Source organism: Microcebus murinus, chromosome 16 (genome assembly GCF_040939455.1).
Source record: "Microcebus murinus isolate Inina chromosome 16, M.murinus_Inina_mat1.0, whole genome shotgun sequence".
Lineage (NCBI taxonomy): Eukaryota > Metazoa > Chordata > Mammalia > Primates > Cheirogaleidae > Microcebus > Microcebus murinus.
In genome coordinates this window covers 67,409,162-67,530,535 of record NC_134119.1, presented here as the reverse complement: position 1 = coordinate 67,530,535, position 121,374 = coordinate 67,409,162, and the positions used below count along the sequence as shown (strand labels likewise).

At 51.9% G+C, this 121,374-nt stretch overlaps 6 protein-coding genes and 1 long non-coding RNA gene across 16 annotated transcripts; 4 read left to right on the top strand and 3 right to left on the bottom strand.

The window, feature by feature from the left end:
* Nucleotides 1-11,431: 11,431 nt before the first annotated feature.
* Nucleotides 11,432-37,341, bottom strand: NUCB1 (nucleobindin 1). Its single transcript, XM_012754263.3, has 13 exons — nucleotides 37,224-37,341; nucleotides 36,679-36,833; nucleotides 32,793-32,900; nucleotides 31,494-31,626; nucleotides 25,711-25,814; nucleotides 20,132-20,317; nucleotides 19,762-19,852; nucleotides 15,636-15,694; nucleotides 15,389-15,481; nucleotides 15,228-15,320; nucleotides 14,777-14,947; nucleotides 14,203-14,299; nucleotides 11,432-12,333 (listed from the first exon to the last, which is right to left on the bottom strand). Exons 2-13 carry the CDS (start codon nucleotides 36,820-36,822, stop codon nucleotides 12,218-12,220), a joined length of 1,395 nt encoding a protein of 464 aa, XP_012609717.2. The 5' UTR covers nucleotides 36,823-36,833; nucleotides 37,224-37,341; the 3' UTR covers nucleotides 11,432-12,217.
* Nucleotides 37,342-37,723: 382 nt separating this feature from the next.
* TULP2 (TUB like protein 2) lies at nucleotides 37,724-49,188 on the top strand. Of its 5 annotated transcripts, none has more exons than XM_012754257.3 (13): nucleotides 37,725-38,069; nucleotides 38,438-38,470; nucleotides 38,929-38,980; nucleotides 39,380-39,506; nucleotides 40,740-40,877; nucleotides 41,083-41,247; nucleotides 44,332-44,690; nucleotides 45,334-45,645; nucleotides 46,467-46,579; nucleotides 48,105-48,219; nucleotides 48,296-48,394; nucleotides 48,585-48,756; nucleotides 49,027-49,188. In XM_012754257.3, exons 2-13 carry the CDS (start codon nucleotides 38,439-38,441, stop codon nucleotides 49,158-49,160), a joined length of 1,818 nt encoding a protein of 605 aa, XP_012609711.2. In that variant the 5' UTR covers nucleotides 37,725-38,069; nucleotide 38,438; the 3' UTR covers nucleotides 49,161-49,188. The 5 variants fall into 5 exon arrangements, with proteins under 5 accessions (XP_012609714.2, XP_012609713.2, XP_012609711.2 ...); XM_012754256.3 differs by having other exon boundaries at nucleotides 37,725-38,073; XM_012754260.3 differs by lacking the exon at nucleotides 39,380-39,506 and having other exon boundaries at nucleotides 37,724-38,069.
* A 1,658-nt stretch (nucleotides 49,189-50,846) lies between these two features.
* Nucleotides 50,847-54,283, bottom strand: PPP1R15A (protein phosphatase 1 regulatory subunit 15A). The gene is made up of 3 exons (XM_012754248.3): nucleotides 54,036-54,283; nucleotides 51,667-53,298; nucleotides 50,847-51,308 (listed from the first exon to the last, which is right to left on the bottom strand). Exons 2-3 carry the CDS (start codon nucleotides 53,287-53,289, stop codon nucleotides 51,072-51,074), a joined length of 1,860 nt encoding a protein of 619 aa, XP_012609702.2. The 5' UTR covers nucleotides 53,290-53,298; nucleotides 54,036-54,283; the 3' UTR covers nucleotides 50,847-51,071.
* Nucleotides 54,284-56,251: 1,968 nt separating this feature from the next.
* On the top strand, nucleotides 56,252-79,441 carry PLEKHA4 (pleckstrin homology domain containing A4). 2 transcript variants are annotated; one of them, XM_012754244.3, is made up of 20 exons: nucleotides 56,252-56,577; nucleotides 57,024-57,113; nucleotides 58,689-58,796; nucleotides 61,600-61,672; nucleotides 61,778-61,878; nucleotides 62,010-62,119; nucleotides 62,800-63,015; nucleotides 63,313-63,592; nucleotides 64,158-64,232; nucleotides 66,193-66,240; nucleotides 66,369-66,449; nucleotides 66,595-66,744; nucleotides 68,336-68,434; nucleotides 69,915-70,055; nucleotides 71,346-71,445; nucleotides 71,522-71,598; nucleotides 77,326-77,487; nucleotides 78,090-78,148; nucleotides 78,563-78,675; nucleotides 79,006-79,441. In XM_012754244.3, the coding sequence occupies exons 2-20, from the start codon at nucleotides 57,030-57,032 to the stop codon at nucleotides 79,260-79,262; spliced, it is 2,334 nt and encodes a 777-aa protein (XP_012609698.2). In that variant the 5' UTR covers nucleotides 56,252-56,577; nucleotides 57,024-57,029; the 3' UTR covers nucleotides 79,263-79,441. The 2 variants fall into 2 exon arrangements, with proteins under 2 accessions (XP_012609698.2, XP_012609700.2); XM_012754246.3 differs by lacking the exon at nucleotides 62,800-63,015 and having other exon boundaries at nucleotides 56,253-56,577.
* A 219-nt stretch (nucleotides 79,442-79,660) lies between these two features.
* HSD17B14 (hydroxysteroid 17-beta dehydrogenase 14) lies at nucleotides 79,661-98,686 on the top strand. Its single transcript, XM_012754255.3, has 9 exons — nucleotides 79,661-79,859; nucleotides 82,047-82,085; nucleotides 83,124-83,206; nucleotides 83,881-83,947; nucleotides 89,645-89,736; nucleotides 97,576-97,680; nucleotides 97,984-98,051; nucleotides 98,163-98,259; nucleotides 98,356-98,686. Exons 1-9 carry the CDS (start codon nucleotides 79,772-79,774, stop codon nucleotides 98,527-98,529), a joined length of 813 nt encoding a protein of 270 aa, XP_012609709.2. The 5' UTR covers nucleotides 79,661-79,771; the 3' UTR covers nucleotides 98,530-98,686.
* Nucleotides 98,687-99,137: 451 nt separating this feature from the next.
* BCAT2 (branched chain amino acid transaminase 2) lies at nucleotides 99,138-112,716 on the top strand. Of its 4 annotated transcripts, none has more exons than XM_075993211.1 (11): nucleotides 99,138-99,158; nucleotides 104,531-104,605; nucleotides 104,891-105,094; nucleotides 108,871-108,981; nucleotides 109,071-109,190; nucleotides 109,300-109,463; nucleotides 110,578-110,720; nucleotides 110,874-110,959; nucleotides 111,150-111,290; nucleotides 111,382-111,456; nucleotides 112,293-112,716. In XM_075993211.1, exons 3-11 carry the CDS (start codon nucleotides 104,912-104,914, stop codon nucleotides 112,329-112,331), a joined length of 1,062 nt encoding a protein of 353 aa, XP_075849326.1. In that variant the 5' UTR covers nucleotides 99,138-99,158; nucleotides 104,531-104,605; nucleotides 104,891-104,911; the 3' UTR covers nucleotides 112,332-112,716. The 4 variants fall into 4 exon arrangements, with proteins under 4 accessions (XP_075849326.1, XP_012609706.2, XP_075849325.1 ...); XM_012754252.3 differs by lacking the exon at nucleotides 99,138-99,158 and adding an exon at nucleotides 100,037-100,352; XM_075993210.1 differs by lacking the exons at nucleotides 99,138-99,158; nucleotides 104,531-104,605 and adding an exon at nucleotides 100,037-100,352.
* Nucleotides 99,932-104,256, bottom strand: LOC105865593 (uncharacterized). Of its 2 annotated transcripts, none has more exons than XR_001151553.2 (4): nucleotides 104,176-104,252; nucleotides 103,633-103,854; nucleotides 100,869-100,979; nucleotides 99,932-100,044 (listed from the first exon to the last, which is right to left on the bottom strand). It is a non-coding gene; the product is annotated as an uncharacterized LOC105865593 (long non-coding RNA). The 2 variants fall into 2 exon arrangements; XR_001151555.2 differs by lacking the exon at nucleotides 99,932-100,044 and adding an exon at nucleotides 100,347-100,603 and having other exon boundaries at nucleotides 104,176-104,256.
* Nucleotides 112,717-121,374: the final 8,658 nt, after the last annotated feature.

Genomic DNA, 121,374 nt, shown 5'->3' with positions numbered 1-121,374 from the left:
GCTGGATCAAATGGTAGATCTACTTGTATCGCTTTGAGGTATCTCCATATTGCTTTCCACAGAGGTTGAACTAGTTTGAAGTCCCAACAGCAGCGTAGGAGTGTTCCTCTCTCTCTGCATCCACGCCAGCATTTATTGTTTGGGGTCTTTTTGATAAAGGCCATTCTCACTGGAGCTAAGTGATATTTCATTGTGGTTTTGATTTGCATTTCCCTGATGATTAGAGATGTTGAACATTTTTTCATATGTTTGTTGGCCATTATTCTGTCTTCTTTTGAGAAGTTTCTGTTCATGTCCTTTGCCCATTTTTTTGATAGGGTTGTTTGATTTTTTTCTTGCTGATTTTCCTCAGTTCTAAATAGATTCTAGTTATCAGCCCTTTATCAGATGTGTAGCTTGCGAAAATTTTCTGCCATTCTATAGGTTGTCTGTTCTCTTGACAGTTTCTTTGGCTGTGTAAAAGCTTTTTAATTTGATCAGGTCCTGTTTGTTTATTTTGCTGTTGTGATTGCCTTTGGGGTCTTCTTCATAAATTCTTTGCATAGGCCAATGTCTAGAAGAGTATTTCCAACATTTTCCTCTAGAATTCTAATAGTTTCACACCGAAGGTTCAAGTCTGTTACCCAGCATGAGATGATTTTTATGAAAGGTGAAAAGTGTGGGTCTTGTTTCAGTCTTCTACATGTGGCTATCCAGTTTTCCCAGCACCATTTATTGAATAAGGATTCTTTTCCCCAGTGTATGTTTTTGTCTGCTTTGTCGAAGATTAGTTGGCTATATGAGGATGGATTTATATCTGGGTTCTCTGTTCTGTTCCACTGGGCAATGTCCCTATTGTTGTGCCCATACCAAACTGTTTTAATGACTATAGCCTTGTAGTATAGTTTGAAGTCTGGTAAATTGATACCTCCTATTTTGTTTTTATTGCCTAGGATTGATTTTGCTATACAGGGTCTTCTTTGGTTCCATACGAAGCGTAAAATTATTTTTTCTATATTTGTGAAAAATGATGGTGGTATTTTGATAGGGCATAAATCTTGTCTTTAGGCAAATTGTTGCTTTTCCCTGAGGGATCTACTTCAACTGTCCTACACATTCCTTCCCTAGGGTGTATAAGCCCTGGGTCTGTAGGGTAGTAATGTGGGGATCTGCCATCTTGTCTTGGGGCCACCTGAGACATCTCTTGAAACATGGCTTCTGCTCATAAATCCTTCTTAAATGTTTCTTTCTGGCTGGGTTCCTGCCTGTAATCCCAGCACTTTAGGAGGCTAAGGCAGGAGGATCGTTTGAGGCCAGAGTTCAAAAGCAGCCTGGTCAACATAGTGAGACCCTTTCTCTGCAAAATATATTAATAAAAATAATTAGCAGGACATGGTAGAGCACACCTGTAGTCCCAGCTACTCGGGAGCCTGAGGCAGGAGGATCACTTGAGCTTAGGAGTTTGAGGTTGCTGTGAGCAATGATGGTGTCACTTCACTCCAGCCTAGGTGACAGAGTGAGACCTTGTCTCAAAAAAAAAAAAGTTCCTTTCTGAGAAACTGGATTTGTTAGCCCCTTTCGAACACTCACTCAAGGCTGCACGCCCAGGGAAGTTTGGTAGGGGCTTTCTCAATAAAGTCCCTCAAGTCCCCAAGATCCATGGGATTTCCTTTTTTTTTTTTTTTGAGACAGAGTCTCGCTTTGTTGCCCAGGCTAGACTGAGTGCTGTGGCATCAGCTTAGCTCACAGCAACCTCAGACTCCTGGGCTCAAGCGATCCTCCTGCCTCAGCCTCCCGAGTAGCTGGGACTACAGCCATGCGCCACCATGCCCAGCTAATTTTTTCTATATATATTAGTTGGCCAATTAATTTCTTTCTATTTATAGTAGAGACAGGGCGTCGCTCTTGCTCAGGCTGGTTTTGAACTCCTGACCTCGAGCAATCCGCCCGCCTCGGCCTCCCAGAGTGCTAGGATTACAGGCATGAGCCACCACGCCCGGCTGGGATTTCCTAACCTGGGGTGGCAGAAGGGATCGTGGCCAATGTGCTCTAGGTCTAAAAACTTTTATCTTCCAGAAACACGTATTCTCACATTTCATGGGCCATAGCAAGACAACATGATGAAGTCCAAGTTCAAGGGGTTGGGAAGGTATCACCTCCCTGCAAGGAGAGAGAGTGGGAATGTTTGCAATTACCAAACACATTGTGATGGTGGCTTTGAAGGTGAGCTAGGGAGTTTTGATCTCCCAAAATAGGGGCCTTGGCTTGACCTAGGAGAGATCAGGAAGGCTTCACTGAGGAATGAAGTCTGGCTTGAGGCTTGGAGACGAGCAGCTGTTAACCAGGCCAGGAGTGCAGGGAACAGTGGCAGAGGGAACAGCAGAAGGCTGTGAGGTGAGAAAGAGTTAAGTATGTTTCTAAGAATTGACAAAAGGCCAGTGTGGTTGTAAGGGAGAAATTTTCCACTCCCTTCCTAATAGTAGCATAACTGCAAACTAGCATGACAAAGCAACTAGAGGAGTGACCTTTCACTAGATTTCAATCTTGTGCAAAATACCATGACTGAGCAACTATAGAGTGACAAGTGACTAGACCTCGGTCTTGTGCAGACTTTGTAACCATTTGCTTCTGTAACATATAAAAGCCACCATGCTTAGACCTCAGTTTGCTCAGAATTTGGAGACAAGACCCCTCTGAGCCTGCCCACGTAGTAAAAGCCTGTTTTGCAGTACTCTCGTGTGGCTCTTGGTTTGGTTCCTGGTCCGATTTGCTGTAACATGGTGAAGAAAAAAGATGGTGGATGGGCATGAGGGAAGCTGGGGGCTAGGAGAGGAGACAGGTGAGATCTCATGCAGGGCTTGGAGGGGACATGCTATGGGTCTGAATGTTTTCGTCCCCCTGCTATGGTTTGGATGTGGTTTGTCCCCACCAAAACTCATGTGAAATTAATTAATTCCCAGTGTGGCAACATTTGGAGGTTGAACTTTAACACCAATGGGAGGTGTTTGGTTCATGGGGGGGGATCTCTTATGACTAGATAATACCGCTACAGTAGTGAGCGAGTTCTCCATCTTGCAAGACTGGATTAGTTGTCGTTGGAATGGATTATTTCCTGCAAGAGTGCATTGTCATAAAGCAAGCACACCTCTCATGTTTTGCCCTATTTTGCACACACGCATTCCCCTTTTGACCTTTGCCATTTTATGACACAGCACGAAAGCCCCCCCCCCCCCAGAAGCCAGTGCCCTGCCCTTGAACTTCCCAGCCTCCCGAACTGTGAGTTAAGGAAGCCCCTTTCCTTTATAAATTACCCAGCCTCAAGTATTCATTCTGTCATAGCAACGCTGAATGGGCTACGATATGCCCCAGAGGTTGTATGTTGAAAGCTAATCTCCGAAGCAATGCTGCTGGGGGCGGGGGGACATTTGGGAAGCAGTTAGGTCACCAGGGCTCTGCCTTCATGAACAGGATTGGTGCCCTTGAAAAACAGGAGTCTGTTGCCCCTTCTGCCACTTGAGGACACATAGAAGGCACCATCTATAAGGTGGCTTCACCAGACACCCTCTCTGCTGGCACCTTGATTTCGGGCTTCCCAGCTCCCAGAACTTTGAGCAATAAACTCCTATTGTTTATGAATTTCCCAGTCTAAGGTATTTTGTTATAGCAGCAGGAACAGACGACGACAGGCCAGGAGAGGGTTTGCAGTGCAGAGTGGTGGGGACGTTATCTCATTTGGACGGCTCCCTGTTTCAGAGCCCACTGTCACTGTGATTCACATGCATTCAGCAAACATTCTTCCTCTGGGCTTGGCCATGTGCTGGGCAATGCTGGGGACCGGCAGGTGAGCCGAGGCAGACCCTGCCCACACAGAGCCCGTAATCTGGAGACAAGCAGATACAGTCACTCGCAGGGGCCCACCCAGGGCTGACGGTTGTCATAATGAAGGTAACCCAGGCATCATGGGAGCCACCTAAGCCAGCCAGAGGGGCTAGTGAGGGCCTCTGTTCTGTTCACTGCTGTATCTTGGCATGTCACAGGTGCCAGCGAGTGAATGAATGAATGGATACACGGATGGATAAATGGGTAGGTGGGCAAGGTGACGCCCAGAGAGTACCCTGTAGAAAGTGCTGATGATTCTCATGCAGAAAACTGCGACAGGCTAGGCAGGGAGAGGTGAGCACGAGCCATACGTCCTGCCTTCCTCCCTGTCCCCCTCTCCCCTGAGTATCCTGGACTATCTGGCTGCTCGATGTCATCCCAAGAGTCCTTATGAGGAGACAGGAGGGCAGAACCAGACGAGGAGATGTGACCACAGAAGAGAGTGAGAGAGATTTGACGATGTCACATTGCTAGCTTTGAAGATAAAGGAAGGGGCCTTGAGCCAAGGAATGCAGCTCCTCTAGGAGCTGCAAAAGGCCAGGAAAGGAATGCTCCCCCACAGCTTCCAGAAGGAACCAGTCTGGCTGACATAATGATTTTCTTTTTTTCTTTTTTTTTGAGACAGAGTCTCACTGTGTTGCCCGGCCTGACGTGAGTGCCGTGGCTTTAGCGTAGTTCACAGCAACCTCAGACTCCTGGACTCAAGCAATCCTCCTGTCTCAGCCTCCCGAGTAGCTGGGACTACAGGCATGCGCCACCATGTCCCGCTGATTTTTTCTATATCTGTTAGTTGGCCAATTAATTTCTTTCTATTTATAGTAGAGACAGGTCTTGCTCTTGGTCAGGCTGGTTTTGAACTCCTGACCTTGAGCAATCCGCCACCTCGGCCTCCCTGAGTGCTAGGATCACAGGCGGGAGCCACTGCGCCCTGGCCTCTCAGAAGGTTTTTGTTTTGTTTTTTTCTTTTTTTGAGACAGAGTCTCGCTTTGTTGCCCAGGCTAGAGTGAGTGCCGTGGCATCAGCCTAGCTCACAGCAACCTCAATCACCTGGGCTCAAGCGATCCTCCTGCCTCAGCCTCCCGAGTAGCTGCGACTACAGGCATGTGCCACCATGCCTGGCTAATTTTTTCTATATATATTAGTTGGCCAATTAATTTCTTTGTATTTATAGTAGAGACAGGGTCTCGCTCTTGCTCAGGCTGGTTTCGAACTCCTGACCTCGAGCAATCCGCCCGCCTCGGCCTCCCAGAGAGCTAGGATTACAGGCGTGAGCCACCGCGCCCGGCTCTCAGAAGGTTTTGATGGAGGATTTTCAGGCACAGAAGGAGAGATGGCCCTCCAGGTGGTGGAAACCTTCCACGCCGTACAAAGCAGGATAAATCTAGAAGAGGCTGGAGCCCAGGGTGGGAGGGGGACACCTGGGAGGTAAACAGAGAGAGGTCAACTGGGCCAAGTGTGAAGGGCCAACAAGTTGACCCCACGGGCAATGTGGCATGGGGGAGGTGAGGGCAGGGTCATTTCCACGTTTTAGAAAAACGCCTGTGAAATTAAAGGTCACCCAGAAACTTGCCATCATGGAAGGGCTGGGTGGACAGGGTATCAGGAAGAGGGCAGAGCATTTATTCATGAACTCATTCATTCACCAGAAATTTTTGCCTGTAAATTCAGAGCCAAAAAGAACATTGGGGGATGGTTAAGAGAGAAAAAAAAAAAAAAGTTTTGGATCAGTTTGCCTGGGTTCAAATACCAACTCTGCCAGTGAGTAGCTGCAGGGCAGGAGCCACAGCGTCCCTTGTTTGCCTCATTGCACAATGGTGGCGATGACAGCGATGACCTCTTGGGGTTGCTGTAAGGATGCAATGAATTGTTATCCATATCGGGTCAAGTGCTCGGGATGGCGCCTGCCTCATACCAAGCACCATAGAAGCGTTGGCTTCTGTGAATTAGTGTCAGTTTCCTGTCGCTGCTGTGACAAATGCCCGCCATCGGTCGTAAGTAGGGGTGGTCAGTGGTTGTGATATTGGGGGAATTCTGATCGCTGCATCTCACGGAGGGAGGAGGAGACACACTGAGAAGATAGTGGTCTTTAGGGATGACCCTTATAATGGGGACAGACAGTGAGAGCCAGGAGGCTGGGGTGAGGCGGGGATAGGAGAGGACAGAGGATGAGGGGTGAGCTGAGACCAGGGCTGGGGCCTTAGGGATGGGCAGAGAGAGTCAGGGAGGAGGAGGGAGGCGACAGGGCCTAGGGTCTTGCTCGGTCGTAGGTGGCTCATAGGTGGCTCACAGGCTCTTCTGACAGTGGATGGGGGACAGTGACAACCCAGTTTGGAACCCAATAAAGCAGGGGTCCTCAAACTACGGCCCGTGGGCCACATGCGGCCCACTGAGAACACTTATCCGGCCCACCAGGTGTTTTTGCCACCGCTGCCTGTCCTGCTTAGCAGCCGACTTGTCCGGGGCCGCAGTGGGCATGTGCGGAATGTGCGCCGCACTCTCCAAAGGTCTGAGGGACAGTGAACTGGCCCCCTGTTTAAAAACTTTGAGGACTCCTGCAATAAAAGCTTGGGACTGAATGCCAGGAGAGCAAATGTTCGTTGGAAGCCCAGAGAAAAGAAAGTTCGAGAGGGAGGAGCGGAGAGGCCCCTAGCGCCTAAGGTCCCGCCAGAGCTGAACACAGGCAGTGGCTTTGGCTAAGGAGGAGGGTACTGGGCCCCAGGAGGGGAGGGAGCTGGAGGGGGATGGGGCGGGACCCCTTGGTGAGAAGGGGCTCAGCCGGGGCTCTGACCATGAGGGAGCCTCTGGCTGCTGTGACAAATGACCACAGACCTAGTGGCGTAAAACAACACACCTGACTTCTCTTCCAGTGCTGGAGGTCAGAAGCCCAAAATGGGTGTCACAGGGCTAAAATCAACAAGTCAGCAGGTCTGTGTCCCCCCGCAGGCGCCAAAGCGGAAATCTATGTCCCCATGGGCTCTGGCTTGGGAGGGCACCGCTTTCCCTGGCTCTTGGCCGCCCCGCTCGACCTTCTGTTGTCACCTCCCTCTATTGGACAGCCTTGAGATTATATTGGTCACCCCTGGATAAGCAGGATCCTGTCAAGATCCTTAACTCAATCACAGCTGCCAAGTCCCCTTGGCCGGAGTCACACACCCACAGGATCTGCGGACTAGCGTGTGAAACCTTGGGAAGCCACTTTTCCGCCACCCGCAGGGTGTCTTTAAAATGTTGTTAGGTTTTAGTATTAGTTGGTGAGGCTGACAGATCAGGAGACAATTGCCATTAAAAGATAGTTTGCTGCTCACCCCCAAGGTCAGGAGTGGGGACCAGAGTGGGGAGAGCGTGAGCAGGAGCCTTGCTGTTTTGGGGGGGGTGAGCTGGGAGCAGGGCCAGCAGGGTGGGGATTAGCTGGCTTGGGTCATTTCAGCAGGCCCTGGGGGTGCAGGCTGTCCTGAGCTGCCGGTTACCTGGCCTCGGGGTGATTAGGGCAGGAACGTTGCTGGACTGGAAGTGCCACTGATGAAAGAGGTGGCTGGGGTGTGGGGGAGGGGTCTGGTGTGTGGGGGTGGGGGTTGGGGTGTGGGGTAGCGGTCTGGGGTGTGGGGTAGGGGCTGGGGTGTGGGGGAGGGGTCTGGGGCGTGGGGGAGGGGTCTGGATATGGGGGTTGGGTGGGGGAGGGGTCTGAGGTGTGGGGGTTGGGGTGTGGGGGAGGAGGTGGGACATGGAGGAGGGGGCTGGGAAGGGGGAGGTGCTTGGCGGCGGGAGGGGGCTGGGGGTATGAGTATTGATTGATTTACATGTGAAAGGACAGTCGTTTACTGTCCCCAGCAAGTGGCTAGCACTAGGAGGGGGCAGTTACTCCAGTGTCATCAAAGCCCCAAATGTCAAAACGTCAGAAGGCTCAGTTACTGCAGAGGGAGACAAAGACCCAGAGTAGGCGCGAAGGCAGAGTTTGAATCCCATGAGGCCCCAGCTCCCCCATTCTCCGTTTCTGTCTCTTCCCTGAGACCCTCAAATCCTGTGTCAGTGCCCTCGAGCCCTGTGTACCTCAGCAGCTTTCTCCCCCATGGGACAGGACATTTGAGGAGAGGATGCATTTAAAACCTGTGCACAGGCCGGGCGCTGTGGCTCACGCCTGTAATCCTAGCTCTTGGGAGGCCGAGGCGGGCGGATTGCTCGAGGTCAGGAGTTCAAAACCAGCCTGAGCGAGACCCCGTCTCTACTATAAATAGAAAGAAATTAATTGGCCAACTGATATATATATATAAAAAAATTAGCCGGGCATGGTGGCGCATGCCTGTAGTCCCAGCTACCCGGGAGGCTGAGGCAGAAGGATCACTCGAGCCCAGGAGTTTGAGGTTGCTGTGAGCTAGGCTGACGCCACGGCACTCACTCTAGCCTGGGCAACAAAGTGAGACTCTGTCTCAAAAAAAAAAAAAAAAAAAAAAAAAAAAAATAAAACCTGTGCACACTGGCCAGGGGCACGGTGGCTCACACCTGTAATCCTAGCACTCTGGGAGGCCGGGAGGATTGCTCGAGGTCAGGAGTTCGAAAACAGCCTGAGCAAGAGCGAGACCCCGTCTCTACTATAAATAGAAAGATTAATTGGCCAACTAATATATATAGAAAAAATAAGCCGGGCATGGTGGCGCATGCCTGTAGTCCCAGCTACTCGGGAGGCTGAGGCAGGAGGATCGTCTGAGCCCAGGAGTTTGAGGTTGCTGTGAGCTAGGCTGACCCCACCACGGCATTCACTCTAGCCTGGGCAACAAAGCGAGACTCTGTCTCAAAAAAATAAATAAATAAAATAAAACCTGTTGACAGCAAGCACGGGAGTGCAGATCAAAAACCAGATCATTTTCAGATTAAATATAAAGGATTAAAACAATTCTGTTGATTTAAAAGGAGAAGACTTAAAGGTCAGGTGGGGTGCGGTACGGTTTGCTCAGGCCATGAACTTGACAGACACGCCACCCCCCCATCCCTGCTCCTTTGGGAACGTGGAGTCTGCTAGGGGAAACAGTAACTGAGTGAACACACAAATGCAGAATTGCAGGTTGTAAAAAGCATCCTGGGGCTGGAACGGTGCCCTCAGATAAGGGGATCAAGGACAGGTTCCCAGAGACGCTGGGTATATAAACATACATGTGCAAATAATAACAGTAGCGGCAGCCACTGCTTGCTGGTTTCCAGTTGCAGGACAGGAGCCGTGCTGTTCCTGAATTACTATTATCGAATTCTTCAGAGAACCCTGTGAGCTTGGTACCACCATTTTATGCCCATTTTCCAGATTGGGCCACTGAGGCTCCCACCGTTTTCCCAGAAAGCAGCAGAGACAGGCTGTGTTGTCAAGGTTCAGCTGGGGGACATGGCATACATAACAGCTTTCCAGGATCCTGCCAGGGGGTCCCAGGGGCCCGGAATATGTATTGTTAATGAGTCTCCCAGAGAGTTGTGCTTTTTTTTTTTAATTTTGAGACAGAGTCTCACTCTCTTGCCCAGGTTAGAGTGCCGTGGCGTCAGCCTAGCTCACAGCAACCTCCAACTCCTGGGCTCAAGTGATCCTCCTGCCTCAGCCTCCCGAGTAGCTGGGACTACAGGCATGTGCCACCATGCCTGGCTAATTTTTTCTATCTTTTTTTAAACTTTTTAAAAATTTTTTTATTTCGGCATATTATGGGGGGTTAAACATTTTTTTGAAAAAAAATATAATTCTTAATTTCTTTATTTTTTATCACACAAAATGTCAGGTTTAGCAATAAGTTTTTCTATTTTTAATAGAGACAGGGTCTCGCTCTTGCTCAGGCTGGTCTCGAACTCCTGAGCTCAAACGATCCGCCTGCCTCTGCCTCCATGAGTGCTAGGAGTACAGGCGTGAGCCACCGCGTGGGCCCAGGGAGTTTTTATTAAGGCTTCTTTTATGCTTCTTCCTCCCTGGAGCTGCCAAGCTAGCCCTGCCCCATGGCCAGTGGTGCAAGGGTCGCCCGGCTGTCTGTGGGGAAGGGGCAGAGAAAGGCTCTGATTTGCAGCTTTGCCAAGATCCATGGTGTAAATTCTCCCACCATGGCTGTTTCCAGCCACCAGTGATTTAACACCTTGTAAAATTCCTGCAGATTTATTAATAACAGTTGGTTGACTCTCGAAAACTGGTATGAGCAGGTTCCAGCAAACCATGGTAGCCATACCACTTTTTTTTTTTTTTTTTAATCCTTCTGTTCTGCCCTTTTCTGGTTCATAATGAATGTTCTGGGCTCCCCAAGCATGATTTACTTCTGTTTTATTTGTATTAATAATCCCAGCTTTTGGCATCAAATCTGTAGCCCCTTCTTACTGTCCTTCAAAGATGTCTCAGCCAGATAAGGGGGAGAAAATGTTCCCTCTTCCCCACGAAGGTGCCGAGAAAAGCAGAGAATACCAGTCCCAAACCTGTCCCTGAACTAAAAAATCTCAGGAAGCCTGTAAATACAATAGCTGTGTGACCTCAGCCAAGTTACTTAACTATGCTGTGCCTCAGTTTTCTTGTCTTTAAAATGGGGATAATATAGCTTTTAGTAACAAGAAGAAAAAAAAGGAAACCGAAATAATAAATAAATAAATAAATAAATAAGATGGGGATAATAGTACTACTTACTAGGGATGTTTGTGAATAAATGAATTAGTATTTATCTTGGTTGTGGTGGTGGTTTGTCAAAACTCAAATCTTCCCCTCAAAAAGGCAAACTTTGCTGTGTATAAATTATAAAAAAAATTAAAAAATAAATAAGCATGAAAAAATTTAAATGCTGCCTGAACCACAGGGAGTGCTAAAATAGTTTATTATTATTTGTATTAGTTAAAAAAGTATTGCTCTGGCAAGCATATTTAAATTGGCATCCTTGTTTCATGAGAGCTAGTGTAATTATCTATTTTCTTTAAACCAAAATATGTTCCTTGCTTCTTCCCCCACATGATGAAGCTAAAATAAAATCTGGAGTTTCTGCTGGACTTCTTACAGAAAAAATTTTCATTTAAACAAATTCCTGCCTCTGCCTTTTTGCCAACCTCCATATGGTCCAAGGCGAGTGTCCTCGTCCCAGGTGAGGATGAATCACTACTGACAGCTGCCACCTTGGAGGACCCACACCCATCACCTGTATCTTATGGCCAACTGGATGTCAGGGGACATAAGGGAAAGAGCTGCAGAGGGAGGAGGCTTTGGGGACAGACTTTCTCCCACTTACGATGCTCAGGACAGGATGTGGTCTCTTTGCTAGCTGCTGCTGCAGACATGTGTGACATCTGCGGCCATCTGTTTATGGCCACCTTGCCTACCATGGCACAGCTGGGAGATGGGAGCGCCAGGTTCTCTGACAGCCCTGAAGCCATCCTGCCTTGGAGCTTCCTGTTTGGGTTTTCTGTCCTTGGCGTCCCGAGGGAAGGCAGCGCACCAGTCGGGAGCAGACCCAAGTACACCGGGACGGGGCCCCTCGGAAGTGATGCTCGAACTCCATCGTCACAGGTGAGCACTGTGGCAGGTGACGCGGAGACAGGGTTCCAGGGGAAACAGTGCAGACAGCAGACATGGAGGCGTGTATTTCTTCCAGAGAGTGTATTCAGAGATGGAACCAGAGCACAGAGCAGGGCGCAGAGCAGCGTGAGATGGGGCCAGAAAGGTGGCGGGGCCACCCTTCAGGGCCTCCCACACGAGGTTGAGGGTCAACCGGGACTTAGTCCTGGGGGTGGTGGGGTCGGCTCTGGGACCCTTCTGCAAGGGTAGGGCCTGGAGGCCAAGAGGTCAGGGAGGAGCTGGTGACAAGGTGCTGGGAAGCCAGGGGCTCCTGGTGTGAGAGGTGACAGCCACACGGACAATGCCTTGGCCCCAGCACCAGCTGTGCGGAAGACACTGTCTCTGAGGCATCGCTGGTCTGGCAAAAGGTAGCAGAAGGTCTCAAAGGACCCTCCCAAATCCCATAAATCCACAGAAGCGGGGCCCAGAGCAGCAGGCAGGGCTCCAGCCACTGTGACGATGCAGACAGCTGGAGCGGCTGAGACCTGGGCCGCTGAGGCCCAGAGGGATGGGAAGGCAGGATCCCCTTGGGAGGGAGGGAGGGAACTTCCCTAAATTAAGGTGATCCCGGTGCGAGAGAGGGCAGGCCCCTGGGAGGGGCACAGAAGGAACTGACCATAGACTTGGAGACTTTGAAAGATGCGACAGGCAGATTCGGGGCCTGGCAGCAATATGTCAAATGCCACCCTGTCACCCTGCCCACAGGAGGCCACAAATGTTGTTGGCCCCAGGAAAGGCTGATAGTGTGACACTTCATTCGGCTCCCATCAGCTACCTGGGTTGGAACCCGAAGGGCTGGGGGTCCCTGAAGGATCACAGCTGCTGGGAATCCAGCTGTGCCACAGCAGGGGGCTGCTGTTCAGGAACCTTCTTTTCTGAAGCATCAACATCCTTCTGGTCACCGGCTGGAGCTGGGACAGGCGAATCGTCTGGAAATGGGGGCAGGGAATGGTGGCACTAGACACCCCAGCCCCTCTTCCCTCAGACTCGGGGGTCCAGGCCCAGCCCCTCCTCCCTCAGACCCAGGGGTCCATGTCCCCAGCCCCTCCTCCCTCAGACCCAGGGTCCAGCCCCAGCCCCTCCTCCCTCAGACCCAGGGGTCCATGTCCCCAGCCCTCCTCCCTCAGACCCTGGGGTCCATGTCCCCAGCCCCTCCTCCCTCAGACCCAGGGGTCCAGGCCCAGCCCCTCCTCCCTCAGACCCAGGGGTCCATGTCCCCAGCCCCCCCTCCCTCAGACGCAGGGGTCCAGGCCCCCAGCCCCTCCTCCCTCAGACCCAGGGGTCCATGTCCCCAGCCCTTCCTCCCTCAGACCCAGGGGTCCAGCCCCAGCTGCTCCGCCCTCAGACCCAGGGGTCCAGCCCCAGCCCCTCGGCCCTCATACCCAGGGGTCCATATCCCCAGCCCCCCCTCCCTCAGATGCAGGGGTCCATGTCCCCAGCCCCTCCTCCCTCAGACCCAGGGGTCCATGTCCCCAGCCCTTCCTCCCTCAGACCCAGGGGTCCAGCCCCAGCCCCTCGGCCCTCATACCCAGGGGTCCATATCCCCAGCCCCCCCTCCCTCAGATGCAGGGGTCCATGTCCCCAGCCCCTCCTCCCTCAGACCCAGGGGTCCATGTCCCCAGCCCCTCCTCACTCAGACCCAGGGATCCAGCCTCAGCCCCTCCTCCCTCAGACCCTGGGGTCCATGTCCCCAGCCCTCCTCCCTCAGACCCAGAGGTCCAGCCCCAGCCCCTCCTCCCTCAGACCCAGGGGTCCATGTTCCCAGCCCTCCTCCCTCAGACCCAGGGGTCCAGCCCCAGCCCCTCCTTCCTCAGACCCAGGGGTCCATGTCCCCAGCCCTCCTCCCTCAGACCCAGAGGTCCAGCCCCAGCCCCCCCTCCCTCAGACCCAGGGGTCCATGTCCCCAGCCCTCCTCCCTGACCCTGGGGTCCATGTCCCCAGCCCCTCCTCCCTCAGACCCAGGGGTCCAGCCCCAGCCCCTCCTCCCTCAGACCCAGGGGTCCAGACCCAGCCCCTCCTCCCTCAGACCCAGGGGTCCACCCCAGCCCCTCCTCCCTCAGACCCAGGGGTCCATGTCCCCAGCCCCTCCTCCCTCAGACCCAGGGGTCCAGCCCCAGCCCCTCCTCCCTCAGACCCAGGGGTCCATGTCCCCAGCCCCTCCTCCCTCAGACCCAGGGGTCCACCCCAGCCCCTCCTCCCTCAGACCCAGGGGTCCATGTCCCCAGCCCCTCCTCCCTCAGACCCAGGGGTCCATGTCCCCAGCCCCTCCTCCCTCAGACCCAGGGGTCCATGTCCCCAGCCCTTCCTCCCTCAGACCCTGGGGTCCATGTCCCCAGCGCTCCTCCCTCAGACGCTGGGGTCCATGTCCCCAGCCCCTCCTCCCTCAGACGCTGGGGTCCATGTCCCCAGCCCTCCTCCCTCAGACCCAGGAGTCCATGTCCCCAGCCCTCCTCCCTCAGACCCTGGGGTCCATGTCCCCAGCCCCTCCTCCCTCAGACCCAGGGGTCCAGCCTCAGCCCCTCCTCCCTCAGACCCAGGGGTCCATGTCCCCAGCCCCTCCTCCCTCAGACCCAGGAGTCCAGACCCCCAGCCCCTCCTCCCTCAGACCCAGGAGTGCAGCCCCAGCCCCTCCTCCCTCAGACCCAGGGGTCCATGTCCCCAGCCCCTCCTCCCTCAGACCCAGGGTCCAGCCCCAGCCCCTCCTCCCTCAGACCCAGGAGTGCAGCCCCAGCCCCTCCTCCCTAAGACCTGGGGATCCAGGCCCTCAGCCCCTCCTTCCTGGGCCCAGGAGCCAGCACCTGTGTCTGGGTGGAACTTGAGCTGCCCTTCAGGGTTGGAAGCGGGGGCGTTGGGGCCCTGCTGCTGCTGTTTCCTCTGCTCCATGTGCAAAACAGCCTGCAGGAGGTGTGGATGACACAGACAGGAGGGTATGACACTGGTGTTCCAAGATGCTCAGGTCTCAGCCCCCAAACTGAGACTCCACAGCAACCTGCTAAGTGGTCATAGGCCAATTCCTTCTTTACAGGCCTCAGTTTTTCTCTCGTTGAGAGCTGGGCTTAATAATAGTTGAGGATCTACTTCTCCCCCCAATCATGGCTTGCGTCCTGCCCTGGGACAGGGAAGCCCTCACTGGACCCTAGATGAGTCTACCCTTGACCCTGCTCCCACTTACAACCCCACTGCCCTTACCCAACATGGCAGCCGCAGAGCTGCCAGGGATGGGAAAACGTCTGCCCTTACTCAAGATGGCGGCAGCCACCTGAGGGTCTACCAGTGATTAACAGGCAGCCACAGCCCTCCCAGCCCCTGGACACTCATATGGACGAGGACAAGGGCCACCAGAGACTTAGAGGATGGAACCAGCTGCCCCACCTGCTGCAGCTCTCTCTTCTGGGCCTCCAGGCGGCCCTGGGACCGCCCTAGAGCCTCTGTCTCCTGGCTGAGGCGCCGGGCCTTGGCGTTCAGCTCGGCCTCCCGGGCAGCCAGCTCCTCCTCGAAACGCCGCAGCTCTTCCTCGGTGTAGGCGGGGTGCATCTCCACCGTCTGCAGGGACAGGGACAGGGGCAGGGGTCATCAGCAGGGGTCACTCAGTGTGGCCCCCTGACACTGGAGAGGGCTCTGCCCGGAGGTTTACAGGAGGCTGGGGCCTCGTGTGTGGGCGGAAGAGGGGGACAAAGACCTAGAGACAGGGGAGGACAGAGACCCAGAGAGACGGGGACAGAGACCTAGGGAGGTAGCCAGAGACCCAGACAGAGAAGCGGCCAGAGACTTCGAAAGCAAGGTCAGGGCTGGGAGAGATGCCCGCAGGGCCCTGTGACCTCACCTCCCAGCCCTCGCCAGCGTCCCCAAACTCCTTCCTCTGAGTGGATGCGAGGAATTCCTCCAGGGTCACGAGGCGGTCCTGGTTGGTGTCCACCTGGGGGGCCAGACGAGGGTAAGTGGCAGAGCCGGGCCCCTCCCCCGCCCACCTGGGCTCCCCCTCACATTCTTCATCACGTGCTCCCGCATGCGCAGCCGCTCCTCCTCCATCTCCCGCATGTCGTCCTCCTCATTCTTGGGGTCATACACCTTCTCCAGCTGCAGGGCGAGCAGAGCTGTGGGCACTGACAGGTCCAGGGCGACCAACTCCCACTCCCATCCAGGGGGACTTCAGGGGGCTGCTAGGGTCCCTGAGGGGACGTGTGGCTGCCCCGGGGGTCCCCCCTGCACTCGAGGCTCCTGAGATGCTCACCTCCTTGGTGAAGAGGGCCTCTAGCTCCTGCTCGTCCAGGACGCCGTCGCTGTTGATATCTGAGGGGAAGGAGACAACAGGGTATCTCGAGGGACTGCGGACAGGGTGGTGACATCCCTGGTGGAGGATCTGGGGCTGATGTGGGGTCTACTAGGGGACAGGTAACTATGGGTACTCAGGGTCCCAAGAAAGGAATAGAGGAAGGTCAGGCTTCACTAGGACATGCTTGGATCCCCTGTCACGAAGGACAATTCTCTGTCCCTCAGGGCCAGGGTGTCAGGGACCTCTGCCTCCCTGAGACCAGGCCAGCTGCCAGGGGGGCCTCTCCTGCCTGTCCAGCTCTCCCAGCTGCGGGGCCCCGAGCCCCAAGGGCCATACTCACTGTCCCCACCTCCACCTCCTCTGCTCGCTCAGATCACCACCAGCCTTGCTCCTGCCAAGGTGGCCAGGAACCCTCCTCTTACAAACCCACTGGTTAATTTTCAGCCTGCATCTTACTTGACTTTCCCACCCTGGGCTTCCAGAACATCACTCTGTATGTCTGTCCTCTCTGGCTGCCCCACAGTCTCCTCTGCCAGCTCTGTCCTCTTCCTGACCTCTCCATGCTGCATGCTGGCACGCCCCAGGGCTGAGGCCTGGGGGCTCCCCTATCTAACACTTCAGATCTGCATTGTCCAGTATGGTAGCCACTAGCCACGTGGGCTGTATACATTTAAGTTAAGAGTAAATAAGATTTAGGCTGGGCGTGGTGGCTCACACCTGTAATCCTAGCACTCTGGGAGGCAGAGGCGGGAGGATTGCTCAAGGTCAGGAGTTCGAAACCAGCCTGAGCAAGAGTGAGACCCTGTCTCTACTATAAATAGAAAGAAATTAATTGGCCAACTAAAAATATATATAGAAAAAATTAGCCGGGCATGGTGGCGCATGCCTGTAGTCCCAGCTACTCGGGAGGCTGAGGCAGGATTGCTTGAGCCCAGGAGTTGGAGGTTGCTGTGAGCTAGGCTGATGCCACGGCACTCACTCTAGCCTGGGCAACAAAGTGAGACTCTGTCTCAAAAAAAAAAAAAAAGAGTAAATAAGATTTAAATTTCAGTTTATCAGTCCCACTTGATACATGGCAATATACTCGACAGCCATATGTGGCTGGTGGTGACCATACTGTCGGTGCAGGCATGCAACATTTTTCATCGTCACAGAGAGTTCTCTTGGCCAGCACCTCCCCAGCTCCTCCGGTTCCCCAGCCTCCATATCTGAATATCCAACTGTCTGCTCTCCATCTCCTCACGGTGCCCGACAGACATCTCTAACTTAACACGACCAGGCCCAGCTCCCCACCTTCCCTGCCAAACCTGATCCTCCCGTCTTAGCGGAAGGCAACTCCGTCCTTCCAGTTGCTTGGGCCAACAAATGCCTTGTAGTGACACGTGACCTTCTCCTTCCCTTATAACCCTTGTCCAGTCCACCTGCAAGTCCTACCAGCCTGACCTTCAAGATGATTCCAGAATCCAGCCACTTCTCCCTATGTCCCGTGGTCGAGCCGCCAACATCTTGTCACTTTCTCTTTGGCCCTTGCCCCTACAGTCTGCCTGGAACACAGCACCCAGGTGGATTCTGCCAACCCTTAAGGCAGGTGGTGTCAGTCCTCTGCTCAAAACCCTTTTGTGGGGTTCCATCACAGACAGAATAAAGTCCACACCCCTTCCACTAGCTACAAGGCCCCTGAGTGGCTGCTGCTACCTCTCCAGCCATCTCTGCTGTCACTCTTTTCCTCGTGCATTCTGTTCTAGCAACCCTGGAAACCCACCAAGTTCACTCTTCCCTACGTGTGCTGGTCGTTGCCTGCATCTAGAACGTTACTGTCTCAAATATCTGCAGGGCTCAGCCCCTCACCTCACTGAGGTCTCTCTTCAAACACCCTTTCTCTAAAGCTCTGCTGTCCAGTGCAGCAGCCACCAGCCACATAGGGCGACAGAAGTCACAATTAGATCAAGTGTAATGAAAAATTCAGTTCCTCAACATTATGCTAAGTGAAACAAGCCAGTCACAAGAAAGACAGATACTGTATGATTCCACTCATATGAGGTACCTAGAATAGTCAGAATCATAGAGATAGAAAATAGAACAGTGGCTTCCAAAGGCTGGGGGAGGGGCAGATGGGGATTGTTTAATGGATACAGAGTTTCAGTTGTGCAAGATAAGAAGTATTTGGGGGCTGGGCGCGGTGGCTCACGCCTGTAATCCTAGCACTCTGGGAGGCCGAGGCTGGCGGATTGCTCAAGGTCAGGAGTTCGAAACCAGCCTGAGCAAGAGCGAGACCCCGTCTCTACTATAAATAGAAAGAAATTAATTGGCCAACTAATATATATAGAAAAACTTATCCGGGCATGGTGGCGCATGACTGTAGTCCCAGCTACTTGGGAGGCTGAGGCAGGAGGATTGCTTGAGCCCAGGAGTTTGAGGTTGCTGTGAGCTAGGCTGAAGCCAGGGCACTCACTCTAGCCTGGGCAACAAAGCGACACTCTGTCTCAAAAAAAAAAAAAAAAAAAAGAAGTATTTGGGGACAGGTTGTACAACAATGTAAATATACTTAACACTATGGAACTGATAAAAATGATTAAAGCTGGACTTGGAGGCACGCACCTATAACCCCAGCTATGTAGAAGGCTGAGGCAAGAGGATCACTGGAGCCCAGGAGTTCAAGACCAGCCTGGGCAACAGAACAAGACCCTGTCACACATGTGCACAAGCACATAAAAGCTTAAGACGGTAAATTTTATGTTGTGTGTATTTTAGCATAAATAAAAACCGCTTAAAATAAAAAATTTGATTCATCCAAACTAAAAATTTTTTAAAACTTCCATTCATTCCTCAGTCATAGGAACCACATTTCATGTGCTCCATAGCTGCTGGGGCTGGTGGCTGCTGGACAGCATGACACGGACGCAGAATGTTCCTGTCACTGCACAATGCTCTATTTGAACAGCAAAACCTTTCCTGAACGTGCTACCTGAAACTGCTTCTCTAGCCCCTTAAATCTGCTGTCTTCTTTTCCACGGTATATATCACTACCCGAGATCACACAGAACCTTCTTCATTGATTCTAAGATGTACTTTCCTTCTCCTCTATATTTTATCATCCCTGAAATTGAGATGCATCTTATCATCGATGGTGTGTCACATTTATCAGTAATAGCGGCTTACGTAAAATACTACTATGTCTCACGCACGATGGTCTCCTAGAGTCACTAAAACATAGTAGGGTCTGTTTGCTTCATCACCAGCTCTGAGGGGAGGAACTTTGTTTTGTTCACTGTTGTATCCACAGGGTCTTGACGAAGCTTGGTCCTCAGAGGGAGCTTAGTAAACACTTGCGGAATGAATGAATCAGGGCTTGCTAAGCTCTGCTGATAGGCTGGCTGCAGCTTCTGGGTCAGGGTCCCGGGAATATCCGAGGGGGCCCGGCAACCCCAGATCACACTCCCAGACGAGAAGGGATTGACTGAAGGGGGATGTGTCTCCTGGTCCACCACAGAGAAGGGGCTTTCTGGGCCTCTGGATCAGGGGTCTTCAAACTTTTTAAACAAGGGGCCAGTTCATTGTCCCTCAGACAGTTGGAGGGCCATTGGAAAGCGCGGCACACATTCCACACATGCGCACTGTGGGCCCGAGATGAGTCGGCTGCTAAGCAGGACAGGCAGTGGTGGCAAAAATACCAGCGGGCAGGATAAATGTCCCTGGTGGGCCACATGTGGCCCGAGGGCCGTAGTTTGAGGACCCCTGCTCTGGAGGCCTGGTTACTAAGGGGCAACCCACCCTTAGCGACAGGGCTCCCAGAGGAGACTGGCACTTCTGGGCTGCTTGGGAGGGGAGCCCAGGCCTAGCCACGCCTGGTTAGCTTGGTTAGTGGACACCGGCTGGTCCATAGAATCCAGAGGTGGTGTATATTCTAAAAAGAGGCCCAGACCTTCCATGGAAGATCCCAGCTCTAGCAGCAGGGAGGGGCAGGGCCTCCTGGTCAGCCAGGGGAGATGGGCTCAGCCACACTGCGGTGGGGAGATCCTTGCTTAGCATTCAGCCCCCTAGAAAGATCAGAGCCTCAGGAGCTGGGACTCACTCCCCACCTTACCATGCAGTATGAAGAAGGTCTTGGGGTTAAACCTGTTGGGGTCCAATCCATCTAGCTCCTCCCATACCTCCTTCAACTGGGCTTGACTGCCCTGTGGAAAGGAAAGTCAGAAGCTCATGAGCAAGAAGTCTGCATGCCATGGGATCTAAAGCCAGAGAACCCTTTACCCACATCCAACATATACCACGCCCCCAAAGAAAGAAAACTACAACTCCCAGCAGCCCCTGGGGCAGCTCAGTACAATAACAGGGACTTTTTGCCTCAGATGCTCCTGGGAGTTGAAGTTCTTCAATCGCTTTCTAGTCTTGTGTTGCTTAGAAAGCTAGACATGCATGGCAGGGAGTGGGTGGGCACAAATGGGGGTCCTTACAGGCACGTTGACTTTGGGGTGCTCTCGGTGCCGGCGCTGTTGCTCTTCCAGCTTCCTTTCTGCCTCCTTTCGCTGCTCTTCTCCCAGTGACTCCAGGTAACGCCGCCTCTCGTGTTCCTTGAGCATCTCGTAGCGTTTGAACTCTTCGTGATGGGCTGCGTCGTACTGGGCGAGGTCCCGGGTGGCCTGGGGAAAGGCAGGTCATTCTCTTCTCGCCCTGATGCCCAGCCCCTAATTCCAATATCCAAATGGTGGGCCCAGGCCAGCTGCAGTGGCTCACGCCTGTAATCCTAGCACTCTGGGAGGCCGAGGCGGGCAGATCACTCAAGGTCAGGAGTTCGAAACCAGCCTGATCAAGAGAGAGAGATCCCGTCTCTACTAAAAATAGAAACAAATTAATTGGCCAACTAAACATATATAGAAAAAAATTAGCCGGGCATGGTGGCGCATGCCTGTAGTCCCAGCTACTCAGGAGGCTGAGGCAGAATAATTGCTTGAGCCCAGGAGATTGAGGTTGCTGTGAGCGAGGCTGACGCCATGGCACTCTAGCCCGGGCAACAGAGTGAAACTCTGTCTCAAAACAAAACAAAACAAAACAAATGGTGGGCCCTTGGTCCTGACTCAGGCCAGGGGAAGAGCCAGCCTCCCCCATCCTAAGTCTCATGTCCTGGTATCACTTTCTTGGTCCCCATGACCACTCCTGCCCGGAACACACCTTCTCCTTGTTCAAAGAGGATTATGACAATTACATACTAGCAACTAGAGCCCACCCCTTTCAAGTCCTCCACAACCTCAAGATTTTGAAGGAATAAGTAAATAAGGGACAACACACATGGTGAACTTAATATGGAAAGCAGTACAGGCAGATGGCCAAGAACAGGTCTCTAATTATTCTACCCAGGGTTCAAATCCAGGCTCTGCCATGTGCTCAAATCTCATTAGCTGTATGATCTTGGCCAAGTCACTCAGCCTCTCTGTGCCTCAGTTTCTGCCTCTATAAAATGGAGATGACAATACCATACTGTAGGCCAGGCACGGTGGCTCACACCTGTAATCCTAGCACTCTTGGAGGCCGAGGTGGGCAGATTGCTCAAGGTCAGGAGTTTGAAACCAGCCTGAGAGAGAGTGAGACTCACATCTCTACTATAAATACAAAGAAATTACTGGCCAACTAATATATATAGAAAAAATTAGCTGTGCATGGTGGCCCATGCCTGTAGTCCCAGCTACTCGAGAGGCTGAGGCAGGAGGATCGCTTGAGCCCAAGAGATTGAGGTTGCTGTGAGCTAGGCTGAAGCCACGGCACTCTAGCCTGGGCAATAAAGCGAGACTTTGTTTCAAAAAAAAAAAAAAAGAAAAAGAAAAAATTAGCTGGGCATGGTGGTGCATGCCTGTAGTCCCAGCTACTTGGGAGGCTGAGGCAGAAAGATTGCTTGAACCTAGCAGTTTGAGGTTGCTGTGAGCTAGGCTGATGCCACGGCACTCTAGCCTGGGCAAGAGAGTGAGACTCTGACTCAAAAAAAACCCAAAAAAACCACAATACCATACTGTATTGAATTGTGTCCCCCCTCAAAATTCCTGTCCACCCAGAATCTCAGAATGTGACCTTATTTGGAAATAGGGTATCTGCAGATGTAATTAGTTAAGATGATGTCCTACTGGATTAGGGTTGGGCCCTAAATCTAGTGATCTCTTTGGGTATCTCTATAAGAGGGCTACAGAGAAGACACAGAGACACATGGGGCAAATGCTATGTGATGACAGAGGTAGGGACTCTGATGACACATCTACAGGCCAAGCTACACCGAGGACTGCTGCCCATCCCCAGTAGCCTGGGGAGAGGCAAGGGGCGGATTCTCCCTCTGAGCTCCCAGAAGGAGCTCACCCAGCCAACACCTTGACATTGAACTTTGGCCTTCAGAACTGTGAGATGATAAATTTTTGTTGTTTTAAGCCACCAAGTGTGTGGTACAGGTTGAATATCCTCAGCCTGAAAACCCAAAATGCTCCAAAATCTAAAACTTTCTGAGCACCAACATGACACTCAAATAAAATGTTCATTGAAGCATTTTGGATTTCAGATTTTTTTTTTTTTTTTTTTTTGAGACAGAGTCTTGCTTTGTTGCCCAGGCTAGAGTGAGTGCCGTGGTGTCAGCCTAGCTCACAGCAACCTCAAACTCCTGGGCTCAAGCAATACTGCTGCCTCAGCCTCCCGAGTAGCTGGGACTACAGGCATGCGCCACCATGCCCGGCTAATTTTTTGTATATATTTTTAGTTGGCCAATTAATTTCTTTCCATTTATAGTAGAGACGGGGTCTCGCTCTTGCTCAGGCTGGTTTCGAACTCCTGAACTCGAGCAATCCGCCCGCCTCGGCCTCCCAGAGAGCTAGGATTACAGGCGTGAGCCACCGTGCCCGGCCGGATTTCAGATTTTTTAACTAAGAATGCTCAACTGGTGTTCTGCAAGTATTCCAAAATCTGAAAAAACCTGAAATCGGGAAAACTTCTGGTCCCAAGCAGATAAGGGACACTCAACCTGTACTTTGTTGCAGCAGCCCTGGGAAACTAATATGCTATTTCGTAGGGTGGTTTTGAGACTCAATGAGATTCATTCATTTACTCATTTAATAAACATTTATTGAGCACCTACTGTGTGCCAGGCCCTGTCCCAGATGCTAGGGACACAACAGAGAACAAAACAGACCACAATCCATGCCCTCATGAAGTAGTGTAGGGAGAGGAGGGAAGAAGAAAGAACTAAAATAAAATAAATTGGCCAGGTGCAGTGGCTCATGTCTGTAATCCTAGCACTTTGGGAGACTGAGATGGGAGAATGGCTTGAGGTCAGGAGTTCAAGACCAGCCTGAGCAAGAGTGAGACCCCATCTCTACAAAAAAGAAAAATTGGCCAGTGCAGGGGCATGTGCCTGTAGTCCCAGCTACTCTAGAGGCTGAGGCAGGAGGATCACTTGAGCCCAGGAGTGTGAGGTTGCGGTGAGCTAGGCTGACACCACTGCATTTTAGGCTGGGCAACAAAGTGAAACCTTATCTCCAACAAAACAAAACATAGAAAATAAATTAGTAAAATATACAGTATGATATATGGTGATAAGCGTAAAGAAGACACAGAAGGAAAGAAGAACTGGGTACGGGGGCTGCCGTGTGGATGAAATTTCCAGAAGGGTGGGCAGGGAAGGCCTCACTGAGAGGAGGATGCTTTGGCAATAACCAAGAAGAGGTGAGGAGGGAGGGAGCTCTATGGGTGTCTTGACTCAAAGTGCGCCAGGCAGGGGGCAGAGCAAGGGCTAAGGCCGGGAGGCGGGCACAGGCCTGGTGTGTGTGTGAGGAACCTCGAGGAGGCTGGTGTGGCTGGAACAGCGCGACTGGAGGGCAGAGGGCAGAGCCAGAAAGGGAAGCAGTGTGTGGCCTGGAGCTCCAGTGGCGCCATCTAGGGAGACAGGAGTGGTGCAGGGCTTGGGAGCAGAGGAGGGATGGGACCTAAGGAGCTCTAACAGGATTCCTCTGCCTGATACCATAGGCAGAGCAACGTCCCCCCAAAGATGTCCACGTCCTAATCCTCGAAACCAGGGGTGTGTGATGGTACACGGCGAAGAGAATTAAAGTGGTAATTAGCTGACCTGAAGGGCGAGCAGCCTGGATCTCCCAGGCGGCCCCTAAAGGCAGAAGAGGGAAGCCGGGGAGGAGAGTCAGAGGGAGGTGTGACTGCAGAACAGCCAGAGAGATGCCGTGGAGCCGCCTCTGAAGACGGAGGAAGAGGCCACCAGCCCAGGGATGCACGCAGCTCCCAGAAGCTGGAAAAGGCAAGGAAATGGACTCCTAGAGGCTCCAGAAAGAAGGCCGCCAGCCCTGTTGACATCCTGATTATAGCCTAGTGTCGTAGGCTGCAAGATGGTCTCCAAAAGAGGTCAACGTCCTAATCCCCAGAACCTGTGACTCTGTTACCTTATATGGGAAAAGGGCATCGCAGGTGTGACTCAGTTCAGAACCCGCGGTGGGCAGATTCTCCTGGATTACCTGTGTTGGCTCTAAATGCCATCACATGCATCCTCGCAAGAGGGGGACAGAGGCAGGTTCAACACTCACAGAGGAGGGGCCAAGTGACAACGGGGCAGACAGCACTGCAAGATACTGGCCTTGAAGACTGGAGTGAAGCGGCCACCAGCCCAGGGATGCTGGCAGCCCTCGGAAGCTGGAAGAGGCAACGAATGGATTTTTCCCTAGAATCTCTGGAGGCAGCAAGGGCTGCCAAAGCCTTGGTCTGGGCCCAGTGAGCCTCATTTTGGACTCCTAGCCTCCAGAACTGTGTGAGAATAAATTCCTGCTGCTTATTTGTTACAGCAGCAATCGGGGAACACACAGTGGAGCAGACCCTCGTCCTGGTGATTGCGTCCCAGGGGACAGTCGTCAATGTCCGGAGACATTTCTGATGGGCACAACTTAGGGAGGTCTGCGGCACCAGTGGGCGGGGGCCAGGGACGAGCTCATCTCTGTACAACGCACAAGGCAGCCCCAGGACGGAGAACCATCCCGCCCAACCAAGTGTCAAGTGCAGAGTTGAGGAACCCTGCCACAGATGGTGGAGAAAGATGCTAGGGTCCCAATGAGGCGGCGCCTATGAGAGAGGATGGGAGCTGGAGAGAAACAGATAGTTTCTGGAATGTTCTAGAAATAAGCTTCAGAAACATTTGTCAGGTACTGAGCACCAGGTTTGTACTCAATGAAACGGTTGTTGCTATTACTGTCATGGCCACTAGATGGAGCACTCCACTAGGTGTAGCCAGAAAAGCGGGGCCAGGCTGGGGCAGGCAGGGCTGTTGGTGGCATCTGCAGGGCCATGGGCAGGGCGTGCCCCATGAGGCGGGGCTCTACTGCCACCGTAACAAACTCCCACAAACTAAAGCCTGAAAGCAACACAAGTTTAGCATCTTAAGGTACAGAGGCCAGACCGAAATTAGTTTCACTGGCTTGAAATCAAGGTGTTGGCAGGAACATGCTCCTTCCCTCCAGAGACGAGGGAAGAATCCCTTTCCTTACCTTCTCCAGCTTCTAGAGCTGAATTTGGTGGCTCGTGGCCCCTTCCCCCACCTTCAGAGCCAGTGTCGTGGCATCTGGCTTCAGCTGTCACACTGCCTCCTGTTTCTGCCATCAAATCTCCCTCTGCGTCCTTGGGGTTCACCCAGGATCGTCTGCCCGGCTCAAGATTCTTGATTTAATCACACTTTGCAAAGTCCCTTTTACCATGTGAGGGAACATATTCACAGGTTCCAGGATAAGGATGTGGACATCTTTGGGAGGCCATTATCTGGCCCGCCAAGAGGATACAGAGGGGACCCCCCCAAACCTACCAAAAAGCCAGGGAGGGACTTGAACTAGGTCTGAGTCGAGCCAAAGCCTGTCCTGCCTACACCTCCTGCTCTCCGTAGGGACTCTGGGGAGGGATGCTAGAACCCTGCCAGCCTCCAAACGAAGAGACCACCACCAGGCAGGGGCGACTTCGTTCCCTTCTCCCCCTCTGCAAAGCCTCCCTCAAGCCTCTGCCTCCGCGCCCCTCCCGTTACCGTCTGGATCAGCAGCTCCAGGTCTCGGGCCTCGAACGTGTGCTGATTCTGAGGGTCCAGGTGTTCAAACTGTTTCAGGAGACTCAGGTGATCCACCTGTACATCTGGAGGAGTGGAAAGAGTCAGACAAAACCACTCATGGAATGTTCTCTCTTTCAAAATCCCCATCTTGTGCCACCTGTGCTCTAACGGAGTCTCAGAGGGCATTGGAGAAGCCCAGAGGACAGTCTGACTGAGCCTGGGGCAATCATGGAGGATTTCCTGGAGGAGGTGATCCCACCACTGAGTCTGATGCTTAAAATTATCGTAATAACCACCATAATAATTAACGTGTGCTGAGCACTTGTTATATGCCAGGCCCTGCTCTAAACACTTTAACAATATTAATTCATTTGCTTTTCACAAAGATCTGACAACATGGATGCTACAATTATCCCCATTTCATGGATGTGAAAACTGAGGCCTGATGAGGGGACATAATCTGTCTCAGTCATCAGTTAGGAAGTAGCAGAGCAAGGATTAGAACCAGCCTTGGACTCTGGAGTACATGACACTCCCCCACTGTTGGGGCTGAACTGTGTGTCCCCAAATTTCTGCTGTTTAAGCCACCCGGCGTGTGGTACTTTGTTATGGAAGCCCTAGCAAACGAAAGTGACCCCCTTGGATGGCAGTTTCCAAGAAATCAGGAAGGGGTGGGTTCTGGGAGGAAAAGGCCGAGGAAGAGTGACTCAGACCTGGGCCACCAGCGGCCCCTGGTCAGGTGAGGAGAAAGACACACACAGGCAGGTGGAGTTCAGGTGACCCACGTGACACTAGAGGCAACTCTGGGCCTGGCTGAGCCCGAGGAGGGCAGGCGCTCAGGGGACAGGCAGATGGAATCTCAAACTCATCATTCTCATGACGGACGTGTGCTGAGCCCTGCTCCAGGCTGGCCCTGTGCCCGGCACCGTGGACGCAGCAGGAACCAGACGGCGAGAGATACTGGCCCCTGGAGCACCCGGTCTAGAGACAGAGAACAGGTGACCCGGGCATGCACACAGGACCACAACGGACACACACAGGCCTCCCGAGGAGGTGACGTCTGAGCTGAGATGGAACCTTGGCCAGCCGTGCAAAGAGAAAGAATGTCACAGGCAGAGGGGAGCGGATGGGCAAGGTCCTGTGGTGAGAGCCACGTAGCGCTCCAGCAATCTCCCAGATGCCGACGCAGAAGGCCGGGCAAGTGGCACATGCGTGGCAAGGGAGGGGTGGGCGGGCGTGTCGGAGGCCAGCCAGGCTGCCGAGCAGCAGTGCAGGTAATGAACTTGTGTCCAGGGGCGCTGGGGGGAGACACAGGCGGGCTCTGAGCAGGGGGAGAGGGCTTAAACTGGTGTTGTGGCGGGCTGAATACCGGTCCCCCAAAAGACACGCATATCCTAATCCCTGCAACCTGTGAATGTGTGACCTTACATGGCAAAAGGTTCTTGGCAGATGTGATCAATTGAAGGATCCTGAAATGGGAGATGATCCTGGATTATGGAGGCGCCCTAAATGTCATCACAAGGGTCCTTATAAAAGGGAGGCAGACAGAGATGTGGCCACAGTAGAAGGTGGCAATGTGATGACTAACAAAAATGCCACGATGCTGGCCTTGAAGATGGAGGAAGGGGCCCTCAAGCCAAGGAACGTGGCCATAGAAGCCAGAGAAGGCGCCGGACAGTTCTCTCCTGAGCCTCCAGTGGGGGTGCAGCCCGGACCACACTTTGACTTTGGCCCAGCGAAACCGATTTTGGACTTCTGACCTCCAGAACTGCAAGACAATAAATGTGTGCTGTTTTAAGTCACCAAGTGCTACGGTCTGCAAGTTGGTGTCCCTCCAAGATTCATATGTTGAAACTTAAGCCCCAGGGTGATGGTATTAGGGTATGGGCCTTCGGGGGCGATCATGTCAGGAGGGTGGCGCTCATGAGGTCATTGTCCTTACACAGGAGGCCCAAGGGAGCTTGTTCACCCCTTCTGCCACATGAGCGCTCACAGAAGGTGCCACCCGTGAGGAATGGGCCCTCACCAGACACCCGGATCTGTTGGTGTCTCGATCTTAGACTTCCCAGCCCCCGGCACGATGAGAAATCGATTTCTGCTGTTTCCAAATTACCCAATCTAAAGGACTGTGTTAGAGCAGCCCGAAGGGACCAAGTCACTATGTTTGTGGCACTTTGTTACAACGGCATAGGAAACTAGTACAGACATCGGCCAGTTCCCACTGGCTGCTGTGTGGGAATTAGATCAAAGGGAGGGAGGTGGAGGCCGGGAGCCCAGGTGGGGACGATGGCACCCGGACCTGGGTGGCAGCAATGGAAGGGAGACATGGTCAGATTCTGGATGCATTTTGAGTTGTTAAGTAGACAAGTGAAGTGCACAGTACAACCACAGTGCCTGGAACAGAACAGCAGCCAATAAACAGGGGAGATTTTTCTTAGTGACAAGAAAACATCTAATGTACCCGAGATAGAAACTGTAATCATGGAAACAGTGTGGCACAGAAGGCACGAACGAATGTGGCAAAAGATCTGAGACCACGCCTATCTGCTCACCTTACAAACCCAGCGCGGTGGCTCACGCCTATAATCCTAGTTAGCACTCTGGGAGGCCGAGGCAGGAGGATCACTTGGGTCCAGGAGTTCAAGACCAGCCTCAGCAAGAGTGAGACCTCAACTCTACTAAAAATGGTAAAAATTAGCCGGGTGTAGTGGCATGTGCCTGTAGTCCCAGCTACTAGGGAGGCTGAGGCAGGAGGATCACTTGAGCCCAGGAGTTTGAGGTTGCTGTGAGCTAGGCTGATGCCACAGCACTCTAGCCCGGGCAACAGAGTGAGACTCTGTCTCAGAAAAGAAAAAAAAGCACCCAGTACCCAGCACATAGTCAGACTTCACAGTGTCTGGACAATGGGCAAATGGAGTCAGACAGACAGAAAACGAAGGCCAGCCCTCCTGTTCCCCCTCTGCTTGGTGCCTTGGTGCTCACGCTCCCCATCTGTAACATGGGAGCCTCAGGAGGTCAAAGGAGAAGCTGTAGTTCGTGAATTTCAAAGAATGGGGCACAATCTTACACTTAGTTCTGGGACGAGACTTGCCCTGGAAGATACTAGAACATAGCACAAAGCTACTACAATACTTAAAATAGCATGGTTCACAGTAGCTAACAGGTGCAAACAACTCAAGTGTCCATCAACTGATGAATGGAAAAACTGCATGGGGCAGAGCCACTCAATGGAGCTTTACTCAGCCATGAAAAGGAATGAGGCCCAGACACGTGCCACAGCACCAAGGGACCGGGAAAGCACGTCGCTAAGGCCACATGTTGCAGGGGTTCATTTATATAAAACACCCAGGACAGGCAAGTCCAGAGACGGGAAGCAGATGAATGGTTGTCAGGGGCTGGGGAGAGGGGGGAGTACAGGGTGGTAGTTAAGGGTGCAGGTTTCTTTTGGGGGTGATCAAATGTTCCAAAATTGACTTTGGTGATGACTGCACACACCTGTGACTATATTAAAAACCACTGAACTGGCTGGGCGCGGTGGCTCACGCCTGTAATCCTAGCACTCTAGGAGGCCGAGGCAGGAGGATAGCTTAAGGTCAGGAGTTCGAAACCAGCCTAAGCAAGAGTGAGACCCTGTCTCTACTAAAAATAGAAAGAAAGTAATTGGGCAACTAAAAATAAAAAAAAAAAAAATAAAAACTACTGAACTGTATACTTCAAATGGAAGAATTGTATGGTAAGCAAATTATATTTCAATAAAGGTATTTAAAAGAAATAGTATGGTCCTAACACACACGTCAACAAACCGTATCTAGAAACAAGATAGAGGCTGGGGAACAGAAATAGGAGGGAATCTTGGAATCGAAGTCTGCCCAAATCTCTCTTTCCAGGCACATTTTCAAAAAAAAAAAACAACAACTTTTTTTTCTTAAGCTTAATCATTAGACTATAAAATAGTCTCAAGGTGGCCAGTTAGCTTGGTTGATTAGAGTGTGGTGCTAATAAAATATAGTCTCAGATATAAATGCTAAGAAATTAGAATCATTCTAACCAGGGGCGGTGGGCAAGAGGAGAGACAAAAATTAGCTATGCAAGGAAAAATACAGTGTAATGTGATAAACTTCCTGATTTCAATGACTGTGCTATGGTTATGCAAGAGTGTGTTGTTGTTCTCCGGAAAATCACACAGGAATATGAGGGGTCAGGGGACGTGGTGTCCACAACGACTTCTCAAATGTGAATGACACAGCAAACAGAGCAATGTTATCAACTGGAGAACCCGGGTAAAGGGTATTTAGAGTGTAAACTGCTCTCACCACTTTTCCATAAGTTTAAAGCTCTATCAAAATTTTAACCACTTTGGTACGAGCGTCGACTACAGTCGATAGCCACAGATGAACGTGCATAGCGACTTTAGCCGACAGCTGTGATATGACTTTTCTAATTTTTCATTTATCAAAATAAAATTGTGAGTTTTGGGCTGGGCGCAGTGGCTCACGCCTGTAATCCTAGCACTCTGGGAGGCCGAGGCTGGCAGATTGCTCAGGGTCAGGAGTTCAAAACCAGCCTGAGCAAGAGCGAGACTCTGTCTCTACTATAAATAGAAAGAAATTAATTGGCCAACTAATATATATAGAACAAATTAGCCGGGCATGGTGGCGCATGCCTGTAGTCCCAGCTACTTGGGAGGCTGAGGCAGCAGGATGGCTTGAGCCCAGGAGTTTGAGATTACTGTCAGCTAGGCTGACGCCACGGCACTCACTCTAACCTGGGCAACAAAGCAAGATGCTGACTCAAAAAAAAAAAAGAAAGAAAAGAAAAGAAAATTGTGAACATTTAAAAATAACGTGGCCAGGCGCAGTGGCTCACGCCTGTAATCCTAGCACTCTGGGAGGCCGAGGCGGGAGGATTGCTCCAGGACAGGAGTTTGCAACAAGCCTGAGCAAGAGCGAGACCCCGTCTCTACTAGAAATAGAAAGAAATTAATTGGCCAACTAATATATATAGAAAAATTAGTCAGGCATGGTGGCACATGCCTGTAGTCCCAGCTACTCAGGAGGCTGAGGCAGGAGGATCGCTTGAGCCTAGGAATTTGAGGTTGTTGTGAGCTAGGCTGATGCCACGGCACTCACTCTAGCCTGGGCAACAAAGCGACACTCTGTCTCAAAAAAAAAAAAAAAAAAAAATGAAAATGAAAAAATAAATAAAAATAATGTAATGAAAACATATATGTATATGTCACCTATTCTGATTTACAAGTAAAGCTGCCTGTAAAGTAAAACAACCTTTCAGTGCTTTAAAGTTTTCCTCATGGCCTGACACGGAGGCTCACACCTGTAATCCTAGCAGCACTCTGGGAGGCCGAGGCGGGCGGATTCCTCAAGGTCAGGAGTTCGAAACCAGCCTGAACAAGAGCGAGACCCCATCTCTACTACAAATAGAAAGAAATTAATTGGCCAACTAATATATATAGAAAAAATTAGCCGGGCATGGTGGCGCATGCCTGTAGTCCCAGGTACTCGGGAGGCTGAGGCAGGAGGAGTTTGAGGTTGCTGTGAGCCAGGCTGACGCCACAGCACTCACTCTAGCCTGGGCAACAAAGCGAGACTCTGTCTCAAAAAAAAAAAGAAAAAGAAAAAATTGTGCTAGGAAGAAAACACCATGCGTGTCGCCCAGTGGGGAGAGTGAGGCCCAGCACAAAACCACACTGGAGGCCAGGAGTGAGGCCACCCCACCCCGTCCTGCCCCGTCCCACCCCTGCTCACTGGGCTCCTGCTCGGCGTCCATCTTGGCCTTGAGCAACATCCGCAGCCTCGACACCTCCTGTCGCTTGAGCTCGTCCAGCTTGGTGCGGACATGGTGGCTGACGAAGTCCAGCTCTCGGCTCAACTTCCCGCTCTTCGGAGAGAGAGGAGACACTGGTCAGGCTAGGCGGTAGGCAGGGGCATGCTAGGCGGCCTCAACTTGTGCTGTCTTCTCTAGCACCTTCTACATGTTTTCTGATGCCCCCCAGTCGTACACTGCTTCTTCCCTGCTTACGTCCCCAGGGGCTCCCCAGAGCCCCCAGGAAGGACACGGTCTCAGACCCTTAGCCTGGCCTCTGAGGCCCTGCCCGCCTCGGCAGCCCTACCTTCCATCACTCATCAAATCACTCGTTTGGTTCCAGCAATGCTAACTGGGTGTGAGCTCCTGTTTTCTACCTCAGGGCCTTTGCACATGCTATTCCCCCTGCCCGGGATGCTCTCCAGCTACCTCTTTCAAGCCTAACCAGAAGCTCACTGCCCTTCAGAACTCAAAGCAGGTGGCAGCTCCCTTGGAAAGAATCCCAACACCCTGCTCACAACTCTCACACATGCACATGACATGGTACTGAGTATTCTGCCTGCTCTGAGCTACTCTCTATTATTCCCTTGGATTATGGCTGTTCCCCATCAGAGACCTGGGCTACGGGAAGGGTACACACAGGGAGGACATGGGGCCTCAGTGTCCTCCTCTGTGAAATGGAAACAACCATGGTGCCTCTAGAGGCCCAACATAAGAATTTACAGTAGCGCAGTGATGCCAGTGCCTGCCATATTTTGCACCCCTCCTCTGCAGAAGGAACCTCACTAGGGTAGGGAGGGCAAGGAGGAGAAAAAAATAAGGAACCACACCAAGCACTTCCTCGGTCAACCCTCACGGAACACGTCGTACTAAGGGCTGCGCCTTGTGCTTCGAAACCCTTCCTGTGTCTTGCTTTGGATAACCCAAACCTGAGCCCACAAGGCAGGTTATGACCCCCATTTTACAGATGGGGAAACTAAGGCACAGCCTGGGCGGGTCCCATGGCTGGTAAGTGGAGAGCCGGGAATGGAAGCCTGCCGACTGACTCAGTGGTTAACCTCATAGTCTGTGGGCCCCAAATCCTTCCCCAGCTGTGTGACCCCAAAAGTGACATCTCCCTGAGTCTCTTTGGTGATCCTGAACACAGGCAGGGCTGGAGTCATGCCGTCCCGTGGGGCACCTGGTCCCTTCCCAGACTCTGCCATTCAACCCCCAGCCCCCGCCCACCGCCCCAGCCGCACCTTGATGTCCTCAGCGTTGGCGGCTTGCAGCTTCTCCCGGAAGTGCCCGTCTGTCTCCAGCACGTTGATGACCTCCTGGAGGTACCGGTGGTAGTACAGGCCTGTGTCCTAGGGTGACAAGGACAGACATAGCAGCCCCAGCCTCCCCCCACCCCAACTCTGGCTCCTTCCTGCAGGCAGGACAATGGCCCTGTTCCCCTGGGCATCTGCTGAGGGACCCAGGGACCCTCGTCTGGAGCAGGGACAAAGGCTCCAGAGCCAGTAGACTGCAGTTCAAAGTTCACCTGCGGTGTAACCCCAGGCAAATCACCTGACCCTCTGGGCCACAGTTGTCACCTGTGCCCATATCTGCAGCCAAGATGAAACGAAAATCATGTGGGTGACCACCCTGCCCAACACCACCCACAAAGTGGACACAACTTTGTGGGGAAGCAGTGAAACATATGTTCATTCATTCATCTATTCATCTATTCATTCATTCACTCATTCAACAAGCATTTACTGAGCCCTATCATATGCCAGGCACTGTTCAAGGGGAAGACAGCAAAGTGAGCAAGGCAGACGAAAATCCTTGGCCTCCTGGTCCTATCTCTGCCACGTGTAGCTGGCAGGGTGGCACTTTGCTCTCCCTGGGACTTGTTCTTTATATTTGTAAAACGGGCAATATATTCTGTAACTCCCAGAGCTGGGGTGAAAAGAATATGAGAGAAACTGCCTCACAATGGTAAGGCTATAATAGAACTGTGGTCCTACCCATCCATGGCCTGTTAGGAAGTGGGCCGCACAGCAGGAGGTGAGTGGCAGTTCTGTATTTACCGCCATTCTTCTCCTCACTAGCATCACGGCCTGAGCTCTGCCTCCTGTCAAATCAGTGGTGGCATTGGAGTCTCATTGGAGTATGAACCCCACTGTAAACTGCACATGTGAGGGTTCTAGGTTGCTCGCTACTTATGAGAATCTAAATGCCTGGTGATCTGAGGTGGAGCTGAGGCGGTGATACTAGCCCTGGGGAGCAGCTGCAAATACAGATCATCATTAGCAGAGAGGTTGACAATGTACTAATAATAGAAATAAAGTGTACAATAAATGTAACATGCTTGAATATCCCCAAACCATCCCCCCTCCACCTTCCATGGAAAATTGTCTTCCATGAAACCAATCCCTGATGCCAAAAAGGTTGGAGACCGCTACTATAGAAGATATTTTAGCCTGCTCTAGCTATTATTACGTAACTTGAGAAGCACACAGTGGGTGCTTGATAAATGGCAGGAGCCTTATCATTACTGTTACTTGTCACGCATCACCCAGCTATGCCATTATGGGTGTATTAGTTGCCTGTTTTTGCTATAACAAAGTATGACAAACTTAGTAGCTTAAAGCAACACAGATTTATACTCTCAGAATCCTAGAGGTCAAAAGTCCAAAATGGGTCTGCAGGGCTATGCTCCTTCTGGAGGCTCCAGGGGAGAATCTGTTTCCTTGTCTTGCCAGCTTCTAGAAGCTACCTGCATTCCTTGGCTCTCACCTTTGTTTCTTTTGTCACATCTCCTTCTCTGACTGACCACTCTGCTTCCCTCTTATAAAGAAAGATCCTTGTGACTACTGGGCCCATCTGGAAAACCCAGGATTTCTTCACAGATGGGGGATTAGAATGTGAATACATTTGGGGACATTATTCAGCCAAGCATAGTAAACTGGAAACCCAAATCTACACTTCCTAGCTATGTGACTTTGGTAGGAATTCTTAGATACCCAGTAAATTTAGATTTCAGAAAAGCAACAAATTGGTTAGGCGTGGCTCATGCCTGTAATCCTAGCATTCTGGGAGGCCGAGGAGGGTGGATCATTTGAGCTCAGGAGTTCGAGACCCCGTCTCTACAAAAAAAATAGAAACAAATTAGCTGGAAAACTAAAAAAAAAATAAATAAATAAATAAAAAATATATATATATATAGTTAGCCGGGCATGGTGGCGCATGCCTGTAGTCCCAGCTACTTGGTAGGCTGAGGCAGCAGGATTCCTGGAGCCCAGGAGTTTGAGGTTGCTATGAGCTAGGCTGACCCTACGGCACTCTAGCCCAAGCAACAGAGCAGGACTCTGTCTCAAAAAACAAAAACAAAAACCAACAATAAATAACTTTTAGTATACTGCATGGGCACAGTTATACTAATAATTATGTTATCTGGCATTCAAATTTAACTGGATATCTTGCATTTTTATTTGCTAAATCTAGCAGCCCTAGTTCTTGGGCAAGTGGCTAAACCTGTGTGTGCCTCAGTTTACTCACTAACCTTAAAGTAAGGTTAATGAGTCCCTACCTCATAGGGCTGTTGTGAGGATAAGATGAATTAACATTTTAAAATATTTAACACAGTGCCTGGCATTTAGCAGGGGCTGTAGAAGTTATGACTGTTGTTGTGTTGTTGTTTTCTGTGCTTTTCATTAACCTTGGAATAAAGAATATGTTCTCTACCAAGCCCAACAAGATCCCTCATGATCTCCCATCCCCTCCTCCTCTTTCTGTTCCAGCCACACCAGCCTCCGTGAAGTCCCTCAACTCAATCTGCTCTCTCCAACTGAGGCCTTTCCCCAGGCTGACTGTCACCTATGGTGTTCACTCTCATAGAGCCCTGGCCTTTGTCTTCCATCTCCCAGCAAGCTAGGCTAGTCCAAGAGGGCATGGGGCTTGCACATGCCTGTGTCCCAGCAACTAGCACTGTGCCTGGCTCGTAGAAGATGCTCAAGAAATGTGTGGAATGAATGAAGGGAAAGGGGTCTCAATGTGCCCATCTACGTCTGCAATGATTTCACAGAACAGAGGCCTAACTTCCTGGGTTGGGACCAGGAGCATGGAATGATCTGTCCAGGAGGTAACGACCAGCCCATTCCTACCAGGAGCTGTAAGAAGATTCAGACCACAAATCAGGGTGCTGGCCTTGAAGATCTCTAAAGTTTCAAACCCTTTAGAACCAAAGTTTTCATAGGGTTCCATAAACATGTGTTGGAATTAACAGTTCACGTGCCCTTTTATAAACTACAATTCCCATGAGCTCCATGAATAAGAAAACCCCCAGTCAGCTAACATCAGCTGCTAATGGTGCTACTGGGAAATGTAGTTCTTTTATTTTTTTTCCAGATTCCTTCGTTGGTGGGAAGGATCTTTTATTTATTTATTTATTTTTGAGACAGAGTCTCACTCTGTTGCCCTGGCTAGAGTGCCGTGGTGTCAGCTTAGCTCACAGCAACCTCCAACTCCTGGGCTCAAGCCATCCTCCTGTCTCAGCCTCCTGAGTAGCAGAGTCTCACTCTGTTGTCCTGGCTAGAGTGCCGTGGTGTCAGCTTAGTTTATAGCAACCTCAAACTCCTGGGCTCAGGGGATCCTCCTGTTTGAGCCTCCTGAGTAGCTGGGACTACAGGCATGCGCCACCATGACCAGCTAATTTATATATATATATATATATATATTTTTTTTTTTTTTTTTCTTAGTTGTCCAGCTGATTTCTTTCTGTTTTTTTCATACAGACGGGGGTCTTGCTCTTGCTCAGGCTGCTCTACAACTCTGAGCTCAAACGATCATCCTGCCATGGTCTCCCAGAGTGCTAGGATTACAGGCGTGAGCCACGGCGTCCGGCCTCATGGGGAGAATCTTAAAACAACAGAGAAGTATAGGTGGGGAGTGATGCAGACTTTCCACACCTCAGCGTCACGGATCCCCGGTTTTTCACCAAATCAAACCCCTGGTACTGCAAAGAATGGCAGGCAAACGACAAGCCACGACCGTGGGGCAAGGAAGTCACTGGAGTATCCACCCACGGGCCACAGGGGTCCGCAGGAATTGTAGCACCACTGCAAACACCTGGCTGGCGAGCAGGGCAGGGCCACTCACGGGGCTCTCGGTCGCGGGGCTCTCCTCCTTGTGGGGCGCCCCCCGCTCCAGGGGCACGGCCAGCACAGCGCGCAGCAGCAGCAGCGGCAGCAGCAGCAGGAACGGTGGCAGGAGCAGGGCTCCACGGGGTCCAGAGCGAGGCATGGCGGCGTGGTCTGTGAGGGGCGGAGAGGTGAATAACGGATGCAGTCTGTCCCAAGCCTCTTCCTCCCCTGCACCCAGAAGTCTGGGCCCCCAGCGCCGACCCCACTTCCAAGAATCGACACACAAAGCATTTCGTTACCCGGGACCCAAGATTCCAGGACTCCAGCCTTCCCTTCCTCCGACACAGGAGTCCCGGCTTCTAACAGCCCCCTCCCTCAGACTCGGGAGTCCAGGAGTTCGGCCCCCACCTCCCCCAGACCCAAGAGCCCAGGCCCCCGAATCTTCGCTTCCCAGAACCTAGAAGTACTGGCACCCGGCTCGTCCTCCCCCGGGACCCAGTCTTCCAGCCCTCTGGCTCCCATCCTGCCCAGGACCCCGAGCCTAGAACCCCGGGCCCTCACCTCTCCTCCACCGCAGAGGGCGTTCTCCCCGCAAGGACCTCCGGTGCGTCCCCGGCGATTTCCCCCTTAGGCCACGCCCACTTTCCCACCGAGGGCCCGCCCCAGAAGCTTGATTGGTCCACGATGGCTCCGGGCTCCTTCATCCGCGTCTGGCGGCCCCGCCCCTTGCCGAAGTCGCTCGTCTTTTCTCGAAAGCCTCGCCTCCTTTCTCGAAAGCCCAGCCTCTTGACGCCGCATTTCCTGCCTTTTACGCAAAAGAGTGGGCGGAGACTTTCAAGGAGAACTACAACTCCCTGCAGGCCCAGGGAACGTGCGTCAACTTCCGCAGGCGCCGTGGCTCCTTCGTCCCATGGGAGTTGTGGTTTTCCCGTTTGCTTTCTCCTGGAGAAAGTGTCTGCAAGTTGCGGCTCAGTAACGATTGCAAAATCCACCTCATAAGTTCCTTGCAAGTAAGATGTGCAGAGTGAGACTGCGAGGCACCCTTTCTTGGGTACCTTTAAGGAACTCTCCCATGTCATTCCAATTCAGAACCGTTGGAGCAGGGTTGCCTGGCTGCAGCCGGCCAGGAGTCATTGCTTTGTTGGAAGTGAAGCGCGGGGGGCCAGGAGGGAGGGGACCAGGGCAGGTCCCAGTGGGAATCCCCCCTCCCTCCAAGCCCTTTTTTTTTTTTTTTTCCTCCTATCTATTTCCCAGAGACTCAGAGATTAATTAGGTCCCCAGCTTCCAAAGAGAGGGTCAGGTATGTTTAGAGATTGGCCAGAGAAGCAAGGCACAGAGGCTTCAATGTGAGCGAGCAGCCTCCCCGGGCACCAGGCACGAGGGAAAGAGGAGTCTCCAGGATCCCAGGCAGGTGGGCGCTGGGCGTCTGGGCCACTAGGGATTGGGTGTATGGAGCCACAGTCCTGAGTTCTGATGCTTGGGTACAGGAGTTAGGTGGGTTTTTTTTCTTTCTTTCTTTCTTTTATTCTTTTATTTCCAGAGTAGTTTTGCTTCTCGTGGCAAAAGGAGTTAGGTATTTGGGGGAGAGAGAACTGGATTTCTAGGCCCCTGATAGTAAGGAAAGCTGGAAACATGGTACTGGGTCCCAACAGGAGTGGGTGCTGGGATTTGGGCTACCTGGGTCCATGAGAACATTTAAAGCTTAGGGTTAGGTGTTAACAGGCAGAGTCCATTTCTTGGTTCTGGATCCTGACTCCTCATTTTTGCTTCTACAGAATGTCTCAGGAGAATGACACATGGAAGAAAGAGTGAGTGGGCAAACAGATGGGTAGGGGTGGGGAGTGGAGGTGGAAGGGTGGTACTTAAAGCTTATTTATGCCCCCAGGCACTCAGCTCTGGCCTCATAACCATGTTTGCTGGTTCAGCACCAATTAGCCTTGCAGGAAAGGGTAGGGGACCTGGACTCCTGCATCCTAAAGAGAGGGGGCTAGGGTGGAGATGTCTGGGTCTCAAAGAAGAGGGCCTGGGGACCCCCAACTCCTGAGTCCTGAGACAGGAGGGGCCTGGGATCTCTGATTCAAGGCTTCTGGACAGACCAGTGCCGAAAGAGCTTCAGAACTGGTGGAGCAGGCTCAGGTTCTGCACCGTCTATGACCTCACATGTGCTCAGAACCCAAGCTGGGCAGGGGAAGGAGGGTAGAGGGAGAGGTTGTTGAGCAACCTAGGTGCCCTGCTTGCTGTTACTATGAGCCTGCATCTCTCTCAGGATCCTGGCGGAAGAGCTTGCCGCCTTGAGACTGCAGAAGCTGGAACAGCAGGTACTATGCCCAGGAATCTTGCCACTCCCACTCTTCCGTCTTCTGGGCTTCCCAGGAGCCCCATCCCCAGGACTTGCTCTAGGACTCTCAGCCCATGTTGGCTCTCTGCACCTCATGTTGGGAAATGAGAAAATAAGACATCAGGATCTCAAAGGAGCAAATAAACCCTGGTGATGAGACTCCAGAATTGCTAAGGAACAAGAGTTCTAGAGGGCAGGACTCCTAGATCGGGGGGAAAAGAGGGGGTTGGGTGCCAGAACTCTTGGATCTGAGGGAGGAGGAGCTGACAGACCAGGGGCCTAGACACCTGGGACCCAGTGGCGGAAGGGGTTCACGAACTCTCCCACCGATGCAGGCTCTTGCTCTTGGCCCCCACGCCCCCTTCTCCTGCTCCCACAGTGGCGGCTGTTTGAGAAGAAGCAACGACGGAAGCGCCAAGAACCCCTCATGGTTCAGGCCAATCCTGATGCTTCCCTGCGGCTCCGGCGACTGTGGCGGCCGGAGAAGCACCTCCGGAATGATAGCGGTCAGCAAAGGCTCCCAGGGCTCCTCGTTAGCCTGGAGAGGGCTGTGTGGGAGCTGCTGGGCGAAGCCTAGTGGAGCCAGAAGGGCGGAGCCTAGTGACGCCCTGGGGCGGGGACGTGGTAGTGGATGGGGGCGGGCCCTGGCCGAACCCCTGGAGAGTTGGAGAGCAGGGTCTGTGGGGGCCCGGGGCGGGGCTTGTGGGGCTCGGGGGCGGGGCTAGAGAGAGCACGGGTTTGGGACCCGCTACGATGGGGGCGGGGCCGAGAGAATCTGCGTGCAGAATGGACAGAGCTTGGAGGTGCAGCACAGGCGAGCTGGGGACCGCCCGGATATTGCGGAGGCGCGGGGTCCAGGGAGTCCTGGGTGGGGCCAGGTAGAGCCGGGGGGCGGGGCTAAAGTGATTTACAGAAGTGTCTGTCTTGGGATTGTTGTTTTTTGGTTTTGGGTTTTTTTGAGACAGAGTCTCGCTTTGTTGCCCAGGCTAGAGTGAGTGGTGTCAGTCTAGCTCACAGCAACCTCAAACTCCTGGGCTCAAGCGATCCTCCTGTCTCAGCCTCCCGAGTAGCTGGGACTACAGGCATGCGCCACCATGCCCGGCTAATTTTTTCTATATATATCAGTTGGCCAATTAATTTCTTTCTATTTATAATAGAGACGGGGTCTCACTCTTGCTCAGGCTGTTTTCGAACTCCTGACCTCAAACAGTCTGCCGGCCTTGGTCTCCCAGAGTGCTAGGAGTACAGGCGTGAGCCACAGCGCCCGGCCTCAACTCTTGCTTTTGTACTTTATACTTTATTAATTCTGACTTTGAGCAGGCACCTAACCTTTATTTATTTATTTAGCGTATTATGGGGGTGCAAGTGTTAAGGTTACATATATTGCCCATGGCATGGGATTGTTTAATCCCACTACAATTTAATGAGAGAAGGGCCAGGAGCGGAAGCACACGCCTGTAATCCTAGCTACTTGGGAGGCTGAGCCGTGAGGATCGTTTGAGCTCAATAGTTCGAGACCAGCGTGGGCAAAATAGGGGAGAGAAAAAAATTAGTGGCTGTGCTTGTTTGAGCCTTAGGATGGAGTTTGGTCTCTGGGGGGAGTCTTGGCGATTTGGGCGGTCAGCGAATTGGGGACCTTATCCGGGAGCGCAGTGAATGAAGGGGCAGATCTCCTCTCCTTTGCTTAGGACCAGAATTTGTAGATTGTTTTCAATGGGCCTCCCCGCACTGTCTTCCAGGCTTTGAGAACCCTTTCCTCCAGGAGAGCGTGCCAGAGGCACATCTGAGCTGTGGTGCCTGCAGTGTCCCTCGTGCTATGACCTGTGGCGGAGATGGCAGCGGCGAGCGCGGCCCCCTGGCGTCGCCAACAGAAGCAGGTAAACTTGAGTACTTGGACTGCCTGTATCCCAGAACCGCTCCCACCAGAGCCCCAAGAGTTTGGGACCTTTAATCTTTGCTCTCCGAAGGACTCAGGAGTCCAGGACCCCAGCCCCTCCTTCCTCACAGCAAGGAGTTCAGGTCCTTCAGCCGCCTCCCCCTCCAGCACCCAAGGACCTGAGCCTCCAGCCCTTCCTTCCACAGTACTCAGGAATCCCAGCCTCCAGCCCCTCCCCCAATCCGGGTTCCCAGACGGTTCAGATTCCGAGTTGGAGGAAGTCTGCATGGAGGATGTGTTCGTGTCTCCCACACCTGATAAACAGCCTCCCAGAACTCGACGCAGGGGTTGGCTGGCCAGCCAAGAACCTGGTAATTTTGGGGGAGTTCAGGGTGATATCTGCTTCCCTGGTCCATGGGCCAAATCCTCCCCCTTTTAATGGTACCAGCTTTATTGAGTCATAACTCACATACTATATGATTTACTCATTTAAAGTTTACAATTGGCCAGGTGGGGTGGCTCATGCCTGTAACCCTAGCACTTTGGGAGGCTGAGGCAGGAGGATCGCTTGAGCTCAGGAGTTCGAGACCAGCCTGAGCAAGAGCAAGAGCAAGACCCCGTCTCTACTAAAAATAGAAAAAAATTAGCCAGAGAATTAAAAATATATAGAAAAAATTAGTCAGGCGTGGTGGCACATGCTTGTAGTACCAGCTACTCAGGAGGCTGAGGCAGAAGGATAGCTTGAGCCCAGGAGTTTGAGGTTGCTGTGAACTAGACTGATGCCACGGCTCTGTCTCAAAAAGACTCTGTCTCAAAAAAATAAAAAAAATAAAAATAAATGAAGTTTACAATTCTGTGGGTTTTAGGATATAGTCATCCCTCTGTATCTGCAGGACATTGGTTCCAGGACCCCTGCAGATATTAAAATTTCCAGATGCTCAAGTCCCTGATATAAAATAGCGTAGTATTTACACATGACCTAATCACATACTCATATATATATATATATATATATATTTTATATATATATATATATATATTTTTTTTTTTTTTTGAGATAGAGTCTCACTTTGTTGCCCAGGGTAGAGTGAATGCTGTGGCATCAGCCTAGCTCACAGCAACCTCAATCTCCTGGGCTCAAGCGATCCTTCTGTCTCATCCTCCCAAGCAGCTGGGACTAGAGGCATGCGCCACCATGCCTGGCTAAATTTTTGTATATACATTTTTAGTTGGTCGATTAATTTCTTTCTATTTTTAGTAGAGACGGGTCTCGCTCAGGCTGGTTTTGAACTCCTGACCTCGAGCAGTCTGCCCGCCTTGGCCTCCCAGAGTGCTAGGATTATAGGCATGAGCCACCACGCCTGGCCCTCACATATATTTTAAATTGTCTCTTGCTGGGTGTGGTGGTTTGGGCCTGTAGTCTCAGTGACTCAGGAGGCTGAGGCAGGAGGATCACTTGAACCCAGAAGTTTGAGGTTTTAGTGAGCTATGACCAGGCCACTGAACTCCAGCCTGGGCCACAGAGTGAGACCCCTTCTCTAAAAAAATAAATAAAGAAATAAATATATGTATATAATCTGTAGACTGCTTATAATATCCAATACAATGTAAATGCTATGTAAATGGTTATTATACTGAAATTTTTTTTTCTTTTGAGACAGAATCTCACTCTGTTGTCCAGGCTAGAGTGCCATGGTGTCAGCCTAGCTCACAGTAACCTCCAACTCCTGGGCTCAAGCGATCCTCCTGCCTCAGCCTCCTGAGTAGCTGGGACTAGAGGCATGTGCCACCATTCCTGGCTAATTTTTTCTATATATTTTTAGTAGAGACGGGATCTCGCTCTTGCTCAGGCTGGTTTTCAATTCCTGACCTTGAGCAATCCTCCCACCTAGGCCTCCCAAAGTGCTAGGATTACAAGCATGAGCTACCAAGCCTGGCCTGTATTTTTTTCTTATTCCAATAATCAGTAATGCAATATTTTTAAAATTTATATTATTTGTTGTCTTGTTATTAAAAATTTTTTTTCCCCAAATATTTTTTGTCAGTGGATGGTTGAACCCATGGATATGGAATCCTCAGATAGTGGGGGCTGTCTGTATGTACAGAATTGTGCAACCATCACCACAATCAATTTTAGAACATTTTTACCACCCCCAAAAGAAATCCTGTACCATTTAGCAGTTGCCTCTCTTCCATTTCCCTCTGGCCCCCTCCAACCACTAATGTAAGTTGTGTCTTTTACGATTTGCCTGTTCTGGACATTTCATGTACCTGGAATCAGACAATACGTGTCTTTTGAGTTTGGCTTCTTTAGCTTAGAGCGTTTTTAAGGTTCAACCATGTTGTAGTATTATCAGTACTTCATTCCTTCCCTCCCCCCTTATAATATTTCATTGTGGTAACATTTCCTTTTAATTATTTTTTTATTTTATTTTATTTTTTTGAGACAGAGTCTCGCTTTGTTGCCCAGGCTAGAGTGAGTGCCGTGGCGTCAGCCTAGCTCACAGCAACCTCAAACTCCTGGGCTCAAGCGATCCTCCTGCCTCAGCCTCCCAAGTAGCTGGGACTACAGGCATGTGCCACCATGCCCGGCTAATTTTTTCTATATATATTAGTTGGCCAATTAATTTCTTTCGATTTATAGTGGAGATGGGGTCTCGCTCTTGCTCAGGCTGGTTTTGAACTCCTGATCTCAAGCAATCCACCCGCCTCAGCCTTCCAGAGTGCTAGGATTACAGGCGAGAGCCATAGCGCCCGGCCTTAATTATTATTATTTTTTTTTTTGAAACAAGGTCTCATTCTGTTGCCTGGGCTAGAGTGCTGTGGCATCAGCCTAGCTCACAGCAACCCCAAGTCCTAGGCTCAAGCGATCCTTCTGCCTCAGCCTCCCGAGTAGCTGGGACTACAGGCATGCGCCACCATGCCTGGCTAATTTTTTCTATATATATTTTTAGTTTTCCAGCTAATTTCTTTCTATTTTTCTTTTAGTAGAGACGGAGTCTCTCTCTTGCTCAGGCTGGTCTCCAACTCCAGAGCTCAAACAATCCACCTGCATCGGCCTTCCCAGAGTGCTAGGATTACAGGCATGAGCCACCGTGCCCGGCCACATTTCCTTTTATTCTCATGATATAGCCAATAATTTCAATGACAGAACTCTTCATTATCACCCCAAATTCCTCCTCCCCCATTTTAGTCCCCCAGTCTCTCCATTGCTCTCTCTGGGACAAAGAAAAGGGAAAGACTCTAACCCCTCCCTGTCCTTGGGGAGTCAGAAACTACTGTCCCTTGTAGACTCTCATGGGCATGGGGGAGGAGGAGGATATGGCAAGTACAGGTGCTGAATGATGAGTAGAGACTGATTTCTAGCCTTCTTTAGCTAACGCTGATGACTTTGTCCCAAACTCCTGCGACCCAGATGTCCTGAGCTCTGTGTCTGGGTTTCTTCCACCACTTAGGGGCCAGTGTGGAGGAGAAGAGTGAATCCCAGGATGTTGGAGATGAATACAAAGTGCCCAATGTGGGACCAAACCCTGGAATGGATGGTGACCTGGGACCAAACTCTGCAATGAATGGTGACCTGGGACCAAACTCTGCAATGAATGGTGACCTGGGACCAAACCCTGCAATGGATGGTGACCTGGGACCAAATCCTGCAATGGATACTGACCTCAGAAAAAACCCTGGAATGGATGGTGACCTGGGATCAAATCCTGGAATGGACGGTGACCTGGGACCAAACCCTGGAATGGATGGTGACCTGGGACCTGGAAACTTGACCTCCCACCAGGTGGAGGGAGGCACAGCTACTGAGGATGTAAGAGGAGGGCTGGCCTGGCACCTCTGGGGAGGGTGGGGCTAAAATTCTACAACCCGAGTCCCTTTTCTTGGTGGACAGAAGCACCCACAGCCTGTTACGATCGATCGATCGATCAATCGACCCGGCTAGCAGAGGCTGTGTGTGAGTGCCATTTATCAAATCAGAGGATTTGACTTGATGTTGGCATGGCCATTAAAATGCAGCCCATGACCTCGGGAGGGAGCAGAGCATTGACAGGGAAGGCCCATCAGCAGTTACACTGGTGTTGGTGAAAGTGCAGTAGAGGGTTTCGCTTGGGATAGATCTGGGCTGTGTTATGTTATCCAGACCAAACCAACACCGTTTGGAGGAATGGGCAGTGTTCGCAGAGAAATTCTCCAATTGTACGTGGGTGTGGCTGCAGAAGAAAGCAAATAGAGCTGGCCAGTCAACAGATGAGGGCTTGTGGGTGGCCTGACTGAGATGTTTGATCAAAAAGCAGAAAACATGGGCTAGGAAGGCGTATCCCTGAACTGGCAAGGCCAGTCAGTAGTTGGCATGGCTGGGGCCAGTGGCTGTCCCTCAACTTTTTTTTTTTTTTTTCTTTTTAATCTGATTTTGTGTGCATGTCCTTCAACTTTGAATTTGGTGCATGGGCTAGGCTGAAGACCTGGAAGAGAAGAAAGAGGAGTCGGGGTCTGCAGAGACCAGCTCCCCAGCACCAGCCGACCAGGAGTTAGCGAAGGCCCTGGAAGGCAGAGTTGGCGTGGGCACCATGGATGTGTGGAGCATGTCTTGCCCGGCACCCTGCACCCTAGGCCGTCACCTGGGCGAGTCCATGGAGGCGTACGTGTTGCGGCCGGTGCTCCCGGGCCTCACGTTGCAGTGCCTCATCAGTCGCAATAAGCACGGAGTGGACAAGGGCATGTACCCCTCCTACTACCTCTTCCTGGAGGCGGCCGACGGCCGGAAGGTGCGGTCCAACCCATCTGGGCCCGAGGCCCCACAGCCTCATACAGCTAGGACCTGCCAACCCCAATACCAAGTCCTGTCATTACCAGAACTAGAATCTTCTCCCGACAGAGCCCAGTAGTGTTGCTCTTACCCGTCCCATAACCCAGTACTGCCCACTCTAGAGTTGGGCCCGCCTTTCTCAAGGCTAGGCCACGTCCTCTCAAGTATCCAAAACTCCACCCCTTCCAGCCCCCGGAGGGGTGTTATTGGTCCTTTATTGGTCCAAGCCTGGACCTCACTGAGCCTTCTTTGCTATCTCACCCCATCCAATCCTGGAATAAGCCCTGACATGGAACCAAGCCTCGCCCCTCACGGATTTTCCGTTCCAAAGTCAAGCCACATCCCTCTCAGTGTGGCCCCCTCAGCATACCTTCTCTCTCCCAGGAAGAGGCTTTTTCCCTAAGCAGAGCCAGAGCCACTTTTCCTAGATGAAAGACCTCCCAAAGTCCTGCTGCAATGTTGCAAGAGAGGCTGCCCCTCATTCTCCCAAGCCAGGCCCTGCCTGTCACATTCAGGCTCTTCCCTGCGTGGCCCCAAGCCCCAACCCCAGACGCATTGGCAGAAGGAATAAGGGGGAGATGTTAAGATGCGAAGCTCTGCTTTAGGACCCAGCTGTTGGCTGCCTTTAGCGAGAACCACGTCTCCCAGCAAACCCTGGGATGCTTGTTGTGTTATCACCTGCTCTTTAGTCATGGGACATTGGGTTTCCTTATGTTTGGACTCCTAACTGGAGCCAGATGGCAGAAATCCGTTCTGATGGGCTGTTCCTCCCATCCACAGCCCTTCCTCCTGGCTGGGCGAAAGAGAAAAAGGAGCAAAACCTCGAATTACCTCATCTCCATGGACCCCATAGACCTATCTCGGAATGGGGACTACTTTGTGGGCAAACTCAGGTGATGTGTGGTGAGAAAGAGGTAGCAAGGAGCCTGGGGGGGCAGGAAGGGAAAAGGGGACTACATTTCCCAACAGGCCACAGACCACAAGTTCCACCTGCTCTAGGACCCGATGGGTTTTGGAGTTCTTCAGGTTGTACACCCACGGTGGTTGAGAGTAGAAGTGCTGAAAGTTTTGGAGCACAGGCTGCCATTTAAAACATTTAACTTCTTGTCTGGGCACATGGCTCATGCCTGTAATCCTAGCGCTCTGAGAGTCAAGGTGGGAGGATCACTTGAGGTCAGGAGTTTAAAACTAGCCTGAGCAAGAGTGAGACCCCATTTCCACTAAAAAAAAAAAAAAATAGAAAAATTAGCTGGATATGGTGACATATGCTTGTAGTTCCAGCTACTTGAGAGGCTGAAACAGGAGTATAGCTTGACCCCCAGGAGTTTGAGGTTGCTGTGAGGTAGGCTGATGCCACGGCACTCTAGCCCAGGTGACAGAGTTAGACTCCGTCTAAAAATTAATAAATAGGCGGGGTCAGGTGGCACACACTTGTAATACTAGTGCTCTGGGAGGCCAAGGTGGGTGGATCCTTTGAGGTCAGGAGTTCGAAACCAGCCTGAGCAAGAGCGAGACCCCGTCTCTACTATAAATAGAAAGAAATTAATTGGCCAACTAATATATATAGAAAAAAAAAATTAGCCAGGCATGGTGGCGGATGCCTGTAGTACCAGCTTCTTGGGAGGCTGAGGCAGGAGAATTGCTTGAGTCCAGGAGTTTGAGGTTGCTGTGAGCTAGGCTGATGCCACGGCACTCACTCTAACCTGGGCAACAAAGTGAGACTCTGTCTCAAAAAAAAAAAAAAGCCGGGCGCGGTGGCTCACGCCTGTAATCCTAGCACTCTGGGAGGCCGAGGCGGGCGGATTGCTCGAGGTTGGGAGTTCGAAACCATCCTGAGCGAGACCCCGTCTCTACTAAAAATAGAAAGAAATTAATTGACCAACTAAAAATATATATACAAAAAACTAGCCGGGCATGGTGGCACATGCCTGTAGTCCCAGCTACTTGGGAGGCTGAGGCAGGAGGATCGTTTGAGCCCAGGAGTTTGAGGTTGCTGTGAGCTAGGCTGACGCCATGGCACTCACTCTAGCCTGGGCAACAAAAGTGAGACTCTGTCTCAAAAAAAAATAAAATAAAATAAAAAAAAAAAAAAAAGAAAAAAAAAAAAAAAAGAGTGAGATCCCATCTCTACTAAAAATAGAAAAATTAGCCAAGCATGGTAGTGTATGCCTGTAGTCCCAGCTACTCAGGAGGCTGAGGCAGAATAATTGCTTGAGCCCAGGAGTTTGACGTTGCTGTGAGCTAGGCTGAAGCCACGGCACTCTAGCCATGAGATAGACTAAGACTCCATCTCAATAAATAAATAAATAGGCCAGGTGTGGTGTCTCAGTCTTACGATGAGATGACTTGGGAAAGCACTTAATGTACAGCCAAAGAGTCACATTTATTATTATTCCATCCACTCCCCTCCTGGAGCAGATCCAATGTCTTGGGCACCAAGTTCACCATCTTTGACAATGGGGTGAATCCCAACAAGCAGAATTGCTTCTTGCAGAGCCCCCACATCAGACAGGAGCTGGGAGCTGTGTGTTATGTGAGTGTCCCAGGGACGAGAGAATGGGGCAGGATGGTGGGAAGGAGCCAGGCCAACTGGAATATAATACTCTCAGGAGACCAACATCTTGGGATCCCGGGGCCCTCGGAAAATGACTGTGATCATCCCAGCAGTGGACAGCCAGAACCAGAGAATCATCTGTCAGCCACAAAACGTGAGTCCTCAAAGTTGGAAATCTCTGGGTCAATGGAGGAGGAGGGGCCCGGAGCCCATCCTCCTAGATCCCAGGGGATGATGGGGCCAGTGGGTTAAGGTCACATGTGAAGCCTGGAGGACTTTGTCAGATTTGCATGGAAAAGCTGACTGGTCATAGGTTAACCACGTCCCCTCCTTTCATCTTCTAGGCACAGGGGTCGATACTGAGTCGCTTCCACCAGGGGGCCATGCAGGAGCTAATCCTACTGAAGAGTAAAACCCCGTTGTGGAGCGAGGAGAGCGGTGCCTATGTGCTCAATTTTGAAGGTCGAGTCACTCGGGCCTCAGTCAAGAACTTCCAGATTGTGCAACCGCATAATGGTGAGCTCCTGGGAACCAGTTTACCTGGGTCAGGGGCATTGAGCGGAGGAGAACTACGTCTCCCATCAGCCACTTGAGCGTTTTTGCAAGCAGGGCAGATGCCAGGCTGTTGCAAAGCTTATTGGGAATTGTAGTTTACACCACCCTCAGACGGTTTCCCAGCTTTGAGGGCACCACACATCCTCTTAGAAGTCATAGTTCTCGAAGCTCAGAGGCGGGGAGATGAGGAGGTCTGACTAAGGAAGGCTTATTACCTGTCTTCCTCCTCAGCGGAGTACCTGGTGCTCCAGTTCGGCCGTGTGGCCCAAAACGCATTCACCATGGACTTCCGTTACCCGCTTTGCCCGCTCCAAGCCTTTGCCATCTGTTTGTCCAGTTTAGATGGGAAGCTGGCGTGTGAGTAATTCAATAAAATACCATCCCTTCACCGGTTTCTGTGCCCGCTTATTTGGAGAAAGGGCCCCAACATGCATTCTGTTGCACCATCTTAATAACCACCAACACTTAGTGGGCAGTGTCTACCCTTATGGGGTTCACAGGAGATCATGGGAAATGGGCCTTGAACAACGAAGAAGGCAACATGCTCAAAAAAGCACATTGAGCCACAACTCTGTTGGACCAGAGCAGGGCAACTCTAAAAAAGTGACTTTCATACTACATCTGAAGAATCAGAAGGATCTAGCTGAGCAAGAAGGGTACCGGGTGGGAACACTAGGCAGTAAGCGGAGCTTATTCCAAAGGTATTAAAGGTGGTCGAGGCTTGGTGGTTTTGGGGAAATGACAGGATAGTATATGGCAGGAGCTGGGGAGTCCAGTAGAGTGGTGCAGGGTATGAGACTGGCCATTTGGCCCACCCTTGTTTGAACTGTACAGATCCCTTCATGGTATAATTTATATCCCGTTGCCTGTAACTTGGATGGGTGATTGAAGACGTGTAGTTGAGAATGAGAATAATTACGCTACTAGCTAACACTTATATAGCACTTATTTGATGGGCAATCTTTTAAATTTTAACTCCTTTGGGGCTTTGCCATCCCATGAGGTATGTACAATTGTTAGCCACACTAGCGATAAGAATACTGTCTATTCTCACCAATGTTGATTCTTTACTGAGGCAAAAATAATAAATAAAAAATTGTAAGAAATAATTTTTAAAAATTATTTAAAAAAAAGAAAGAAAACTGTCTAGGCCGGCACAGTGGCTCACACCTGTAATCTTAGCACTCTGGGAGGCTGAGGCGGGCGGATTGCTTGAGGTCAGGAGTTTGAAACCAGCCTGAGCAAGAGCAAGACCCCATCTCTACTATAAATAGAAAGAAATTAATTGGCCAACTAATGTATATAGAAAAAATTAGCCAGGCATGGTGGCGCATGCCTGTAGTCCCAGCTACTTGGGAGGCTAAGGCAGGAGGATGGCTTGAGCTCAGGAGTTTGAGGTTGCTGTGTGCTAGGCTGATGCCACGGCACTCACGCTAGCCTGGGCAACAAAGTGAGACTGTCTCAAAAAAAAAGAAAGAAAAACTGTCTATGGGCCAGGCACAGTGGCTCACACCTGTAATCCTAGCACTCTGGGAGGCTGAAGTGGGAGGATCGTTTGAGCTCAGTAGTTCAAGACCAGCCTGAGCAAGAGCGAGACCCCGCCTCTACAAAAAGAAAAATAGAAAGAAATTAGCTGGAAAACTGAAAATATATAGAAAAAATTAGCCGGGCATAGTGGCGCATGCCTGTAGTCCCAGCTATTCAGGAGGCTAAAGCAGGAGGATCGCTTCAGCCCAGGAGTTTGAGGTTGCTACACCTGTAGGGGATTGAGCCTTAATACTCCAGGGAGGCACAGACAACTGGAGCCCAGCCTTTTCTTTTTAGGGATCAGGGACTCAAGGCTCCAGCCCCCTTGGGGAGATAATTGTCCCAAGTTTAACCAGCCCTTAAGTTCAAAAGGAGCCTCAAGACGAGAGGAGGCAAATTAGATGGATGTTGGGAAATGTAGTTTATCTCTATTGAGGTGCTTGCCTTTGTGCTCCTCTCCCTCCAACCTCCTCCAGGACCCAGGAGTAGGATACTGTTCATTCTGACACACAAGGAGACGTTGCTTACTACAAATCAAAAGGTTTTATTTCTTATATAAACTGACACTTAAAAATAGTTAATAATAAATAACACGCAAACCAGTTGGTCTTAGCCACACTCCCATCGAGGTCCAGGCTAGGAGCTGTCTGTGGCTTGCACCAGGAGGGGGGGAGAGGGTGTGGCCACTGCATGGCTCAAGGGCGTGGCCTGGATGGGGTTGTAGAAGGGACAGAGGAAGATGGCCAGGTCTAGGTAGGGGCAGGGTTGGAGTTCAGAGCAGGAAGTGGGTTCCCGAGGCGTGCCCAGGCTCTGGCCCGGGCAGCAGGGGTGAGGCAGGGGCCCAGCTCCTCCTGGGCCTGGGCGATGCGACGCGCGAATCGACTTCGGTCCCGGGCAAGCTGCTCCCAGGGGCCCCGGCGGGCGGCCTGGGCCGGCCCTGCCCAGACATACAGGAAACGGACGGTGACCTTCTCAGAGAAGCGCACCTGGGGACAGACAAGCGCAGACATGGAGACACAGGGATGCAGACACAAGATGGACACCACCACAGGGTTCCCGATGGGAGGGAGGCACAAAAATGCTTGCTATCTGGTTATCACCTGCCTGTCACAGTCACAGGATTTTCCATGTGACTCACTGAAGGTACAGGTGGTTCCCTGGGGCTGCCGAGTCACAGCTGCTCCCTCCTCCCTCCTCCCCTTAGCCTCTTACAAAGGATTGCATGACACTGGACACGGCCCTCCCAGCAGAGCTCACATGCAACCCTCTGCAACCCACGGGACCCAGGAGGCCCAGCTCCCGCCCCGCCCCGCTAAGACTCAGAGTCTGGGCCCTCACACCTACCTTTCTGGCCTTTAGGGGAGTCTCAGGGTCCGGGTCCCGAGTGGGGGTTTCTGAGAACTTGAGCTGCCTTTGCAACCGGAGGGGCAGCTTAGGAGGAGACCAGGGAGGTGGTGGCTTCTCTCCAGGTACATAGATGGCCACTCGGAAGGGGCAGGGCTCAGCTTCTCCGCATTCTTCAGTGGCTTCCTCTTCCTCTGTCTCCTCTCCAGGTCGATACATCCAGGCCCTGAGGAGGGCGCTGTGGGACCCAAGGGAGGGATGCCGGTCTGAGTCAGCTGCTTCATCATCTTTGTCCTCCTCCTCCTCCTCTGTGTCCTCCCCTGGCCGATACACCCAGGCCTTCAAGAAGGGGTTTGTGGGGGGAATAGCAGGGGAAGCCTCAGCTTCTCCCACTTCCTCAGCTAATTCTGAATCACTTTCTTCTTCTTCCTCTTCTTCTTCTTCCTCTGTGTCCTCCCCTGGCCGATACACCCAGGCCTTCAAGAAGGGGCTCATAGGGGGAGTAGAAGGAGAAGCCTCAGCTTCTCCCTCTTCCTCAGCTGATCCTGAATCACTATCTTCTTCTTCCTCATCTTCCTCTTCCTCCGTGTCTTCCCCAGGCCGATACACCCAGGCCTTCAAGAAATCACTGGGGGGGGAGATGGGAGAAGGACCCTCAGCTCCTCTGTCTTTCTCAGCTGCTCCCAAAGCACCATCCTCATCCTCTTCATCGTCCTCCTCTGTGCACTTACTGGGCTGATTTTCCCAGGACCTGAGCAGGGGCCTCTGGGCTGGGACCGAGGAGTGTGGCTCTGGCTCAGCTGCTTCCTCGAGAGCCACTTCATCCTTGTCCCCAGACTTCTTTCCTGAACAGAACTCCTGGGCCTTAGGGTTGGAGCCTGCAGGGGAGGGGGAAACGGAGGTCTTCCTGGCTTCCTTACTTTCTCTTCTTTCTTCCTCCGTGGCTTGATCCTCTTCCTCCCTGGGGCAGTACACCCAGGTCCTGGGCTTGGGTCCCGGAGACAGGTGGGGAGTTCTGGGGGCTCCATTGTTTACAGCTTTCCCATCGCCCTCCCTGTCCACTGCCGCACAGCGCGCCTGGTGTGACAGAGGATAAGAGGACTCGGTCACCCCGTCGTCTTCAGCAGCTCCTACTTCTTCCAATTTCTCCTCCCTGGGGTTCTTATCTGAACCTTGCAGGGTTCTTATCAGAAGGCCGGGGGACAGGGGAGCAAGCTGGCCATCTGTAAACGCACGTCCCTGCTCTTTAGGGACACTGGTTCTTCGTTCCTCATAATACTCGTCATCATCGGAAAATCCCCAAGCTTCAAGAAGGCAACTCCTGGTTTTCAGGTTGGCTGCTTCTCTGTCCTTTTTTGGGGCTCCACTGTCTTCCGCCTCCCCTTGAGCTTGCCTGCCCCGGGGGACTTGGTGGCCTGCCAGTGGAGCCTTGGCTTCTCCTTCCTGGCCGGCTTCTACCTGATCCCCTTCTGTTACTGCTGCCACCATCCATGGCTTTGCAGGTCCTGGGCCCCTCACCAGGCTCCAGGCCCGGCTAAAGAAGCCCAACAGTGGGTACAGGAGGGAGATGGGGTGGGAATCCCTCCAAGGGACGGCCTGATGGGGCGCTTGGCCTGGAGCCATCTGTTTGGGCTAGAAAAAGGGTAGAAAAAAAGGAAATAAAGTTTAAGAGCCATTTAGGGTATGGCATGTGGGCATGACCATGAGTCATAGCAACAGATATAATAACAAATAGTAACACAAATACCGGAAATAGCAACAAGGGAATCCCTCTGTGCCCTAAATTCCTTTCTGATCCAGCCACTCTCATCTCTGTCCCTGGGCTCCCTTTTTTCTCTGTCCTTTCTCAATACCCAGCAGTCTGCCCCGCCCCCCTGCTCCCCTTCTTCCTTGGATCCAGGAGTCCAAGCCTCCAGTCCCCTCTTTCCTAGGGTCCAGAAGTCCCAGCCCCTAAAACCAAGAACAAAGGTCTTTTACTTGCTTCCCTTGGGACAAAGTCCCAAATTCTCTCATCCTCCTAAGGATTGACACAGCAGGCCTCCATCACCTTCCTCCCTTGGGGACTCAAACATTCTGACCCCTCACCCCATGATTCCTTCACTGGGGATCCAAGCAGACCCCTCCTCCCTCAGGCTCGGGACTCCGGGCTCCAGGCTCCCAATCCCTTCATCCTAAGTCCGGGCCCCCAGCCCACTTCTCCAGACCCCGAGACCGGGCCCCATCCGGGCCCTCCCCAGACTCACATGTCCAGGCTCCCCCGCCCCCCTTCCTCAGGACTCAGGAGTCCGGCCTCCTTCTCACTACTGACCAGGAGCCTGGCCCCGGCCCCCAACTCCCCGAGAACCCAGGCGTCCCGACCCCTCACTCACCGGCTGGGGACTGCGCGTCACCCCGGGGGCAGGAGCGCCGGCTCGGGCTTCCAGAAGCGATCACGGGTCCGGACGGCTCGGGAGGACAGCGCGCTCATCTCGCCCTCAGGCGTCGGGCTCCGGGGGACTCAAAGTAACACCGGCCTCGAGCTCGATCGCGACAAAAAGGCGCGGGGTGCTGCGGAGTCTCGCATGTAAACAACTGACCTGGACCGGATGCGATTGCCGCGGACGTCGCCCGCAAGGCTTTTATAGCCCGCCGCGTCCCGCCGCGCAGGAGAGGCGTGGTTTGGAAACGACACCACGAGGGTGGAACGGAAAGTCAGACGGGACTTCTCGCGGAGATTCCGGGCTTTGTGACGTCACGGCAGCGTTTCAGAGCAAGGTCGAGTCCCCAAGCGGACGAGCTGTCACTCAGATGCGTGGCCCTACCAAGCCGCGAGCCAACTCTCTCAGTCTCCTCGGGGCAAATGCCTTCACGCCCCGATTTAGCCGGCAGAGCCCCCCAGCCTGGGGTCTCCCACCTTCACATCCGGGCGCTTTTCTCCCCAGATGGGAGGGTGTCGTTGTACCCATTTCACAGATAGGGAAACAGGCTTGCAAAGGACACTTGCACGAGATGGTTCCCGGCAGAGTCCTGATTCCCTGCCAATGAGAACAGCAATGTTAGCACCACGAAGGCAGGCACTTTGCTTGACCACGGCTTTCTTCTCGGTGGCCACGACAGTGCCTGGCACGTAGTAGGTGCTCAACAAATATACAGTGCGTGGCTGCTAAGCAGAAAGTTCCGGTTCCTTCCCTGTCACACTCCTGCTTCAGACTTATGCAAAAGTTCTGCTTATGCAAACTGAAATCTGACTGGGTGGCATTCTTTGGGGGAAGGGGGTGGCAGGGTTCTGCTATGAGTTCCAGGCCCAGGGACACTGTTCCAACTGCCCAGCTCCCTTATACCTGGTGCATAATCTTGTTCCTCAAAATATACCCAGGAACCACATCTCCCTCCTGAGGGGTTTGCCCTCAGTCCAGGACAGAATTCTCATCTGTATCTGAGGTGGAGATTTGAAACCTGCCACTTGGGCTGGGCATGGTGGCTCAAGCCTGTCATCCCAGCATTCAGGGAGGCTGAGGCCGAAGGATCGCTTGTCACGAGTTCGAGACCAGCCTCAGCAAGAGCGAGACCCTGTCCCTACTAAAAATAGAAATAAGCTAGACAACTAAAATAGAAAAAAAAAATTAGCCAGGTGTGGTGGCACATGTCCCAGCTACTCAAGAGGCTGAGGCAGGAGGATTGCTTGAGCCCAGGAGTTTGATGTTGCTGTGAGCTACGCTGAAGTCACGGCACTCTAGCATGGACAACCAAGTGAGACTCTGTCTCAAAAGAAAAAAGAAAAGACCGGGCGCAGTGGCTCACACCTGTAATCCTAGCCCTCTGGGAGGCCGAGGCGGGCGGATTGCTCGAAGTCAGGAGTTCAAAACCAGCCTGAGCAAGAGTGAGACCCTGTCTCTACTATAAATAGAAATTAATTGGCCAACTAATATATATAGAAAAAAATTAGCTGGGCATGGTGGTGCATGCCTGTAGTCCCAGCTACTGGGGAGGCTGAGGCAGGAGGATTGCTTGAGCCCAGGAGTTTGAGGTTGCTGTGAGCTAGGCTGATGCCACGGCACTCACTGTAGCCTGGGCAACAAAGCGAGACTCTGTCTCAAAAAAAAAAAAAAAGAAAAGAAAAAAGAAAGAAAAGAAACTTGCCACTTGACTCTGCCTTTGCCAGAATCCAGGAATCTGGGACCACCCCTTCTCTCTGCAGGACCTGGACAAACCATCCCCAGTCCCATCAATCAATGCCACACTTCCAGAGCCCTGGCTGATTCACAACTCAGGAGTCCTGACTCCTAGCTCACACCTTCTTAGGCACCCACAAGTCTGGATTCCTAACCCAGTCCTTCCAGGGCCTTTGCAAGCCCCAAGCCCCCTCGCTTTAGGGCACGCGTGGCCCAGGCCTCTGACCACAACAAACCCACGGGGGCGCTGGAGTCCAGGCCTCAGCTCCTACTCTCCAAATACAGAGGAAGTCCTAGCCTCAACCCTTAGGGGACCCGGGAGTCGGAGCCCCCAGCCCCTCCTCTCAGCTGTGGGGGCAGCTGAGCCAGGGGTCAGGCTGTGGGGGGGGGAGGCCAGAAGGGGCGGGGACAGCCGGGATTGGGAGGGGAGACAGCGGCGTGGGCGGCTGGCAGAGGGAGGGAAAGCCCAGCAGAGAGAGGAAAGAGAAACCGGGAGAGGAAGGAAGAGAGAAAGTGAGAAAGAAAGTCCGAAAGAGAGAGAGGAGGAAACAGCAGACGTGGAGGGCCAGAGAGGGAGAGAAAGAGGAAGAGATTGAATGTGAAGGGGGGGGAGAGAGAGAGAGAGCATAAGAGACAAAGAGACCAACGGAGAGTGCCAGTGAGCAGGTGAGAAGAGACTGAGTATGAGAGATAGTACCTAAGGGACAAAGGAGATAGGAGACTGTCCTCTTGCCCCCTGTCATTGGCACCCCAGAGCTGGGTAAGTTCCCTGGCTGGGCTGGGAGGGGCTGCCTGGGTGCACATTCCTGGTGTCACAGGGCTTGGCTTGGGGAGTTGGCAGGGATGGTTTGGGGGTACGTGTGGGAGGGCAGGAGACAGGCAGCCGGAAGGAGGCAGGGAATGGAGGGTCCCTAAGCACAGAGAGGGTCAAATTCCTGGCTAGAGTACAGTGGCCAGGCATAAAGGAGCCCCTATTCTCTGGCCTGGACTGCAGACAGCTGCCCCCTCCCGCAGCTGCCAGGGCCGCCTACCTCTCTTGGCACCACTCATGGTATGCGGTCCCGGGCCATGGCCTCCCCAGCCCCCCAGTCCCCAAACAACAGGCTCTTTCTCCTCAGCCTCCTCCGACCACCGAGCCCCTGACCCCATCTCTGTCCCAAGCTGGGTCAGCCACAGAGACACAGCCCCTTTCTTTCTCTCCCCTAGCCCTTGATGGAGGAGGGCAGACCTCGAAGCAGCCTCAGCCTGGCCAGCAGCGCCTCCACCATCTCCTCGCTCAGCAGCCTGAGCACCAAGGTTCGGGCTTCCCGGTGGGGATGGGGAGGAAGGCGGGGCTCTGGGCCACCCATCCCTGGTTTCCTAGCCCTGGGTTCTGAGCCACTCCAGGGGCGCTGGTTGTTAAGAACAACGATCCTGTTTGGGTGCGGTGGCTCATGCCTGTAATCCTAGCACTTTGGGAAGCTGAGGCAGGAAGATCGCTTGAGCACAGAATTTGAGGTGGCATTGAGCTGTGATGATGCCACTGCACTCTAGCTGGGGAACAGAGTGAGACCCTGTCTCAAAAACAAACAAACCCACAAGACCAAAGATCCTGAGCAACGGAGTCTTCCAGACCTAGTAAGGTCCCAAATTGCCCACCAGCCACAGCTAGGAACTAAGAGGCACTCCCAGCTCTGTCCCCACCCCTCATATTTTCCTAATTCGAAGCCAGAGTAACAACCTCCCTTGACCCTGGTTGCTAAGATAAGGCCACTCCCCAGCCATGAGGCCCCTCGAGTTCTCAGAAACAGTGCTTGCTCTAGATCAGGGCTGGGACTCTGTGCCCCATCTCTAGCCATCTAGTCTACCCACTAAAGGAAAGACCCTTCTCTGACAATAAGGCCCATGGGGACCGGAGATATGTGTCCCAAATTAGCACCCCAGCCTAGAGTTTAAGGATGACACTCATTAACTTCTTCTGCCCTTCCCCTCACAGTTTTCCAAGTTTGGAGCCCAGAGATTCGATCCCAGCCTTGGTCAGCATCACCTCCGGGCAAGGGTGTCCTGCGGCAATGTAGCCACGGATACCCGGGGTATCTGTGTGTTTCAGGAGAGGCAGCTCCATCTGGGCAAGAGGGGGGGACCTGAAGGCCCCTCTCCTTGCACTTGCTAAGGGATGTCACTGCTTGGCACTGAGGAATCCTTTGATTCACCAGGGACCCAGCATGGAAGTTTCTCCCGAGTATGGGGACCTCCCAACCGAGATTCCCAGTTCAGATCCCAAAGGCTCGATTCACCTCTGGCTCTGGTAGCCAAAGGCATCCTCTTCTTGGCAGTGGACCCTTGATTCCCAAATTCCTTCCCAACAGCCTCTTCCTTGCCTCTCAACATCTCCATCTGCCCATCGAAAAAGAGTCTCTCAACTCTGCACCATGAACACCCCCAATTCTCATCGCTAAACTCAGCCCCTCCTTGGCCTGGTTTGTTTGTTTCTTTTTTATTGAGACAAAGTCTGGCTCCATGGCCCTGGGTAGACTGCAGTGGCATCAGCCCAGCTCACAGCAACCTCAAACTCCTGGGCTCCAGTGATCCTCCTGCTTCAGCCTCCCGAGTAGCTGGGACTACGGTCGTGCACCACAATGCCCAGCTAATTTTTCTATTTTTGGTAGAGACGGAGTCTCACTCCACTCTTGCTCAGGCTGGTCTCAAATTTCTGAGCTCAAGTGATCCTCCTGCCTCGGCCTCCCAGAGAGCTAGGATTACAGGTGTGAGCCACCGTGTCCTGCCCTTGGCCTGGTTTCTAAGGGCAACTCAGTGAGGGGCTACCTCACTCCCCCCATCCCATCCCAAGGCCCTCCTCCCCCATTCACTTCTGTCCCCTTCTCTCCTCAGAAGCCCACCCGGGCAGTAAACAAGGTCCACGCCTTTGGGAAGAGGGGCAATGCACTCCGAAGGGACCCCAACCTCCCTGTGCACATCCGAGGCTGGCTTCATAAGCAGGTAGAGTCGGCAGGAGAAGGAAGAGGCTAGAGTCTGTGCCCCTGGCTGTCCACTGTTTCTCTCCTTCAGAATGCCCAGTATGTTTCTTTTTGCTATCTCTGCTCCTTTGCTTATTCTGTCATTGTTTCATTCATTCATTCATTCATTCAATGACTACTTCTGCAAATAAGACAACCAAGTATCTACATTACATTCAAGATTAGGGTGGAGGGCCGGGCGCGGTGGCTCTCGCCTGTAATCCTAGCTCTTGGGAGGCCGAGGCGGGCGGATTGCTCAAGGTCAGGAGTTCAAAACCAGCCTGAGCAAGAGCGAGACCCCATCTCTACTATAAATAGAAAGAAATTAATTGGCCAACTGATATATATATATAAAATTAGCCGGGCATGGTGGCGCATGCCTGTAGTCCCAGCTACTTGGGAGGCTGAGGCAGAAGGATCGCTGGAGCCCAGGAGTTTGAGGTTGCTGTGAGCTAGGCTGATGCCACGGCACTCACTCTAGCCTGGACAACAAAGCGAGACTCTGTCTCAAAAAAAAAAAAAAAAAAGATTAGGGTGGGGCACGGCGCAGATAAGAAAATAGTAAATAAATAAATGGTTGAGATCATCAGATTGTAGGAAGTGCTGTGAAGAAATTAACACATGGGATATGCTCGGAAGTGGCCGAGGGATGAGAGCTGGGTTTGACTCTTGGTCACGGAAGGCCTCTCTGAAATGACAATCGAGGCCAGGCGCGGTGGGTTACGCCTGTAATCCTAGCACTCTGGAAGGCCAAGGTGGGCGGATTGCTCGAGGTCAGGAGTTCGAAACCAACCTGAGCAAGAGTGAGACCCCGTCTCTACTTTAAATAGAAAGAAATTAATTGGCCAACCAATGTATATAAAAAAATTTAGCCGGGCATGGTGGCGCATGCCTGTAGTCCCAGCTACTTGGGAGGCTGAGGCAGGATGATCGCTTGAGCCCAGGAGTTTGAGGTTGCTGTGAGGTAGGCTGATGCCATGGCACTCTAGCCTGGGCAACAAAGCGAGACTCTGTCTCAAAAAAAAACAAAAACAAAAACAAAAACAAAAAAACAATGGAGCTGAGATCTAAATGGCAGGAAGTAGCCCGCCATGCTGAGATCGGGAGGCAGAGCACACCCAAAAGGAAAGGACCTGTGCAGGCAAAAGTTTGGCGTTCAGAGTGAAGTGAGGCAGAAGAGAAAGTAGGGGCAGCCGAACAATGGTTCTCAAAGTGTGGTCCCTGGACCAGCAGCATGATATCACCTGGGAACTTGCTAGAAATACACAAATGATCAAGAAATCATGGCCGGGCGCGGTGGCTCACGCCTGTAATCCTAGCTCTCTGGGAGGCCGAGGCGGGCGGATTGCTCAAGGTCAGGAGTTCAAAACCAGCCTGAGCAAGAGCGAGACCCTGTCTCTACTATAAATAGAAAGAAATTAATTGGCCAACTGATATGTATATAAAAAATTAGCCGGGCATGGTGGCGCATGCTTGTAGTCCCAGCTACTTGGGAGGCTGAGGCAGAAGGATCGCTGGAGCCCAGGAGTTTGAGGTTGCTGTGAGCCAGGCTGACGCCACGGCACTCACTCTAGCCTGGACAACAAAGTGAGACTCTGTCTCAAAAAAAAAAAAAAAAAAAAAAAAAAAAAAAAAAAAAAAAAAAAAAGAAATCAGGAACTCTGGGGATGGGGCCCAGGAATCTGTGTTGTAACACTGTCTCAGTGATTCTTTTTTTTTTTTTTTTTTTTTTGATACAGAGTCTTGCTTTGTTGCCCCAGGCTAGGGTGAGTGCCATGGCGTCAGCCTAGCTCACAGCAACCTCAAACTCCTGGGCTCAAGCAATCCTTCTGCCTCAGCCTCCCCAGGAGCTGGGACTACAGGCATACGCCACCATGCCCGGCTAATTTTTTCTATATATATTAGTTGGCCAATTAATTTCTTTCTATTTATAGTAGAGACGGGGGTCTCGCTCTTGCTCAGGCTGGTTTCGAACTCCTGACCTCGAGCAATCCACCGGCCTCCGCCTCCCAGAGTGCTAGGATTACAGGCGTGAGCCACCGCGCCCAGCTGTCTCAGTGATTCTTATGCACGCGGAAGCTCGAGACTCCCTGCAAACCCATAAACTGGGGTAAAGAATTTGAGATTTATTCTAAGTGTGACAGCAAGCTCTGTTTTGAGAAGGGGACTCCCATGGTCTAACATAATTTTAAAAGATCATGCTGGCTTCTATGGGAACAGATTGAGGAGGAGAAGGGCATAAGGTTGGAGACAGTGGCATGATCCAGACAGAGGTGACGGGGAGACACAGGATTGGGTGTCACCTTCCTGGCCTCGCTGTGTCTCATGCCCCAGGAATTGGACCAAGCAAGTCTCTGGATATAAAGCCTCTGCCCACGTGTGGTGCATTATCTCATCCAGGCCTCTCTAAAACTTCTCAGTCCTCAACTGACAGATGAGAAAACACGAGGGGCCTAGTGGGGAGACGACTTGTTTAAGGGCATAGCTTGAAGGTGGCATAGGGAGGAGTAGAACTCAGGTCCAACTGTGTCCAGAATTCATGTCAGCTCAGCCACCACACACTGGCTTCCAGCTCTCTGGGTCCATCGCATCAAATGGGCGTGTGTCTCTCTCCTCTCTCTGGGTGTCTGTCCCCCTACCCCTGTGTTTCTGTCTCCGGTCTATGTCTCTGTTCCTCTGTCTCCTCGTCTCTTTCTCTCTCTGGGTCTCTGTCCCCACCGTCCCTGTCTTCATCTCCTTTCTCCTCTCCCCTCCACTCAGGCCCCTCCTCCCACCTCTCTCCTCAGGACAGCTCCGGGCTCCGGCTCTGGAAACGCCGCTGGTTCGTCCTTTCCGGCCACTGCCTCTTCTATTACAAGGGTCAGTGACCCGGCCGGTATGGGGTGGGGGGGCTCCCCTCCCACTCGCCCTTAACTCTGGCCTCTTGATCCCTGTGTGTCCCTGACTCCAGCCCCCTCTTTGCAGACAGCCGCGAGGAGAGTGTCCTGGGCAGCGTCCTGCTCCCCAGCTACAGTATTAGGCCAGATGGGCCGGGAGCCCCCCGAGGGCGGCGCTTCACCTTCACCGTGAGTCTGTCCGCCCCCTCGGGTGCTGAGTCGCTGTCTCTCGGGGAAACTGGAGTCTTCATTACTGGAGGTCAAAGGACCCTCCTTTGCAGAGGGCCCGGGCGTCCTGTCCTAAGCCTCCTCTCCCACAGGCAGAGCACCCGGGCATGAGGACCTACGTTTTGGCCGCTGACACGTTAGAGGACCTGCGGGGCTGGCTGCGGGCGCTGGGCCGGGCCTCCCGCGCAGAGGGGGACGATTGGTGAGTACAGGTCCGGGCCCCTGACCCTGGACCTGCGTTCTGAGTCCGTCTAGTCACCCCAAACTCCTCTCCTCGGAGGCCCTGTCCCCTTGAATGTCCGATCACTACTCTTCTAGCTAAAGAGTCTCAGTCTTCCAGACTCCACCTGCTGGGAACTTCGGTTCTTCCAATCAGCAAAGTCTTCCTCTCTCAAGCCCCGCCCACCGCCTTGTTCAGCACCGCCCCCCAGCTGGCCCGCCAATCAGGGAGTCTGGTAGACACTCTCAGCTCTGCCCCCTGAGTTATCAATGTTCCACAATCTCTGATTGGCTCTCTCTAAAGTCTCCATCCCATGTGCTGCCCGGTAAACCAAGTCAGATGAAAGACAATGTCAGATTAAACAAAAAATGTCAGACTGTCAGGCTGTGTGGCCGCCTGCCCCAATTCTCACGCTGGGGACTGGCTTAGACTATCTTATAGCCTGAGGCATTGGGTCCAGCAAACTAGACAGACCATGTGAGTCAGCACAGGTCACTTCCACATTCCGAGCCTCAGTTTCCCCATCTGCAAAATGGGGACGACGACTTATAGTGCACAATCTCCCCTTTGTGGGTGCGTCTCCATGTCCTCACCTGTGAAAGGTGAACAGGGCTGTCATGAGGTTCAAAGGAGTGATGTGATTTTCTGTGTCCACTCGCTAGTGGGCAACCCAGGTCACCCGCGCGTCCCCAGCCTGGGGAGGGCCCTGGCGGCCCCGGTGGCCCCCCGGAGGTGAGCAGAGGGGAGGAGGGGCGCATCTCAGAGTCACCGGAGCTGGCCCGACTCTCCAGAGGCCGTGGCAGACGCGGGCTGCTGGCTCCCAGCCCCACAGCCGACCTCCAGTCTGGACTGCGGGTTCAGAGGGCCAGGAGCCCAGAGTGAGTGGCACCGAGTTGGGGGCGGGGCCAAGGCCAAAACCAAGGGCGGGCCGGGGGCTTGCGAGCGCTTTCTGCGCGAGTGTGTGGGGGTTCCTGGGGTTCCCTTGGGGTCACAGCCTGTGGGGAGAAGTTCTAAGGAGGAGTTGCCGCCAAGGGAAAGTAATGCAGGATCTGGACAGTAGAGGATTCTACTCCAGAGGGACAGTAAGACATGTCCCTGGGGCCGACGTGGTGGGTAGTGAGGCAGATAGAGGGGGCTCTGGTTGACTCAGTTTCCCGATTCTCTGCTTCCCACAGCCTGTTCACACCCCTCTCGCGCCCTCCCTCCCCTCTGAGCCTCCCCCGACCGCGGTCTGCTCCTGCGCGGCGACCCCCTCCTTCCTCGGGAGACACAGCACCCCCTGCCCGACCTCACACCCCCCTGAGTCGCATCGATGTCCGGCCTCCTCTGGATTGGGGGCCCCAACGCCAGACCCTCTCCCGCCCTCCCACTCCCCGCCGAGGACCTTCCTCTGAGGCCGGCGGAGGAAGGCCCCCCAGGAGCCCCCAGCCCTGGAGTCAGGAGCCCAGAACACAGGTGAGCAGAGAGGTGAGGAGGAAAGAACTACATCTCCCATGAGTCCTCTGGCCTGCCTTTTCATACTGATGTCTGACCTTTGCTCGTAAGGCATCATGGGGACTGTAGTCCGGGCTACCCGGCCAAGGCAGCGCTTTGAGAGGTAGAGTGGTTTGCAGCTGCTTTGTCCCCAGTTTATCTTTCCAACTTGGCCGCCTGCCGTTTTCTCTGAGCATCATGGGATTGTGCCCAGAATATCCATAGCTAACCGCAAATGTGAGAGGGAGAAGGTTGCAACTTCTATCAGCCGTGGAGCTGTTTTGCCAGGCTAGTCCATTTAAGATCATCCTCTATTCATCTTCTACAGCTATGTAAAAAAAAAAAAAAAAAAAAAAGAAGATCATTCTCTGTGTCCCCACAGTGATACACAGATGGAGAGCAGGTAGTTGAGGAAGTTGGTTGGGGGGCCCAGCTCTGACTCTCAAAATATCTCCTAAAGCACTTCAATTCTGGACACGCCCACTCTAATATTTATTACTAAGACGATGCCAATTTCTAAACATCTCTGTGTCAATGTTCCTCCCAGGGACCCTCTGGCTCCTCCACTTATCTCCAGCTGCCCCCACGGCCCCCTGCAACCCAGGCCTCCATGGTTTTATTGGTAGGTATCCTGGGGCACCCCGAGTCTACCCCCTCCCTTGCTTTCTTTGCTATGAGGAATGTCATCTCCTGGCCTAGGGTACCTAGAGAACACTAGTTATTTCAAGATCGCTGGGTGGCTGCTTATTTCGTTTCCTGTGGCTGCTGTAACAAGGCACCACAAACTGGGTGGCTTAAAGCAACAGAAGTTGATTCTTTCATGTTCTGGAGACCAGAAGTCTGAAGTCAAAGTGTCAGTAGGGCCATACTCTGCTTAAAGGCTCTAGTGAGGTTCTTTTTTTGTCTATCTCAGACAAAGGTGGGACAAGGGCTTGTGAGTGCTTTCTGCCCCATAAGGACACCAAGATGACTTCATTGTAACTTAACTTACATCTGTAAACACCCTATTTCCAATTGAGGTCACATTTCCAGGTACCAAGAGTTAGGATTTAAACATATCTTTTTTTTTTTTTTTTTTTTTGAGACAATCTTACTTTGTTGCCCAAGCTAGAGTGAGTGCCATGGCATCAGCCTAGCTCACAGCAACCTCAATCTCCTGGGCTCAAGCGATCCTCCTGCCTCAGCCTCCCAAGTAGCTGGGACTACAGGCATGCACCACCATGCCCGGCTAATTTTTTGTATATATATTTTTAGTTGGTCAATTAATTTCTATTTTTAGTAGAGACGGGGTCTCGCTCAGGCTGGTTTCGAACTCCTGACCTTGAGCAATCTGCCTGCCTCCGCCTCCAGAGTGCTAGGATTACAGGCGTGAGCCACCGTGCCCAGCCAAACATATCTTTTTGGATGACACAAATTCACCCCCAACGGTGCTCAAGGGTTTTCAGCTTGCAAGGGTGGGGACTTTGAGTTCCTGCTTAGAATTCTTTTGAATATATACCTTCCTGACAGTTTACATAGCTACTTGAATGGTTCATTATTGCAAAATAAGTTCTTTATTTTGTTATTATATTTTCTAGTTATTGATTCTATTATTTTTGTGGGTTTTTTTCTATTTCAGCATATTATAGGGTACAGATGTTTAGGTTATGTATGTTGCCTTGCCCCCCCAATTCTATTATGCTTTGTAGATTTATCTTATATCTAGTATCCTTGATGAAGTCCCTTTTGCCTTCTAATCACTCATCAATTCTGTTGGTTCTTAGGGTAGATGAGTGTATCTTCTGTAAATAATGGTGGTTTTGCATTTTCCCTCCCTCTCCTTATATCTTTGGTTTTTCCCCTTTTCTTTTATTATAGCATGGTTAGCATCTCTAATACTGTAGTGGCAGTAGTGAGTATCCTTGTTTTATTCTTAGTCATAAAGACAGTATCTAAAGTTTCTTCATTAAGTATAATGTTTGCTATAGCTATTTATTTATTTATTTATTTTTATTTTTTTGAGACAGAGTCTCGCTTTGTTGTCCAGGCTAGAGTGAGTGCCGTGGCATCAGCCTAGCTCACAGCAACCTCAAACTCCTGGGCTCGAGCTATCCTTCTGCCTCAGCCTCCCAAGTAGCTGGGACTACAGGCATGCGCCACCATGCCCGGCTAATTTTTTTATATATATATCAGTTGGCCAATTAATTTCTTTCTATTTATAGTAGAGACGGGGTCTTGCTCTTGCTCAGGCTGGTTTTGAACTCCTGACCTTGAGCAATCTGCCCGTCTCGGCCTCCCAGAGAGCTAGGATTACAGGCGTGAGCCACCGCGCCCGGCCTCCTTGTTTTATTCTTAGTCATAAAGACAGTATCTAAAGTTTCTTCATTAAGTGTAATGTTTGCTATAGCTATTTAATAACAGAAGCCATGGCGTCTTCCTGAAGCCAAGAATCTGGCAGCTGGTCTACTGAGGTTTGCAAAAGCTTAGAAGAAGCTAATAAGGAGATGGGTGCCTGTCAGTAGAAACAGGGCTTTGCTCAGCTCCGGTTTACAACAGGGTATGGGGACAGACAGGTCCTTATTATCTTTTCTCCCTCTTCTTAGCCAGCTCCTCCCCTGGAGTCAACCTTCCATCAAAGCTTGGAGACAGATGTAAGTTCTTACTGATCCAACCCCTGCTGAGTTCCCAGAGTTGGGGAGAGAAGGTTCTAGAATCATTTTCTAGGGTAGGGAAAGAGCCAGATTTAGTCCATAAATAGCTCTTGCTCTTATTTCTCCAGACTCTGCTGACCAAGTTGTGTGGACAGGACCGACTCTTGAGGAGGCTACAGGAGGAGCTAGACCAGAGGCAGGAGGAGAAGGTACCTTGGCACTGGGCGGGGGCCCTTATCGCTTCCTACCAGCTGGGTGTGGAGTATATGGGAGAACACCTTTTCTCCCTTTCTCACTCTCTCCCTGGGGCTGCCTGTGTCTTCGGAAGTCTAACCACCTTCCCTCTTGCTGCAGGAACAGCTAGAAGCAGCCCTGGAGTTGACCCGGCAGCAGCTGGGCCAGGCAACCAGGGAGGCTGGGGCTCCAGGGAGGGCCTGGGGTCGCCAGCGCCTCCTGCAGGACCGACTGGTCAGTGTGAGGGCCACCCTTTGTCACCTGACTCAGGTGAGCATTGGGTAGGGAGCACATCCTCTCAAGAGGCCCCAGGACTCTACAAGTTGTTATGAAGGGGACCAACCCCATAGGAAGGCAGTTCTTGAGAATTCTGTCCTCCTCAAATTGCAAACCAATAATCTTAACCATCCTAGAGGGTAAGGAGCAAGACGTCAAGGAACAGCACAACTTAATTTAGCAGTTTAAGAGGGTGATTTAGGCCAGGCGGGGTGGCTCACGCCTGTAATCCTACTACTCTGGGAGGCCGAGGTGGGCGGATTGCTCAAGGTCAGGAGTTCGAAACCAGCCTGAGCAAGAGCGAGACCCCGTTTCTACTAAAAATAGAAAGAAATTAATTGCCCAACTAAAAATATATATACAAAAAATTAGCTGGGTATGGTGGCGCATGCCTGTAGTCTCAGCTACTTGGGAGGCTGAGGCAGTAGGATCGTTTAGAGCCCAGGAGTTTGAGGTTGCTGTGAGCTAGGCTGACGCCACTCACTCTAGCCTGGGCAACAAAGTGAGACTCTGTCTCAAAAAAAAAAAAAAAGAAAAGTTACTTAACCCCTCTGGGCCTTAGATGCCTCCTGTGTATGCTTGAGATAATGATATTTACTTGGTAAGGTCATTACCTGGTAGGATTACATTAATATATGTAAATGAACAAATGAATATTTAACACTTAAGGCACCTGATTTAACGCTTAAGGTACCTTGTACTTGATAAACAATATTTAAGTGTCAGCTGTCATTATTATCAAATGGAAAATGGAAACAATAAGAAAAGCTACCTCACAAGAATTAAACAAATGCTGAAAACAGTGCTATCAATAGCACATGGTAAGTGCCCCATATGTGTTAGCTGCTGTCATTATTTTTTTTATTTTTTTTTTTTTTTGAGACAGAGTCTCACTTGTTGCCCAGGCTAGAGTGAGTGCCGTGGCATCAGCCTAGCTCACAGCAACCTCAAACTCCTGGGCTCAAGCGATCCTCCTGCCTCAGCCTCCCGAGTAGCTGGGACTACAGGCATGCGCCACCATGCCCGGCTAATTTTTTCTATATATATTAGTTGGCCAATTAATTTCTTTCTATTTATAGTAGAGACGAGGTCTCGCTCTTGCTCAGGCTGGTTTCGAACTCCTGACCTTGAGCAATCCGCCCGTCTCGGCCTCCCAGAGAGCTAGGATTACAGGCGTGAGCCACCGCGCCCGGCCTTGCTGTCATTATTATTAGTAATAGTAATAGTATTGACAAAAGTATTGACAAGGAGGTTCTGCTGTCCAGGAGCTTGTAGGCATTGTGGTCTTAACTGTCCCCCAAATTCATTAGATTTGTAGATTTTGCTGCCTTAGCAGAGTGCAGAAGTAACCCAGGGCGTCCGGGGAATGTCTACACTAGCAGCATGTTGGAATTGCAGGTTCCATGTAGATGCTGGGGTTCACAGTAGTCCGAGCAAAGAGGCCCATGGGAATTGTAGTCCAGGTACCCTAAAGGTGCCAGCGATCAGGCCTCCCTTCCTCCTCCTCGCTGGGCAAAGATGGGATGGGGAAAGATCTGGTGGGAGAGAAGGTTAACCTTGTGTCTCCCCCTTTCTGGGACCTGAGGAGCGAGAGCGGGTTTGGGACACGTACAGAGGCCTGGAGCAGGAGCTGGGCACCTTAAGAGAGACCCTCGAGTACCTGCTGCACCTCGGCTCTCCCCAGGTACGTCTCTGCTGGAGGCCCAAGCTCCACCCTCCACTCCCAAACTCCGCCTGGAAACTCTTTCAGCGTTCAAGCACCGCCCACAAAATAGAGGCCCCTCCCACAAAATAGAGGCCCCTCCCACTCCACACCGAGCTCCTCCCCTCTCTGTTCTTTCATTATACTAAGCCCCTTATGGTATGGTAGTTAAGACCCTGCCCTTCCTTTTAAGACCTGCTTTCAGATTCAGAGCCACGCTGCCGTTTCTTTCTAAATCTGTCCTCCCCTTGAAGCCCTGCTCTCGCCAGCAAAACTCCACCGCTCAGCCCTGCCTCCATCCTGCAAGTTCCTCTCTTGCATCCTGCTGTTAAATTGATCCTCAAGAGTTTCCAGGTCTAAACCCAATCTCTTCGTTCTAGCCCCACTTCTAAAATATAAACCTCACTGCTTAGCTTCAGGCCTGTTTCTTCATTGTAAGTCTAGCTGCCGAATTCTATGTTGTTGTTTTTGCTTTTGGCTGTGTAGTTCTGAGTAATATATCTTTAGTTAAAAACACTGATATGTTGGACAGGTGCAGTGGCTCACGCCTGTAATCCCAGCACTTTGGGAGGCTGAAGCGGGACGATCACTTGAGGCTGGGAGTTCAAGACCAGCCTGTGCAACATAGTGAAACCCCCCTCACTCCTAACTCCTGGTCTCTACAAAAAATAAATAGCCGGGCATGGTGGTGTGCACCTGTAGTCCCAGCTACTTGGGGAAACTGAGGTGGGAGGATTGCTTGAGCGATATATTCAGGCCACTGCACTCCAGCCTGGGCCACAAAGTGAGACCCTGTCTCAAAATAAACAAAGCTACAGTTAATAAGATAGGTAGCCTAGTGTTGCCACAAGTTTAGGCAAATGGACCTAAGGACTAGAACAGGGTACGATATCCAGAAACAGACTCATATATTTATATGGTGGCCTATTTATGACGGCGGTAACACTCCCAGGCAGCGCAGAAAAGACAGTCTGGGCCAGGCGTGGTGGCTCACGCTTGTACTCCTACCACTCTGGGAGGCCGAGGCGGGCAGATTGCTCGAGGTCAAGAGTTCGAAACCAGCCTGAGCAACACCCCGTCTCTACTAAAAATAGAAAGAAATTAATTGACCAACCACAAATATATATACAAAAAATTAGCCAGGCATGGTGGTGCATGCCTGTAGTCCCAGCTACTTGGGAGGCTGAGGCAGGAGGATCGCTTGAGCCCAGGAGTTTGAGGTTGCTGTGAGCTAGGCTGACGCCACGGCACTCACTCTAGCCTGGGCAACAAAGCAAGACTCTGTCTCAAAAAAAAAAAAAAGAAAAAAAAAGAAAAGACAGTCTGTCAAGTTCAATTAGATATCCATGTGGAAGAAAAATAAACCCTGACTCCATAAATGTAGCCCAGCTGATTTCAGACCCTTTCTGTGGCCCCCTGGCATTTTCCCACCTTTGAGTAACAACTTCCTTTCTTCCCCCAGGACAGAGCGTCTGCTCAGCAGCAGCTGTGGATGGTAGAAGACACACTGGCAGGTCTGGGTGGCCCCCAGAAACCGCCCCCCACCACTGAGCCGGAGGCCCCCTCTCCTGCCCTCCAAGGCGAGGAGTCCTCAGAGAGGGAGGTGAGAGGCACAGGTCTCTCTCCCTACCCCCAGCTTCCTGTCCCCTCTGTCCCTGGCCCAACCCATCCCCCACCCGCCTCTTCCCCCTCCCTTGAGCAGCTAACCAACCTCAGGCAAGTATCCCAACCTCCTTGTTTGCTGTGTTGCCACCATAGTGCGGTGGTGCGATGAAGCCAGATCCTAACAGCTCCCAGGAGCCACCTGTGTGTGTCTCTCTCCAACCCCACCTTCCGTGATGTCATGCTGGTAGCCAGAAACCAACCACCGTAGGAGTATTTACACCACAGCCATCGGCAAGCTACAAATCCGGCTACTTTTCCTCCAGAGAGATGTTTGTTAAACATTTACCAGACACCACTGCTCACTCATCGTAACTGGGAGGTCTGGACACACCGTAGGGGCTGCTCAGGAGGCAGGAGCCACTGTTGCCACAGCTGGGTTAGAGCCACAGCTGGCTCGGGCCTTCAGACCATGTATCCAAAAGACCTGGGTTCAGATCCCAGCTCTGCTGTCTTTATGACGTCAGTCATGGACCTCATTTTGAGCCTCAGTTTTGCCATATGTAAAATAGGGATAATAATCATAGCTGCCTTGTGGGTTTACTGTGGGATCCAATGAGATAATGCAGGTATAAGTGCTCAGCGAAAGCATTATAAAACATCGCACCCATAATGCCTTGCTTCATGCCAGGCATCATTGTAACAGCCATACCTGTGTGGACTCAATCCTCATATCCCAAAGGAAAATATGGCCCAGAGAGGTAAAGCAACTTGCCCATGGTCACACTGCTTATTAAATAAATGGCAGAGATTGGATTGGAAACTAAGATGTCTCACTCCTGGTTTACAATCTTAATCCTAGTCAGATTTTGTCTCAATTGTTATTTTTTTTTTTCTTTTTTGAGACAGAGTCTCACTGTGTTGCCTGGGCTAGAGTGACATGGTGTCAGCCTAGCTCACAGCAACCTCAAACTCCTGGGCTCAAGCGATCCTTCTGTCTCAGCCTCCCGAGTAGCTGGGACTACAGGCATGGGCCACCATGCCTGGCTAATTTTTTCTATATATATTTTTTAGTTGGCCAATTAATTTCTTTCTATTTTTAGTAGAGACAGGGTCTCACTCTTGCTCAGGCTGGTTTTCAACTCCTGACCTTAAGCGATCCGCCCTCCTTGGCCTCCCAGAGTGCTAGGATTACAGGCTGGAGCCACCACGCCTGGCCCAATTGTTAAGTTCTTGAAAAAGGGTAATAAGAATCACTACAATAATGATTCTCCTTCTCTGGTCCCTCCAGAGCCTGCCTGAGTCCTTGGAACTGAGCTCACGTCGGTCCCCTGAGGCTGACTGGGGGCGGCCCCCCGGGGGTGACAAAAACCTCGCCAGCCCTCACTCAGGTGAGCACCCTGGGCTGGTCGGGTGGGATGTTTTCAGAGTTCCCTGTTCTCACCAAGCCCCGTTCTGTCCTTCCAGGTCTTGGGTCTCCGAGGGTCTCCCGGGCTTCCAGTCCTGAGGGTCGCCATCTTCCTTCCCCACAACCAGGAACCAAGGTAGGCTGTAGGTCCATCTTACAACCCTTTGATCTGACCACCATGGACCCCCCCCTTCTCAGGAAACAAGTAGGAGAGGCAAGTTCTAAGGCTACACCCAGAGCAGAGAGCGCTATTTGTTCAGTGCACTGGGGTAGAATTTTGTCTCTGTTACTTTTAAGCTGTGTGACTTTGGTTCACTTATTAAACCTTTCTGCTCCTCTACTTTTTCATCTGTAAAATGGGGCTAATAGCAGTACCTACCACCTAGAGTTGACATGAGGATTAAAACTAGTTGAATGCTTGTGAAGGGCTGCAAATAGTGCCTGGATATAGTAAGTAATTCATTCATTCGTTTATCAATTCATTCATTCAACAAATATTTATGGACTAGTATCTCTGCTGTCCAATAAGGTAGTACAAACCCAAACAGATATGTGGCTATTTAAATGTAAATGACATAGGCTGGGCGTGGTGGCTCATGCCTGTAATCCTAGCACTCTGGGAGGCCGAGGTGGGCCAATTGCTCAAGGTCAGGAGTTCGAGACCAGCTGGAGCAAGAGCAAGACCCTGTCTCTACTAAAAATAGAAAGAAATTAATTGGCCAACTAAAAATATATAGGAAAAAATAGCTAGGCATGGTGGCGCATGCCTGTAGTCCCAGCTACTCGGGAGGCTGAGCCAGAAGGATCGCTTGAGCCCAGGAGTTTGAGGTTGCTGTGAGCTAGGCTGACGGCACTGCACTCTAGCCTGGGCAACAGAGTGAGACTCTGACTCAAAAACATAATAATAATAAAAATAAAAAAATTTAAATGAAATAAAAATTCACTCACATTTGCCTAATTTCAACTGTTCAGTAGCCACATGTGGCCAGTGGCTACTATGTTGGACAGAACAGATCTAGAACATTCCCAGGATTCCAGAAGGTTCCATTGCACAGTACCATTTATGCACTGAGGAATCGAGGCTGAACAAGATGGGAAGGAAATCCTTCCTCCTGAATCCGATATTTTAGTAGGAGGGGATGTAATAATCAATTTAATGTACATCACTTCCTATGTTATAAGAGCTAACGACATAAAAACAGGGCAGGGCTGGGGTTTGGGATGCTTCTGGGAAGGGGTACGATTGTAAATGGCTTGGTCGGGGGAGGCTTCGTGGAAAGGCGATGTTTAAGCAGGTACTTGAAGGAGGTGGGGGAGCGAGCTTTGAGGATGTCTGGCGGAAGAGTGTTTTGCAGGCACAGGGAACAGCCTTTGCAAAGCTTCAGAGGCAGGTGCGTGCTGGGCCCGTTGCGGCAGCAGCTAGAAAGCCAGTATGGCTGGAGCTGAGTGAGCGAGCGACAGGGAAAGGGATGGAGAAGAAGACAGAGAGGGAATGGAAGCGGATCATGCTTGGCCTTGAGGTCCAAGGTGAGGGCTTTGCTTTGACTCTGAGCGACCTGGGAGCCATAGAGGGCTCTGAGCAGAGGAGGGACGTGAGCTGCCTTGGTGGGAACTGGCGCCCCCTGGCGGTCATATGGGGAACAGACTGTGGGGGGCGAGGGCCGGGACAGAGAGAATAGAACAGTTGTTTGCAATAGGTTAGAAGCGCAGTGGACTTCTAGATATACTGTGCCAGTCTTCAAACTTTATCCAAAACCCCTGGGACCAGATGTAATTTGCAGTGCAAAACTTTGCAGATTGCAGAACAGTAACATGATACACAGACTGTGCATTACATAAAATCCCCAGCAGCGTCTGCGGCAGCACACTTAATCAAACGCACTAACATTTCTCCAATAAAACATATGAATATTCATACTAAATGGGATAAAGGCCATAAATAACAACCCAATTTAAATGTCAGGTTTATATAGCGAAGAGCTACTAAATGAACGAGACAGCGTGCAATAAAAATAGATTATAGGCCGGGCGCGGTGGCTCATGCCTGTAATCCTAGCACTCTGGGAGGCCGAGGTGGGCGGATTGCTTGAGGTCAGGAGTTCGAAACCAGCCTGAGCAAGAGCAAGACCCCGTCTCTACTATAAATAGAAAGAAATTAATTGGCCAACTGATATATGTAGAAAAAATCAGCCGGGCATTGGTGGCGCATGCCTGTAGTCCCAGCTACTCGGGAGGCTGAGGCAGGAGGATTGCTTGAGCCCAGGAGATTGAGGTTGCTGTGAGCTAGGCTGACGCCACGGCACTCACTCTAGCCTGGACAACAAAGCGAGAGACTGTCTCAAAAAAAAAAAAATAGATTATAAATATCACTTTTTATTTCTAAGGAAAGGGTTTCATAAAACATCATGTCACACATGCAGGCACAAATGAAGCCACATGTAGTCGATGGTTGTGGCATCTAGTGGCTTAAGAACTCTGGAGACAGGGGTTTTTGGAGTTGGACATCTAAGGGAGGGCTAGGAGTGGGAATCGGGCAGGTGGCCCGAATGAGGCAGGTGGCCTTCCTATCACCTGACCCTTAACAAAGGGTCTATGTAGGCAGTCTCCCTTTAACTGAGTAAACAGAATCTCTTGGTCACTCGTGAGGAAGGTCAGCATTGCACCATTTCATCAGTGGGGGGTTCTCCCCCTGTGTCCCTGGTGTCATCAACAGCATGGCTACAACCCTCTTGGATTTCTGAATTTCACCCTGCGTCAGCAGTTCCCCCACCCCGACAGGTGAGTTATTGCGGCATCCAGAAGGGGCTTCCATTTGTACCTGGTCATCTTTAGGCATAAGCCCCAAGGTTCAGTATCATCCTCTTATTAGTGACACCAAATCTGGTTGCTTGAGGACTTTGGGAAAAGAAGGTCCTTTGGTTTTCATCTGCAGGTTCATTTTCTTTCTTCCTTTCCTTTCCTTTCTCCTTTCCTTCTTTTTTTCTTTTTTGAGACAGAGCCTCACTTCATTGCCCAGGCTAGAGTGAGTGCCGTGGCATCAGCCTAGCTCACAGCAACTTCAAACTCCTGGGCTCAAGCAATCCTCCTGCCTCAGCCTCCCGAGTAGCTGGGACTACAGGCATGCGCCACCATGCCCGGCTAATTTTTTCTATATACTTTAGCTGGCCAATTAATTTCTTTCTATTTTTTTTTTTTGAGACAGAGTGTCACTTTGATGCCCAGGCTAGAGTGAGTGCCATAGCATCAGCCTAGCTCACAGCAACCTCAAACTCCTGGGCTCAAGCAATCCTACTGCCTCAGCCTCTCAAGTAGCTGGGACTACAGGCATGTGCCACCATGCCCGGCTAATTTTTTTGTATATACATTACTTGGCCAATTAATTTCTTTCTATTTATAGTAGAGACAGGATCTCGCTCTTGCTCAGGCTGGTCTTGAACTCCTGACCTTGAGCAATTGGCCCACCTCGGCTTCCCAGAGTGCTAGGATTACAGGCATGAGCCATTGCACCCGGCCTCTTTCTATTTTTAGTAGAGACAGGGTCTCACTCTTGCTCAGGCTGGTTTCGAACTCCTTGAGCGGTCCTCCCGTCTTGGTCTCCCAGAGTGCTAGGATTACAGGCATGAGCCTGTACCCTGCAGGTTCATTTTCAAATATCTTGGAAGCCTCAGTCTGTGGCTGCATTTATTTGAGATGATTTATCAGCCACAATGTGAGTGTTTGCAGCTGCAGATACGCCATCCTTAGCATGTCTTTTGTGTTCACTTTGTTTTGTTTTTAGAGATAGGGTTTTGCTATGTTGCCCAGGCTGGTCTTGAACTCCTAAACTCAAGCAATCCTTCCACCTCAGCCTCCCAGGCATCTGGGACTACAGGCACCACTGCGCTCAGCCTTAAGAAGTCTAGAGTCCTGGATTTCCCAGTACTTGCAACCAGCATACAGTTTTTTAGTTTTTCTTTTTTTAAGGGTAACAGTAGTTATCTTTGCTCTTCATGGAGTATAAAATTCCATGGTTCCAGCTATATTCAGAGATACCATACTAAGCAGAATCCAAATATCCCCAATACGCCACAATTCACAAGACATTAAGGAAGGGGATTGGCACAGCCCTTTTTGAGACAAATTTCAATTTTCAAAATTTTCAAATATCAAAAACTTGACAGTTTTCTTCCAGTCTCACTTGTCTGCAACCAGCTCATGTTGCTGGTACAAAGTGATTACTGTGCTTGTCCAAAAAGATTTTTCTGAATACTCATGATTTCTTGTTTGCACGATCATGCCCAGGAAAATTGTAGACATGATCCAAACGTCTTGGGTGCCGGCTTTCTCCAGTTTATCTTATCTATGGCTGGCGAATGTTGGGCACAGTTTCACCAGGTGTACAAAGCAGGCAGATTCTAAATGGCTAAAAATATCTGCTTGTTTAGACTATGTTTCAAACAACTGGATGTGTAGAAATTTGAGTTTGGTGCTAGCAAGCTATGGGGCCAGTTGCCTGGTCTGCTGTGAAGACATGAACAACACGGGGCAATGTTCAGGGGCGTCAGGACTCGGGATTGGTCAAATCAGAGTAAACTGCAGTGATTGGTCCTACGACATGCAGCTGATCCAAGCTGTCTCCTTGGAATTTTCTAATTGGAGATGGCAGGAAGTTCTCTTCCTTTGGGAAGGACCTATTCCTAGCTTCCTTGGCTTATGGCAGTATAACTCCAATATTTTTTTTTTTTTTGAGACAGTGTCTCACTCTGTCACACAGGCTGGAGTGTAGTGGTGTCGTCCTAGCTCATGGCAGCCTCAAACTCCTGGGCTCAAACCATCCTCCTGCCTAGCCGAGTGACTATAACTCCAATATTAACATGCCATTGTTCTTCCTGGGAGCATTTTCTGTGTCCAGATTTCCTCTTTTCAGGATGGGATAACACATGGCCACATCTCTGTCAGCCCATTTCCTACCTGTAAGGTCCTGCACTTTGTCCCATCTTTGTCCCCTTTAGTGCAAGCTGGCAGTGTTTGTCCTGTAATGATTTAATGGATCCACATGTCACATGTCATACACCTGATCTTTTAGCAAACGGTCATCTAGCCACACCCTTGGTGTTCTTCCTAGAACATTCTTTCTCACTTTTTGCAATATGAATAGGCTAAAAATGTTCCAAATCTACAAGTTTGCTTAACAATTTCATATCTGTCCTCTTGCATTTTTTTAAATTCTGGAGGTTTGAAGTCACCGATCAAGGTGTCAGCAGGGCCACTCTCCCTCCGAAGGTGTGGGGGAAGGATCTGTTCTGGAACTCTCTCCAGCTTCTGGTAGCTCTTTGGCTTGTGGCACCAGGACTCTGGTCATCACATGGCAGTCTCCTTGTGTGTGGCCTTCTCTCTGGGTTTGAGGACAGAAGAAGCGGTGAGGGCAAGAAAGAGCTCCTGAAGTCCTGGCTAAGGCAGGGCCAAACTGATCCGCTTAACAATTTCATTAGCCAGGGAATGCCATTCTTCGTTTTGTTGTTGTCAAATCTAGTCGAGGGTTGGTTTCTTGTCACCAGCGACCCACAGTCCTGAGTACTTAGAGTGTAAAGAGGGTTGATATGTCCAGGCAAGCGTGAGTGCGTCATTCCAGCGGATGGAGTGAAGCCAGAGAGGAAAGGGGCAGGCCACACGGGGCTTCGAAGGCCTTTGTCGTCAGGGTGCTTTGGGGCCATGGGACCACCGTGAGTAGGGAAGGACAGCGCCGGCTTTGGTGTGAAAAGACCCATCTGAGGTACTGTATCGAATTTACTGGAATGGGCACGACTGTAGGCAGAGAGATTTAGCAAAAGGAGATAAAGAGGAGGCCCAAGGTCAGGGTCTTGGGTGTTTCTCACTTCCTTAGGCCCCCATGGCCCGGCCCCGGATGAGCGCTCAGGAGCAGTTGGAGCGCATGCGCAGAAACCAGGAATGCGGACGTCCTCTCCCCCGCCCAGCCTCCCCCCGGCTCCTCACCCTGGGAAGGACACTGTCCCCAGCAAGACACCAGCCTGAATTGGAGCAAAGGGTGAGGGAACAGGGTTGGGATGGGGCTGCGGGGTGGTAGTGGGTCCTCTACTCCTAGTTTGAGTCTCAGTTTCCCTCTCTGTAAAATGGGGATACTTCCTACCTCCTTACCCTAAACTGGGTTTCCAGATACACCCCAGCTTGTACTTGTGCTAAAGTCAGCTTCCTGGGCTCTTTAGCGGGAGGTGGACAGGAGGGAGCGTGAGAGGGGACAGGGCGCGGGGGTCGCAGATCTGGACTGGAAACTCAATTTTCCTTCTTAGTTGCTAGGTGTTGTCAAAGGCAAAAAAGAGAATAAAAAAATTGCGCCAGTAAGGAAACTGATTTTATTTACGCGCTTACGGAGGGCACCCCAGATCCGAACCTCAGGGTGTCTCAGACATCTCAGGATGGTGTCACTTTAGACTTTTATAGGAAGGAATCAGATAAGCCACAGGTGTTGGGGGCAGTGAGGATTTTTTTAACCCACGCTGTTTTCCAGGAGCACAGGTAAAGTTAAACATTGTCAGTGTCTTTGGGCAACTTGATCCCCTTTCGCAGCCCCCTCAGATGGGGACGCGGGGCTTCCAGGTGAGGAGTCCTAATGTCCCAATTCCTTTCCAGACTGTCCTAGGGCACTCAGGATCCCAGAAATGGCTCAGAAGCTCCGGGTCCTGGAGTAGGTAAGGAACTGGAGGGCGGGTCGAGGGAGCAGGAAAATCAATTCGCGAAAGTGGGGAGGAGGAGTATTATTACTAAAGTCTCCTGAGTACTGAACTACAAGTCACAACACTTCTAGAGACGCTTGAGTTCCCAGAGCAGCCGAAACAAACCCAGAAAGCCCTAGATCCGCAGTAGGAACTTCCCTTCCCATAACTGGCTTGGTCGCTAGCAAACCCTGCCCCCTCATCGAGGAGATCGGGTAAAATTGACGCGCGAGTGGACGACAAATCCCATAACGCGCGGGCGGTGCGGGGGCGCGCCCTGTTCACTGTCCCTTAGAGACACGCGCTGGGGACTACAAGTCCCAGAAGGACACGCGGGGCGCCGCGGGCCTCGCTGTGCCGGCTCACGGTACCCTCTCCTCCTTTTTCTAGTCCGAGGAACGCCACTCCTTACTTGCCGACGTCCGGAGGCCACCGGGAGCGGGTCCTCAGCCTCTCCCACGCGCTGGCGGCTGAGGCGTCGCAGTGGCACAGAATGATGACAGGCGAGGGGCGGGGATCCTGGAGTCCGGGGTTTGGGGGAAGACCTGGAATCCGAGCTCCTGGAGAGGAGGGGTCTGCGGGCCGCTAGGAAGTTTTTGTCTTGGACAGGAAAGAGCTGAGCACGGCTTGGGAATTCTAGGTCCCAGCAAGAGGGGGACCGTGGTCCGGGACACTGGGGAGGAGGAGGTTGGGGGGGAGGACGCCTGAGTCGCAGGGAGGAATGGCCTGAGAGACTGAGGGGTCCGACTACACTCCTGGGTCTGAGAGAAGAAATGGCTGGAAGTCCTGAGTGCCGAAGTTTGACATTCTCATTCTTAACTCTTCCTCTCCAGGTGGGAATTTGGACTCCCAGGGAGACCCTGTCCCCACTGCACCACAGCCTCAGTCGGATCCCACAGCCCAGGAGACCCCTCCCAGATCCCCTCCGGCGGCTGATTCCGGTACCGGGTTCTCGCGCGGGCATAGTGGGCGTGGCGGAGGCCCCACCCCCTGGGAGCGCACGTGGGATTCCGGGACCGCCCCTCCGGTCCCGGCGCAGGACGAGGGGGCGTGGCCCCTGCGCGTCACCCTGCTCCAGTCCAGCTTCTAACCTCTCCGACGCGGCGGCCAATCGGAGCGAGAGGGCGTGGCCTGGAGACACCTCTCCCGGCATCTGGGGGCGTGGCCTGGTCGCCGTCGGGGGGCCTGGGAGAGGAGTGGTTTCCGTGTCCAGAGTTTGGTTTTCCCATACTGTTCAAATGTGGATTAAAAGTTTGAATCTTCAGTCAATAGCTCTCTTTCTGTCTGTGTGGGGCTGTCACACCGGGGTCTCTGAGGGGCAGAGCTGGAGTCGTGGACTCCGGGGTCCTGAGGGAGGAAGGGACGCTGGGCTTCTAGCTCGCGGGTCTGGAGTGTGGGGCCCGCGGGGGGAGGGGACAGAGGCCCTGACCCCGGGTCGAGGGGGGCGGGGCTGGGGGCGAGGACCTTGACCTTCCCGGTCGCGCCCGCCGGGGGGCCGGGCTTCCAGGATCCAGCCCTTATGTGCGGTTGGGCCCCACGGCCTCATCAGACTTTGGAGGTGGAAAGGGGCCCCGGGTGAGTGGCCGAGAGAGACTCGAAATGGCCTCAGGAAGGAGCTATGCCGGGAAGGTGGTGATCGTGACCGGGGGCGGACGCGGCATTGGAGCCGGGGTCGCGAGGGCCTTCGGTGAGTACCGGCCTGAGGGAAGGACGGGAGCAGGGGCGAATGAGCGTGGGGAAAGGGGACTCGGGTTCTGGCGTCTGGATTCTGAGCGTGCACAAGCTGATTTGCAATGCTGATTGCAATGCTGAGTGAGTGAGAGGGTGGAAAGCCAAGTAGGTGTTCAGGGCATGGGTGGACGGAGATTTCTCACGCAGAGATTAAGATATAAAAGGTAAAAAAGGCCGGGCGCGGTGGCTCACGCCTGTAATCCTAGTACTCTGGGAGGCCGAGGCGGGAGGATTGCTCGAGGTCAGGAGTTCGAGACCAGCCTGAGCAAGAGTGAGACCCCCCCCCTACTAAAATTGGAAAAAATTAGCCGCACAACTAAAAATATATAGAAAAAATTAGCCAGGCATGGTGGCGCATGCCTGTAGTCCCAGCTACTCGGGAGGCTGAGGCAGGAGGATCGCTTGAGCCCAGGAGTTTGAGGTTGCTGTGAGCTAGGCTGACGCCACAGCACTCTAGCTTGAGCAACAGAGTGAGATTTGTCTCAAAAAAAAAAATCATATATATATGTATATACATGTAAAAAAAAGTTTATTTTATCATTTTATCTTTTAGAAGGACAGGGAGGGGGGAAACAGGATAAGCAGGGAGGTGGTCTTGGCATCCCAAAGAAAGAAGGGGTTGCCAGCCCTGAGGCCAAGTGGCTTGATGATTTTAAGGGGGAGGATTTGAAAAAAAACACCAGTGATTGTTGTCACTTGAAACAGAGGCTCATGCCTGTAATCCTAGCACTCTGGCAGGCCTAGGCGGGAGGATCATTCAAGATCAGGAGTTCGAAACCAGCCTGAGCAAGAGCGAGACCCTGTCTCTACTAAAAATAAAAAGAAATGAATTGGCAAACTAAAAACATATAGAAAAATTAGCCAGGCATGGTGGCGCATGCCTGTAGTCCCAGCTGCTCGGGAGGCTGAGGCAGGAGGATCACTTGAGCCCAGGAGTTTGAGGTTGCTGTGAGCTAGGCTGATGCCATGGAACTCTAGCCAGATCAACAGAGTGAGACTCTGTCTCAAATAAATAAATAAATAAAAGAAAGAGAGGCGGCTTTGGGAGTAATTAATAGGAGGCAGCTGCCAGACATCAGGTTGTCCTGTCTTTCTTGCTTTTCCTGTTCCTGGGGACTCGGTTATCTCTTAAATGTAGTCAGACTTAGCACAGGGGATGTGATTTTGCCTCTGACACTTGGTTTGGGGCAGGAAACTGAGGCCTGGCATTTGTCCCCTGCTGTCTGTCTGGGGGCTTCTCAGGAACATCTCAAGGGCACAGAAACAGATTCTAAAGGCTGCCAGCCTGGGATGTTCAGAGAAAGATTTGCATTTCCCTTTTGTCTGTTGGGCTTCTTTCTGATGTTTTGGAAACAGAGTCCCTGCAGGGTGCCTCTTGCCTGGCAGGGGAGTGAGTTCATAATTGATCTTTTGCAGTTGTTAGAATATCAGGAGATTAGATATTCTGTTGTTTCTGCTAGGCGGGCCCTGAGGGCCTGCAGTGACAGCCTGGGGCCTGGGTTTGGGGCAAGGTCTCCAAAGGAAGTCACTCCTTTTCTCTAGGTTTGTTAATGAAGCTCCAAAGCTAGTCGGTTAACTAGAGTAGCCTAGGGGAGTACGGTGTTTCCCTGAAAATAAGACAGGGTCTTATATTTATTTTTCCTCAAAAAGACACCCTAGAGCTTATTTTCAGGGGTTGTGTTATTTTCCCCTCAAAGCCTCAGCTTGCAGCAGGCACACACGATGCCTGGGACCCGACAGGGGGAGCTGACCTTGTTGGTGGGGCTGCCCGCACCTTTCCGGTCACCTCTGGGATGGCAGCTGTCACGATGGGGCAGATGAGAAGGGCTGCTCCTCTTTACCGCTCTGACGAAATGCATGGGCTGTGCAGATGCGCTGCGGAGCCACGCCCATCTCTAGGGCTTATTTTCGGGGTAGGGCTTATATTGGGCAAATGCTTAGAAATCCTGCTAGGGCTTATTTTATGGGTAGGTCTTATTTTCGGGGAAACACGGTATGGGTCAAGGCCTCTGCCCTTTGTCCGAGGATCCTCGTGACACTTGGATCACGAGGGGAAGATGAGGGAGAGAAGCCCCACTTCAAGTGGCCACAAGGGGACAGCAGAGGCCTTCACCAAGTGGTAACCTGGTCTCTCCCTTCTCAGTGGACGCTGGTGCCCAAGTGGTAATCTGCGACAAAGTAGGTGAGTGAAGGCCCCTCAGTCCTCACTTCTGCTTCCTCCCCAGGGGTCCGTGCCCCTAGTCCCTCCTCCCCTAGACCCAGGGGTCCAGCCCCAGCCCCTCCTCCCTCAGACCCAGGGGTCCAGCCCCAGCCCCTCCTCCCTCAGACCCAGGGGTCCATGTCCCCAGCCCCTCCTCCCTCAGACCCAGGGGTCCATGTCCCCAGCCCCTCCTCCCTCAGACCCAGGGGTCCTGTCCCCAGCCCTCCTCCCTCAGACCCAGGGGTCCAGCCCCAGCCCCTCCTCCCTCAGACCCAGGGGTCCATGTCCCCAGCCCCTCCTCCCTCAGACCCAGGGGTCCATGTCCCCAGCCCCTCCTCCCTCAGACCCAGGGGTCCTGTCCCCAGCCCTCCTCCCTCAGACCCAGGGGTCCAGCCCCAGCCCCTCCTCCCTCAGACCCAGGGGTCCATGTCCCCAGCCCCTCCTCCCTCAGACCCAGGGTCCAGCCCCCACCCCTCCTCCCTCAGACCCAGGGGTCCATGTCCCCAGCCCTCCTCCCTCAGACCCAGGGGTCCATGTCCCCAGCCCTCCTCCCTCAGACCCAGGGGTCCATGTCCCCAGCCCCTCCTCCCCCAGACCCAGGGGTCCATGTCCCCAGCCCCTCCTCCCTGAGACCCAGGAGTCCAGCCCCAGCCCCTCCTCCCTCAGACCCTGGGGTCCATGTCCCCAGCCCCTCCTCCCTCAGACTCAGGGGTCCATGTCCCCAGCCCCTCCTCCCTCAGACCCAGGGGTCCAGCCCCAGCCCCTCCTCCCTCAGACCCAGGGGTCCATGTCCCCAGCCCCTCCTCCCTCAGACCCTGGGGTCTAGTCCCAGCCCTCCTCCCTCAGACCCAGGGGTCCATGTCCCCAGCCCCTCCTCCCTCAGACCCAGGGGTCTAGTCCCAGCCCCTCCCTCAGACCCAGGGGTCCCAGCCTTTCCTCCCTCAGACCCACGGGTCCATGTCCCCAGCCCCTCCTCCCTCAGACACAGGGGTCCAGACCCCAGCTCTCCCCTCCCTGCAGATCCTGGTGGCCAGGCCCTGGAGAAGGAGCTTCCTGGAGTTGTCTTTATCCACTGTGACGTGACTTCAGAAGAAGATGTGAGGGTGAGAGAATTTTCCCCTCTATTCCCCATCTCTAATAATTACCTCTCTCTCTCTCCATTCTCCTCTGGGTGTTTGCACATGCTGTTCCCTCTACTTTTCCCTCCTTTCCTGGCTAAACTGTGTCTGCCACGAAGGTCTCAGCCCAGTGCCACCCACGCATGCGCATTAGGCTTTCCTTGGTTCTGATGACCAGGTCACGTTCCCGGGTTTGTTCTCCTTCATCACCTCCGTCTCCAAGGCTCAGCACATCTGCCAGGTGGATGGAAATGAATAAATCCCTCCAAGTGGGCCTCCTGTGACATTTTTCTTCCTGTTTCTGGGTTTTCTGCCCCTTCTATTTAATCAGTGTCTGTTATGTGCCCCCTTGGGTCTCTGCTCCTCTGTCTTTGGGTCTCTGTCCCCTCTCCTCTCTGGATCCCTGCCTATTTCCATCCCTGGCATGACAGTGTGGCGCTGACCAGCTCTCTGGGTTCTGGCACCTGGGCCTTCCTGTCGCTTCCTGTCCTGCTGTGCCTGGTGAAGCTGGGTGTCCCCCTGCTTCCTCCAGCTCCTGTCCTGTGAGCTCGGCACCCAGCTTCCCACCCCAGCCTTGCTTTTGGGGGCTTAGGGAGCGCCGGCTCCTGCAAGGTGGGCCCGCACAGCCCGGCTCATCGCCATGTTTGCTTCCTCCCCAGACTCTGGTCTCCGAGACCATCCGCCAGTTCGGCCGCCTGGACTGTGTGGTCAACAACGCCGGTTATCGTGAGTCGTGGGGCCTGAGGGCCACTCCCCACTGATGTCAACTGGCCTCCTGGCCCCACCCCTTCCTCCTGAACCTCAGTTTCCCCTTTCCCCACCCCGATCCTGCCCCATTCCTCTTCCTGTCCCCTGAGACAGGAGAGTGCAGCCACGGAAACCACTAGACCTGGCCTTAAATGCTGGTTCTGTTCCTTCCTTCCGGTGTGTCCCCATTCCTGTGCCCTCACCTGTCCATGCCCCTGCATCTCTAGAGAGGGGATGATGGTCACCATCACAATGACAGTGACCCTGTCGGGCACACACCTCGGCCCTGCAGGCACAGTGTTCTCATTTCTGAAGTGACACCATGGCCCTTCCCTTTGCCAGTGACGGCGAAGGTGGAGTCACCATGCACAGCTGTGGGACTTGGTGTGGTGGCTCCCACCAGAAACTGCCATCAGCTTAATGACCACCCTCCATAAGAATACCTCACATTGGTAAACTGAGGCTCAGAGAGCGAGTTGATTGGACTGGGCTCACTCTGCAAGGCCATGGCAGAGAAAAACTGCTGTCAGCTTGGCTCACCCTCTCCGGGCTGCAGTTTCCTCCTTAAATTGTTTTTCTTTTTCTGTCCTATCCTCTACTCCTCTCCTTCAGTTGTTGTAAAGATTTAAAGAAACAGCAGACACTAGTTCATCCTTTTTCTCTGCAGCCTTTGTTCACGGACAGATGCTCACTGTCGCCTACTATGTCCTACTTCCCTTTGTGGGGAGCGAGGGTTTAGCAGTGACAAAATAGAGAAATCTGCTGTCCTCTGCCACGCCGGAAGGTGTGAGGGTAAAAAGCCCAGTAGGTGCTCACGGCGCGGGCGGAGAAAGATTTCTCAGGCAGAGATTAATATATAATAGTAAAAAAAGTTTATTTTATCTAGAGGTGGGGAAGAGAGTAGTGAGATGGTTGTCACCCTTGTCAATGGAAAAAAGCCAAACTCTGTAAAATAATTTTAAAGAGATTTATTCTGAGCCAAATTTGAGGATCTCGACTAGGAACCACTGCCAAGAGGCCTTGAGCAGTGGATTTGATGTGGTTAGGTTACAGGTTTTTTTTTTATTATTTTATTTTATTTTATTTTTATTTTTTTATTTTTATTTTTTTTTTGTTTTTGTTTTTCGTCAGAAATGGACTACGAATATTTTTATTTTTTGACACAGTGTCTCTCTCTGATGCCCGGACTAGAGTGCCGTGGCATCAGCCTGGCTCACAGCAACCCCAAACTCCTGTGCTCAAGTGATCCTCCTGCCTCAGCCTCCCGAGTAGGTGGGACTACAGGCATGTGCCACCATGCCTGGCTAATTTTTTCTATATATATATATTAGTTGGCCAATTAATTTCTTTTTATTTATAGTAGAGATAGGGTCTCGCTCTTGCTCAGGTTGGTTTCGAACTCCTGAGCTCAAACGATCCGCCAGAGTGCTAGGATTACAGGCATGAGCCACCACACCAGGCCTACAGTTGGGTTTTATACATTTCAGGGAGACAGGGGTTACAGGTAAAGTCATAAATCAATTTGTGGGAGGCATACATTGGTTTGGCCCCAAAAGGTGGGACATCTCGAAGGGAGGGGCTTACAGGTTATAGGTGGGTTTAAAGATTCTTTGGGTTGTGATTGGTTAGACATGAAGCTTTGTCTAAAGGCTAGAATGTTTTAACTAAGGAGCTGTTAGCAGAGACAAGCCACCAGACATAGATTTGTGGTGTAAATGGAGGACCTGCAGGTTTGTCTTGCATACCATCAGGCCTGTTAATGGGTTACAAAGGATGTCCCCAAGAAGGGAAGGGGGCATAATAAGGCATGGCTGACCTCCTTCTACCTGGCAGGCAATTTTGTTTTAGGATATTCCTCTGGCCACACCATGATGGGGTCTATTTAGTCAGCCAGTGTGTGTGGGGTGAGCCTTAAAGTTTTATTTTAGTTTACACCTCAGAGAAAGAGAAGGGAGATGCCAGCAGCGAGGCCAAGTGGCTTGATGCTTTTATGGGGACAAAGAGGAAGAGAAAAATAGTAATTCTTGTGGAGTAATTAGTGGGAAGCAGCTGGGAGATGTCCAGTTGTCTGTCTGTCTTGCTTTTTCTGTTCTTGGTGACTTGGTTATCTCTGAAATGTAGTCAAACTTAGCGCAGGGGACGCGATTGTGCCCGAGTTATGGTTTGGACAGGAAACTGAGGCCTGGTCTCTACCTCCTGCTGTCTGTCCAGGGTCTTTTCAGAAACCCCTTGAGGATACGGAAACAGATTCTACAGGTTGGGAGCTGGTGTTGTACAGAGAAAGAGCCACATTTCCTTTCTGTCTGTTGGGCTCCCCTCAGAGCTTGTGAAAACAGTCCCCGCTAGGGAGAGAGCTCCTGGGATTGATCTTTAGCTGTTATTAGAAAATTGCTGGGCTGGGCTCGTTGGTTCATGCCTGTAATCCTAGCACTCCAGCAATTTTCTTTATTTTTTTATTTTATTTATTTTTTTATTTTTTATTTTTTTTTGAGACAGATTCTCGCTTTGTTGCCCAGGCTAGAGTGAGTGCCGTGGTGTCAGCCTAGCTCACAGCAACCTCAAACTCCTGGGCTCGAGCGATCCTTCTGCCTCAGCCTCCCAAGTAGCTGGGACTACAGGCATGCGCCACCATGCCCGGCTAATTTTTTATATATATATCAGTTGGCCAATTAATGTCTTTGTATTTATAGTAGAGACGGGGTCTCGCTCTTGCTCAGGCTGGTTTTGAACTCCTGACCTTGAGCAATCCGCCCGCCTCAGCCTCCCAAGAGCTAGGATTACAGGCTTGAGCCACCGCACCCGGCCTTATTTTTATTTTTTTTGAGATAGAGTCTCACTCTGTTGCCTGGGCTAGAGTGCCCTGGCGTCAGCCTAGCTCACAGCAACCTCAATGTCCTGGGCTCAAGCAATCCTCCTGCCTCAGCCTCCCAAGTAGCTGGGACTACAGGCATGCGCCACCATGCCCGGCTAATTTTTTCTATATATTTTTAGTTGTCAAGCTAATTTCTTTCTATTTTTTTTTTAGTAGAGGCAGGGTCTCACTCTTGCTCTGGCTGGTTTCTAACTCCTGACCTCGAGCAATCCGCCTCCGCCTCCCAGAGTGCTAGGATTACAAGCGTGTGTGAGCCACCGCCCCAGCCAGTAAAGAAGTTTTATAGCTTTGCTTTTCCCAGCAAAGGAGGAGGATGGAGACTCCAATCTGCAATGCTAATAAGCTTCTGGCATTTTCTGCTCAACTACAGTTGATGATTCTGATTGTCACATCTTGGTCTGTGACCTTGGTCCAGGTCCTCCCTTTACCTGGTGGGGGCAGGGCCATCTCCTGTTGCACAAATAACAAAAGACTTACCCAGCCCCTCCCAACCACTGGCCTGTGGCAGGGATGCAAGTTTTAGTTCTCAAAAACAATGGAGAGGCTGGGCGTGGTGGCTCACGCCTGTAATCCTAGCACTCTGGGAGGCCGAGGCGAGTGGATTGCTCAAGGTCAGGAGTTCAAAACCAGCCTGAGCGAGACCCCGGCTTTACCAAAAATAGAAATAAATTAATTGACCAACTAAAAATATATATACAAAAAATTAGCCGGGCATGGTGGTGCATGCTTGGCCTCTCAGCTACTCGGGAGGCTGAGGCAGGAGGATCGCTAGCCCCGGAGATTGAGGTTGCTGTGAGCCAGGCTGACGCCACGGCACTCACTCTAGCCTGGGCAACAAAGTGAGACTCTGTCTCAAAAAAAAAAAAAAACAAAAACAAATGGAGAGCCAGGCGCCAAGGCCTATGCCTGTAATGCTAGCACTCTGGGAGGCCAAGGTGGGTGGATTGTTCAAGGTCAGGTGTTAGAAACCTCATCTCTACTAAAAATAGAAAGAAACTAATTAGCCAACTATAAATATATAGAAAAAATTAGCCAGGCATGGTGGCGCATGCCTGTAGTCCCAGCTACTTGGGAGGCTGAGGCAGGAGGATTGCTTGAGCCCAGGAGTTTGAGGTTGCTGTGAGCTAGGCTGATCCCCGGCACTCTAGCCTGGGCAACAGAGTGAGACTCTGTCTCAAAAAAAAAAAAAAATTTTTGGAATGGAGGATGTTGAAGGGAGACAGAAAATATTTTTGTCATTTTTTCAGGCCATTCCCTGGCCGGAAATGGAGTCATTATACAAATAAGCCTGTTCACTAAAATATATTTGTAACCCCAGAATCGTTACTCTCTCTCCCAGGTTATTCACGGACACATGCAGGGTGGCAAAAATTTGAGGCGACAAGCTGCCTCTTGTATTGGCTCTCAGACAGACACCCTGTGGCACAACTGTGGCAGGGGGGTACGAGAAGCTCCAGCTCTTTCTGGGCTAGTTGGGCCAGTTGAAATCCCAGCTGTTACCTGTTAGTGGGGGCGACCTCAGGCAAGTCCCTTGACACTCTGAACCCTGATTTCTTGTTTGTGAAATCAAGACTGTAGAGTCTACTAGTATGAGTTGTCTTTAGGGTTTAAGATTATCATCTATATTAGGTATGTATGTATCGACATATGTACATATATTGTATATATCGTGTATATTTCGATGCATATATATCTCATATGTCCTGGTGACTTCATGGGACATAACTGCTGTGAATTGCAAGAATGGACTGTAGATAGTAGCACGGCCAGTGTCAATTAAGGCTATGGAGAAAAACAAAGCTGGCCAGGGGTGGAGGCTCACACCTGTGATCCCAGCACTTTGGGAGGCCGAGGCAGGCGGTTTGCTTGAGGCGAGGAGTTGGAGACCAGCCTGGGCAAGAGAGAGAAGCCATGTCTACTAAAAATAGAAAAATTAGGGGGTTGTGGTGGCGTGTGCTTTTAGTCCCAGTTGCTTGGGAGGCTGAGGCAGGAGGATCTCTTGAGCCTAGAAGTTTGAGGCTGCAGTGAGCTATGACAACAAGCTACTGCACTCTGTGGTCCAGGCTTTGCAGGGTGAGACTTAAAGAAAAAAAGGGAGGGAGGAAAGGAAAGGGAAAAAAGAAAGGAAGGAAGGAAGCTGACTGAAGGTGCAGGTAGTGACGAGGGTGTTTGGATGGCGGGTCTGGGGAGGCTCCTCTGAGGATGTTTGTACGGATCCCTGGAGGGAGTGAGGCAGTCATTCCCTGATGTCTGGGAGGAATGTTTCCTGAACTTTCTGCCCCTGGTCTTGCTTCCCATCTCTCTGCCCCTCGTCCACTTGTCTGCTAATTCTGATGCCTTTGGGGCACCTGGGTCGGCTCTTCCACTTGTCTTTCCCTTTGTCCTCCCTCCCCACCGTCCAGCTCTCTGTCCCCTGAATGTTGACTTCTCTGTCCCTCTACCCTCCCCATTCTCTCTATGTATTTAACAAACACATGCATGGCACCGTCTGGTGCAGATATTGTCATGTGAAATTTACATGTCCAAGAACAAGGTGTTACCCTCATCCCGGAGACCAGGAAACAGGCACAGAAAGGAAAAAAGGGACTTGCCTGAGGTCACAAAGCCAGGGAGTGGCAGGGGTGAGCACGAGGGAGCTGGCCTTTCTCTTTAACCCACGTGCAGCCTCGTTCCTTTGTGTGTTCGAGGCCCTCGGTCTGCCATTCCTGCCAGTTCCCCAGTCCCCTCCTGGTCACTGTCTCCACTCCTTGTTCTGTCCTGGCCACTCCCTCACTGCACCTCTCTCTCCCCCACTCCCACCTCAGACCCAGTGGATCAGCGGCTCACGGAGACCACCACCGACGGTTTTCGCCAGCTGCTGGAGCTGAACCTGCTGGGGGTTTACAGGGTGACCAAGGTGAGCACGGGGCATTGGGTTGTGACACCCATTTTGTCTAAGAGCAAAATGTTTCCTGTTCCTTTGTTTGATCTCCTAGTTCCAAAAGGACCCTGGTCTTTGTAGAAAGTAAATGGGGGGAGATTGCTTGCATCCAACAAAAGGTACCCATGTAGCTGCATGGCTCAGCCTTCTTAGGAACCTTCCAGGACCTTCCAAACTGGTGCAATGGTGGTGGGAGGGGACATTAAGAACATAGGGGGACCAGGTGAGGTGGCAAATGCTTGTAATCCCTGCATTTGGGGAGGCCAGGAATTTGAGACTAGCTTGGGCAAGATAATGCGACTTTGTCTCTACAAAAAATTTAAAAAATTAAATTAGCGGGGCATGGTGGTACATGCCTGTAGTTCCAGCTACTTGGGAGGCTGAGGCAGAAGCATCGCTTGAGCCCAGGAGTCTGAGGTTGCTGTGAGCTAGGCTGACACCACTGTACTCTAGCCAAGGTGACAGAGTGAGACTATCTCAAAAAAGGGAAAAACAAAAAGTACCAGGCCCAGAGAAGCATTTAAAATGTAACATCAGATACATCTCACGCCTACTTAAGCTAAATAATTACCTCTTGAAGCCACTTGCTGTGTGGGCTCTAGACTAACTGCCGCCCAAGTACCCATAAAATGCCACACACCCTATAGCTCCACAGTGGCCGGCCAATCAGGGCCCAGTGTTATTTCTGTCAGCCAATGGGCACTGGTGACGTCTGTAATCACCTCCTGTCCTAACTATCCTTTATTCTTTTTTTTTTTTGAGACAGAGTCTCGCTTTGTTGTCCAGGCTAGAGTGAGTGCTGTGGTGTCAGCCTAGCTCACAGCAACCTCAAACTCCTGGGCTCAAGCAATCCTCCTGCCTCAGCCTCCCGAGTAGCTGGGACTACAGGCATGCGCCACCATGCCCGGCTTATTTTTTCTATATATATTAGTTGGCCAATTAATTTCTTTCTATTTATAGTAGAGACGGGGTCTCGCTCTTGCTCAGGCTGGTTTCGAACTCCTGACCTCGAGCAATCCGCCCGCCTCAGCCTCCCAGAGTGCTAGGATTACAGGCGTGAGCCACCACGCCCAGCCTATCCTTTATTCTTTAAAAATCTGAGCCTCTCTTTTGTTCTCGGAGCACTCAGGTGAGGCAACTTGGAAGTGTGTCCCGGCTGTAGTCCTCTACCTTGGCCCTAACTGAACTCTCAATAAAAAGGACAAATGTCACCGCAGAAAAATCTTTCCTGGCGCTCCTTGCTTATGTGGCATCTATACACACATCCTTTCTTGGTGATAACAGCACTTTTCTTCATTGCACTTTTTAAGTAATTAGTTCAACAAATATTTATATAGAACCAGTGATATGCTACGCCCTGGGCATGTAGTGGCATTGTACAAAACAGACAAAAATCCCTGTTGCTGGCCGGGCGCGGTGGCCCACGCCTGTAATCCTAGCACTCTGGGAGGCCGAGGCGGACGGATTGCTCGAGGTCAGGAGTTGGAACCCAGCCTGAGAAAGAGTGAAACCCCATCTCTACTAAAAATAGAAATAATTGGCCAACTAAAAGTATATAGAAAAAAATTAGCCGGGCATGGTGGCACATGTCTGTAGTCCCAGCTACTTGGGAGGCTGAGGCAGGAGGATCGCTTGAGCCCAGGAGTTGGAGGTTGCTGTGAGCTAGGCTGACGCCATGGCACTCTAGCTCAGGCAACAGAGTGAGACTCTGTCTCAAAAAAAAAAAAAAAAAATCCCTATTGCTGGGAGCTGGCGTGTTCCATCAGAGGAGGCAGGTAGTGAGGACGGAAATGTAGCCTATAATGTCAGGGAGGGACAGATGCAAAAATGTGAAGGGAAGTCAGATGGTAGAGAGTGATGGCTTTGTGTGTGCTAGTTAAGAAAACTTGTTGTTATTTTTGCAAGTACATTTGCAAGGGCGTTTTGCGAGTACAGCCTACACCAAAGTGGGGACAGTCCCGTGTGGAATCTCACCAGCCCATTGCTCGGTGCCAAGAATTGCCAGCATTCTGATAACTCAGTATGTATCTTTAGCAAATGAGGGCTTTTAAAAAGTGGCTTTTTGTGCTCTTTTAGACAGGGTGGGGTGCTCAGGGAAGGCTTCTCTGAGAGGTGGCATTTGAATCAAGACCTGAAGAGTGGTTGGGCAGAAGAGCAGCCAGTGCAAAGGTCCTGGGGTAGAGGGGTGCCTAGTTTACGGGAGGAACAGTGAGAGGCCGGTGAGGCTGGCACCGAGTGAGCGGGAGAGGGTGGGACAGGAGGGCAGAGAGAGGGCAAATGGGGGACCAGATTGAGCTGGACCTTGTGGGCCACAGAGAGGACTTTGCTTTGACATCAAAGGGTTCTGAGCATAGATGGGAGCTGCCTTAAGTAGGAACTGGTGCCCTCTGGGACCACGTGGGGGACCAGACTGCAGAGCGAGGGCTGAGATGGGAGCCCTACAAAAAGGTGGCTGGGGTAGTTGAGGTGGGAGGTGACAGTGTGGGTTTTTTAGGTTGATTTGTTCCCCCTACCCCCAGAATCTGGCAGGACAGAGCTGCCACCTGCTGCCGCAGGAAGCCTGGGAGGGAGAGGGTCTGGGCTGGGGAGGGGGCCGTGGAGAGTGAGATGTCCACCGGACATCTCCAATTTGATGGTCAGGGGACTGTGGGATTCCACTGGGCTGGGACCAGGGCTGAGGTCTGGAGACATTAGTTACATCAGTTTGGGGCTGACAGGCTTGAAGCTGGAGGAACTCAGGGGAGCAAAGGTAAACAGAGAGGGGAGACCCCCAGGGGCCTCATTGTGGGGGAGCCTGGCTACTGACTTAGAGGGCCCTTCTGAGATCCAGGTGAAATGTCCCTGGACGCTTGAGCAATCCACTGCTCAGTGGGGACCCCGGCTTCTGTCCTCAGCTTCTGTTGGCCTTTTAAGATTGACCCAACACTTGAACACCTCCACACATAAGACACAACTATACCCAAGCCTATAAAGGGTTAATATGGGTATTTATTTTTTTTCATTAGTTGCCAACATTTAAAAAGAAATTTTGTGGCTGGACGCGGTGGCTCACGCCTGTAATCCTAGCACTCTGGGAGGCCGAGGCAGAATGATTGCTTAAGGACAGGAGTTTGAGCCCAGTCTGAGCAAGAGTGAGACCCTGTCTCTATTGAAAATAGAAAATATTAGCCGGGCATGGTGGCGCATGCCTGTAGTCCCAGCTACTCGGGAGGCTGAGGCAGAAGGATCGCTTGAGCTCAGGAGTTCAAGGTTGCAGTGAGCTATGATGAGGCCACTGCACTCCAGCCAGAGCCACAGAGGGAGACCGTGTTTCAGGAAAAAAAAGAAAAGAAAGCAAAGCAAAGAAATTTTGCATAAGCAACTGGAAAACTGGTTTCTCTCTCTCTCTTTTTTGAGACAGAATCTCACTCTGTTGCTCAAGCTAGAGTGCCGTGGTGTCAGCCTAGCTCATAGCAACCTCCAACTCCTGGGCTCAAGCGATCCTCCTGCCTCAGCCTCCCGAGTAGCTGGGACTACAGGCATGCGCCACCATGCCTGGCTAATTTTTTCTATGTATTTTTAGTTGGCCAATTAATTTCTTTCTATTTTTAGTAGAGACGGGGTCTCACTCTTGCTCAGGCTGGTTTCAAACTCCTGACTTTGAGCCATCCGCCACCTTGGCCTCCCAGAGTGCTAGGATTACAGGTGTGAGCCACCGTGGCTGGCCAGTGATTTCTCTTTAAAAGTCAGTAAACTGGACCTGTGGGGCAGGGAGACTGTCTGCTACATGTAGCCCAGTTCTCTATTGTGCCCCAGTCCCTGCCTCCCCTCATTGGGCCACCAAAGCCTGTGGCCTGTGAGTGATCTATATAGAAGCCTCACTTGGGAGTTAGAGGTCTCAATCTGGGGCTTGCTTGCTTAAGTCCTCTGCCACTTCCTACCTGCCAGGTCATGCAAGTTACTCATCCTTTCTCTGCCTCCGTTTTCTCATCTGGAAAATGGGCCGATAATAGTGTCTAATTGGAAGAGTTGTTCTGAGGATTGCCTGAGATAAAATGAAAAATACCCACAAAGCCCTCAGAGCATGCCTGGCACTCAGTTCACCCTCTGCAGTTATTAAGTATCATGAACCTTGCCCCATTTTGTTTCTTGTGGCCAAGTTGCCCCACTCAGTGTGAGATCCCTGGGATAGGTGTTGGGCAAATGGAGCCTGGGGAAAATAGAAGGGAAAAAGTGAGAGCTGAGCTGGGCCAGGAGTGGGATGGAAGGAAGTGAAGTTAGGAGACAAGGTGTTGCACTCACTAAGAAGAGTGTGCAAAGGCCCTGGGGCAGGCGCCAGCAGGTATATCTTAAGATGAACATCTCATGAAGCAGCCCATCCCTATCTTCAGCTTCTGCAATTATAAACATTTTGTTAAACTTGTTCTACCCATTGCCTCTTGCCACCCCTCCCCAGATGTTATATGACCTTATCAGTAAGAACTCCATGGCTGGATGCAGTGGCTCATGCCTATAATCCTAGCACTTTGGGAGGCCAAGATAGGAGGACCACTTGAGGCCAGGAGTCCGAGAGCAGCCTGGACAACACAATGAGACCTCATCTCTATAAAAAAAAAAATTGTAAAAATAGCCGGCATTGTGGTGGGCACCTGTAGTCCCAGCTGAGGCAGGAGGATCACTGGAGCCCAGGAGTTCGAGGCTGCAGTGAGCTATGATCTTGCTGCTGCACTGCAGCCTAGGTGACAGAGTGAGACCCAGCTACATGAACCCAGAAGTCCCCAAATATCTTATTATAGTTTGTTCACACTGGGATCCAGACTAGGTCTGCCTATGGCATTTAGTTTTCCTGAGAGTGAAGACTTCTGTCTGCTGGGTCATGCCTCTGTCCCGGCGCCTAAAGCAGTGCCTGTTAGGAAGAAATCTGTGAACACTTGTAAGTTGCAGCCCTCATCATCATCATCACCACCACCACCAAAATCCTTTGGAAGCTCTTTAAATGCTGATTCCGGGGCCCCTGTCCAGACCTCTGATTCAGAATCTGTGGGTCTTTTGTCCTCCCTGGTCGATTCTGATAGAAGCCAAAGTTTATGACTCCCTACGCTAGAGAAAACAAGGAGGGATTAGGGCTGTTTATATAGTTAAGGAAATAGTATCTTGTGGGCAGTAGGGATCCGCAGAAGGTGCTGGAGCAGGAGTAGGGTGCAGGAGGTGTCAGTCGTAGACTCTCAGAGCTGGATCCGTTCTTATAGAACCATCCATTCATTCATCAAACATTAACTGAGCCTGGTAATGTTCTAGGTGCTGGGGCTACAGCGGGGAGCCGGGCCCCTGTGTTTTTGGCTTACAGTCCTGCAGCAGCCATAGATGGATGAGTTTCCAAGAATGGGTGCTTCTCATTAGGAAGGGGATGGGTGCGGCTCTGGAGGGAGGCAACCCTTCTGGGAGCTGGGCCAGGCTTCCAACTGCAGTCCCCAGAGGAGGGGTGGGGCTGGATGGAGTGAGAGAAAGGAACAGTGCAGGGAGAGGCTGGCCTGGGGAACAGATCCTGCAGGGTCTTGAGGGCCATGCTGTGGCATCTGGTCTTTATCTTAAGAGAGCAGTAGGGAGCCATGGAAGGTGTTTGAGCAAGGACATGACTTTCAGCCTCCTGAGTAGCTGGGACTACAGGCATGCGCCACCATGCTCGGCTGATTTTTTTTTTTCTATATATTTTTAGTTGGCGAATTAATCTCTTTCTGTTTTTAGTAGAGACAGGGTCTCGCTCTTGCTCAGGCTGGTCTCGAACTCCTGACCTTGAGCGATCCTCCTGCCTTGGCCTCCGAGAGTGCTAGGATTACAGGTGTGAGCCACCACGCTTGGCCTGATCTCATTAATATTAACAGATCACTCCGGCTTCTATATGTAAGAGGGACAAATCAGAAGGCCAAATGCAAGTGCAGGAAAACCATTATTAGTGTTTTCAAGGCCCCTGTCCTTCTCTGACCTCCCCTCCCACCCCGGGGCCTTTGCACTCACTGTTCCTCTGCCTGGTAAGTCCTTTCTCCAGATTTCCCCACCACTCATACCCTTACTCAAGGTCTTTGCTCCTTCCCAAGGCCTCCCTGAACATACTCATTAGAACTGTACCCCCCCCAAACACTCCCAGCCTCTCATCGTCCGTGCTTGTTTCGGATGCCACCTTCCGCTACAGGACACCCATCTGTGGCTGTGTCCTCCGGCAGAACCTCAGCTCTGTGTGGGCAAGAACCTCTCTCTTTCTGTCTTGTTTTCTGAGGCATCCGTGGCATTTACCATGGCACCTGGCACATAGTAGGTGCTCAATAAATGCTTATTGAATGAGGCAGAGAGAATTGCATAGATCCAAAAGATCTTAGGAGCGACGGCTGCCAGGGCTTGATGCTGGGATGGCTGAGGCTCTGGAAGATTCCCGTGTCGCTGGCTTGAGACCCTAGTTGGGAGCCAGTGTCATGTGGGAAGCTGGGGGTGGGGGGGCAGGCTAGACTTTAGGAGTCCAGTGGGGTGAGTTCTGTATTTGAGACACTGGGATCCAGATGTCCATATGTCTGGGACATCAGGAGCTCCAGAGGGCAGGTCCCAGAGAGATTTAGGGGATGCAGGTGGGAAACCAGCAAATTTGGGGGCTCCCCTGGCAAAGCTTGGAGAGAGAAGCAGGCTCAGGAACTCTGAAATCTAGGGAACATGGGGTGAAGCTGGAGGACATCCAGTGTGCGACAGGGAGGGCGGGCGGGTGGGGGAGGGGAGTCAGCCCAGTACAAGCCCTGCGGCCAGCACAGGTGCTCAGTGACCTTGCGGGCTGGGGAAGGACACTGGCCAAGGAATGTGCCATGTGTGCAAGGGCTGGGAAGGGGACTGGGGAGAGTGTGGGACAAATATTTATTGAGCTCCAGCTGTGTGCCTGCTGCTGGGCCGGGTGAAGGTGGCAGGAACCACGTCTGAGGCTCCTGTGGGCAGCGTGGGGGGAGGGGAGTTACACAGCAGGGACAGGGTGCAGGGCAGGCCGGGGTGGGGCTGCTGAGGGGAGTAGGGCAGAGGCTGAGAGGGTGCGGGTGGGCTCCTGAGGCGACAGCCAGGGGACTCCCCACCCCGCCAATGCCCACATAGTCACGTGGCTCATGCTCTGCTCATGCTCTGATCATCTTAGAGTTGTCAGGAACTCCTGCCCATTTATGGGCTTTGGCCTCAGACTGCGGGCAGCAAATATGGGCTCTGTCAGGTGTCACATGACCTTCTGTGATGTGTCAGTCTCCTCATTTGTAAAATGGGGCTACTGCTGTACCTTTTTGTAGGGCAATGAGGAGGATTAAATGAGTTTATCCACGTGAAGAGCTGAGAGCAGGACCTGACACGTACCGGGTCCTTAGCACATCCATTCATTCTTCGAAAGATATTTGAGGCCAGATGCCAGGGCGGTGGCTCACGCCTGTATTTTGAGCACTCTGGGAGGCCAAGGCAGGAGGATCAGTTGAGCCCAAGTGTTTGAGGTTGCTGTGAGCTAGGCTGACACCACAGCACTCTAGCTGGGCAACTGAGTAAGACTCTGAGTCAAAAAAAAAAGTGACCCAGAGAGGGTGACAGAGTCAGAGACACAGAGAGAAACCCCTTCAGACAAGAAGAAACTCCGTACGTGCTGAGACCCAGAGACCCTAGGGCAAACCAGAGAAGGTACTAGATGGTGTCCCCATGGGCCACCAAGATCAATTAGGAGCATGCAGGGAGATGGTCACCGTCCCAGACATCAGGATGCCTGCAGCTGTGTTTTAGTGAGCTGGTGAGATCCAGGGCTTGGTTGACTTATTTTTCCTTCTGTCTTCCTAGTACGCCCTTCCCCACCTGCGGAAGACCCAGGGGAACATCATCAACATCTCCAGCCTGGTAGCAGCAATTGGCCAGTCCCAGTCAGTTCACTATGTGGCCACCAAGGTACACCACCTTGCTATGCCCCTTCCTGGCTCCCGTGGGCTTTGGCTTTGAGGCTGGCCACTTTAAGAGTGGGACCCAGCAAGACCTTGGCTGGGAGAATGACACATCCGACTCCCACGTTCAGCCCCAAGGCATAACAACCTGTGACAAATTGCCACCCCTCCGTGTTTGTCCTGAGAAACAGACGTGTGGCATCCAAGGAGAGCGTGGCTTATCCATTCTGATGCTGCCTGTTGTGGGGAGAGGACAGGAGGGGCACCATCTCCGGGGGACTGAACTTTCTCTGGGCCCCGTTTTCTGCAGGGGGCAGTAACAGCCATGACCAAGGCCTTGGCCCTGGATGAGAGTCAATACGGTGTCCGAGTCAACTGGTGAGCAACTCCAAGTCGGCCGAGAGCCTCCTGGGGGAACTGGGGAGGCTGGGAGTGAGCCCAAGAGCGGCATTGGAGACAGACTTCTCTGATCCCCCTCCCTTCCCCCAGCATCTCCCCAGGAAACATCTGGACCCCATTATGGGAGGAGTTGGCAGCCTCAACACCTGACCCCAGGGCCACAGTCCTAGAGGGCACCTTGGCCCAGGTAGGATCGGGGGCCATGGTCAGGGGGAGGAGGTGGCTTGGGGGTGGCCATCAAGTGGGACTCCTCTTGACCCCCACTTCTCCCTTCTCTCCCCAGCCCATGGGCCGCATGGGCCAGCCCGCTGAGGTGGGGGCTGCGGCAGTGTTCCTGGCCTCCGGAGCTACCTTCTGCACAGGCATGGACCTGTTTTTGACAGGGGGTGCAGAGCTGGGCTATGGGCGCAAGGCCAGTCCGGGCACCCCCGTGGACATCCCTCCTAGTCACTGGTGATTTCTCACATTTCCACCTGGGACTCCCTGCCTAGGACTCCCCTCCCCCCAAATCCAACCTGCACCATCTGCCTCCTCCAGCCCCTTAGACTTCAAGACCACTTAGGAATGTGCCAGATCGCCCTGCAGTTTCCCATAAAAGCAATTTGCAGCCGGAAGGAGAACATGGTTGTATTTATTTCCCGCCTTTTCTAGGAGTCCTTCTGGGGCCCTCAGCCTCACGTGTTGCCTCCCTGAGGCACTACAGTTCCTATACCGGCCAGCAGGTACCCAATGCTGCTAGTGCCTGTCGCCTGTCTCCAGGGGCTCCTGGGAAAGGCAGAGCAGTTTGGCTTCACCTGTGTGCTAATTAAAAGGCCCGCAGGGGAGAGTAAATTGAGCGCTAATTAGGAGATAATGGAGGAGAAGCGAAAGGGCCTCCCCTTTATTCTCGGCTTTAGGGAAACGGAGTTTTGACCTTGCCTGTGGAGCAGGAAGGTGGCTGCCACTAAGTCCAGAGGGAAGAGGAAGTGGGGGGTGGAGACTCCTCGGTTTGGGGGAGGAGGGCACTGGGGCCTCCCCGCCTAAGGAGGAGCAGACCGTGTATTCCCCGGGTGGCGCCCAGGGCCCAGTCCGGGTTACGCCCCCCAGGTGAGGGCGGGGCTGCAAAGCTGCTGCGGATTGGCCGCGGCGGGGGCGTGTGCGGCAATCGCTGATTGGCCGCGGCGGGGGCGGGAGTCTGGGCACCGCCCCTACAGCCCGGGCTAGTGGCGGGGGAGGACTGGGGAGCGGAGAGGAAAGCCCGGGCCACACCCTGAGGGGGAGGGTTCGACATTCGGGTGCTCGGGCCTGTGGCTGTTAGGGGTGAGGGGCACAGTGACCCGGGGACACCATCTGGGGGCATTGTGGGGATAGAATTTGGAGACAGTGTGCCAGGGTAGAATTATAGAGGCACAGTGGTCAAGGGACCGGATTTTGGTGTCGGAGGAACCCGGATGCAGGAGTTTGGGGGACACACAGTGACCGAGCAGCACAATACTGGGGGCACTGACGCAGGTTTGAATTGCTGGGGTCAGAGAGATCCTGGAGGAGTAGCTCGTGCAGGGGAGTGACCGGGAAACCCTGCTCTCGGGGCTGTTCTCTGAGGCTCACTGATAACTGGAGGGTTGAAATTTTTCGAGATTCTCAGGAGAAAGGGACTGGAACCAGCCACGCTGACCCGTGTGTATTTCTTTTATAATCTCTTAAAGAGTTTCAAAGAATCCACTTACATTGTTTGGTTGGTAAGAAAAACTATATTCAAACAGGGAAGTATCCAGGCTGCAAAGTGAAGCTCCCCTTCATCCCTACCTACCATCCAATTCAGAAGCGCTTTCCCAAAGTCCCATCCTTCTGCGCATTTCCGTGACGTCTGCGCCACTGACATTCATAGCGTGCTCTTCCTTTTCACGAAGGCGTCGTGATAAACGGAGCTTCTCGCTCCTTTCCCCTCTCTTGCCTCGGGCGGCTTATCCTAGCCAGAGCTTGGCGACTTCCCCTATGAAAACGCATTTTTGAAAACCGCCGAGTGCACGCTCCTGCAGGGCATGAGTGTGGCTGGAACAGCTTGGGTGGGGACCGTTTGGATTCCCGCCCCCTGCAGCGCAAGCGCTCAGCCGCAGGGCCCGGCTCCCAGCGAGAGCCCTACAGTTGAGGAGGCCTGGCGGGCCTGGGGTGCCAGAAAGGCCGCCATCCCGCGGGAGGGGGCGTGAGCTGGGCGGGGCCGGAACGTCTTTCTCCGGGGCCGCGCCCCGGGCGGGCACAGTTACAGCCGCACGGATCATGGCCGCAGCCGCGCTAGCGCAGGTGGGTTCGCAGCCCCGCGCCGCGGCGCTGGGGAAGCCTGGGGGAAGGCGCACTTCCGGGAAGACCACTCAAGCGCCTCCTGTCCGGCTTGGCGCCTCTCCTCTGGCATTGGGGTTCCGCTGCGGGACGCAGAGGAGGATGGGGCCCCTTGGAAAGGAGCTCCGGGCTTTAATGGGGGAAGTGGGTGGACGCTGATAGTGTGGGCACGTAATTGGCGAGGAGGTATAAAGCGGGAAACATAGAGGGGGAGCCTGTAATGAGAGAGGCACAGCACTGGGGTGGGAGTGCATTGGAGAATGTAGCCCTGGGGGGATTAGGAAGGCCACAGTCAGCCTGTGGAGGCTCTAGAATAAGAGACGTAGTATCTCTAGGGGTGGGACTAGGATGAGGGCATAGAGTTCAACCCCAAGTCTCTACTGGGAATTGAACCCACGGTCTTATTTTCTTGGAAATAAAGGTAGGTAAAAGATAGATGCGAATGATGTGTTTCCAAAACCCCTTATCTGAAGTTCGCACCTGGGTTGGAAATTGAAGCAGCTTCTCTTTGTTAAAATGACATGGATCCTCCAGGCAAGAGACGATCTGTTCTTACTGATAAGATGTCAAACAGCAGAGTTTCCCAAGAGTCTGTGATTTTAGGGAACAGCACGTCTCAGTGAGGAAGGAAACGGTCCAAGAAAGAGGTCATTACAACCCTTAACAGCTGCAGCATACATAATCTTGGGAGAAGTGTTTCCTGTTAACTGCACCTGACTTCATCCGAGTCTTTTACCCCAGCTGATGAATACCAGAGCAGATTTTTACGTTTCTTTGGATCTTAGTGACTGACTGACTTAGGATAGACCTGGGTTATGACAGGAGCAATCTGGCTTTGATAGTGATATTCTTGGACTGTGGTGGGACCATCCTGCGCCAGATCTGACAGGTGCAGTGGGTTGGGGCTGTGATGTGAAGAGTCCTGACATGACACAGTTCTGGTGTAATAGGATAGTCCTGAACTCATAACTGGAAAGACCTTGGCTCTGATGAGGACAGTTTTATCCTGTAGTGGAGATAGCCTGGGGCTGAGTCCTGAGCTATGACACGTAGTCCAGGATTTTGATGTGGGGACAGTCCTGGGGTGTGAAGGGGATGGTGCTGGGCCATGGCAGGGACCTGGGGACAGTCCTGGGGTCTGGAAGAGACAGGGACTGTCCTGGGCTATAGTGGGGGAAGGTGCTGGGCTTTGGGAGGGTGGACATTCCTGAACTGTGTCGAGAGGGTACTTGGCTCTGGTGGGAATGGTCCTGGGAAGTGTTAGGGACAATCTGGGTTGTGATGTGGAGAGTTTTGGGCTGTCAGAACAGCTCTGGTCTGTGATAGGAAAATTCTGGGCTACAAACGGGCAATTTCGATGTGATGAGACCAGTCTTGGGCTATGACAAGCCCAGTGCTGGATTTGATGAGACAGCTTAAGCTGTGATAGGAACAGCCTTTGGCTGAGACAAGGACAGCACTACCCTACGATGGGGTCTCTCCTGGGCTGTGATGTGGGGAAAATCTTGGAGTGTGGAGGACAGTGCTGGGCTTTTTTTTTTTTTTGAGACAGAGTCTCACTTTGTTGCCCAGGCTAGAGTGAGTGCCGTGGTGTCAGCCTAGCTCACAGCAACCTCAAACTCCTGGGCTCAAGCGATCCTACTGCCTCAGCCTCCCAAGTAGCTGGGACTACAGGCATGTGCCACCATGCCTGGCTAATTTTTTACATATATATATCAGTTGGCCAATTAATTTCTTTCTATTTATAGTAGAGACGGGGTCTTGCTCTTGCTCAGGCTGGTTTTGAACTCCTGACCTCGAGCAATCCGCCCGCCTCGGCCTCCCAGAGAGCTAGGATTACAGGCGTGAGCCACCGCGCCCGGCCAGTGCTGGGCTTTGATGGGGATACTCCTGGGTGGTTTGGGACACAGTGAAGAGCCTGTGATATCAGAGAGCCCTGTGCTGTGCACCACCTGACCGTCCCTCATTTCTTAATTCACCCTCAATCCTTTCACATGCTTTGTTCCAATAGGCCATCTGCCATCTGGGGGGAGGTGACTCCTTGGGGCCCAATCCCAGTGGCTTGGGGTGTGGGGTGGAGGGGTGCCTTTCTAGAACTGAGGGGATACCCCTACCCCTAGAGAAATGCCCCAGAGAATGGAGGCAGCTTCTCCCATTTTCACAGGATCTCTATGGCCAGCCAGTATTTATGTTGGCCCTGCCCAGCAACTTGTCTTTGCCTTGTGGGCATGTGCTGTGTCCTGCCTCTCCTTTCTCTGTCTCCTGGATGTCTCTGTCTCTAAGCATCTGTGAGACAGTTTCTCTCCAGATGTTGGCATCTCTGTCATCTCAGTCTTTCTTCATTTCCCTGGGTCTCCCTTCCACTCAGGGCCCTGCCATCTAAAGTCTGGTCTTTGTCTACTTCACTCCCTTTTCCTCATTCTCTGTCCCTTGGCTTCTCTTTATCACAACCTCAGTACTTTTTCTTGGTTTCTCCAGGGTTTATTTCTTTGCCTGAGTGTGTCTCTCTCTGTTTCTTATTTTGTTTTCTTTCTTTATTTTTGAGACAGAGGACAGCACTACCCTACGATGGGGTCTCTCTGTTGCAGGAGCTAGAGTGCCGTGGCGTCAGCCCAGCTCACAGCAACCTCAAACTCCTGGGCTCAAGCGATCCTCCTGCCTCAGCCTCCCAAGTAGCTGGGACTACAGGCACATGCCACTACACCCGGCTAATTTTTTCTATTTTTATTAGAGACGGAGTCTCGTTCTTGCTCGGCCTAGGCCATAGGTCTCAAACTCCTGACCTCAAGTGATCCTCCCGCCTCTGCCTCCCAGAGTGCTAGGATTACAGGTGTGAGTCACCGCGCCCGGCCTCTCTCTGTGTCTTGTTTCAGTCTCCCTCTCTTTATGATCAGATCTATTTTGGCATCTCTTGGCCTCAGTTTCTGTTCTTTCCAGTTTATGTTCCCCATTTCTGTCTCTTTCTCATTCTTCCTCTTCCTCTTTTGTTTTCATCTTGGCTCCCTGGGAAGGCCGCTCTCCTGCCCACAGGCTGGCTGTCCCCTCGCTGTGTCCATCCTCTTTCCACGCTGTGGGTGTCCTGTCCCCTCCCGGGCAGAAGCCTGGCTGTAGTGCTACGCAGGCTACATGTCGCCACCTAGAGGCTGCGCAGGGCCCCACACTCTGATCGTCCGGGAAGCCCTAGGGCCCCCACCCGGTCAGGACTGCGCCCCAGCCCGGCACCCTCTGTGTCCCCAGGACTCACCTGTTGACCAGTGACTGCTGCCATTCACGTCCATTCTCACTTACTGGGGCCGGCTCACCCAGCTCACAGGGCAGGACAGGCTGGCCGCTCCGTATCCGTCCACCTTACAATCCAGCTGCGTCCCGGCAGGGCTGGAGACAGAGGCGTTGTGAGGTCAAAGGTCACCGGGGAGGAGCCACCGTGCCGGCCATGTCCAGACCTGCTGTCCCCTGCTCCCTGCAGCTAGGCCAGAAGGGAAGTTCCTCTGAGCTCTGTCCAGTGACATCTGGGGCGGCCCCCAAGTCCATGTGGCTGCCCCTCAGCCACTGGGCCCTGAAAGGAGTTGGAGTCACTGCCAAAGTGGTGCCCAAGGTGTGGCTTGGGGGCTTCCAGTGATCTGAGCCCAGCTGATCTATTACCCTGAAAGAATAAGCACTTAGACCCCTGGGTCTGAGGGAGGAGGGGCTGGGAGCCTGGACTCCTGAGTCCCTGGGAAAATGTCCTTTGTGTCCCTTACTCTTCCAAGGCTTTTCAGGTGTTGGGTCCCAGAAGGGTTTCACTTACCTGTGCACCTTCCCTTGTCGTCTTCTCATCTGAGCTGATCTCAGGGCTAGTGTCAGAGTTCCCTGGGGTGGGAGGTGCTTGCATTTGACTTTGCCCTGTGGTGGAGGGGGGACCAGCTGACTCAGCTCTGTCTAGGGACGGCCCTCGTGGGGCAGGAATTCCCTCCACTACAGAGTGATCAGACAGGGGCAGGGCCTTGGCCAGGGCCACATGCCTGGTCTAAAATGTACTGGGCTTGGGACACAGTAGGCCAGAGGGACCTCCCAAGTGCCGAAGGTGGCAGATGGGGTGTCAGGGCCCCTCCTCTCTGTCACAACTGGCCTCATCACCTTTCTTGCTTCTCTCTCCACCCCAGATCTGGGCCCGAAAACTCCTCCCTGTCCCTTGGCTTCTGTGTGCTCCCAGGAGATATGCCTCCTCCGATTTCAAGGTGACAGGAGGGAACTGTATGCTTGCATCTGAGGGAGGAGGGGCTGGCAGATTGGGTACCTCTGAAAGGTCCACAGCCCAGAGCTGAAGCCTGGTGGCAGTGGGTGGTCTCATAGCCTGTCCTCAGGCAGTGGGAGAGGTGAAACTACATGTCCCAGGAGCCTCTGGGGCCATAGGTCTCCCTTCTCTATGGGTCCAAGGCCCAGAGCTTCATGGGAGTTGTAGTTTTTCAGTTTGGAGGTTGTGGCCAAATTCCAGGACACCCAGGTCCCCTGTCTTTTCTCAGGCTGCAGACCTGCAGCTGGAAATGACAAAGACGCCTCATAAGAAGCCCGACCCCAGGGAGCCCCTGGTGTTTGGGAAGACATTCACCGACCACATGCTGATGGTGGAATGGAATGAAAAGAAGGGCTGGAGCCAGCCCCGAATCCAGCCCTTCCAGAACCTCACGCTGCACCCGGCCTGCTCCAGTCTCCACTACTCCCTGCAGGTGGAATGGCAGTCAGCCTCTGTCCCCTGTCCCTGTCCGTATCTCTTCCTCCTTGCTGTGTCTCTTGCCAGATGCACCTCCCTGGGTTTGTGTTTTGCGTGTTTCTTCTCTCTGTGTGTTCATCATCCATTTTCCGAGGCCAAGCACACTCCAGGCCTTGTGTTGGGTGATGCTGGCTTCGCCAAGATGAGCAGCTCTAGTTCCTTCACTTGAAAATGCCACACTTTGGTCATAACTTGGGGCCATTTGTGCTCTGACGGAGGCCAGAAGAGACCCCTGGTCTAACTTGAAAGAAAGTGAGGCCCCTCCTGGGAAAAAGGGGAGCTCAGCATGTTAGGGGGAGAGGGGACAGCCAGTACAAAGTGCCAAATGGGAGTAGAGCATGGCACGTTTGAGAGGAACTGTGGGAGTGGAGTGTGGCAGAGGGGACTGAAGATCCTCAGGGCCACAGAGGAGCCAAGCGGCTGGGGCCTTGCTGGGGGCCATGCAGGGCTCTGAGTAGGGAGGGGCAGGGCCAGGTCTGGGTATAGGAAGAGCCCTCCCAGGCCGTGTGCAGGGCGAGAGGTGGAGGCCAGGAGACCAGGCTGGGGGGACGGTCTGGAGGTCCAAGCTGGGGCCAGAGTGGCAGGGACGGATAGCAGAGGACAGGACAAAGAGATTCAGGGACACGGGGACTGACTGGGTGGATGAGGGAAGACAATGGAGGGCCAAGGATGGTGCCCAGAAGTCTGGCCAGGTGACCAGGTAGACTATGTGTGGGCCTGTCCCCAAATGGGGACCCAGGAGAAGGAGCAGGTTTGTGGCACCTGGTGAGCATGAGAGTCCTATGACATTCTTAGAAGAGAGATCCAGGAGGCATTTGGTTCTATGACTTAAAGCTGTGGCTGAAAGCAAAGTCTTCACAAGGAAACTTCAGTTGAGACAAGATTTGGATGAGCATCTTACAATGGCAGTCACTCCAGTTTGCAATTTGGGTGATTTTTATCCTCTGGGGCATGATTTTGTGACATGAAATTTTGCTTTTCTTCCCTTCCCCTTTGCTTTTCCTTCCCTTTCCATTGCATGTCATTTCATTTTGAGGTTGCTTGGTTCTCCCCACCCCCAGCCTACTCTGGACATTTAACTAGAACCAGTCAGTTCGGTCGCAGGCAGACACTCCTCCACGGCAGTAGGCACGCGGGTGAGGACATAATGGAGGAGAAACAGGCAGAATCACATCCGCAGATCCCCCAGGAAGGCGGTTAGCTGGAGACCACCGTTCACTTCTCCCTTCAGTCCAGCACAGCACGTTTTCCTCTGGCCGGGGACCCAGTGCCCTTCTTCAGTTGACTGAGGCAGATGGCGTGTCTTGTGGCATACAAAACATACATTTCTGCGACCCCTCTCTTGCAAAGTAGGAGGGGACACAGGAGAATCACGTCTCCATGTCACCCTCACTCTGGGGCATGTATGGAATAACAGGTAGACCGCTTTTTTTTAATCTTTTATTATTGTGGTACTAGTACACGTGCATGATAGTAAACACAACATAAAATGTGCCATTTCAACCATTTTATTTTATTTTTTGAGACAGAGTCTCGCTTTGTTGCCCAGGCTAGAGTGAGTGCCGTGGCGTCAGCCTAGCTCACAGCAACCTCAGACTCCTGGGCTCACGTGATCCTCCTGCCTCAGCCTCCCGAGTAGCTGGGACTACAGGCATGCGCCACCATGCCCGGCTAATTTTTTCTATATATTTTTAGTTGGTCAATTAATTTCTTTCTATTTATAGTAGAGACGGGGTCTCGCTCTTGCTCAGGCTGGTTTTGAACTCCTGACCTCAAGCAATCCTCCCACCTTGGCCTCCCAGAGTGCTAGGATTACAGGCGTGAGCCACCATGCCCAGCCCATTTCAATCATTTTAAGGTTCCCACGCCATTCCAGAGCTGCTTTCCGGTATCAGCACTGATGTATATAATCCTTTCACTTCATTTGTCCCACACAGAAAGTACACAGTGCACTCACTGTCACCCTGCTTTCTTTCTTTAATGTATTCTGGAGATTCTTCTATAACAGCCCTAAAACAGCAATTTCCATCTTTTTTTTTTTTTTTTTTTTTGCTGCAGGATAATATATTTCATCCTAACAATACACCTCATTAGGCAATCCCCTATTTTCGGATACCTGGGTTGTTCCTAGCCTTGTGCTACTGTAAACAATGTTGCAATAAAGAATCTAGTACACCAATCACTTCCTTTAAGTGCCAAGTGTATCTCTCAATTTCTATAACCACTGGGTCAAAGGATATGTAAGCTTGTAATTTTGGCAGGTATTGCCACATGGACTGCTATAGAATTCTATCAATTTCCACCCCAAACCAGCAGAGCCTGTTTCCCCATACCTGTGACAACCTTTGTAAAAGTTCTAGATCTTCTCCAATCTCCTAAGTGAGTTTAGATGTATGTCAAAGTAATTTTTTTTTTTTGATACATAGTCTCACTTTGTTTCCCCAGCTAGAGTGCCCTGGCTTCAGCCTAGCTCACAGCAATCTCAAACTCCCAAGCGATCCTCTTGCCTCAGCCTCCTGAGCAGCTGGGACTACAGGCATGCACCACAATGCCAGGCTAATTTTTTCTATTTTTTAATAGAGATGGGATCTTGCTCTTGCTCAGGCTGGTCTCAAACTCCTTAGCTCAAACGATCCTCCAGCCTAGGCCTCCCAGAGTGCTAGGATTACAGGCATGAGCCACCATGCCTAGCCAAGTTTGTCTTAGTTTTGTGCAATCAAATGTATCCCTTTTTAGGGGGGCTTCTATGATGTGTTGTATGTAGAAAGACCATCCTCAGTCTAAGATATAAAACCGTTGTCTTGTGTTTTCTTCTATAGCTTTTGTGATTTTTTTTTTTTATTACAATTTTTAGCTACCTGGGAAAAAAATTTTTTTTAGCTACCTGGAATGTTTTTTGGTATGAAGTGTGAAGATCCTGTTTAATTTTTTTTTTCTAAATGGATATTTGGTTAGCTACCCCATTTTCAGCCATATACCAGTGTCACTCTTTTAAGTATTGTAGGTTTTCGGCTGGGCGCGGTGGCTCACGCCTGTAATCCTAGCACTCTGGGAGGCCAAGGCCAGAGGATCGCTTGAGGTCAGAAGTTCGAAACCAGCCTGAGCAAGAGCGAGTCACCGTCTCTACTATAAATACAAAGAAATTAATTGGCCAACTAAAAATATACATACAAAAAAAAAAAAAAAGTTAGCCGGGCATGATGGCGCATGCCTGTAGTCCCAGCTACTTGGGAGGCTGAGGCAGGAGGATCACTTGAGCCCAGGAGTTTGAGGTTGCTGTGAGCTAGGCTGACGCCATGGCACTCACTCTAGCCTGGGCAACAAAGTGAGACTCTGTCTCAAAAAAAAAAAAAAGTATTTTTATTTTTCTGGAAAATTCCATACATAAAAGAGGAATAATAGATCCCCCATCTCCCCAGCATCCTGCTCCATCAGTTAAAAACTTCCACACATTATCACCCTGAAAACTACTCCTAGGAATGCGGAAAGGGTTTAAGCAGGACTGTTCTCTCTGCTCACTCTGGTTTCTGTCCTGTGCCTTTCAAGGCCTCTGTCTCTGTCTTTCCCTGTCTGTCTGTCTGTCTGTGTCTCTCCATCTCTGCGTCTCTTCCCAGTGCCCTCCGTCTCTGTATCTGTGTCTGTCCCCTTCCGCCTCGGTGTCTGTCGCTGTCTCTCTGTGACAGCCTGGGGAGGTCTCAGAGCCCTGAGCCTCCGGCCTGCCTGTCCCCGCAGCTCTTTGAGGGCCTGAAGGCGTTCAAAGGCAGGGACCAGCAGGTGCGCCTCTTCCGCCCCTGGCTCAACATGGACAGGATGCTGCGCTCGGCCCTGCGCCTCTGCCTGCCGGTGAGGGCCCGCGGGGAGGGCGCGTGGGGTGGGGGACAAGCGCGGCAGGTCCCCGACTCCAGGCCCCTGACTCCCCCGCAACCCGCCAGAGCTTCGACAAGGGCGAGCTGCTCGAGTGCATCCGCCGGCTCATCGAAGTGGACAAGGACTGGGTGCCCGACAGCGCGGGCACCAGCCTCTACGTGCGCCCCGTGCTCATCGGGAACGAGGTGGGCCCGGCGGCTGGGGCTGGGGACGCGGGACCGGGCTTGCGGGTGGACTCTGAAGGTGGGGGGCTGGAGGCCTGGACTCCTGATGCCACCCCTCTGCTCATCGCAGCCGTCGCTGGGTGTCACCCGCCCCTCGAAAGCCCTCCTGTACGTCATCCTCTGCCCTGTGGGCTCGTACTTCCGCGGAGACTCCGTGACCCCGGTCTCCCTCCTGGCCGACCCAGCGTTCATCCGGGCCTGGGTGGGTGGGGTCGGCAACTACAAGCTAGGGGGGTAAGTAGCACCCCACCCCCAGAAGGTCTGGTGCACAGGGGGTCAGAGATATGGGTCTAGTGGCTTTGCTTTTGAGTACGTTTCTGGGTGTCCCTTGTCCTCCCTGCGTGTCTCCCATGGGCACATGGGGTGTGACATCATTGGCACACTGGTGTACCCAGCTCAGTGCTAAGCGCTGTATTCCTGTGACCACAGACTGTGGCTGGAGGGGTGGGGGTCCATCTTCCCAGTGGACAAATGGGCTTGGAGATGGGAAGGGATTCAATGGAGGTCAGCGGGGAAACCAGGACTGGTCCTTGGAAGCTTCCAGAAATGAAATTTACACTTAGCTCACTGGTCTCTTCCCCGAGGGTATCAGGAGCCCAATGTCCAGGGCTGCATATTCTCTGATGGAGGTGGCCCAGGGCATTGTGAAAGGCTTCATGGAGGGACACTTCAGCTGAGTGTAATGAGTTGCAAGGAGCTGGCTTCCTGGGTACAAAAGCGAAAAATTTCTAACCTTGGGGGACCACATGTTTGGAGATGGAGGAGACAGGATCACAGAGGGTGTTCTGGGAAGAAAAATATGTTTATTTTTTTGCAAAAGGCTTTACAAGTCCTCCTAGACCCAGGCCAGGCTTGGAACACTAGGCAGGGGCTGGGATTTTGTCCTGGGGCAATGGGGAGCCATGGGAGGCATGTTAGCTGATGAGGGGTGAGGTCATCTCTGGGTGAGAGACAAGGTAATAAAATAGGGTGATACGGAAAATCATTGAGGTAGCCCACTTCACTGGGGATCCCAGAGAAGGCCCAGCAGCCAGCCTGGAGGTGTGGACATGCCTCTGAGAGGTGACATCAGAAATGGTTTTAAGGACAGTTGGGGACTTGGTCATGATGAACGGAGGAAGGTGATGTTGACAGAGGAAACGGGTGCTCTTGCCATCTGGAGAAGGGAAGAGGCAGGAAAAGAGGGACGTGCCACCCAGGGTCTTGATGCCAAACTAATGGCCAGGGACTCTGTGCTGGGCACTGGGGAGGCACGGGGGGGGGTGTGGGCTGGGGAGGGCAGGGGCAGCCCCGGTGTGGGGGAGGATGGGGGTCCCCTGCCCTCTCCAACCAGGCTGCCACCCACCAGGAATTATGGGCCCACGGTGTTAGTGCAACAGGAGGCAAAAAAGAAGGGTTGCGAGCAGGTCCTCTGGCTGTACGGGCCTGACCAGCAGCTCACCGAGGTGGGCACCATGAACATCTTCGTCTACTGGACCCACAAGGATGGGGGTGAGCCCACCCATGACCCAACCCAAGCCCTGGTGGAAGCGGGTGGTACCCTAATTCCTGGCAGGTTACAGGCCCCAGGGATTCATTCTGGGGGTTGTGGCTGCTAAGAGGAAGGGGGTGTGAGGTAACATCTCACCCTTCCTCCTGACCTAGTGCTGGAGCTGGTGACGCCCCCGCTGGATGGTGTCATCCTGCCTGGAGTAGTCAGACAGAGTCTGCTGGACCTGGCTCAGACCTGGGTGAGGGTGTGGTGGCTTTTGGTGGTGCAGTACCTGGGTGGGGGACTGGGGCACACTGGCTGGTCTCTGCGCCCTCCTCCTCCTCCTCCCTCCCCTTGGGCCTCTTTCTCACCATCCTTAGGGAGGGAGAGGCAGAGGTGTGCAGGGGCAGCTCTCGGGGACATGTGTATCTTGTCCCCTTGCCCTGCAGGGGGAGTTCCGGGTGGCAGAGCGCAGGATCACCATGAAGGAGTTACTGCAGGCGCTGGAGGAGGGCCGGGTGCGGGAAGTCTTTGGCTCAGGCACCGCGTGCCAGGTCTGTCCTGTGCACCAAATCCTGTACCAAGGCCAGGTGAGGCGCGGCTGCCACGGATGGGGGTGGGTGGGGGTGGGGTAGGAGACAAGGGGGAGGGGCCTGGTGCTCACCCCACCGTCTTCCCCAGCACCTCCACATTCCCACCATGGAAAATGGGCCTGAGCTTATCCTCCGCTTCCAGAAGGAGCTGAAGGCGATCCAGGTGAGGTGCAGGGAGCGGGTAAGTGGGCCAGATGCTTGTTCCCCAGAGAAGTTCACGTCCCACGAGCCTCTGGACTAACAGCCACCCTCCCCGCGAATAGTCCCAGGGACAGATAAAGGCCCTTCTACCTAGGCCTGGGCTGAGTTGGCTTCCCATGAACCTCTGTGGCCTGGAATACCCCTGGGAGCTAAATAACTCTTTCCTGTGCGCTGGTGGAGCCCTGGGCTAGCTCTTTGGTTTGAGAACCTCACTACCCCAGTCTCTGCGCCCCGGGTATACTTCTGGTGGGAAAAACCCCCTTTCCATGGATCTCTGGGACCCTAGCCAGCCCCCTTGCCACATAAGTCTGCTTCCCGAGATTCACTGGAGCCCCGGGCGATCCCTTTGGCCTGAGAAATCTTCCTCCTGTGAGCCCTGGCCCTGGGCCCCTTCCTGGCGCAAGCACGTTTCCTCCCGCGAGCCTCTGGAGGCATTCCCGTGCTTCCGAGCCAAGGTATCGTCCCCAGACCTCTGGGCTCCTTTCCCAGAGCTCGGGACCTAGAACTCACTTCCCCTGACTACCTGGGACTTCTCAGCGGAAAATGACTTTTTCCGACAGCCTTCCGACAGTCTTAGAATACCCACCCTCTCTTCAGAACTACATCTCCCCTAAGCCTCTGCGCCGCCTTGGCCTGACTCCTCCTCTTGGGGTTCTGGGCGGGCCTCCGGGAAGTGGACTACATTTCCCATGAGGCCGCGGGGCGCAACTGCGTAGGCACTCAGCCTGGGGTGCCGCAGGGCCTGCTGGGAGCTGCAGTGCGGCTTTCCACTCACGCGCCGCCTCGGTCGTCCTGCAGTACGGAACGAGCGCCCATGAGTGGATGCTCCCGGTGTGACCATGCGGGCTGAGTGCAACCACCTTTCGGACCCATCGACCTGTAGCATCCAGTCACGCCGGTTCTCGCCTCCCTCCCAATGACTCACCTGAAGTGCAATAAGAAATAAAAGGCCAGGGGACCGGACGCCTGGGTCTCTGGCGCCCCCGCGTGGTCGCTACACTCCTAAAGCCATAAGGGCCGGACCCAGGCGTCTTGGCCACCAGCCCCGCGTCTCGGGCCTCGGGGGTCAGGGCCCCCAGTTTCTCCTTGCCGTGGGGCTAAGGGTGCGCTTTCGCTCCGACCCCGCATCTCTCCGTTCTCAGGCTGGACCCCGGGTGCTGCCGTTGAGTATTTTTTTCTCTCTCTTTGCTGCAATTTTGAAATAAAATGCCAAAGAACAAGACTTTACCTGTCTTCTCCAGTGCTTCACTTTGGGGACCCTGGGGTCTTAAACCAGGAATCTTGGTTTTCCGCCCATTTTATTTTCAGAGATCCAGTAATCTGAGCCCTCAGGGTCCTGGCTGTTTCTCCAACCTGGGAGAGCTTTCCGATTCTTTCAAACTAGGCTTAGCATTCCGCACTCCCCTCTCCCCCCACTTTCCAGTCTTGGTGACAGTCCCACCTACACGCAGCCACTACCCAGGCTAGAGTGAGTGCCGTGGCGTCAGCCCAGCTCACAGCAACCTCAAACTCCTGGGCTCAAGCAATCCTCCTGCCTCAGCCTCCCAAGTAGCTGGGACTACAGGCATGCGCCACCATGCCCGGATAATTTTTTCTATATATTTTTAGTTGGCCCATTAATTTCTTTCTATTTTAGTAGAGACGGGGTCTCGCTCTTGCTCAGGCTGGTTTCGAACTCCTGACCTTGAGTGATCCTCCCGCCTCGGCCTCCCAGAGTGCTAGGATTACAGGCGTGAGCCACTGCGCCCCGGCCACCCCCACACTTTAATAATTGTTGAGTGGAGGTGTGGAAAGAGCCGGGCTTTAGGACCTGGCATGGCCAGTTGCGGATATGGATACAAACACTTGCTGCCCTTATCTGCTTGCTGCGTGACTTTGGGCATGTCACTTTATCTCCGTGATCCACTTTGCTGGAGAAAGGCCATGTGGGACTACTTGGCAGACATGGTCTGCCATGCATCCAGCAGCCAGCAGCTTTGGGACTGAGATTCCAATTTAGTAGAGTAGCAACTGACCCATTGCCACATCCTTCCCCTTCCTTTTTTGTCAATGATTGCTCAAGGCAAGGTTATGGGCCAAGGGGACCCAAGGGGAAATTTGCCTACTGGCCTCTGGGAAAATTTCTTCCCTTGAGAAATGAATCTAGAAAGTCTCCCTCTCCTTCCCTACTTCCTTTTGCTGTTGATTACGTGGAAGAGCGATGCTTGGAGCTGCTGCAGCCATTTTGTGCTCACGAAGCGTGCTGCGGCCCTCACGCTGCAAGTGGCAGTACATTAAGATGAGAAGTCCCTGGCTCCTCCCAGGAAACCTCTGCTTTCTGGATTGTTTTGTTTTTAAAAAGTCAAACTGAAAACCTGTTTAAGCTTTTGCCCTTTGTTATTTACAGTTTGTTTGGTGACTTGTGTGAGGTTTAAAGAATTCACCCTGTAATCCTAGCACTCTGGGACTCCGAGGCGGGCGGATTGCTCGAGCTCAGGAGTTCAAGACCAGCCTGAGCAAGAGCGAGACCCCATCTCTACTATAAACAGAAAGAAATTAATTGGCCAACTAATATATATAGAAAAAAATTAGCCGAGGCCAGGTGCAGTGGCTCACGCCTGTAATCCTAGCACTCTGGGAGGCCAAGGCAGGGTGATCACTCAAGGTCAGGAGTTCAAGACCAGCCTGAGCAAGAGCGAGATCCCGTCTCTACTATAAATAGAAAGAAATTAATTGGCCAACTAAAAACATATAGAAAAAATTAGCCAGGCATGGTGGCGCATGCCTGTAGTCCCAGCTACTCGGGAGGCTGAGGCAGGAGGATCGCTTGAGCCCAGGAGTTTGAGGTTGCTGTGAGCTAGGCTGACGCCACGGCACTCTAGCCCAGGCAACAGAGTGAGACTCTGTCTCAAAAAAAAACCCGAATCATCCTAACCCAAACTTCCATCCAAACCTCCTACAAAACCCACCACTCCCTTTCCTAGGGGTGTATTAGGCTGGTAGCCTTTGCCAGACCCTAAGGGGAGATAAGAGAATGTAATGCAAAAGGGGAACTTACAGTCCTTATCCCTCCTGCTTGTCTGAAAAAAATTTACTTTACTCCTCCCAGAAAAACCTTCTATAAAACCCAAAGCTCCTCCCTTTTCTCTGGCGGATGCCTTTTTCAGCATTCACCTGTCTGCACCCAGATGTTCAAAATAAACAGCATTTTGCTACACATTGATGCTTCATGTGTCTCCCTCTTGGCTCTAGGTCTACAACTGGTAGCCAAAGTTTCTTTGCTTCTTTTTATTTCCTTGTGGCCAGAGCTCACTGTGCCCAGGGAGAATTCCTGACTCAAGAGTACCCAGTTCAGGCCGGGCGCAGTGGCTCACGCCTGTAATCCTAGCACTCTGGGAGGCCGAGGCAGGAGGATTGCTCAAGGTCAGGAGTTCGAAACCAGCCTGAGCAAGAGCAAGAGCGAGACCCCGTCTCTACTAAAAATAGAAAGAAATTAATTGGCCAACTAAAAATATATAGAAAAATTAGCCGTGCATGGTGGCACATGCCTGTAGTCCCAGCTACTCGGGAGGCTGAGGCAGGAGGATCGCTTGAGCCCAGGAGTTTGAGGTTGCTGTGAGCTAGGCTGACGCCACGGCACTCACTCTAGCCCTGGCAACAGAGTGAGACTCTGTCTCAAAAAAAAAGAAAAAAGAAAAGTACCCAGTTCAGTCCCTTGCTGGTGACTGGGCTGCAAATGAAGGCATAGGCTAGATTTTTTTTTAATTATTATTTTATTTTTCAGAGACAGAGTCTCACTCTGTTGCCCAGGCTGGAGAGCCGTGGCAAGATCATAGCTCACTGCAGCTTCCAAGTCCTGGGCTCAAGCTGTCATAGGCATAAAAGTTCCTGCTAAAGTCACAGAAAAGAATTTCAGGGATCATGCACGCAACCGAGCGACAGTGGCATTTATTAGGTGAAAGTGGACAGGCTTAGGAAAGGCTTGTGCAGAGCGAGAGGGCTCTCCCAAGGGAGGAAGCAGGCGGGCCCCCAAAGAGCAACTGCACCGAACCCCGAGTGGTTGCTGTTTCTGTTGATATCAAAGAAGGCTGGGGGGGGGTGTCAGTGCTCATTCTGTTCTTACTCATAGTTCTGCCGTTTTTCCCACAAAGGGGGGAGATCAAATCCACAATGTAAATTTATTACGATTGTGATACAATAAGGAAAAGGTCACTTTGTATCTGCCCAAATGCTGGGAAATCAATGGCTCTTTTCTTTTCAGGTCATTCAAGGGCTGTTTGTTCAAGCCAGTTGATTAACTTTTCCATTCCCTTCTCCCGTGCTCATGCCAAATTTGCCACCTGCTCTAACAAAACGATCCTCCTGCCTCAGCCTCCCGAGTAGCTGGGACTACAGGTGTGCACCACCATGCCTGGCTAATTGTTTTGTTTTTTGTAGAGATGGGATCTCACTATGTTGCCCAGCCTTGGTCTCCAACTCCTGGCCTCAAGTAACTCACCTTGAGGGTCAGTCTCCCAGCAGCCTCAGTCTCCCAAAGTGCTGGGATTACAGGCGAGAGCCACCGTGCCGCTCAGCCAGCTTTTGTTATTTTAAAATGAATTACTATGTTGTAAATTTATTGTTTTAATTTCTAATTCTGTAAACATTGATACATGTAACCTACATAAACTAAAGCTCTTGGGGGTCCCCAGTGATTTTTTTTTTTTTTTTTTTTTTGAGACAGAGTCTTGCTTTGTTGCCCAGGCTAGAGTGAGTGCCGTGGCGTCAGCCTAGCTCACAGCAACCTCAAACTCCTGGGCTCGAGCGATCCTTCTGCCTCAGCCTCCCGAGTAGCTGGGACTACAGGCATGTGCCACCATGCCCGGCTAATTTTTTATATATATATATCAGTTGGCCAATTAATTTCTTTCTATTTATAGTAGAGACGGGGTCTTGCTCTTGCTCAGGCTGGTTTTGAACTCCTGACCTTGAGCAATCCGCCCGCCTCGGCCTCCCAAGAGCTAGGATTACAGGCATGAGCCACCACGCCCGGCCTTTTTTTTTTTTTGAGACAGAGTCTCACTCTCTTGGCAGGTTAGAGTGCCGTGGCGTCAGCCTGGCTCACAGCAACCTCAAATTCCTGGGCTCAAGCGATCCTCCTGCCTCAGCCTCCTGAGTAGCTGGGACTATAGGCATGTGCCACCATGCCCGGCTAATTTTTTCTATTTTTAGTTTGGCTGATTTCTTTCTATTTATAGTAGAGACAGGGTCTCACTCTTACTCAGGCTGGTCTCCAACTCCTGAGCTCAAGCAATCCTCCCGCCTCGGCCTCCCAAAGTGCTAGGATTACAGGTGTGAGCCACCGCGCCCGGCCTCCAGTGATTTTTAAGAGTGTAAAAGGGTCTTGAGACCAAAGAGTTTGAATACTGCTGTCTGTGAGCAAGCAGGCATTGAGAGTTGGTTTTTTTTTTTCTTTTTTTGAGATAGAGTCTCACTCTGTTGCCTGGGCTAGAGTGAGTGCCGTGTTGTCAGCCTAGCTCACAGCAACCTCAAACTCCTGGGCTCAAGTGATCCTGCCTGAGCCTACTGAGTAGCTGGAACTACAGGCATGCACCACCATGCCCAGCTAATATTTTCTATGTATTTTTAGTTGGCCAATTAATTTCTTTCTATTTTTAGTAGAAATGGGGTCTCACTCTTGCTGAGGCTGGTTTCAAACTCCTGACCTTGAGCGATCCTCCTGCCTCGGCCTCCCAGAGTGCTAGGATTACAGGCATGAGCCACCGCCCCTGGCCTTGAGAGATGGTTTGGCTGCTTAGCTTGTAAAAGCACTTTGTTTCTTGTCTTGCATTTGCAGACACTTAAAAGGAGTGCAAGTTGTTTCTGTGTGAGCTGGGCACAGTGCCAGCATGTTTGTTTGCCATCATCACTTCATTTGCTTACTCTTTAAGGCAAATAAGATATTTAGGGGACAGAAGAAAATAATTATTAGGGTATTCGCATTGACATTTCAGGCCAGACGTGGTGGCTCACGCCTGTAATCCTAGCATTCTCGGAGGCCGAGGCGGGAGGATCACTTGCGGTCAGGAGTTCGAGACCAGCCTGAGCAAGAGCGGGACCATGTCTCTACTAAAAATAAAATAGAAAAAAAAAAAAAATTAGCCAGGCATGGTGGTGCGCACCCAGTTTCTCCAGAGGCTGAGGCAGGAGGATCGCTTTAGCCCAGGAGTCTGAGGTTGCGGTGAGCTAGGATGATGCCGCTGTACTATACCCAGGGTGACACAGCAAGACTCTGTCACCAAAGGAAAAAGACAAAATTTCGGCCAACACTCTTACATTGCCTAATTAGAGATCAATTTTTGTTAAACTCCTACTAGCTGTATGGCTTTTGAGAACTGAGTTCACCTCTCAGAGCCTCAGTTTTCTCTTTTTGAAAATATGGTAACAATGGTACCCATCCATTAGGGCCATCAAACACTGAGTTTCTCTAGGTAAGGTGCTTAGAACAAACGGAGCCCACACGTAGAAAGCACTAGCACATGGCCCTTGTGTGTGTGAGACAGCTGGGTTTGCCTTGTGACTCTGATGATTTTCCAGCTCTATTCAAAAACCAATTCAGGCCAGGTGTGGTGGCTCATGCCTGTCATCCCAGTACTTTAGGAGGCTGAGATGGGAGGATCACTTGAGGTTAGAAGTTTGAGGCCAGCCTGGGTAACAGAGCAAGGCCCCTATTGTAACAGAAGAAATGGCTTGAAAAATGGCAACAATGTTTTATGAGTCCTTTTTTTTTTTTGAGACAGAGTCTCACTTTGTTGCCCAGGCTAGAATGAGTGCCGTGGCGTCAGCCTAGCTCACAGCAACCTCAAACTCCTGGGCTCAAGCGATCCTCCTGCCTCAGCCTCCCAAGTAGCTGGGACTACAGGCATGTGCCACCATGCCCGGCTCATTTTTTCTATATATATTAGTTGGTCCATTAATTTCTTTCTATTTATAGTAGAGACGGGGTCTCACTCTTGCTCAGGCTGGTTTCGAACTCCTGACCTCGAATAATCCGCCCACCTCAGCCTCCCAGAGTGCTAGGATTACAGGCGTGAGCCACCGCGCCTGGCCTTTTTTCCTTTTTTAACTGAGAAAAAAAGTTGAAAAAACTGAAGGTTTAAAATAGGGGTAAATAAATCTCAGCTAACCACAGCGCACAGCGAGCTCTGCTTCAGGCGCGGGGACAGCTCTGCGGCGCCACCTGGCGGTCGGTGTTGGGCATGAAGTCTCAAAGGCGGAAAGAGGCAGTTTGCAGGGCAAGTAGCCAACCTGCAATACACACACAAGGTGTGAGTGGTTAAACACATCTATATGCAGTTATAAAATGTACAAATATCTCAAGGGATAAGTGTTCCGGAAGACTGCTGTTAGGTGATGTTTAAGAAACACTGGCTTGGGGACGGTGGTGGCTGACACCTGTAGTTGCAGCACTTTGGGAGGCCGAGGCAGGAGGATCACTTAGGTCAGGAGTTTGAGACTAGCCTAAGCAACATAGAGAGATCCCCACCTCTGCCAAAATTAGAAAAAATTAGGTGGGCATGGTGGCCCACACGTGGAATCGGGCTACTCAGGAGGCTGGGGCAGGAGGATCGCATGATCTCAGGAATTTGAGGTTGCTGTGAGCTAGGCTGATGCCACAGCACTTTAGCCCAGGGGACAGAGTAAGACTCTATCTCAATTTAAAAAAAAAAAAAAGAACATGGACTTTAAAGCTAGACTGTCTGGGTTTAAATTCCAGCTTCTCTGTTTTCTGAATTTGGGAAAAATGACACCTCTCTGTGCCTCAGTTTCCCCATGTATAAAATGGGGGTAATAATAGTGCCTCCCACAGAAGCTTGCTGGGAGGGTTAGAGAGGACAGCTGTGCCCAGCGTGGGCAGTGTGCTTCGTGGGTGGACACTGAATGGTCCCAATGGGGGTGATGGTGGCCTGGCCACGTGTGGGGGTGGCAAGAAGTGATCAGATTCTGGGTGCAAAGGTGACAACAGGATTTGCTGATAGACTGGTCGTATTAACTGACGCCCCTACCAGCCATGTTTGACAGAAGAAAGAGAAATAAAATACCACCTTTCACTCAAGCCTCAAGCCGTTTTATGAGATTTTTTCCCATACTGTTTATGTAGTTATAGTTTGTTCACTGCAGATATAGTTTATTCATTACCCATTCCACTGTTCCTAGCACTCTGGGAGGCTGAGGTGGGCGGATTGCTCAAGGTCAGGAGTTCGAAACCAGCCTGAGCAAGAGCAAGACCCTGTCTCTACTATAAATAGAAAGAAATTAATTGGCCAACTAATATATATAGAAAAAATTAGTCGGGCATAGTGGCGCATGCCTGTAGTCCCAGTTACTTGGGAGGCTGAGGCAGGAGGATCGCTTGAACCCAGGAGTTTGAGGTTGCTGTGAGCTAGGCTGACGCCAGGGCACTCACTCTAGCTTGGGCAACAAAGCAAGACTCTGTCTCAAAAAAAAAAAAATGTTAAATAAAAAAATTACCCATTCCACTGTTGATGAATTTGCGGGTTAATTAATATGTCCAGTTTTAGTATGTACTGATCAAAAGTTGTACTAATTAAGTCACAGCCTGCCAGGCATGTCTGAATGTTTTGGTTGTTGGCTGACACTGGTATTTTCCATTATGTTTTTATTTTAATTTAGTTTAGTTTTGTGTGTGTGTTGTGTTTCTATTTTGATGCTGTGCTGATTTTTAAAAAATAAACTTAAATTTGGAATCTCTTTAAATTTTTTTGTAGAGATAGATCTTGCTATGTAGGGGACTGACATATATTTTTCTGGTTTAAGAATTAAATTTAGTGAGTAATGTTGTGCTCTGCCCAGAGCACTTAAAAGCGATGTGCTCCGGACAAGGTCCCTGTGATAAACATGGCCGTTGCCTAGAGGCATAACAAAGGACCTGAGCTGCAAGTAAGCAAGAGCTGCCCAGCCCCATGGCAATGGGGGTCTGGAGGCCACACGATAAACACATTGTTCCTGTGATTGCTGCTGAGCCCCATAAGATGGCTGGTGAGTCAATGACGGGTAAGACCCCTCAAGGGAGGGGCGACCTAAGCCAGGCACAGCTTCCAGGGATCAGCCTAAGATCTTAGGGGATCACCCTAAGAGAAACTGGGGACAAGAAAAGCCCCCTGTGGCTGCCTTGCCCATCCTTGCTAATCTCGGTCCCTGATCTATGCCTGGTGCCTAGAGCAACCACCTGGAAATTCTGAGTCAGGGGACATCTGCTTCCCTAATGGCCATTGCTGAAATGCCTGAGTGATTATGTACAAGGAACTAACTTGAAATATGCAGGGTTTGGACAACCCAGGCCTGTTGCGTTAACCCTTTACTGCACAAATGTCTCTAACTTTAGAGTATAAAAATAAACTGACCCGGTGTATTATTACTGGAGTCAACTGTCTGTATGTGTGTCTGTGTTTTTCTTTGTGTTCTGTGTTTTTGTTTTGTGTTCTGTGTTCATCCTCCATCCTATAAACGGGCCACGACATTGCTATGCTGCCCAGGCTGGTCTTGAACTCTTGGCCTCAAGAGATCCTCCCACCTCTCTGCTGGGATTACAGTTGTGAGCCGCTGTGCTTGGTTTAAACTTGGAATAATGTTAGACTCACAAAAACATCGCAAAGATAGTGCAGACCATTCCTATACCCTTTCAGCAGCTTCCCTAGTGTAAACACCTTGCATATCCTGGTGCATTTGTCAAACTAACATATTAACATCAACACAATATTATTATTATTATTATTTGAGACAGAGTCTCACTCTGTTGCTGAGGCTAGAGTGGCGTGACATCGTCATAGCTCACAGCAACCTCAAACTCCTGGGCTCAAGCGATCCTCCTGCCTCAGTCTCCTGAGTAGCTGGGATTACA

What these genes read in the sequence shown, in the direction of transcription:
- TULP2 (XM_012754257.3), top strand. Translation starts at nt 38,439, where the DNA reads ATGTCTCAGGAGAATGACACATGGAAGAAAGA. An exon ending in AATGACACATGGAAGAAAGA is followed by an intron (nt 38,471 to 38,928) that starts GTGAGTGGGCAA and finishes CATCTCTCTCAG; the next exon opens with GATCCTGGCGGAAGAGCTTG. An exon ending in TCATCTGTCAGCCACAAAAC is followed by an intron (nt 48,395 to 48,584) that starts GTGAGTCCTCAA and finishes TTCATCTTCTAG; the next exon opens with GCACAGGGGTCGATACTGAG.
- HSD17B14 (XM_012754255.3), top strand. Translation starts at nt 79,772, where the DNA reads ATGGCCTCAGGAAGGAGCTATGCCGGGAAGGTGGTGATCGTGACCGGG. An exon ending in GGTAATCTGCGACAAAGTAG is followed by an intron (nt 82,086 to 83,123) that starts GTGAGTGAAGGC and finishes CCCTCCCTGCAG; the next exon opens with ATCCTGGTGGCCAGGCCCTG. An exon ending in TACGGTGTCCGAGTCAACTG is followed by an intron (nt 98,052 to 98,162) that starts GTGAGCAACTCC and finishes CCCTTCCCCCAG; the next exon opens with CATCTCCCCAGGAAACATCT.
- PLEKHA4 (XM_012754244.3), top strand. Translation starts at nt 57,030, where the DNA reads ATGGAGGAGGGCAGACCTCGAAGCAGCCTCAGCCTGGCCAGCAGCGCC. An exon ending in GAGGCTGGCTTCATAAGCAG is followed by an intron (nt 58,797 to 61,599) that starts GTAGAGTCGGCA and finishes CTCTCTCCTCAG; the next exon opens with GACAGCTCCGGGCTCCGGCT. An exon ending in AGGAGTCCTCAGAGAGGGAG is followed by an intron (nt 70,056 to 71,345) that starts GTGAGAGGCACA and finishes TGGTCCCTCCAG; the next exon opens with AGCCTGCCTGAGTCCTTGGA.
- PPP1R15A (XM_012754248.3), bottom strand. Translation starts at nt 53,289, where the DNA reads ATGGCTCCAGGCCAAGCGCCCCATCAGGCCGTCCCTTGGAGGGATTCC. An exon ending in CTCCCCTAAAGGCCAGAAAG is followed by an intron (nt 51,309 to 51,666) that starts GTAGGTGTGAGG and finishes GTCTGTCCCCAG; the next exon opens with GTGCGCTTCTCTGAGAAGGT.
- BCAT2 (XM_012754252.3), top strand. Translation starts at nt 100,329, where the DNA reads ATGGCCGCAGCCGCGCTAGCGCAG. An exon ending in CCGTGCTCATCGGGAACGAG is followed by an intron (nt 109,191 to 109,299) that starts GTGGGCCCGGCG and finishes TGCTCATCGCAG; the next exon opens with CCGTCGCTGGGTGTCACCCG. An exon ending in CTGGACCCACAAGGATGGGG is followed by an intron (nt 110,721 to 110,873) that starts GTGAGCCCACCC and finishes CTCCTGACCTAG; the next exon opens with TGCTGGAGCTGGTGACGCCC.
- NUCB1 (XM_012754263.3), bottom strand. Translation starts at nt 36,822, where the DNA reads ATGCCTCGCTCTGGACCCCGTGGAGCCCTGCTCCTGCCACCGTTCCTG. An exon ending in GACCTTCTTCATACTGCATG is followed by an intron (nt 15,695 to 19,761) that starts GTAAGGTGGGGA and finishes CCTTCCCCTCAG; the next exon opens with ATATCAACAGCGACGGCGTC. An exon ending in ACGCTGGCGAGGGCTGGGAG is followed by an intron (nt 14,948 to 15,227) that starts GTGAGGTCACAG and finishes CTGTCCCTGCAG; the next exon opens with ACGGTGGAGATGCACCCCGC.